This window comes from Dryobates pubescens, chromosome 15 (genome assembly GCF_014839835.1).
Source record: "Dryobates pubescens isolate bDryPub1 chromosome 15, bDryPub1.pri, whole genome shotgun sequence".
Lineage (NCBI taxonomy): Eukaryota > Metazoa > Chordata > Aves > Piciformes > Picidae > Dryobates > Dryobates pubescens.
Window position 1 is genome coordinate 2,833,194 of NC_071626.1, and position 115,464 is coordinate 2,948,657.

At 48.4% G+C, this 115,464-nt stretch overlaps 4 protein-coding genes and 1 non-coding gene across 5 annotated transcripts; 3 read left to right on the plus strand and 2 right to left on the minus strand.

Annotated features, from left to right (window-relative positions):
* The first annotated feature begins 20,576 nt into the window (after window positions 1-20,576).
* Window positions 20,577-21,907, plus strand: SNRPF (small nuclear ribonucleoprotein polypeptide F). The gene is made up of 4 exons (XM_054167949.1): window positions 20,577-20,678; window positions 20,841-20,966; window positions 21,207-21,271; window positions 21,784-21,907. Exons 1-4 carry the CDS (start codon window positions 20,676-20,678, stop codon window positions 21,848-21,850), a joined length of 261 nt encoding a protein of 86 aa, XP_054023924.1. The 5' UTR covers window positions 20,577-20,675; the 3' UTR covers window positions 21,851-21,907.
* A 2,172-nt stretch (window positions 21,908-24,079) lies between these two features.
* Window positions 24,080-34,114, plus strand: AMDHD1 (amidohydrolase domain containing 1). The gene is made up of 9 exons (XM_054167911.1): window positions 24,080-24,216; window positions 25,314-25,420; window positions 26,319-26,383; window positions 26,962-27,239; window positions 29,143-29,368; window positions 30,693-30,817; window positions 31,900-31,993; window positions 32,771-32,931; window positions 33,996-34,114. The coding sequence occupies exons 1-9, from the start codon at window positions 24,080-24,082 to the stop codon at window positions 34,108-34,110; spliced, it is 1,308 nt and encodes a 435-aa protein (XP_054023886.1). The 3' UTR covers window positions 34,111-34,114.
* A 1,517-nt stretch (window positions 34,115-35,631) lies between these two features.
* Window positions 35,632-49,175, minus strand: HAL (histidine ammonia-lyase). Its single transcript, XM_009899334.2, has 20 exons — window positions 48,921-49,175; window positions 48,271-48,331; window positions 48,062-48,089; window positions 47,698-47,772; window positions 47,520-47,592; window positions 47,110-47,176; window positions 46,903-46,940; window positions 46,697-46,822; window positions 45,707-45,846; window positions 44,264-44,311; window positions 43,303-43,450; window positions 43,126-43,221; window positions 42,948-43,006; window positions 41,694-41,774; window positions 40,780-40,845; window positions 40,499-40,664; window positions 38,263-38,397; window positions 36,698-36,806; window positions 36,521-36,590; window positions 35,632-36,089 (listed from the first exon to the last, which is right to left on the minus strand). The coding sequence occupies exons 1-20, from the start codon at window positions 49,165-49,167 to the stop codon at window positions 35,934-35,936; spliced, it is 1,989 nt and encodes a 662-aa protein (XP_009897636.1). The 5' UTR covers window positions 49,168-49,175; the 3' UTR covers window positions 35,632-35,933.
* A 2,626-nt stretch (window positions 49,176-51,801) lies between these two features.
* Window positions 51,802-69,366, minus strand: LTA4H (leukotriene A4 hydrolase). Its single transcript, XM_054168011.1, has 19 exons — window positions 69,175-69,366; window positions 68,034-68,164; window positions 64,862-64,982; window positions 64,296-64,364; window positions 63,446-63,550; window positions 61,423-61,475; window positions 60,782-60,854; window positions 60,354-60,494; window positions 60,117-60,140; window positions 58,750-58,820; window positions 58,546-58,657; window positions 56,754-56,898; window positions 56,564-56,667; window positions 56,134-56,204; window positions 55,215-55,269; window positions 53,804-53,899; window positions 53,189-53,271; window positions 52,506-52,610; window positions 51,802-52,094 (listed from the first exon to the last, which is right to left on the minus strand). The coding sequence occupies exons 1-19, from the start codon at window positions 69,322-69,324 to the stop codon at window positions 51,974-51,976; spliced, it is 1,830 nt and encodes a 609-aa protein (XP_054023986.1). The 5' UTR covers window positions 69,325-69,366; the 3' UTR covers window positions 51,802-51,973.
* A 222-nt stretch (window positions 69,367-69,588) lies between these two features.
* Window positions 69,589-69,660, plus strand: TRNAD-GUC (transfer RNA aspartic acid (anticodon GUC)). Its single transcript has one exon. It is a non-coding gene; the product is annotated as a tRNA-Asp (tRNA).
* The last annotated feature ends 45,804 nt before the right edge of the window (window positions 69,661-115,464 follow it).

A 115,464-nucleotide genomic window follows, 5' to 3' on the forward strand; every position in this document is an offset into this window, starting at 1 on the left:
AGACATTTGGTTCAGAGCCTAACCCACTTCTGGTGAATCTTAGAACTGTTTTGGCTGGAAAAGATCTCCAAGATCATCAGGTCCAACCATCAACCCAACACCACCATGGCCACCAAACCATGTCCCACAGTGCCATGGCCACATGTTTCCTGAACACCTCCAGGGATGGGGACTCCACCACCTCTCTGGGCAGCCTCTTCCAACCCCTGACCACTCTTGCAGCTAAGAAATACTTCCTAATCTCCAACCTAACCCTCCCCTGGCACAATTTCAGGCCATTCCCTTTTGTTCTATCACCTGATAGTAGAAAGAAGAGACCACCCCCCACCCCACTCTGCCCTCCTTTCAGGGAGTTGTAGAGAGCAGTGAGGTCTCCCCTCAGCCTCCTCTTCTCCACATTAAATACCCCCAGTTCCCTCAACCATTCCTCACAAGACTTGTTCACTAGACCCTTCACCAGCTTTGTTGACCAACATCTACAGGCATCCAACCCAAAAGAGCAGACTCAGGTAATGCTGACTGCTGGAGTAGATTCTCCTGACATAAAGAGGTCTCCTGGATGTCACCATCCTTCCTGTATATCCTTGGGAAGCCCAGGGCAGAAAGTGCCATCCCACTGGCACAAAGAATGACCAGAACAAAGGCAAGGAAGCTGAGCTGGGCCACATGCCCCTTTGCAAAGGTTTATTCCCCTGGGCAGTGCTCAGGGGTAAGCCAGGACCATAGACTTTGGTCCATAATGCTGAATGAGCATCAGAAACAGGAGAAAGGAGATGGTGGCACTCAACAAAGCCAGGGAAGGGCTGCCTTTGAGGATGGAACTCATCTAGGACAAGCTGATGGGAGAAGCTGCATCCCAAGTGATGTTTCCATTCTGAGGTGAGTCAAGGCAAGCAGCAGCTTTGGCTGAGCCACACAGAGCAGAGCCATTGGGAGATGGCCATGTACTTCTTTTGGATCAGAACATGAAAGGAGCAGCTGCAGCAGCCTCAAGAAAAGCCTTGCAGCAGTGTGCAAGTCTCTGAAGATCATGTCTGTGCAAGGCTTGCATGCTGAGTCCCATCCTGGGGGCTTTGATGTGTTTCTGTGGTGAACTCAGCACCCTGTTTTGATCCCATTGCTTCACCTCTGCTCCTTTCTCCTGTCAAAGAGTGCTGGCCCTATCACTAGGTGATGGCAAACCTGGAGCCTGGCCTGATCAAATGGTAGTCCTCACTGAGAAGCAGCTGGCTCCTGCTTAAGAGCTCCCTCAGCACATGAGCCTCATCTTCAAGGAGGGATAACTGAGCCTGGGTGAGGCTGTCAGGTCACCCCCTAAGACAGAGCCAGATGCAGCTGTGCAATGAAGCAGGAGCTGATTCTGGGGCTCTGCTCCAGAGCCTTGTTCAGTGTGCACTTTGAGCCCTGAAGTATCCCTGAAATGCCCTGCAGCCCCTCAAAAAAGCCTTTGAGCAAGAAAGGAGTCACAGGCAGGGGCCCAGAAGCAGCCCTCTGCACATCCCTATGCCAGAACCACTCAGGGCAGTCATGCAGCAGAGAGAGTGGAGTTTGGGGAAAGGAATCTGAAGCTTCTTGTTGGTGGTGTTGTTTTTTCCCCCCCCCAAACATTTCAGCTGACTATCTGGGCAAATAATCTTCCAGCTTTGGATGTCCTACAAAATGTTGGCCACCCTGTTCCACCAATGAATCCCTGTGAGCAGGGTGCCTCGTAGGTGAGCTGCTGCGGTTTCTGATCCCCTAAGAAAACACCAGTGTTCCCCAGCACAAAGCAGCTGAGTGGTGAGCAGTGACTAATGAACAGCTGGGATGAATTCTTGACACTCCTGGAATCCAGAAATATGTTGATGAATTCTGGCAGAAGGCCAAATATTTGCAAAGTAATGACTAAAGTGGTGATGAACTACAGCTGAGTGCCTTGCTCCTCTGCAGGGGCTCAGCAGTTCATTCCAGTGGACATCTTACTATCTCTGGCTCAGGTCTGGGTCCACCTCTTCATGCCTGGAAGGTGGTGAGTGCCTGGGGATGCTGCTAGCACCACTGCAGGATGGGGGCCCACAGGAGTGCCAGTGCTCAGCTGCATGGCACTGTGGCAGTTTTAGGTGGCACACATACAATCACAGAATCATTTGGGTTGGAAAAGACCTCTGAGATCATTGAGCCCAAGTGAAACATGCTCCATCTCAAGGCACTAGGACACTTGGCTTGTGTGAGAGCTCCTGCAAGGCAAGGTGCACAGTAGCACTACCAACACTGGGAAAGGTGCCACAGGGGAGGTGGAAGCTGAGTGTCAAATGAGGAAGTGTCAGTGGTCTCACCTTGGACAAGGAGCAGTGCAGAGCAGATTAAAGCTGGTGAAGGAGATGGAGTGACAAGAGATGCAAACTGGAGCTCAGGAAGTTGCACCTCAACACGAGGGAAAATGTGAGGATGCTGGAGCCCTGGAGCAGGCTGCCCAGCAGCTGTGGAGCCTTCTTCTCTGGAGACTTTCTAAACCCATCTGGATGTGTTCCTGTGTGACCTGCCCTATGTGATCCTGCTTTGGCAGGGGGGTTGGGCTGGATGATCTCCAGAGGTCCCTTCCAACCCCTAGCATTCTGTGGTTCTATGATTCCATGACTGAGGATTGAGGAATAGATCATTTCAAACAGGGAAGATTATTCTCTGGGGGAGGGGAACACCCCCAAAACATAGAAGAATAATTGAGAAGGGAAAAATAAAACCATGTTAAAAGAGCACAGATTCTGTACTGAGAACATTTGTACTTGCAGATGCTGGTAGGCACCAGGGAATCTTGGCCTCTTCTGCTGGGTCACCTTTGAAAATGGGATCTAGGGTAACAGCACTTTTGAACAGAGAATCATGGACTCATAGAATGGTCTGGGATGAAAGGGACCTCCAAAGCTCATCCAGTCCAACCCTTCTGCACTCAGCAGGGACATCCCCAACTAGATCAGGCTGCCCAGAGCCCTGTCGAGGCTCACCTTGAATATCTCCAGGGCTGGGGCCTCAACCACCTCCCTGGGCAACCTGTTCCAATGTTCCACCAACCTCATAGTGAAGAACTTGTTCCTAACATCCAATTTACATCAGCTCTTCTCTAGTTTGAAGCCATTGGCCCTTGTCCTGCACCAGGACAGGGTTTTGCATCAGGGCAGGGTTTTGCACCAGGGCAGGGTGTTGCACTGGAGCAAGGTTTTGCACCAGGACAGGGTTTTGCATCAGGGCAGGGTTTTGCATCAGGGCAGGGTTTTGCACCAGGGCAGGGTGTTGCACTAGAGCAAGGTTTTGCACCAGGACAGGGTTTTGCATCAGGGCAGGGTTTTGCACCACAACAGGGGTTTGCATCAGAGCAAGGTGTTGCACCAGGACAGGGTTTTGCATCAGGGCAGGGTTTTGCACCACAACAGGGGTTTGCATCAGAGCAAGATGTTGCAGCAGGACAGGGTTTTGCTCATGTGAGCCCATTTCTTTTTGGTTTGCTCACCACCAGACTTTAAAGAGGACTCTGGACCACTGAAGAAGTTCTCCCTGCTGGAGCCCCTGCCACTTTTGTCACGAACAAGCCACAGTTGTTAGTGCTTTCCAAGGAAAGCAGCAGTGTTTTGCTCAAAGTGCTGGCTGGCAGCAGGTTGGCATTGGGCTTCTTTGTTAGGAGGTGACAGAGCTTAGGTTTTCTGGGAGAAAGAAAAGTCTTATTGATGTAATAATATCATGCCAGGCAGACAGCCCTGCTCGTGTAATCCACTTTGAGCACAACGCTGTGCTGTGGCTCCAGCATTGTTTCCAGCTGAAAAGTGGCTGTGATTTGCCTGGTCAGGGAGGTTATCCTGAGTGACAGGGCTACAAAAGGAGGTGGCATGTGTGGCCAGCTGGGAGGCTGCAGGACTCCACCTGAGGGGCAAGGGGATGGCACAGGAAGAGGGGGATGGGGACTTCTCCATGCGTGCACCACCCTCCTGTGGCTCAGAAGGGTGCCAGGGGCATCCCGTGGGACTGGAGGCATCCCATGGTGCTGGGGGCATCCCATGGTGCTGGGGGCATCTCATAATGCTGGTGGCATGCCATGAGGAAGGGCTCCTGCTTCTTAGGAGCAGCAAGGATTCAAGGCTTGTTAGATGAAGCAGTCTTTGCTCTAGGGAGTGTGGCCAGAGTGGAGGACAAGGAGGAATCCACACTGGAACAGTTAGCCCCAAGCCCAGCCAGGGTGGCAGTTGGATGCTCTACCAGACAGGCGATGATGTCTCTGGAAAGGTTGAAGGTGCAGGGTACCTGCTCCAGACAAGATTGGTTTTAGCCCTGCAATAGTCAGGATCATGGAATAACAGAATGGTTTGGATCAATGGGGACCTTAAAGATCATCCAGTTCCAACCCCACTGCCATGGGCAGGGACACCTCCCACCAGCCCAGGTTGCTCAAGGTCTCATCCAACCTGGCCTTAAACACCTCCAGGGAGGAGGTATCCCCAGCCTCCCTGGGCAGCCTGTTCCAGTGTCTCACCACCCTCACTGGGAAGAATTTCTTCCTAATCTCACATGCTGTGCATGGGACCATTGCTGAAATCCTGGTACACCAGAGAAATAGCAGAGCTGGCTTATGACTGCAGTAGCAAGCTCCCAGCACCACTTTCCTCTTCCTTTGCTTGCTTTCCCAACAAACCTCTACAATTTCTCACCACCAGCACTGAAATGGCCTTCTGCTCTCAGGGCTCTGACCCCTGAGAAAGGTTTGGGCATTGAAAGTCTTAATTGCTAATTAATCACTGACGATTGCTAAGGCACTCAGGTTTCAAATGATTTGTTTGTTTGTTTGTTTATTTTACTGGGGAAAAGTAGAAGTGGAAGTGCCCCCTCCCTGAAGGGGTTCCACCAATTGTGTTGCAGTGACCATCCCCAAGCTGCCTGAAAAACCTTCTGAACTCAGTTATCAGCTTCACAGGGGAGGTTCAGGCTGGATGTTAGGAAGAAATTATTCCCAGAGAAAGAGATTGGCCATTGGGATGTGCTGCCCAGGGAGGTGGTGGAGTCACCATCCCTGGAGGTGTTCAGGAAGAGCCTGGATGAGGCACTTGGTGCCATGGGTTAGTTGATCAGATGGTGTTGAGTGATCTGTTGGACTTGATGATCTCAAAGGTCTTTTCCAACCTGGTTAATTCTGTATTCTGTAAATCTGGTTCATACAACCAGGTTGTTTGTCAGAGGCTGTGTTTCACCCCCATGTGAGGAGTGTGGAGCAGCAGCATGGCCAGATGAGTGTGAAGATTGGTTGGACTTGATGATCTAAGAGGACTTTTCCCACTGAAACCGTTCTGTGACAAGCAGGACAAAGAATACAAGAAAGAAGAGAAACTTCTCCTTGGATCTTGATAGCTCCATCAACATCCTTCCTCCTTCCTGCTGCTGCAGTATTTTAGTGCTGATAAATGAGCCTCTGCAGCAGCCCAGTCTGAACCAGCAGCACTTTGTTTGTGTGCTCAGGGCAAGGCAGTAGGAGATGGTGCTGTGCAGATGGCCAGCACGCATGTTCTGCAGCATCAAAGTCTTTCCCTGCCCTCTGGATAGGAATTCAGGGATTTAAATATCAAGTAGCCCTGTTCTGATCTTCAAAAATCAGACAGGAAAGAAGGAATGTGAAGGGCTCTGCATGTAATTAAAGCAGACTCTGCTCCAGACAGTCAAAACTGCCAAGCTAAGTGTGGCTGGGACAGAAGTGCATCCCCTGCACTCTCTGAGACCACTCCCAGCTGAGGCAGATCATTTTCTGACAGCTTCCCATCCAGCACTGACCAGGCCTGAACATGCTCAATTTGAGAGCTCTGATGAGTGCTAAGCCTGGGGTTGTATTAGTCTTGCTTCTAAATTTGGACACATGCTTTGAACTAGTAATAGAGGAGTTAAAAGCATCATGTAAACAGGATTAGGCTTGGCTCACAAAACCTTGTTTGAGGGAAGAGGAGGCAGCAAGCCAGCACACTGCAGAGCAGATAAAAATGGCCAGGAACTCTAACAAAAACACCTTTCAACATCTATCTCTGGGTGCTGTGGTGGGATGGTGCCCCTTGGAGGGCAGTGGTACCCAGCAGCAGCAGGGAGGGGATTGTGCCTATGGTCCCACCAAGCCTGGCCATCCTGTTCAGAAGCAAGTACCCATGGGACAGTGCTGCACACTTACAGTGTCTGGAGCAGCCTGGAAGGTGCTGCATGGTCCAACCTCTGGGCTGCAAGGGAGGTCAGGAAGTCCAGGATCCTTATGGAGAGCTGGTAAAAGCCATCTGAGCAAAACTGCCAGGTGGAAAGCAAAGGAAGGCTCAAGGAAACAACCAAACCAACCAAAACAAGCCTTGTGAGGTTTACCCCCTGGCTGTGACACAGCACTCTGGCTGTTCCCTCTATCCAGACCTTCTGTTGCCAAGGCTTCAGAGATCAGGAACCAGGCAACTGCTGCCCCTGGCCAGGGTACAGACTCGATGTAGGGGGAGCTGGAGGAAATAAACTACAGGAGCCTTCCACTCAGTGGTGTGCTGCAGGCAACTCTCCAGGGATTTACTGGCTCAGCAGGAGCGCACAAAGAGTACATGGAGCTTGAGATGTTTGGGAACATGTCAGACAGCACTCAAAGCCATGCCCTGGTGGATGCACATAACTTGTGACATTCCATGTAGCTGCAGTAGAATTTCATGAGAAAGAGTCAAGCTTTCAGGAGGGCAGGAGATTGGCAGGAGGGTGCCTTCATGTGTGCAAAGGCAGCCCAGCACCTGAGAATCCGAGTTTGTGCCCTCTGAGTATGATCATGGATGATGCCCTGCAGTTTTGCAGCTCTCAGTGACATGGATGACTGTAGAAATGTGTCTCCTTATCATTCCTGTCCAGCCTCCAGGATCAATCTCCTCAAGCTGACATCTCCCAAGCCAGCCAGAATCCCCTCATCTGCATTCCTGCTAAAGAGAGAGAGAAATCCCTGCTTTGTGCTGTTTTGCCCCCTCTTCCCCTTTTCTTTTTCACATTTACCTGGGGATGTTTTCACAGAACCACAGAATGCTGGAAGGGGCTGAAAGGGACCCTTGAAGGTCACCTTGTCCAACAGCCCCTGCAGAAAGCAGGGACACCTCTGACTAGATCAGGCTGCTCAGGGCTCCATCCAGGTTGACCTTGAATGTCTCCAGGGATAGGGCCTCAACCACATCTCTGAGCAACCTGCTCCAGTATTTCACCACTCTCATTGTAAAGAACTTCCTCCTGGTGTCCAACCTAAGTCTAGTTTGCTCTAGTTAGCAGAGTCCTATCACTCTAAGCCCTTCTAAACAGTCCCTCCCCAGCCTTCCTGTAGGTCCCCTTCAGATATTGAAATGCAGCTACAAGGTCTCCCTGGAGCCTTCTCTTCTCCAGGCTAAACAGACCCAACTCTCACAGCCTCCAGCCCTCTGATCATCTCTGTGGTCCTCCTCTGGACCCTTTCCAGCAGGTCCACGTCCTTCTTGTGTTGGGGGCCCCAGAGCTGGACCTAGTACTGTAGGTGAGGTCTCACCAGAGCAGACGAGAGTGCTTAGGGAAAATAATCTCCCAGCTGATGAACAGAGGACAGCATTTACTTCAGTTACTTTCCAGTAATCCAGTCAAGCCATTTAGACATTTGCTGCCAAACAAAACCATCAAGGCTAAGAGGATTGTCTATACTGTGCCTGTTCTTCTGGTGAGCACTGCCTTGTGCTTAGAGCAGCCTCCAAACTACATCTCTCTATATAATGAGAAGGAATTTTACACATGCAAAGCATTCTCCATGCTTCAGCTTACAGATGTGATCTAACAGTTCTTGCCTCCAGAGAGGCTGACAGAGAAATAGCTGAGCTATCTAAAATATTATAAGAGAGGTCAGAAATAGCACTGAGAACTTAGGGCTGGCTGCTTTTCTGGACACATTCAGCCTGCTTCAGTGACAGAAGGGCTTTGACTTTGGCAAAGGGCTTGGAAGAAAGTGTACAAAAAGCCAAAAGCATCTCCTGGAGAGTGTGAAAAACATCCTCTCTTGTTTTCATTTGTGTGTTTGTCTGCCCATTGAGAAGCAGCTTCAGTGGGACATGTTGAAGTGGCTCCCTGTGAAGGCTTTCCAACCACTGTGAAAATACATCTAATACAAAGTCTCCACCCTATAAGCAGGGCAGCCTCATCACCTGAAGTTGGTTTTTCCCCCTTGCCTTCTGCAGAATCATAGAATCACTAAGGCTGGACAAGACCTTTAAGACCATCAAGCCCAGCTGTAACCCAACTGCCATGATCACTAAGCCATATCCTGAAGTGGGTGCTAAACCATGGCCACTAAAACATGTCCCCAGGTGCCATGGCCACAGGTTTCTTGAGCACCTCCATGGATGGTGATTCCATCACCTCCCTGGGCAGCCTGTGCCAGTGCCTCACCACTCTCTCAGCAAGTTTTTCCCAATGTCCCATCTAAACCTCCCCTGGCACACTTTGCCCCCATCTAGGGGTTTTTAACACCTGTCTGGGAACCACCTGTGCTTTGCTTACCTCTCAGTATCTCACCACCTTAGGAGCATGCCAGCCAGCCTTCTAATCTGCATCAATTTACTTTCTGTCCCTCTCTTTGCACCTTTTCCCACCAACAGTTATGTTTTAGGCCAGCAGGGCAGTACCAGCTGTCACTTTGATGTACATCTGCCAGGCACCTGCTTTTGCAAGTGGTCAGCCCTTCCAGCTCTCTGACTGCATGTCTTGGGAGGAGCAAGGCAAGACCTACATCAGCATATCTGCCTGGTTTTCTTCTTATTTTTCTTTTTATTCTTTAACATTTATTTTTATTTTTTTATTTATTTGTCTTATTATTTTTATTTTTCTTTTTTATTTTTATCTTTCTTAATTTTTCTTTTCTTTTTTCTTTCTTTTTCTTTTTCTTTTTCTTTTTCTTTTTTTCTTTTCTTTTTCTTTTCCTCTCCTCTCCCTCTCCCTCTCCCTTTCCCTTTCCTTTTCCCTTTCCCTTCTTTCCCTTTCCCTTTCCCTTCATTCCCTTCTTTCCCTTTCCCTTCGTTCCCTTTCCCTTCGTTCTCTTTCCCTTCGTTCCCTTTCCCTTCTTTCCCTTTCCCTTCTTTCCCTTTCCCTTTCCCTTCTTTCCCTTTCCCTTTCCATTTCTCTTTCTCTTTTCCTTCTTTCTCTTTCTCTTTCCCTTCTTTCCCTTTCCCTTTCCCTTCTTTCCATTTCCATTTCCCTTTCCCTTCTTTCCCTTACTCTTTCCCTTTCCCTTCTTTCCATTTCCATTTCCCTTTCCCTTCTTTCCCTTACTCTTTCCCTTTCCCTATTTTCCCTTTCCCTATTTTCCCTTTCCCTTCTTTCCCTTTCCCTTTCCCTTTCCCTTTCCCTTTCCCTTTCCCTTTCCCTTTCCCTTTCCCTTTCCCTTTCCCTTTCCCTTTCCCTTTCCCTTTCCCTTTCCCTTTCCCTTCTTTCCCTTTCCCTTTCCCTCCCCAACAGTTTCAGTTCCTGAACCTGAATGATTTTGTATCAATCATGTGAAGCCCCTCATTTGTCTTTGAGCATTTTTTCTGCCTGCAGCACATCCAGATGTAGCATTTTTCCCCCCCCTCAAATCAATGACATGCTGCTCCTCCCTCTCCAGTTCATTAATGAAGTTATTAAAAACCTTTGCTGGCCCTCAATGTGATTAACTATGTGTTGCTGTTTCCATGACTAAACGGGACTATCAGCAGGTCTGGAATGTCTCCAGTGTGTCTGGAGAATCTCTGTATCTCCATAGTTCAAGTCCTGCCTACAAGCCAGGCTGCTTAGAAGACAGGAACAATAATAACATGATTTTAGACCACTGCATCCCTTCCCTTACCTGACACCCTAAAAAGTCCCTCCCCAGCTTGCTTGTAGCCCCCTGCAGATATTGGAAGGCCACAATTAGGTCTCTTCAGAGCCTTCTCTTCTCCAGACTGAACAGCCCCAACTCCCTCAGTCTGTGTCCTCATAGCAGAGCAGCTCCAGCCCTCTGCTCATCCTCATGGCCCTTCTCTGGACACCTTCCAGCACCTCCAGATCCTTCCTGTAACAGAGGCTCGAGAACTGGATGCAGTGCTCCAGGTGGGGTCTCAGCAGAGCAGAGTAGAGGGGGAGAATCACCTCCCTCGACCTGCTGGCTCTGCTTCTCTTGCTGCAGCCCAGGATGGGATTGTCTCTCAGCGCTGCAAGTGCTCACTGCTGGCTCATATTGAGCTTCTCATCCACCAGCACCCCCAGGTCCTTTTCTTCAGGGCTGCTCTCAATCTCATCATCCCCTAGCCTGGACTGATATTGAGGACTGCCCTAATATTCTCTGATTCTGTGACTCCGTGACTTTGCGACTGTGATTCCGCCGCCGGCTCTGCAGCCGTGGTGGTGATGCTTGGCAGGAACCGACGGTGTCCCAGGCTAATGAATTGCCAGACAGGCCGGGCTCCCCTCGGGCTCCCGGGCAGGTTATGATGATGAGGGCTGTCAGTGGCGGGCGAGGATGGGGCAAGCCCTCGGTGGCTGCAGCCAGCGGGGAGCTGCAGGCTGTGCCGAGGGGAGCAGCGGGGTGCTGTGGGAACCGGCCTGCCCTGCCGGGGCCCACCATTCAGCACAGGGCTACCATTCAGGACAGCGCCGTGGGTTCATGGCCAGCGCAGCCAGCTCGCCTCCGAGCCCTGCCCTAATGAGTCAGCCCAGGGTGTTCTGCCTGCCTGCCTGTCTTTAGTGTGGCAAAGCGCGGTGGACATTCCCATACAACAGCGGGGCTGCAAATCCAGCTTCTCAGCCCACGCCTCATTCAGGGGCAGAAGGGCTTTTGTGCTACCTATAGAAGGGAAGTACAGTAGGGTCACTTCAGCAGCTAATTGGAGCTGACAATCCCATGTCTATCTGTATCTCACAGCCATTTGCAGGCATTTGGGAGAGGCAGGCATTTAGTAGTAGTTCTCTTTGTTTTGCCTCCCCTCTTGCAGTCAGCTGCCAAGAAGGGAAAAAGAAACCTGTGGGTTTGTGCTTCAGACATTCACAGCTTTGCATCAAAAAAACCCCAAACCAAACCCCAAACCCACCAAAAAACCCAAACAAACAAACAAATAAACCCCCAAATCAACCAACCAAGCAAAACACATCCTGGCAATGCCTTTTTCACTGCCTGAAGGGCAGGTAGAGCATTAAGGGTTGTCTTTCTTACCTCTGCTCTCCACCTTTTAAATGATCCTGCTCTTTCCCCACTGATGGTTGATAAGGTCTGCAGGGCATCCTCTTCGTGTTTGCTGAGTGCCCCACAGTGCACAGCTGGAGGAACTGTGCCCCACGGCAGCAGGACTAAAGGAAATGCTTTCAAGCTGCACCAGGGGAGGCTGAGGCTGGACATTAGGAAATTTTCTTCACTGAAAGGGTTCTCAAACATTGGAATGGGCTGCCCAGGGTGGTGGTGGAATCACCATCCCTGAAGGTGTTTAAGCAGCCTGTGGACCTGGTGCTTAGGGACAGGGTTTAGTGGTGGCCTTGCAGTGCTGGGTCAAAGGTTGGACTGGGTGATCTTGAAGGTCTCCTCTAACCAAAGATAATCTGTGAGACTCTGATCCTTAAGTCTTCTAAGTGCCATCATAGCATCAATAAAATAACTCAGTGATGGTTAGAATAGTAAAGAAACACCTGCTTTGCAAATGAGAGTTTCACAGCTTGCTGAAGGCCACTGGCTGGACCAGTAGTAAATCTAACAGTCCCCAACCCCATGTCTATAATGGCAGGGTGCATCCAAGCTGTCACATGTAGCAGGAGCTGGTGTCAGGAGCACTGGCCAGTTCAGACACAGCAGCTGAATGCTTGCACAGGCAGCATTAATTCTGCCATCTGACATAGGCAGAGGATGAGGCCTAAAAAAGAGAAGCTCCAAAATTCCCTGTGGAAGCCAAGCAGGCACTTTGGAGTGCTGTGCTAATTGAAAAAATGGACCTTTCCCTTTCTTTGGCAGAGCATTGTGTCCTCAGAAACAGCAGGGAATCACAGAACGTTAGGGGGCTGGAAGGGGCTTCCAGAGATCATTGAGTCCAGCCAGACACTCCACTAAGTCCTCTCCCCAGCCATGGCAGTCTTTGGGAAGAATTAACTGTGGTTTCAGCTAACTTGGAGGGGGAGGAATAGAATTTTTATTCTTTCCCACTGAAAGCCTGGCTTTGTCCATCTGTCAGGCTAAAACCTCCAGGCTTTCTCAGAGCAACCCTCAACTCCATTAGCAGCCTTTGATGAAACCATCTAACTAAAGGAATGGCTTCTTCCACTCACTACATATTTATTCCACATGGGATCTGAAGTGTAGAGCATGGTGACACTGCCTGGTTGGGACTGGGACTGAAGGGGACTGCAACACCACCTGGGTGCAGACAAGTGAACTTTATGCATCCTGGATGGAAACAAGCAAACTTTATTCATCAATTCTAACACCACAGAGGCAATTTGCTTGTCCTTGACTTGATGTGGATGCTTTCTAAGATGCTCCAGAGCTAGGAAGCTCTAAGAATTCACACAGCAAATAGAACAAAGCTGAGGTAAATTGCCATGACCTCCTTTTCTCTAAATGGAAGCCAAATAAACTTCATGCATTGATTCTACCACCTCAGAGGCAATTTGCTTGTTCTTGTCTTGACATGGGTGCTTTCTAAGATGCTCCAGAGCTAGGAAGCTCTATAAAGTCACAGAACAACAAGGAGAACAAAGATGAGATAAATTGCCATGACCTCTTTTTTTCTAAGTGGAAACCAAGCAAACTTTGTGCATTGATTCCACCACCTCAGAGGCAATTTATTTGCTCTTGATCTGACATGGATGCTTTCTAAGATGCTGTAAAGCTAAGAAGCTCTATAAAGCCACACAACAAAGAATCAGAGAATCACAGAATCAACCAGGATGGAAAGGACCTCAGAGATCATCGAGTCCAACCTATTACCTAATACCTAACACCTCCTGACAACTAAACCATGGCTCCAAGTGCCACATCCAAGCCTTTTTTGAACACCCCGAGGGACAGGGACTCCACCACCTCCCTGGGCAGCACATCCCAATGGCTAATTACTCTTTCGGGGAAGAACTTTCTCCTCACCTCCAGCCTAAACCTCCCCTGGCACAGCTTGAGACTGTGTCCTCTTGTTCTGGTGCTGCTTGCCTGGGAGAAGAGACCAGCCCCCACCTGGCTACAACCTCCCTTCAGGTAGCTGTAGAGAGCAATAAAGTCTTCCCTGAGCCTCCTCTTCTGCAGGCTAAACAACCCCAGCTCCCTCTGCCTCTCCTCATAGTGTTTGTGCCCTAAGATGATATAAATTGCCATGATATTTCCCCCCACCCCCCCAATTATGTTCATTAAGATATTACTTTGCTTAGGATGAAACCCTCTTTGCTATGTTCTGGCTCTTCCAAAGCAAAGATCTGCTGTGGGAAGTGTGGGAAAGGCACTTTAAAGAGCCAGGAGCTGGAGCACACATCAGGAAAGACAGCTCCATTTCCTTCCAGCAGTGTGATCACAAAATCATTTGCTAGCATGCAACCTTTAATTAGTCTCACCAAAAAGAAAGAAAGAAATCAATCAATCAATCAATCAATCAAATTATTCTGCTTCACTTCTACATGCTACAGTAAATGTATAAGGAACAAAATAAATATGCTTCCTTCAGCCATGGTGACCTCTGGGAGACAAAAGTGATATGAGAAAGGAGATCCTTTCTGTTTCCCCTTGTAAACACAAGGCAAGTCAATGTTTCCCTCATGAAATGCAGTAGTTGTGACTTAAAAACAACAACAACAACAACAACAGCAACAATAAACTGAAGGGAACTTCTTCACTTCACACTTCAACAATCTCCCAGCCCTACAGAGGCACTCATGCATGTGTGGCTGTCATTTCCAATCCAGACAAGCCCTGAGAAGCTCTAGCTGAGTCTGAGGTGCTGCCAGTTTGAGTGACAGCCTCGATACCTGCAGCTAAATGGTTCATCTGGTCACCATGGTGAATGGAAGCAGTGCTCTGGGACACAGCAGAACCCCACCTTGGTTTGGTTTGCTTGCTTGCTTGGTTGTTTTTCTGGGGTCTGAAATAAAATGGTTGTTGGTAAATAACAGAGAGACAGAGAGAGAGAGAATGTGGAGCACATACAGAGGTATTCATGTGCATGGCATTGTCTGCACTGCTCTGTGGTGTCATGTGTGGAGAGAGAGAAATAGAGACAGAGATGGAGAGAGGAATGGAGAGAGAAACAGAGATAGATAGACAGATAGATAGATATGTAGATATGTAGATAGTTGATTGATAGATGATAGATAAATGATAGATGACAGAGATGTATAGATATTGATATCTATATATATATACAGATATAAATATTGCTAGATAAGTAGATATAGATAGAAATGTAGATATGTAGAGATATAGACAGATAAATATAGATGTAGATACAGATATTGATACAGACATATGGATATGTACACATAGATATAGAGATTCACAGATTGCATCAGGTGGGAAGGGACCCTCAAAGGTCATCTTGTCCAGTTCCCCTGCAGTCAGCAGGGATGCCTCCAACTAGATCAGCCTGCCCATGGCCACATCAAGTCTGATCTTGAATGTCTCCAGGGATGGGGTTTCAACCACATCTCTGGCCAACCTGTTCTAGTATTTCAGTACCCTCACTGTCCAGCCTAAATCTCCCCTCTTCCAGTTTCAAACCACTGCCCTTCATCCTATCCCCACAGGCCCTTCTAAACAGCCCCCCCCCCCTCAGCCTTCCTGTAGGTGCCCTTCAGATAGCTCTGAAGCTCTAAGGTCTCCCTGAAGCCTTCTCTTCTCCAGGCTGAGCAGCCCCAACTCTCTCAGCCTGTCCTTGTAGGAGAGGTGCTCCAGCCCTCTGATCATCTTTGCAGCCCTCCTCTGGACCCTCTCCATCAGGTCCATGTCCTTTCTGTGTTGGGGGTCCCAGAGTGGACACAGTACTCCAGGTGAGGTCTCAGCAGAGCAGAGCAGAGGGGCAGGATCCTCTCTCTCCATCTCTGGCCACGTTTCTTTTGATGCAGCCCAGGCTGCCATTGGCTGCAAGTGCCCATTGCTGGCTCATGTCCAGCTTCTCCTCCACCAGCACCCCCAAGCCTCTTTCTGCAGGGCTGCTCTCAGTCTCATCATCCCCCAGCCTGGACTGATGTTGAGGACTGCCCCAATATAGCCATCAGTATAAACATAGCCTCCAGAAGGGCTGAGCCAGAGAAAATCTGGAAAGCAAAACATTCTGAAATGACGTAAACTGGACCTGTCCTTTCTATAAATAGATAATAATCACCACCACCATAAACCCCAGAAGCAAAAATAAGCAATGCTTGCCCTTACAACAACATCTCAGATGGACAACCCAGAGCTGAGTCATGTGTGCTCTGTGACTCTTTGGTATCATTCAGCACCCAGTTCCCATGGAACTCGGGGGCATTCCGCCCTTGAAAACAGAGTCATTACTTCCATCCTGCTGCTATTTAAACACACTTGGAGCTGATGTGTGCTGCCAAATGTGAGTAAAGCAAAAAGCAGTGAAGGCAAAGGTTATGTAGGCAAAGGGTAATCCAGTTTCCCTCATTTGCCAAAGACATTACAGCTCCCATCGCTGTGCCTAGCTTGCACCTTCCAGCCCGTTATTGGAGGCTGCAGTCCATGTGACAGCATCCACAAGGTTGTCTTTGTCCTCTGTGTAAGCTGTTAGACACTCACAGATCTGCCCAGCATCACTGCTCTGCAGCATGCTCCCTCTGAAACGGAACTTACTGGGGCTGACCACTCAGGGGAGAAATATCTAACAATCCTTCAACTTCCTCCAGGACTTTTCCTTCTCCTTCAACTTCCTCCTGGACTTTTCTTCTCCTTCAACTTCTTCCTGGATTTTTCTTCTCCTTCAACTTCTTCCTGGACTTTTCTTCTCCTTCAACTTCCTCCTGGACTTTTCCTTCTCCTTCAACTTCTTCCTGGACTTTTCCTTCTCCTTCAACTTCCTCCTGGACTTTTCCTTCTTCTACCTCCTCTTCTTTCCCTCCCTTATCTCTTCACAATATTGCTTGGGCTCAGGCAGAGCTTGCTAAGAGGCTCAGGAGTCCTGGATTTAGCTCTTTTTAACCCAGCAGTACTTCTCTCCCCTGCTTTCTCCTCTGTAGCGAGTTTCCTTCTGCTCTTTCTCTGAGAGGGTGAGGGAACCTCTTGTATAAATCTAATCTCTCTTGACCTCCAATCCCCTGGTGACCCAGTGCCCACCTGACCACCCTGTGGCCTAACCACTCCTTCCTCTCAACAAGATGCACTGCTAAAAATTGCTTTCCTGGACTGTTTGTCCAAGAGGGCCTCCAGGACCACGAAGGTTTAGAAACCATTGTTAGGTTTGTACCACCACCAGTGGAATTCCAGCCATGGGTGGGAGCAGAAGAGAAGCAGCAGATGAGCTCCTGTGTTCAAATAGAGCTTTCTACCTAACAGCCTCCTCCAACCCCCAGCCAGACTTCCTCAACTCTGCCCAGGCAGATTTCTCGTAACACCAACTCTTGAACCACTTCTGTGATTTGGAGCCAGCTCTCAGTTTCCATTAAGATGTTTGTGTGCAAGCAGGGCTTCCAAATTCCTTCTGCACAATGCTTGATCCCCCCCCTCCCCCCCCTTCCTGACAGAGACAAGAATGTCATTTATTATTTATACAGATCACTTTGTTTTCCTCAGCACATAATTTCCATTCCAATTCATTAATGTCAAAGCAGTAGGGGAAGAAAAAAAACAACACAACACCCAACCACCACCAACCAGAAACAAACACAAAACCCAACCAGCAGCCCAACAGCACATAAAGAAACCCAAGTTTGCCAAACCCAGAAGATAGCAGCTGATAATTAAGGAAGTCCCATTATTTCTTGGCAAAGAAGTTTGTGTTCTCAGAGAGACATTCTTAAAGGGCCTGCCTTTAGTGTGTGGCTGCATACTTTGCATGAATGCTCCTTACACAAACAAATGCAAGTTCTCAGAGAGCAGAAAACAAGGCTTTCATGCTCCCCTCATTTCTCTGCAATACCCAACCCCATGCCCAGCCTGGGGACAGCCTTGGAAAGCTGCCCAGCAGAAAAGGACCTGGGGTGCTGGATGAGTGCTGGATGAACCAGGTCAAGGTTGGACTTGATGATCTTTGGAGGTCTCTTCCAACCTTGGTGATTCTGTGATTCTTTGATTCAGTGTGTTCAGGTGGCCAGCCTGGAGAAGAGGAGGCTCAGGGGAGACCTTCTTCCTCTCTACAACTACTTGAAAGGAGGTTGTAGCCAGGTGGAGGATGGTCTCTTCTCCCAGGCAAGCAGCACCAGAACAAGAGGACACAGTCTCAAGCTGTGCCAGGGGAGGTTTAGGCTGGAGGTAAGGAGAAAGTTCTTCCCAGCAAGAGAGATTGGCCATTGGAATGTGCTGCCCAGGGAGGTGGTGGAGTCACCATCACTGGAGGTGTTCATAAAGTGATTGGATGTGGCACTTGGAGCCATGGTTTAGTTGTCAGGAGGTGTTAAGTATTAGCTAATAGGTTGGATGATCACTGAAGTCATTTCCAACCTTGTTGGTTCTATGATTCTATGAAAGCAAACAGCATCCTGGCCTGGATCAGGAGCAGTGAGGCCAGCAGGACCAGGGAAGTGATCATGCCCCTGTGCTGGGCACTGGTGAGGACACACCTTGAATACTGGGTTCAGTTTGGGGCCCCTTACCCCAAGAAGGACATTGAGGGGCTAGTGTGTGTCCAGAGAAGGGCAACAAAGCTGGGGAAGGGTCTGGAGAACAGGGCTGGGGAGGAGCAGCTGAGGGAACTGAGCCTGTTCAGCCTGGAGGAGGCTGAGGGGAGACCTCATTGCTCTCTACAGCTCTCTGAGAGGAGGCTGCAGTGAGGTGGGGCTTGGTCTGAAACTGTGCCAGGGGAGGTTTAGATTGGAGATCAGGAAAAATTTCTTTCCTGCAAGCAGTCAGACACTGGAACAGGCTGCCCAGGGAGGTGGTGGAGTCACCATCCCTGGAAGTACTTAAAGATGTGTGGATGTGGTGCTGAGGGATGTGGTTTAGTGGCAGTGGCTTATCAGTAGTGGTGGGGTTGTGAGCTCTAGGCGAGCAGCTGGACTTGATGATCTCAAAGATCTCTTCCAACTCCTACAGCTCTGTGATCCTATGTCCAGCTGCTTAATGTGTTGCAGCAGCAGTGCCGATTCCCCACCCCTTATCCTTCCATTCAGGATCTAAGGTTTGCATTAGCCTATGACAAAAACACTTCCCTGCTCATTTCCTGTTGAGCAGCCAAAGGCAGAAAAGAATGCAAAGTGTATTTCCCCACACAACAGGGGAAGTAATCAAGAGGACTACAGGTGAACTTCACCCCCTGTGCTGAGGATCAGGAGCAGCCCCACTGTAAGCAAACTGTCTCTGAGGCAGAATTATTCAGTCAGTAAGGTAAACAGCAAATTCCTCATGGGGAGGTGGGGAATAGAATAAAGCCAAAGCTGTTTTGTTTCCTGGCTAGCCAAGTTATCCCCTTCACTCCAGCAGATGTAGTCACGCATTCTGTGCTTTCCCTGCTCCTTCCCACCCCACCACCACCCCAGCTGGTGCTGCAGGCCAGCTGATGAGGTTACTGATGCATGGATGCAAGCACTGATTAGGAAACTAGAAGCCAAGCACTCCTGCTCTTCCACTTCTACACTGATAGCCATCTAGAGGGACCCTGGGAAATTCTTCTGAGAGTTGGTAACTTTACAACAACAGGGCTGGAATATTTGCTCATCTACCAGAGGAAGAGAATGAATGAAAAGATGAGTATAATTATCATAGCAGAGCATCACATCATTGAATGGTTTGGGTTGGAAAGGATCTTAAGCATCATATGGTTCCAAGCCTCCTGCCATGGGCAGGGACACCTCCCACCAGCCCAGGTTGCTCAAGGTCTCATCCAAAATGGCCATCAACACCTCCAGGGAGGAGATATCCATGACCTCCCTGGGCAACCTGTTCCAGTGTCTCATCACCCTCACTGGAATTTCTTCCTAATCTCCAGTCTCAATCTGCCCTCCTCAGGCTTCAATCCATTGCCCCTCATCCTATCACTTCAAACTCTTATGAAAAGTAATTCCCCAGCTTTCTTGTAGGCCCCATTCAGGTATTGGAAGGCTACACTAAGGTCTTCTCAGAGCCTTCTCTTCTCCAGGCTGAACAGCTCCAACTCTCCATCCCCAAAGGAAAACCACACTCATCTCTAATGATAATGGGAACAGGTATCTGAGTTCACTTTTGCTGCATCCCAACTCCTGGTGATCCACACCCATAAAGGTACACATCCACTGTGCATGAGCACAGTCTGGATCTGGAGAATATAGGTTGTTGAGACAACAGCATGAAAGCCTCACATTTAAGCAAGTGATGATGGCTTTGCTTTCAACACTGGGGCACCAGACTGATCTTCAGAATATGAAGTGCACAAAAAACCTAACAGTGCTGTTACAGAAAGATTAGCTGCTGAATGTGTCCCACATTCCTGAATGGATTTGCCACATTCAGCATCCAGTGCATCAAGGATGGAAGGAATATGCTGCATGCATGAACATAAACAAACCTTCCCTCAGGGAGCTGTAGAGAGCAATGAAGTCTCCCCTCAGTCTTATCTTCTCCAGCCTAAACACCCCCAGGTCCCTCAGCTGCTCCTCACCAGCCCTGTTCTCCAGAGCTTTCCCCATCTTTGCTGCCCTTCTCTGGACATGCTCCAGCCCCTCGAGGTTCTTGGAGTGAGGGGCCAAAAGCTAAACCCGAGGTGAGACCTCACCAGTGCCCAGCACAAGGGCACGACCAATTCCTGCTGGCCACACTATTCCTGATCGAAAGGACCAGGATAAACATCGGGACAGTCGCATCAGGAGAGCAACACCAGGTAACATCAGGAGAGTTTGCCAGGAGCCTCCCGTGATGTGCCACAGCCGCCGCACGCGTTCTGCACTGCCACCTCCCGGAGATCTTCCGATGTGGAGAAAGAAGGGAACAGGCCACCCGCTGCCGAGCTCAACGTGGTCCTCAAAGGCGCTAAACCACGAATCTGAAAGCCAGCAACACCCTGCCGGGAAGGACACAGCCCCCCGACCGCTCACATGGGGTGCGTTCAGCACCCCCACGGAGGGCAGCTGCTGCTCTGACCGCCCGAATCCCAGCGCAACAGAAGGTTGCTCCCCTCCTGCCAGGGGCGAACCCGGCGCCTCGGAGCCCGCAGGGCTGTGAGCTGGCAACGAGGTCACAAGCCGGAGGAGAAGGAAAAGCTTTGCGAGCCGGAGGGATGGGATGCGGAGAGAGACTGCCCGGGGATGGAGCCCCCGGCAGCGCTGGACCAGCCCCGAACCGGAGAGCACGGAGAGCCTCGGACGCCAGCGATTGGCTGGGAAAGGAGGGAGGGCGGTACCCGCAGACCCTGCGAGCCAATGGGCAGCTCGGCTTCTCTCTTCGCGCGTGGGGCTGTCCCAGCCTATGGAAAGCCGGCACGGTGGGGGCCAAGGGTCAGAGGTGAGCGCGGCGCCCCCGGAAGTGGAAGCCGCGGCGGCGCTGCCCCTCATTCTCTCGCATCCCGCGGCGCGCAGGAGGCTTTCCCGCGTGGGCCTGTGCTTCTCGGGCCGCCATGGTAAGGGCAGCGTCGGCGCCGTGCGCGGGAACGGGGCTGCGCGGGCAGCGGGGCCGGGGCCGTTAACGGGGCCGGGGCCGTTAACGGGGCCGAGGCGGTGGGGTGGAGCGGGAGGACGGACGGGCCGGCCGGCGGCGCTGACCCTTGGCTCTCCCCCTGCAGAGCCTGCCCCTCAACCCCAAGCCTTTCCTCAACGGGCTGACGGGGAAGCCAGTGATGGTGAAGCTGAAGTGGGGGATGGAGTACAAAGGCTACCTCGTCTCCGTCGACGGCTACATGAACATGCAGGTGAGGAGCGCGGGCGGCGGCGGGGGGTCGGGGACCCCGCGGGGTTTCACGGTGAGGTGCCTGGGGTGGGGGTGACGCCGAGCTTCGAAAGGATCGGCGGAGCTCTGCTGCTCTGCGCTGGGTTGGAGGGTCGCTCGCCTCCCCCCAGTCACTGCAGCCAGGCGGTGGCTAAACCGCGGTGTGCTTCGTGAAGCAGCTTCTGGTCTAATCGTTCTGTGTTCCGCTGGTTTCCTTCCCTAGCTTGCAAACACAGAAGAGTACATAGACGGTGCATTGTCCGGGCACCTGGGTGAAGTCTTGATAAGGTAATTGGGATGCTTATGCATGAGAGAGGGGCTCTTTAAACCTTCTTGTCACTTGCATTAAAACTCGTGCTGCTGTGTGCGGTGTTTTTTGTGTCACTAAGATGCTACATGTTACTGTAACTCATAGGTGAAGGCCCTGAGGTCATAGAATCAACAAAGTTGGCAAAGACCTCAGAGATCATCATGTCCAACCTATTAGCTAACACCTCCTGACAACTAAACCATGGCTCCAAGTGCCACATCCAGTTCTTTTTGGAACACCTGGGCAGCCTGGTCTAGTGGTGGATGTCCCTGCCCGTGATACCCATGGCAGTGGGGGGGTTGGAACTAGATGATTTTCAAGGTCCCTTCCAATCCAAACCATTCTGTGAATTTATGACTGATGATTTATCTCTTATGTGGAATTTGGCCACTGCCAAGCTACACTCCAGCAGGAAAATGCTTAAAGTATTTAAGGGGTGGGAAAACAAAAAACCCTTCCAGTGAAGAGAACCCTTTGTTTCTGTTTCCAGGTGCAATAATGTTTTGTACATCAGAGGTGTGGAAGAAGAGGAAGAAGATGGAGAAATGAGAGAATAAGTGGTTTTGTATATCTGGAAATAAACTTTTTTTGTTTGTTTTTGTTTTCCATACCTTTGTAAGAAGGTGTTAACTTCAGTTTTTCCTTTCCATTTTCACACTAAAATTCAGTCTCTTTTGTAGGAGACTGTAGGAGCTGTGGGGTACAGCTCAGAAGCAAAACCAAAAAAGATAGAATAGAATTAACCAGGTTGGAAAAGACCTCAGAGATCATCAAGTCCAACCTATCACCCAACACCATCTAATCAACTCAACCATGGCACCAAGCCACCCCATCCAGTCTCTTCCTAAACACCTCCAGTGATGGTGATTCCACCACCTCCCTGGGCAGCACATCCCAATGGCCAGTCTCTCTTTCTATCAAGAACTTCTTCCTAACATCCAGTCTAAACCTCCCCTGGCACAGCTTGAGACTGTGTCCTCTTGTTCTGGTGCTGCTTGCCTGGGAGAAGAGACCAACCCCCACCTGGCTACAACCTCCCTTTAGGGAGTTGGAGAGAGCAAGAAGGTCTCCCCTGAGCCTCCTCTTCTCCAGGCTAAGCAAGCCCAGCTCCCTCAGCCTCTTTAATTTCTGCTTTCAAACTTACACTGCAGTACTGCCAGGGAAAGCCAAAGTCAGCAGCAGGAACTCCTGGAAGAAGTTTTCTGCTACCATCTGCACCTCTGGCAAGACAGAATGTTTACAGGGAAGGTGATTGTGGTGTGGTGCAGTGTTGAGCCAGTGAGCAGTGTCACAACACCCAACATGGTCAAGAGTTTACTCACTTCTCAGCTTTGTTGCTAAATGCAAAACGCTGAGCTGCACACCTGCCCTTGTTTGCAAACAGGACTTGAGCAGGAAGGCTCAGGCAAGGAGCCAACACAGCCTCCTGTTTCTGCTCTACAGGAACATCTCTCTGCATTTTAGATCCTTCTTCCCCCTAAAAGAAAAGGAGGTGCCTGAAGAAGATTACCCCCACCAGAAAGGTCTTTGAGGGAGACTCTTTAGAGACTCTTCCAACTGAGAGTTATTGGAGCCCTGTGGAAGCTATGAATGAAGAGAGAAGGAAGCAAAGAATCCTTGCTGAGAGTAAATATTTGCCTCCCAGTTCTCTCATCCCCAGTTCTGTGGAGGGCAGCAGAACCACACAACCCTTTTTGATTGTGAAACTGCATAAATTCCTAGCTGCCTGGCTAAATATCTGCCTGGTGTTCTATCTGGAGGTGTTATGGTCCCTCAGGGGCTGGTGCTGGGATGCTGGCAAGGTGATGGACACCAAGGAGGTGATGGACACCAAGGAGGTGATGGAAGCTGGGGAGGGAGGGGGTGGACAAACGGATGCTCCCAATTCTGAAGCTCTGTTTTCTTGGCAAAAGGAAATCTTCAGGTGGTGCAGGTGGACACAGGGCTTTGGGAATCCCTACTTGGCAAGGTGGGTGGTTAGCATAAACCAGCAGGATGTACAACCCCATCCCTGGAGGATTTTAAGGCCAGGCTGGATGTGGCTCTGAGCAACCTGCTGTAGTGTGAGGTGTCCCTGCCCATGGCAGGGGGGTTGGGACTGGATGATCCTTGAGGTCCCTTCCAACCCTAACAATTCTATGATTCTATGTTGTCATGGTACTTGAGACTGCATCAAGACCAGCAGCCTTGCCCTAGAACCACAGGGTGCTGCCAAATTCACTCTTACAGCTCTGCAACATTTTCAGCCCAGCTTTCGGCCAAGTGCTGAATGTGCTCCAGGTGAGAATGGTCACTGCCACCTGCAGGACCACACACCTGGCCTTATTGAGCCTCACTCAATTTGCTGCACACCTTTGTGCCTCCACCCTCTGTTGGGAGCTTGGTTATAGAATCACAGAACTGTCAGGGCTGGAAGGGACCTCAAGGCTCAGCCAGTTCCAACCCCCCTGCCATGGGCAGGGACACCTCACACTACAGCAGGTTGCTCACAGCCACATCCAGCCTGGCTGCAAAACCCTCCAGGGATGAGGCTTCCACCACCTCCCTGGGCAACCTGTGCCAGGCTCTCACCACCCTCGTGGTGAGGATGAGCAAGCAGCAAGCCGGGCAGGGTGCGGGTCCGGCCCGGCGGGAGGCGGGGGCAGGCCGGAGCAGGGGGTGGAAGTCACAGGCTGTTAGGGGTTGGAAGGTGGCTCTGCCGCACCACCCCCGGGGGACTTTGAGCCCAGGGGCGGCCGCTGTCCCCCGCTCCGCTCCGCCCGGCACAGTCGGCGCTGCCCGCGGCCATGGCGGCCCCGCAGCGGCTCCTGCTGGAGAACGCCGAGCAGCTGGTGCTGGTCTGCGCCCGGGGCGAGCGCTACCTGCTGCGGGACGGCTGCGCACGCCTGGCCCTGCTGCGGAACGCCAGCCTGGTGGTGGGGCTGTGAGTGCCGACGGCAGCGGGGCTGGCTGCGGGACGGGGCGCCGAGGGACCCCGCACTGGCTGCTGCTCGGTGGTGGTGGAGTGCAGCCACCTGCCTGCGCTGTGGCTTCATGGGTTTGGGTCTTCTGCAGGGTGTCCTCATGGGTTTGGGTCCTCTGCTGGTTGGCCTCATGGGTTTGGGTCTTCCTGGAATGTGTCTTCCAGGGTTTGGGTCGTTCAGTCCCTACCCTGGTAACTGCCTTCGTTGTGCTGTGTTCACAATTCCAGCCTGGCAAAGGGAGCTTTAAATCCAGTGCTGGGCATCACTGCTACCTTCTGCTGCCTCTGCTTTGCTTCTCTAGGTGAACTAATAGCAACTGTATAATCTGTGTAATTAATGAAATTGCAGCTAATAATTAATGCATATAATTCCAGAATCAGAGGACCTTTTAGTTTGGGAAATGCATTTGAGATACATTTAAGGCAAGAAGATCTTTCATGTTTCTAAATGCTCCAGCTCCTATTTGCCTCTTAGAAGTCCAGCTGTGTACTGTCACTGAGGTACCCTTGATGACCCCCAGGTACTATTCCAGTGGCTTGAAAGGAGCTGGAGAAAGACAGGGCTTAAAGGAGAAAGGCAAGACAAGGCTTAAAGGAGAAAGGCAAGACAGGGCTCAAAGGAGAGAGGTGCAGTGTGTGCCTCAGGAAGGTCCTTTTGTGTAGGTGAGGTGGAGTGGCAGCCAGTCCTGACTGCCCTGCAGATACTTGTTAGGGGAATGCTGTGTATTTGCTGATCCCCATGAGAAAAAGAATGTTGTCTAGCAGAAATTAAAACAACAAAGTGCCAAGGGATCATTTTGAGGGATCTGAGCAGAGGACATGACAAGCATCAAGGCAAGAAACCTGGACTGCATGGCATTGCCCCGTCTGAACTGCGTGGCACTGCCCCATCGTTCTGTGTGCATCTGTAAGATCACTAAACCACCTCAGTCCATCTTCAGTCCTGCTGCAGCTCCCCTAGCCTGGCTTTCAGAGAGTTGTTGCTCCAGGAGCTCTGTCAGTGAGCACTTCTCAGCAGCAGGCTCACGCTCCCTTTGTTGGCTCTCTGTGGTTGGCAGAGATGGTCGGATCAAAGCTGTGGGCCAAGCAGATGTCATTCGCCATCAGTTTTCAGGAGCAACGTTTGAAAGGATAATTGACTGCTCTGGGAAGTGTGTGCTACCAGGTAGGTGGGTTTTTTTTCATCATGGTGCAATGCCAGAGGGTAGCAAGTGCTTGGGGAGGAAGGAAATGTGAGGTAAAACACCCTTCCATCCTTCATCCTCTGTGTTCTCTACTGGTTTGATAATGCCTCATGCTGAGGGGCAGAGTATTGAAGCTTCCTCACTGGGACTGGTCCTTTGAAGCTCAAAGGACTGGCAAATCAGTTCCTTTAGAAATGAAGTTTTTCACCTTATGAATCCACAAGTGGCTTTGGGCTGGATAAATACCAAATTTCAGTGGCTTGGAGCCTGGTGCTCAATAGCAGTTCATAGTCTCATAGAATGGTTTGGGTTGGAAGGGACCTTAGAGGTCATCCAGTTCCAAACCCCCAAGCAGCACCAGAACAAGAGGACACAGTCTCATGCTGTGCCAGGGGAGATTCAGGCTGGATGTTAGGAGGAAGTTCTTCATAGAGAGAGAGTTTGGCCATTGGAATGTGCTGCCCAGGGAGGTGGTGAAGTCACCATCACTGGAGGTGTTTAGGAAGAGACTGGATGGGGTGCTTGGTGCCATGGTTTAGTTGATTAGATGGTGTTGGGTGATAGGTTGGACTTGACGATCTCAAAGGTCTTTTCCAACCTGTTTTGTTCTGTTCTATTCTATTCTATTCTACTCTATTCTATTCTATTCTATTCTATTTCATTCTATTCTGCCAGCACTCCTTAAAAACCAGTCAGAAAGCTAACAGCCTTTAAAGAAAATCCTACATTTGGGCTGCTGGGATTTGTTTTCCCCCTTCTCTAAGCAGTGGATTATTTAGAGGGGAGCTTCTGCTGCCCATTTCCTTTGCTTGCACGTCCATAACCTCGTCTCTTACACAGTGGCATAACCTGAGTGTGCATTTGCTCTGTTTTCTTTAGGCCTGGTTGATGCACACACACACCCAGTGTGGGCTGGTGACAGGGTCCATGAGTTTGCAATGAAGGTAATGCCATACAGAGCTGGAGTCTTCTTCCTTTTTTCTTTTTTAGTGCAGAACTGTGTCAGCTTTCCAGTGACTGCCACCTGTCATCTGTAGAGAAAGGTGTGATTTCTGACTGATGATTCTGTGACTCTCTAATCTAATGGAGGCAGGATCTTTGAATCCTGTAGCCTGAGACAGGAGTGCAGTCTGTGAAGCCAGCCTTGAAATGTTTTTGCATTAACTGGGGCAATCCAGGAGTGCTGCCTTCTGTTGCTAGCTAAATCTTGACTATTTTATCATGATCTTAAGGGATTTTTCTGAGCTAGAGGTAGCTTTGTCTCTTGGGCTCAGAGCAAAGCAAATCTCCAGAATGATTATCTTTATGTCTCTTCTCACATCATCTCCTCACTTGAGGGGAGAGAGGAGGGAAGAAGAATTAACAGGGGCTGCTTTTTTTCTCCCCTCTTTTTCTCTCTCACTGCAAAGAGACCTCCAGACCCTTTCCAGAATCCTTTTGTGTAGCAAATACACTCTTAACAGCTAATTGTATGGGGTTGGGGGGGGGTTGGGGGTTTGCTTTCTATTTTTTCCCCCCCAAGCTGGCAGGTGCATCCTATATGGAGATCCACCAGGCTGGTGGAGGAATCCACTTCACCGTGGAACACACTCGGAAGGCCACAGAGGAAGAGCTGCTCAGCACCTTCCGACACCGCCTGGAGCGCATGCAGAGAGCAGGATCTACCTTGGTGGAGTGCAAGAGTGGCTATGGCTTAAGCTTGGAAACAGAGCTTAAAATGCTCAGGGTGATCCAACGTGCTCAGGGATCCCTGGATATTGGCATTTCATCGACCTACTGTGGAGCTCACTCTGTGCCCAAGTAATGTCACTTGGTTTGTCTGGCTCTGCTCGAGTGTTCACTGCTGTCTGCTGACATCTGCCTGGTGCTTGCTGAAAGCTTTCTTCTGCCCAGCCCTCCTGAAGTATAACTTATATGAAACACTAACCAGGCCTTGCAGAGGGGTGTCCCAAGCTCTTTTCATTTGAAGGAAGAGGAGGAAGCATTGTTTATTAGTTGCTAAATGCCAGCATGACCTCAGCTCCGAATCTTTACCCCCAGCTGATGCTCATATTGACCATTATTTCCAGTGAGGGTGGTGAGACACTGGCATAGGTTGCCCAGGGAGGCTGTGAATGCCTCCTCCCTGAAGGTGCTCAAGGCCAGGTTGGATGAGGCCTTGAGCAACCTGGGCTGGTGGGAGGTGTCCCTGGCCATGGCAGTGGGGTTGGGGCTGGATGATCTTTAAGGTCATCATCAAGTCCAAAATGCTGCATGAATGCCACTGAGAATTACTTAAATATGAATTTGCATATTGCAGACAGTTGTGCTTTAGGATACAGGTTAAGGAGGTCAGAATGTATGAAGAGGAAAGCAGAAGAATTAGTTTAAAAACTATCCCATAATTGTGGTTAGCATCCAAGCTGCTAACTCTCTACAAATATATAGCCTAATGTTCTTTGAATGGAAAGAAACTCTTGTTTGAGAGCACATGAAATAGAATCATGGAATCACAGAATGGTAGGGGCTGGAAGGGACCTCTGGAAATGATGGGGTCCAACCCCCCTGCCAGAGCAGCATCACCTAGGGCAGGTCACACAGGAACACATCCAGGCAGGTTTGGAAAGTCTCCAGAGAAGGAGACTCCACAGCCTCTCTGGGCAGCCTGCTCCAGGGCTCCAGCACCCTCACAGTACAGAAATTTCCTGTGTTCCAATTGGTGTCCATTGCCCCTTGTCCTGTCACTGAATTTTCTCCTCTCTCCTCCTCTCTCCTCCTCTCTCCTCCTCTCTCCTCCTCTCTCCTCCTCTCTCCTCCTCTCTCCTCCTCTCTCCTCCTCTCTTCTCTCCTCTCTTCTCTCCTCTCTTCTCTCCTCTCTTCTCTCCTCTCTTCTCTCCTCTCTTCTCTCCTCTCTTCTCTCCTCTCTTCTCTCCTCTCTTCTCTCCTCTCTTCTCTCCTCTCTTCTCTCCTCTCTTCTCTCCTCTCTTCTCTCCTCTCTTCTCTCCTCTCTTCTCTCCTCTCTTCTCTCCTCTCTTCTCTCCTCTCTTCTCTCCTCTCTTCTCTCCTCTCTTCTCTCCTCTCTTCTCTCCTCTCTTCTCTCCTCTCTTCTCTCCTCTCTTCTCTCCTCTCTTCTCTCCTCTCTTCTCTCCTCTCTTCTCTCCTCTCTTCTCTCCTCTCTTCTCTCCTCTCTTCTCTCCTCTCTTCTCTCCTCTCTTCTCTCCTCTCTTCTCTCCTCTCTTCTCTCCTCTCTTCTCTCCTCTCTTCTCTCCTCTCTTCTCTCCTCTCTTCTCTCCTCTCTTCTCTCCTCTCTTCTCTCCTCTCTTCTCTCCTCTCTTCTCTCCTCTCTTCTCTCCTCTCTTCTCTCCTCTCTTCTCTCCTCTCTTCTCTCCTCTCTTCTCTCCTCTCTTCTCTCCTCTCCTCTCTTCTCTCCTTCTGCTTCTTACCATGAAAAGAGCCTGGCCCAACCTCTTGACTCAGATAAGTTTTAGACATTAAAAAGATCTCCTCTCAGCCTCCTCTTCTGCAGGCTAGACAGCCCTTTACACTAGAGCACCTTTGAATTACAGGGGCTTTAATTATTTTTTTTCATCTGGAGGGTTTTTTTTTTAGTGATTTGTATTTGCCTCACAATCTAAATCCTCTAGGAATTGTCTGTGTGATGGGAATGTTTGCCAGCCCTCAGGGATGTTTCCCTTAGGTCTCCATAAGGTTCTCTTCTCCGTAGAGGGAAGACGGCTGCCGAAGCCACGGACGACATCGTCAACCACCACCTCCCAAAGCTGAGAGAGCTCCAACAAAGTGGTGAAATCCACGTGGACAATATAGATGTGTTCTGTGAGAAGGGAGTCTTTGATCTGGAGTCTACCAGGAGAATTCTGCAGGCTGGGAAAGACGCAGGGTTACAGATTAACTTCCACGGGGATGAGCTCCACCCGATGAGATCTGCTGAGGTACTTCTGTCTTCATCCACGTTTGCTCTTGTGAGAGCTGCAGCTTTCAAAGAGTTCAGTTTTCAAACCTCAAGTGTTCTTTTCTTTTCCCCTCTCCCTCTCCCTCTCCCTCTCCCTCTCCCTCTCCCTCTCCCTCTCCCTCTCCCTCTCCCTCTCCCTCTCCCTCTCCCTCTCCCTCTCCCTCTCCCTCTCCCTCTCCCTCTCCCTCTCCCTCTCCCTCTCCCTCTCCCTCTCCCTCTCCCTCTCCCTCTCCCAGATTGTCCATGATTGTCTCTATCAGATGACAGAAAGTGCAGCCCTTGCAGAGCTTTGCAGTTAAGGACATGGGAGGAGGCTTTGACCTGTGGGACTGATATGCACTGCCTGAACAAACATTGACTCTGCTTATCTTCCACATGGGATACCAGTGGGGAAGGTGGATATCCACAAGCCCAAGAATGACTAAAACATGGTTTCTCTGCCACTTGAAAATCATCTTTTCCCTTAAATGTCCTTTAGCAACAGCTAAAGGACTAAGGGACTACACTAAAGTCAGATCTGCAGTGTCTGCACTGGGAAGGATGCATAGATTCATAGAATGGTTTGGGTTGGAAGGGACCTTAGAGATCATCCAGTTCCAACCCCATCTTTCTGCTAGGCCAGGTTGCTCAAGGTCTCATCCAGCCTGCCTTTGAACATTTCCAGGGAGGGCATACTTCCACTAGGTGGAATGGTTACTACCTTTTTCTGACCATCTTTCCTTGCACTGAGTCAAGAGATATTGTCTCTGCATTTGATTTGTTCTTTCAAGCATTAGAATTAACCAGGTTGGAAAAGACCTTAGAGATCATCAAGTTCAACCTATCCCCCAGCACTATCTAATCAACTAAACCATGGCACCAAGCACCCCATCCAGTCTCTTCCTAAGCACCTCCAGTGATGGTGACTCCACCATCAACCTGGGCAGCACATTCCAGTGGCCAATCTCTCTTGCTGGGAAGAACTTCTTCCTAACATCCAGCCTGAACCTCCCCTGGCACAGCTTGAGACTGTGTCCTCTTGTTCTGGTGCTGCTTGCCTGGGAGAAGAGCCCAACCCCCACCTGGCTACAGCCTCCCTTCAGGTAGTTGTAGAGAGCAAGAAGGTCTCCCCTGAGCCTCCTCTTCTCCATGCTGAGCAACCCCAGCTCCCTCAGCCTCTCCTCAGAGGGCTTGTGCTTTTCCTTCCAGTAAATGTTCCATGAATCCTGAGTTACCTCCAGGCACTCGAACACAACACTGAGACCAACATTTTCTTTGCTGAATTAGTTGAGAATGTTGAATAATTGTCCTGCAAATTTGCTTAGCTTGGAGCTGAACTGGGAGCTCGGGCTATCAGCCACCTGGAAGAAGTCAGTGATGAAGGTATCACAGCCATGGCAAGAGCTAAGTGTGCTGCTGTCCTGTTACCAACAACTGCCTACATGCTAAGGTAAGGCCACTAGGTTGGAGAATCACAGAGAATCACAGAATTGGTTTGGTTGGAAAAGACCTCCAAGATCACAGAGTCCAACCATCAACCCAACAGCACCATGGAGACAACCTTTTGTGACAGCAAAACCATGTTTGTGGGTTTTAGGGTCTTGTAATGTGGAGCCACTCCTCATAGCTGAGAGCTTGGCCTTGAAACTCCAAGGACTAGCAAATCAGTTCCTTTAGAAAGGAAGTTTTTCACCTGAGGAGCCCATGAATGGCTGGGGTCTGGATAAATGCCAAATTTCAGTGGCTTGGAGCCTGCTGCTCAATAGCAGTTCATAGATTCATAGGATGGGTTGGGAGGGACCATAAACATCATCCAGTTCCAATCCCCTTGCCATGGGCAGGGACACCTCCCACCAGCCCAGGTTGCTCAAGGTTTCATCCAACCTGGCCTTGAGCACCTCCAGGGAGGGGACATCCACAGCCTCCCTGGGCAACCTGTGCCAGTGTCTCCCCACCCTCCCTGCCAAGAATTTATTCCTAATCTCCAGCCTAGATCTCCCCTCCTCAAGCTTCAATCCATTCTACCTCATCTTATCCTACAAGCCCCTGTAAAAATTCACTCCCCAGCTGTCTTGCAGCCCCCTCCAAGTACTGGAAGGCTGCTCTAAGGTCTCCCTGGAGCCTTCTCCAGGCTGATCAGCCCCACATCTCTCAGCTTGTCCCCACAGGAGAGGTTCTCCAGCCCTCTGATCAGCTTTGTGGCCTCCTGTGGACCTGCTCCAACAGTTCTGTGTCTGTGTTGAGGGCTCCAGGACTGGGTGCAGTACTCTAGGTGGAGTCTCACCAGTGGGGAGCAGAGGGGCAGAATCACCTCCCTCATCCTGCTGCCACATGCTGCAAGCAGTGGCTCACACCTCCCTTCTTGCTGTCTGTACAGTGATGGGTAGGGAGAGTTTGACCTTTCTTCAAAAGGCTTTGTGTGACTGAAGGCATGAACCCAGCCCAACCAAGTGATGCCTTTTGCTCTGGTAATTCATCATCTAATAACTAAGTGACTTGGACTGACCAGAGTCTTCTTTTTTCCCCCACTAGACTGAAGCAACCTCGAGCTAGAAAAATGTTAGAAGAAGGAGTTATAGTTGCCCTTGGCAGTGACTTCAATCCTAATGCATACTGTTTGTCCATGGTAAGCTGCATCCTGGTTCCTGTCACATCACAGAGCTAGGAAATCTCTTACTGCTCCAACTTCTGTACAGATCTTGTGCACTTAAAACAGTCTCCACATCTGCAAAGAGATCAGACAGACAGGAAGAGCTGGGGAGAGGGGAGGGCTCCAAGGAGACCTAATTGTGGCCTTCCAGTATCTGAAGGGGGCTACAAGAGAGCTGGAGAGGGACTTTTGAGGGTGTCAGAGAGTGATAGGACTGGGGGGGATGGAGCAAAACTAGAAGTGGGGAGATTGAGATTGGATGTTAGGAAGAAGTTGTTCCCCATGAGGGTGGTGAGAGCCTGGCACAGGTTGCTCAGGGAGGTGGTGGAAGCTTCATGCCTGGAGGTGTTTGCAGCCAGGCTGGATGTGGCTGTGAGCAACCTGCTGTAGTGTGAGGTGTCCCTGCCCATGGCAGGGGGGCTGGAACTGGCTGAGCCTTGAGGTCCCTTCCAGCCCTGACAGCTCTGTGATTCTCTGTGCCTGGATAGAAAACTGCTCGTGCTGTTTTATGTAGGCTTTGCCAGAAATCCCAGAAACCAGAAAGCCTTCAACTCTTCCTACACACTGAGAGGCTTATAAAAAGGCTCTCCAAGTTCATGGCTTTTAGAGGTCTCATTTTGCAGTTGGCAAGATTTCCCTCCCACAAGACAGCTCCTTCTGTGGCACGAGGAGGGAGGAGAGTGCTTAGGGATTTGAGGCATGAACAGCTGCCTTTGTGTTGCTGGTAACTCCCATTTTCCACTTGCCTGCTAGCCTATGGTGATGCATCTGGCCTGTGTCAACATGAAGATGTCAATGAATGAAGCTCTGGCAGCTGCCACCATCAACGCCGCTTACGCTCTGGGCAAGTCAGACACCCATGGCTCCATAGAGGCTGGCAAGCAGGGGGACCTCCTTGTCATCAACTCAGCAAGGTTTGTTCTTCCAGGGTCTTCTGAAATGGGATTCAGTGGTCAGGCACTGCAGTATGCTGCCCAGGGAGGTGGTGGAGTCACCATGCCTGGAGGTGTTTAGGAAGAGCCTGGCTGAGGCCCTTGGTGCCATGGTTGAGTTGATCAGATGGTGCTGGGTGATAGGTTGGACTGGATGAGCTCTGAGGTCTTTTCCAACCTGGTTAATTCTGTAGCTGTAGCTGTTTGCTTTGTGGAAGGAATTCCCTGCTGGCTTGTCCAGTGACTCACTATTCATGCCACAAGAGATCACTGTGTAGCCATGGAACAGCATTTCCCCAGGCTTCAAGCTGATGTTTTCTAATTGCCAGGTGCACTAGGGAAGGGATCTGCTGCTAGGCAAGTCTGGATCCTGGACTCACAGAGGTGTTTTGGCTGGAAAAAGGCCATGCTGCAGGTGACCTTTGTAATGCAGCTCTGCTTGTTGTGGTGTTTGGGGGAGGCAACACTTAGCAGACTTCAGAGCCTGTATTTTGTGAGGTACCTTTGAGGTTACATAGAGCTGATCTCCATTCCTCTAAGGCACCATTGATACAACAAGGGGTTTTTCATGAGTCCATTGCTCCCAGTGCTAAACTTGACAGAATTCCATGGAGTTTGTTCTGGGAAAAGGGGGGAAAAATGACTTCTAGAACCACAGAATTGTTTTGGTTGGAAAAGGCTTTTAAGATCACCCAGTCCAACCAGCAACCTAACACCACCATGGCCACTAAACCACATCCCAAACTGCCATGGCCACACATTTCTTGAACACCTCCAGGGATGGGGACTCCACCACCCCCCTGGGCAGCCTGTGCCAATCCCTGACCACTCTTGCAGCAAAGAAATTCTTCCTCATCTCCAACCTAAACCTCCCCTGGCACAATTTCAGGCCCTTTCCTCTCCTTCTGTCACCTGAGACTAGGGAGAAGAGGCCAGCCCCTACCTCACTGCAGCCTCCTTTCAGGTGTCTGTAGAGAGCAATGAGGTCTCCCCTCAGCCTCCTCTTCTCCAGGCAGTGTTTGCCACAGATGTTGTTGTGTTTGCAGGTGGGAACACTTGATTTACCAGTTTGGGGGCCATGACTCATTGATCGACTACGTTATAGTTAAAGGAAAAGTCATCTATCAAAATGAGAGGTGTGGGACAATGAGCAGCTACTGAGGGAAGGCACAAAGTTAGGGAGCTCCTATCATCAGCTCCTCCTCATGGAGCACTTCAAGCCAACAGTCAAATCAGGCTGGTTTGTACTGGCAGGTGGTTGGCCTGCTCCCCTTACCAGCCCTCTTGTCCAAATAAACTTTACCAAGCATCTTCATGTCTGTTGCCCTTCTCTGCAGTAGTGTCTGCCTGTATCCATTTGAAGACAGGCAGGTTCCAACAATTGCTTCCTGTGTCATTTTAAGCTGGAAAATCTGGTGTTTTGGAAAACAAGTCTCCTTCTCTGGAGGCTTTCAAGCCCCAGTTGGAGGCATTCCTGGGTGACCTGTGCTGGATTCCATGGTCCTGCTCTGGCAGGGGGCTTGGACTTGATAATCTTTGGAGGGCCCTTCCAACCCCTAACATCCTGTGATAACCCAAACCACCAAGCAATGAAGAAGTTTCAATCCAGGTAAGATTTATTAGGAGGAGTGATGTTAAGTAAGCTGTGATGGAGGGCCAGGGGTTCAGGCATGCACTTTGGGAATGGCCCTTGGTGGTGCTGGGTGACCACAGCATCCTGAGGCAAGATTCATAGCTCCTGGGTCTGCTCCATCTCAAACTCAGCAGATACCAGGCCCAGGTGTGGGTGTAGAGCTCTGCTTTGATAGAGGTTGGAAGAACATCTGAAGCATGTGACTGCATGGTCTGTTCTGCCTGGGACAGCCTTCATACAGCATGTTCATGCAGGCAGCTGGGGAGAGCTGCCAGGGCACAAGCAAAGGTCCTCTCTCCAGAGCACATTTAACCCAGCAGGCCTCCAGCAGCTGAGGGTAGCTCTCCCTAGTCCTTTGATTGGCCCTTGCAGCTTAGCTGAGAGCCTGGGAAGAGTTCCAGCTCCTCCTGAACCTTACCCAGCCCTGGACAGCAGGCTAGCAGTGCCAAGGCTGGTGGCTGTTAACCAGCCTTAATGTGGCCTCACTGCACCACGAGGAGAAGCCTAAGTCCCACCTCTTCCCTTGCACAATAAACCTGTGCCCAAGGTCAGTGTTGTAACATGGAGCAAGCTCTGTGGCTATGAGGCCCTTGGCAACCAGGCAGACACCCATGGGAATGGAGCCACCTCCTTCCCCCCACAATTTCCTCTTGTCCTTATTTCCAAGTGAAGCTTTTGCTTTACTTTCCCATCATGACACACAACAGGAAAATGGATTGCCCACAGCCAGGGGTGAAGCCTCAGTTTATTTATTGCAGGTGTGAGTCCATGCTGCCTGAAGTGTAGTCCAGCGCCAGAGGACATTGGGCTCTGTAGCAATCATCTCCACAGCACATGTTAAATGGACAAAGCTTTTCTGATTGGTGAAGCACCTGCTCTAACAATGCTCTTGTGACACAAGAGCCTCCTCCTCCCACAGGGGAGAATGAAGTGTAGAGACAATTTTGCTTGTGGCAGAATGAAGTGGGGCACAGAAGTTACCAAAGGCACACAGGGCAAAACCAAACAGGTCAAAATACCAACCCTAGGCTGCTTGGTATTGGCCCAGACAAGGAGAAGACAAGAAGAGCTGACTCAACAGATGCAGGAGGCCCTGCATAAAACATGCAGAGAGGGCTGCAGGGTTTGTGTTCAGAAGCTCAGGAAATGCAGTCAAAACCATCCCCTCATGACAAAGATGCCTTTCACACGTGGGGAAAGCAGTGAGCCATTGCCCTGCTTCCTCTGTGTGCTCCTGAGCTACACACTCAGGTCCTTTGGGTCACCTACAAAAACCATGTTGAGTGTGAGGAGAAGGGCCACCCTCAGGTGAGGTCCTGGGAAGGCTCTACCTATCAGAGTACCACAACTCTTAAAGGTCATCCTGATGCCTGTGGTGATGACCCACACTTGAATTCGTGTCCAGTGATCCCAGGGAGAAGGAGAAAGCTGTTGGTGAAATGGGTCTTGATTCAGGGTGTTGTTCCCTCCTGTACTTCTCAATGTAAGGTTTAGCCACCTCCCACACCTGCCAAACAAGAAAGTGAATCAGCAGAGAGAGAGAGACAAGACAAAAGGACAAGAAAGCTGGGGAGGGACTTTTGAGGGTGTCAGGGAGGGATAGGACTAAGGGAAATGGAACAAAAATAGAAAGGGGTACATTCAGATTGGGTGTTAGGTAGAAGTTCTTCCCCATGAGGGTGGTGAGAGCCTGGCACAGGTTGCCCAGGGAGGGCATCCCTGGAGGTGTTTGCAGCCAGGCTGGAGGTGGCTGTGAGCAACCTGCTGTAGTGTGAGGTGTCCCTGGCCATGGCAGGGGGTTGGAACTGGCTGAGCCTTGAGGTCCCTTCCAGCCCTGACAGTTCTGTGATTCTAAGGTGTGGAAGGGTATTTCCAAAGCAGAGCTGCAGCATGCTCCTCACAACAGTCCTACTGCCCATGCTGAAAGCCAGCACTTGCCTTCTGCTCCACCAGCAGCCTGTGAGCCGCTTCAATGTCCGGGGCCATGAAGCGATCTTTCATCCAAGGCCTGTAACGAGAGACACGTTGTGAACATTGGCCAAACATTAACCACCGCTGCTGGCATCACATCTCCAGGCAGGCAGCCTCTGGGGAAGGTGTTTATTCTGCTCTTACCTCACCACAGAGCGCACAAGGTCATAGACCTTCTCCAGGGGGGTGGTTGTCCTCAGAGGGCGTAGGAACTCAATGCCCTGGCAGGCGGCGAGCAGCTCGATAGCCAGAACTGGGAAACCAGAACGGCACAAGGGACTCTTCAGCAGCTCAAGGAGAGCTTTCCTTCATAAAGCTACCCCTGGCATTCCTGCTGGACACTATTTACAGACTCATAGGATGGCTTGGGTTGGAAGGGACCTTAAAGATCATCCAGTTCCAACACCCCTGCCATGAACAGGGACGCCTCCCACCAGCCCAGGTTGCTCAAGGCCTCATCCAGCCTGGCACTGAGCACCTCCAGGGAAGGGCATCCACAACTTCCCTGGGCAACCTGTTCCAGTGTCTCACCACCCTCAGTCTAAAGATGTCTTTCTAATATCCAGTCTAAATCTAATACCTAATCTAAACCCCTCCTCCAGCTTCAATCCATTCCCTCTCATCCTCTCACTACAAGCCCTTGTGGAAAGTCCCTTCCTGGCTTGCTTTCAGGCAACCTGCAAAGACCAATGGATCCACATGCCCCAGAGCAGCAGCACTGCTTTATAGGTGGTGCTAGGGGTAGTGTGCAGCACTTTAGCAAGCAGGTTGTGGGTGCTCTGCCATAAAGATCTTTCTGTGTGCCAGGCAACTCCAGGCCAGCAGTCTTAAATCAACAGGAATCTGTTCCAGAGCATCTTGAGTACCAAAACTGATGGCCATCATAAATCAGAAACATCTCCTTAGGACTGAGGCCTGAGCTATAAAAGAAAGTTCTGCCTATGAAGCCTTCAAGAATCCACATGAAAGCATCAGTAAAATTACAGAGCTGTCTGGAGCATGCCCAGGGAAGGGCAATGAAGCTGGTGAAGGGTCTAGAGCACAGGGCTGGTGAGGAGCAGCTGAGGGAACTGAGCTTGTTCAGTCTGGAGAAGGGGAGGCTGAGGGGAGACCTCATTGCTCTCTACAGCTCCCTGAAAGGAGGTTGCAGTGAGGTGGGGCTTGGTGTCTTCTTTCTAACTATCAGGTGATAGAGCAAAAGGGAATGGCCTGAAATTGTGCCAGGGGAGGGTTAGATTGGAGATTAGGAAATATTTCTTTGCTGCAAGAGTGGTCAGGGATTGGCACAGGCTGCCCAGGGAGGTGATGGAGTCCCCATCCCTGGAGGTGTTCAAGAAACCTGTGGCCATGGCACTTGGGGACATGGTTTGATGGCCATGGTGGTGCTGGGTTGATGGTTGAACTGGATGATCTTAAGAGAGCTTTTCCAACCCAAACAATTCTATGATTCCCTCTCTGCCTAGCTCACACTTGACCATTATTGGCACTTGTTCCCCACAAGCCAATTCACTCAAGAAAGTGAGTGAGCCAGCTGGATCCAGGACATTGCTGAAACACAGAGCTCCTCAAACTCAAGCCCCTGCACACAAAAGAAAGGTATTTCTCTAGCACTGAGTCTTCAGAGCACTCAGAGAAGGAGGAGTGTCACCAGTACCTTCACCTGGCTACATCCAGAGGGTCTGCCTGGAGATCCAGCTCTTTCATGTTACCTTGTTCCACGTGCTCAATAACTCTCAGAGCTTTCCTGGCAGCCCATCCTCCCATGGACACATGATCCTCTGTAGCAGCACTGGTGGAGAGTGAATCCACAGAAGAGGGATGGCACAAGGCTTTGTTCTCAGAAACTGCAAAAATCCAATGCAGTAAGTGTAGGACAGAAAGGGCACAAGAGAGCAGAAGCAATGACCAGCCTGGGGCAAGCAGCCTGTTCACCACCCCAGGCCCAACTCTTGCTCCTCTCTGGAGGATGCATCAGTGTTTCACCTGCCTAACTTAATTTGTAATAGGCATTTGAGGGCTACCATTGCCTCTAGGGACAGTAACCAGTATCAGTCTTCAGATGCAAATAGTAACTTCTTAATCCACCCCCACCTCCAAGGCTGGGTTGCTCTGGCCCAAAGGTTTGATGGAGAGTGAAGCAGAAGAGCAGACAGCATGTACAAGGCTCACCTTGCCTGTCACCTCAAGGCAGCCCTTTGCAAGGAGCATTGGCTCCCTCTGGGTTTGGTCACAAATACTGCCCCTACCCTGCTTGCAAGAGGAGAGCTAAAGATCACCATCTGCTCTCTTCTCATTGCAGTTGAGGCACTTGCAGAACTTGCTCCAGAAGGATGCTGCAGGAGCACAGAACAAATCCTCTCCATAGAATCACTGAATCATTGAATGCAGGGGGTTGGAAGGAACCCTTGAAGGTTATCTTGTCCAGCCCCCCTGCAGGCAGCAGGGACATCTCCAATTAGATCAGGTTGCTCAGGGCCCCATCATGATCTTGAATGTCACCAAGGATGGGGCCTCAACCACATCCCTGGGCAACCTGTTGCAGTATTTCACCACTCTCACTGGAAAGAAATTCCTCCTTATGTCCAACCTGAGTCTCCCCTGCTCCAGTTTCAAACCATTGCCCCTCATCCTATCACTACAAACCTTCCAAACAGTCCCTCCCCAGCCTTCCACCCTCCTTGCCTCACTACCAGGCTGCCCAGGTGCCCTCCTCCAGGCATGCACACCTCCAAGGGTGGGAGTGCTCCAGTTTTGAAAGCTGGGTGCAAGCCTGAGAGTAAACCTCTCTAACTGCACCTAAAAGGTGAGGGGAATTTGGCTGCAGGAAGGGCTGTAGGCACCATCCAGTGACAATCTGAGGTTGAGAACTGCTCTTTAGAAGAGAAGCAGCCATGTCTGCATTCACAGTGCTCTGGCCACAGGCAGACCTTTTCTCTCTGAAGCCCAGCAGGATCCCATGGGTTGCCCTTGCCAAACCAGGGACTTCAGAAAAGCAACAAGAGCAGCAGAGAGGTGGTGACACCAACTGCAAACAGGCTGGAGTGCCACAATCCAGGGCCAGAGCCCAGCTGGCACATTCAGGCAGGTGACTGCAGGTCTCAGACAGGCTGCATGCAGCTACTGCAAACAGTTGGGTCTGGCAGGCACAGTGCTGCTGGAGAGGAAAGGAGAGAGGCACCTCCAGTGGCATTGCAAAACAGCTGCATGTTTTGTACAGCTTTATCTATTAACCCTGGGAGTACAGGACACCAGCTGGTGCACAGACACCTTAGGGGCTCTGAACAGCAGGCTTCTTGTTGCCTTAGTCCTGAGATCTAGAGGAAATGTGTACTGATGCTTGTTTGGAGTGTGGCCTCTGATAACCAGCCCTGGGGCCTCCAGTCCCCTGAGCACTGTGGAGTCTGCTCTACAGACCTAGCCACCAAATGGAGACATCAATAATAAGGGTATCAAGCCCAGCTTCCAGACAAATGTTGTCTCCATGCTAGTGAGAACAGAGGTATCCCCTGCTTAAAGACCATAACTATTCAGGCAGAGGTTCTAGGTTCAGCAGAGTTGCTCAGACAGATGTATGTTTGTTCCCTGCAGCGCTGGCTGTTAATTCCAGCCCCATCTGAGCTGATTTGCAGGCTCCTGGGTACGCAGTTGGCACTGATTTCAACCAGAGCTCTCATGCTGGTGACCATAGAGCACTCCCACAGAGGTGCATCCCCACAAGTCTCCACCTAAGGATGGGCATGCTCAGAGCTCTAAAACACACCCATGGGTCAGTTCAGAATAAAGAATCCTGAGCCAAAATAACTGCAGCTGCACCCAGACAGCACAAAGCACGTGGAGAAGGAGATGGAAGCCAGAAGTGATTTTATCTGCTACCAAATGACCACTGCCTTGATATAAATTGGTCTTTCTAGCTTGCTGTCTTGATGGCATTGCCCAAGCACTCACCTAGGGCAGCTGCTGTGCAGTGTGCAATCATGAACCCAGAGTTCAGACCACCTTCAGTGACTAAAAATGCAGGCAGCTCGCTGAGAGAGGGGTTGCAGAGCCTCTCAATTCTTCTTTCACTGATTGCAGCCAGCTCATGCACACCAATGGCCAGATAGTCCAGAGCCTGTAAAAGACCTCACTTAACCAGGTGACAGAAAAAACACCCCAAACCCACCCAACCAAAACAAAGCAGGAACTGGAAATGCTGGGTTTATTTCTCTCTCCAAATGCTTAATTACCTTGGCAGGATATTCACCATGAAAATTCCCTCCAGAAATGGTCTCTGCTCTTTCAGCAAACACCATCTTCAAGGAGAAGTTAAGGCACAAACATGAGGCAGCTATAGCTTCCAATATCTGAAGGGGGCCTACAAGAAAGCTGGTGAAGCAGTTTTTAGGGTGTCAGGTAGTGATAGGACTGGGGGGAATGGATCCAAGCTAGAGGAGGGGAGATTCAGATTGGACATCAGGAAGAAGTTCTTCACCATAAAGGTGGTGAGAGTCTAGAACAGGATGCCCAGGGAGGTGGTGGAAGCCTCATCCCTGGATGATTTTAAGGCCAGGATGGATGTGGCTCTGGACAACCTCATCTAGTGTGAGGTGTCCCTGCCCATGGCAGGGGGGTTGGAACTGGATGATCTTTGAGATCCCTTCCAACCTTGACAGTTCTGTGATTCCAGGACAGATTTCTGGCAGTAACTGAAGCATCTTAACTGAAGGAATGCTTGTGCCAATGGGCTTTGATTTGCAGGCACATCATGTGAGCTCTGCATGCTTTGCTTGTCAGAAAGCAAAGAGCCCATCTCAACTCTCCAAACTCTCTGCAGTTTTGACTTGCATTTTCCCAACAGACTACCCAAAATGAAGTCTTTGTGCCAGAGGTGGGGAGGGAGGGAGGGAGGGAGGGAGGGGTGCAAAGAAACACTTGTTTGGATAATTCTAATTTGGATATCCTAGCACAGTTTCTCAGCTCTTTGGTAGAGTCTCTTCATGGGGAAAGGGAGAGAGGTTGCTGTTGCAACCAATGGTAGTTATCAACCAAAGCCAGTCACAACCTTTTTTTTTGCCTCCTACACAACCAATTCTAGAGAAGAAAAGGGTAACAAAAGGCCAAGCAGGTTTTTTACATAGAAATAAACTCATCCAAAAGATACAGGGTTGTCTGTGGCACTGTTGATTTCAGTTGTGATGATGTCCTTCACAAAGGCAATTGTATCATTTACAACTCCATGGACCTGCAACAGAAGACACTGGCACCTGACCTTACAATCTACACTGAGGACATGCCCACTGTCATCATCTCAGCCTCTACACCCACACATGAAGATGGTGTTGGATTTGCTCTTAAAACCAGGAGTGTCACTGTGGGACACTGTCCACCCCAGGCACCTGGAGGACTGTATTGATGCAGCATTACTGCCATGATAATCAAGGATAAACCAAGCATGCCATTCTTTACTGGTTTGGGTTACCCTCAGTAGAACATAAGACACTTGCTCAGTGGCAGAAGGATCACTAGGGGAGAAACAGCCCTACAAAGCCAGCCCAAACCCTCTAATTAACCTATTTAATTTCAGTAATTCCACTGATTTAAGAGCTTTGCCTGTGGTAAAACCCAGGGGACTGCATTCTTGCAGTATATTTGACATACCACACTCTCTCTGCTTCTGAAAAGACCTGGTCTTGGCAGCAGAGCAGAAGAAATACCCTACATAGCATGCAAGCACAGAAACCAGCACCTGGCATCTACTTCCAGACCTGAGCACAGCTTTGTTAGCTGCTGCCTGATGGCTGCGTGCCTGGGATCAATGATCTGCACATCTCCACGGGCCACAAAGATGACCCAAAGGCTGGATCACCTCTGCTGTGAGGACAGACTGAGGGAGCTGGGGTTGTTCAGCCTGGAGAAGACCCCAGCAGGCCCTTAGAGCTACCTTCCAATACCTGAAGGGATCCTACAGGAATGCTGCAGAGGGACTTTTCTTAAGGGTGTCTAGAGACAGGACAAGAGGGAATGGTTTGAAGCTGAAGGAAGAGTAGGATTAGACTGGATCTTAGGAAGAAGTTCTTCAGTACAAGGGTTGTGGGACTCTGGAGGAGGTTGCCCTGGGAAGCTGTGGATGTCTCCTCCCTAGGGCTGTTCTAGGCCAGGCTGGATGAGGCCTTGAGCAGCTGAGTCTACTTAAGAGGTGTCCCTGCCCATGGCAGGGAGGTTGCAGTAGATAATCTCCGAGGTCCCTTCCAGCCTAAGCCATTCTATGATCCCATTCATATTGAATTTGAATTAAGGGAGAAGCAAAATAAAATCATTTCCTCTAAGAGAGTCAGACAGCAGATCATTGACAGCCTTTCTGATGTGGGAGGTTCCCCAGCTCTTGCTGGGACAGGAGGTAAGAGCCAGTTTTCACCTGAGGGCAGCAGCGCATGGTGTACGCATCCTGAACTCGGTCACAGAATCGATGGCTCTCTAGAAGGAACAAGGGGAGAAAAGTCCCAAGTATTTTTCACACCAAAGCATGCAGGCTACTGCTGAAGGGCCCCAGCCTGCCCTGGGAACCTGAGAGGGTGAAGGTTATGACTGTTCACCTGCTATTTCTGATGGATGGTGGTCAGAATCCAGCAGGGATCTGAATCGAAACGCCACCTCAGCCTGCCCTCGGTGCGGGCGCACCGCGTGGATGTCTGGTAACAAACAGGCAGACTGTTAGGTTTTGCCTCTCTTACCACCAGCTGTTAAGCAAACAGGACAGGCCCAGTACCCACCAGTGTCAAAGGCCCTCGTGGTACCCTTCAAGACCTCAAGTGTAAGGGCAGCAATGATGTCAGCTTGTCGAGCTATAGCTCCAGCTCTTTCCACCGCTTCGCAGCCCAGCGATGTGATCATCTGTGTCCCATTGATGAGAGCCAGACCCTTCCAGGAGAGAGCAGATGTGAGCCCAATTCACTGCAGCTATTCCATGTGCTGGGATAATTCCCCCTCTCTGTGATCATTCTCCTCCCATGAAGGAGTTCAAGAGCTGTGCTCAGCTCCCTGGATCGCTCTGCAATCACAACATGCAGAGCCTTTCCGAGCATCTTTGCTCCGAACATTGCTGATGTTCATGGCCCTGCGAACTCACGACAGACACCCCTGGAGCTCCAGCAGTTCAAAGCACAGGGTTTCTCTCATGTTATTTCAAGCTTAAGCAAGAAAAGTACAGGAAACAGAGCTTTTATAGTTTGGTTTTTTTTCCTCCCCTAGTTCCCTGGGAGTGGAATGCTATTTGTATTAATTTCTTCATAGAGTTGTAGAATGATTTGGGTTGGAAGGGACCTTAAAGATCATCAGGGATTGGCACAGGCTGCCCAGGGAGGTGAGGGAGTCACTGTCCCTGGAGGGGTTCAAGAAACCTGTGGCCATGGCACTTGGGGACATGGTTTAGTGGCCATGGTGCTGTTGGGTTGCTGGCTGGACTGGGTCTTTTCCAACCCAAACCATTCTGTGATGCCTGTCTCTCTCCACCAAGGGCCAATCTAAGTATCAAGCTTGAGTCTGACATTTCAAGTCAAGTAAGGTGACAGCAGGAGAGCTGACTCCCACTCCTGACACTACTTCAGTAATGTCCTTCTGGAGCTGGATTTAAAATGACTGTTAATTAATTTCTTGCTGAGATGGTAAGTATAAATCAAGTGGTGACTGACTATGCTTGTCTTCCATCAGCTGGCAGCCTTCTGCTTGATTTACCTCTTTTGGCTTCAAGGTAATTGGTCTCAGGCCATGGGCTTCCAGGACCTGTGAGGGAGTTTAATGACAAGGTAATTAATGAACAATGCTTTCCAGTAATTCCATCACCAAAACTTTCACACCTTAAATATCTCCACCAATAAAAAAAAAGGAAAATCAATACAAATTCCTGCAGTGAAAAAGAGCTTTATATCACAAACACTTCAAATGTGGGGGTGGGTTTCCTGCTGGGTTAATGAAGAGCAGCATTTGAGGGCTTAGCATTTCCCAGTGCCAGTGAAGAATCCACCAAGAGCACTGAAGCCAGACACTCTCACAGTCTAGTAACATCTCCAGTTCATTAGCTGATGGGAGAGGAATAGGAGGGAAGGCTGAAACCACCTTGGGAAGGTTGTTCTGCCTACACCCAGCAGCTTTGCTTGGCATGAATGATTTATGAACAATTCCCTAAAACCTTCTATAGAAAATCTCCAGTGGCAGGAGGAATCCTGCTCTGTTTCTTAGATACACATCTGGGGCAATCACTCTTGTGCAAAAGGGAGAAACAGTAGAACCTTGATTCTGATTAGAATCCTCTCAAGCTTTCCAGCTGGAGAGGCCACAACCTCAGAGATGTACAACTGTAATCTCAGGGTGGGAAAGTCCAGGACAGACTGGCTTGATTCTTCCTCTCCCTGATTCCTCCTCTCCTTCTCCAGCCTGCAATGATAGTACAGCTACCAATACCTGAATAAATGTATTGAGCATCTTCAAGTGCTGAGTATCTTCAAGTCTGAAGGGGCCATACTTGAAGATACTCAATGCTAACTCCACCTACTGATGCATTAGTGACAGAATGACCATGAATTCCATTGCAAAGCTTCCATCATGTAAGGAAGAAAGTTACAGAAGTTCCTTGGAACCCTAGTTAACTTATCCAAAATTCAATGTGTTCACTTCAAGCCATCATAAAATCAGTAGAAATGTTACTGATAAGCTGCTGCCTTCCAGTAAATCTCAGCATCTGAAGTGTTGAATTGGAAAGGTGATCCTGGGTTTGTTGGCACAAGGTTGGTGTTGGTGGAGCTGAAGATGTAGCAATAGTTCTTTCATAGCTGGTGTCATATCCTGTCCCTGCCTCTCTCCAGGTCCCAAATGATGTCACTGTGGCATCTCCTTGCAATGCTATGGCATGGTATTTCTTTAGGACTAAATAAGGTGCTGCACAGTCATATCTGGTCCAGTGACACAGGGGACATGCTCATGGATTCATCTCCCTCAAGGCAGAGGAGTTGTTGCTAAAGGCAACCCAGTCCCAGTTCAAAGTGGTACCAAAAAACCCAAAGGCTTTTACATGTTGCTGATGTAATCTAAAGCTCTTTCTCTCAAGGCTGCAGCAATCCTGCAGCTGAGCCACCAAGCAGAAAAAACAAAAGCAAAAGCAATCAGCTGCATGAATCTTACATATTTAGCATCAGCCCAGCCACTCTTTGGGGACCACATCTTTCCCTCTCCAATTAACCCCAGAGCAAGATGGGAGAGGGGGGCCAAGTCTCCACTGGCTCCAACTGTGCCTTTCTCTGGGATATAAGGCAGGCAGGATGCTGGAAAGAAAACACAAACAAGTCCTCTTAGAGCTTTCCCTTGATACACTCCTTGCGAAACAGCAGCTTACACGAGTGTGCTCACAGTAACATCCTGCAGTCATGGTCAGTGGCACCAGCAGGGCTCCTGTCATTGCACACTGGGATTTGCCCCTGCTGCAGGCAGGCTGCAGTTTATAAACACATCAGCTCCCTTCTGCATTTAGTTTGGGACTGCAGAGCCCCCAGCCCAAGGTGCTTGCATGTACAGTCACACAGCCAGCCAGGCATCACTGCTCTCAGCTCTTCATCACAGGGTGACCAGCTGGTGTGGATCAAGCTACCTCTTCATGTGTCACTCCATTGAACACTGGGGTACTTCTAGAAACCATCTTTGAGCCCCCCCATCCCAATAACCTCTCCCCTGAGCCTCCTCTTCTCCAGGCTAAACACCCTCAGCTCCCTCAGCCTCTCCTCCCAGGGCTGTGCTCCAGACCCCTCCCCAGCTTTGTTGCCCTTCTCTGGACACTTTCCAGCAACTCAACATCTTTCCTAAACTGAGGAGCCCAGAACTGGACACAGGACTCAAGGTCTGGCCTAACCAGTGCTGAGTACAGGGCAGAATGACCTCCCTGCTCCTGCTGGCCACACTGTTCCTGATCTAGGCCAGGATGCCATTGGCTTCTTGGCCAGCTGGGCACACTGCTGGCTCATGTTCAGCCTACTATCAACCAGTACCCCCAGGTCCCTTTCTGCCTGGCTGCTCTCCAGCCGCTCTGACCTCATTGAGCTACACCCTTTAACAAAACACTTAAAAGGGGGAGGGGGGCAAGAAGGAGGAGAGAGGTTTTCTCTGCAGCTCTTTTTTCACCATTGAATGCTTCAATAACTTGCTGGAGAGTTTCCAGGGATATTCCACTGTATCCTTTCGCTAGGACATTGATCCTCAGCGCCAACAACATGCGAGATCTCTCCGGGCTCAGAGGTTTCCCCACACCTGAAAGAGGAGCCCTCTCAGTTACTAGCCCCACTACCAACAGCAGCAGCAAAGGGAAACATCGAGGGAGTTCTTATTACCTGCTGAGTGTGAACGGACCAAGTTCACCTGCAGCTCCCTACGGGAAACAAACCCAAACCCCGTTAGGCCTTGACAGCTTTTTAGTTAGCACGGAGGGAAATACTGAAGCAGCCCTCCCAGCTAACCACAGTGCAGCCATGCACAGTGCCAAACTGCTCCCCTCCACCTCCTTTCCTGAAAAGAGAGGATGGAAATGCTGCACCTACCTCAGCTTACTGTTTGGAATGACAGTCCTGGCAAACTTCCCAAAGCCGGTGGTGATTCCATACACAACTGCAGGAAATACACACTGGTGGTGAAGGGGGGAAGCAAGTAAAGCCTTCTAAACAGTTAATAGTGTGACAAAATGAGAGGACACAGTCTCAAGCTGCACCAGGAGAGGTTTGGGCTGGATGTTAGGAAGAAATTCTTCCCAGAGTGACTGGCCATTGGAATGGGCTGCCCAGAGAGGTGGTGGAGTCACCCTCCCTGGATGTGTTTAAAAACAGACTGGATGAGGCACTTGGTGCCACGGTTTAGTTGGTTAGATGGTGCTGGGTGATAGGTTGGACTGGATGATCTCAAAGGGCTTTTCCAACCTGGTTAATTCTGTGAGATTCTGAAAATGTTTGCTTACCTGTCTGCTCCTTTACAATCCTTTCAATCACTTCTCTTGACTGGTTGACTTTAGCTTCTGCTTCAGGGGTGAGCTAAAGCAGAAAGCAGGAGCAGTTTTAATGTTAGCTTAGCTGTCATTATTTCACTGCAGAAAGACCAACATGCAATTTGGAGCCAGGTCTGCTCAGAATCTTTACCTTTATCTTGTAGAGCCCCTTTCCTAAATTGACCAAGTCCTCTGTGGTTAAGCTGTTGCCATCTAAAGAAATATACTACACCAAAGAAGCACCTTTTAGTTTGGGATTCATTTAAAGTTGCTTAATAAGCAGAATAAATGAGAAGGAAAAAACAAGAAAGAAAGAGAGGCAACACAGTCACAACTCAGCAATGACAGGAAGCTTGCTCATGCTCATTCCTGAGCACATCATCATTTAGATCCCCAGCCCCAGCCAAACCACGTGCCCCTGCTCCTGTCAGTGCTGCAGTGGCTCAAGTCTCAGCACGTTCTGGTGGCCAGCAGGGTTTGTTATCTCGAGCCGTAAAGCCATCAGCTGCTCCTACCTGTTCTGGTTCTCGGTATTTGCTGTATCTGAAGGGTCTGTGAAGGAAAACAATCAAAAGGCAGAGAGGGTTTCACAGGCAGTGACCATGTGATTACAGCTGGCAAGGTGTTCTAGAAATGAAGGGACACTACAAGCACAGAGGAATCTAGGGAATGGTGTATCTGGGATGATAAAAAAGGTGACAAGCTGCTCAACAGAAAAGGATACAAATGCACTCCTTCTGGCTGAGATGGTATGAAATCTGGAGACATTATATCTCCTTCTATCACTACAAGAAACAGGCACAATGAACACACAGAGGATTAAATTGCATTCTGCACATACATGGTGGCTCATTACAACACACAGCACTGAGGAATGCTGACCTGCACTTCTTAGCCCTGAGCACATTTGGATGCTTCTGAAAACAAAGGAGGAATTATGCATTTATTTAAGGTTTCTTAGGGCAGAAGCAGCCAGCTCAACTCAGACACCAAGTGCTACCTATGACATCATATACCAGCAGTGAGAATGCTGATCTGCACTTCTTAGCCCTGAACACGTTTGGATGCTCCTGAGAAAGCATCAAGGAAATGCTGCATTTAGTTAAGGCAGAAGCAGCCAGCTCAACTTACCCACACACTACAATATATGACATCCCCTACAGATAATGCATACAGAATCCTGTACCCTCTAAACCCTATGCTGAGCCTGATCCTAAACCCCAAACATTCTTAGAAGACTTAGGTATTTTTTTCCCCCCATTACAAAACTGCAGCACCTCTCTCAGATGCAATTTTAGGTCAAGTGAGCCCCACTTGGCTGACTCAGCCACCAAGCTGGTCGCTCTGCAGTGCACTGCTGAAGGCTTCACTTACCGACTTCAACGAATTCGTTGTCCTCTAGAGCGTCCTCCACTGTGTCATCAAGATCCAGCAAGCCAAGGCCCTTGCACCTTCGGATGTAAAACCTGACTTCCTCCACCGAGGCAAAGCCCCCGTTGTCAGGCTTGTTCTTCATGTACCTCCTGACGGCTTCTTTCCCCAGCCACCGGATGGTGCTGGTGCCGTCGAGGCAGGGCACGGCCAGCCATTCCCCTCGGACGTGCACCGTGTACCGCGGCATGCTTCGCTCCCCAGGGCTCTCCCTCGGCCAAGAAGGGCTGCGGCACGCAGCAGCCTCACACCTACCGCCCAGCGGCCCGAAGAGCAGCCTCTAGGTGGAGTGCAGTGATGCAATCAGAGGCAAAAAAGCCCCCTCGGCATGCCCACCTTTGTAAACAAGCAGGGTCAATGTTTTCGGCTGCCTTCAGCCAATCAAGGCCAGCCCAGGCAGCACACCCTTTCCACAGAAAGGCAGCACGCCTCCAGCTGTTGCCACAGCAGGTTGTTTTGGTCTGGGCTTTTTTTTTAATCCAAAGATCATGTCAGGAAAAGAGAAATGAAAATCCATCCAGGAGCTGGAGGTTTTGTACCGAGAACAGATAAAGAAATCTGACTGAGCTGGAAAGAAACTTGAGGGTTTAACAAGGGGTAAGGGAGTCACCACCAGGCACTAGATCACACTAGTGAAGAATCACAGAATGGTTTGGGTTGGAAGGGACCTTGAAGATAATCCAGTTCCAACTCCCCTCCCACTAGACCAGGTTGTCCCTCTCCAAGCTAGCCTTGAACACCTCCAGGGAGAGGGCATCCACAGCTTCCCTGGGCAACCTGTGCCAGTGTTTCACTGCCCTCGCTGTGAAGAATTTCTTCCTAACCTGCAGTGTAAACTTGCCCTCTTTCAGCTTCAATCCATTTCCTCTCATCCTATCACTTCAAGCCCTTGTAAAAAGTCCCTCCCCAGCTTCCTTGCAGGCCCTTTCAGGTACACCATGAGGGACAGCTTTTGCCATGGTTTGTATTTGGGATCTTCCTCCTCTGAAAGAGCACTTTTTTTCTGTTACTCCTCCACGTGGGGTTTCCTTTAAGTGAACAGATGGAACTGATGCTAACTGATCATCCCCAGGAAAAGTTCCTACCCAGCTCACTTCAAAAAGCCATCTGCAGATGGCACCATTCACAGCAGAGTCACCTAAACCACTGCTTTAGAATCACAGAATTGTTCTGGTTGGAACAGACCTCCAGGAACAGTGAGTCCAACCACCAGCCTAACCCCACCATGGCCATTAAAGCCATGTCCCCACATGCTATGTCCACACATTGCTTAGAACAATTCCAGGAATGGTGACTCCACCACCTCCCTGGGCAGCCTGTTCCGATCCCTGACCACTCCTGCAGCAAAGACATTTTTCCTCCTGTCTAACCTAAACCTTTTTTGGCACAACTTCAGGCCATTTCCTCTCCTTTTATCACCTGATACCAGGCAGAAGAGACAACCCCCACCTCACTGCAATCTTCTTTCAGGGTGCTGTAGAGAGCAATGAGGTCTCCCTCAGCCTCCCCTTCTCCACACTAAACACCCCCAGCTCCCTCAGCTGCTCCTCCCCAGCCCTGTTCTCCAGACCCTTCCCCAGCTTTGTTGTCCTTCTCTGGACATGCTCCAGCCCCACAATGTCCTTCTTGGAGTGAGGAGCCTTAAACTGAACCCAGTATTCCAGGTACAGCCTCACCAGTGCCCAGTACTGGGGCACCATCACTGCCTTACTCCTGCTGGCCAGACCATTCCTGATCCAGGCCAGGATGCTGTTGGCCTTCTTGGCCACCCGGGCACACTGCTGGCTCATGTTCAGTTGGCCATCAACTAGCACCCAGCTTCTTTTCTGCCAGGCAGATTTCCAGCCACTCTGACCCAAGCCTGTAGTGTTGCCTGGGGCTGGTGTCACCCAAGTGCAGGACCTGGTCCTTGGCTTTGTTAAACCTCATACAAGTGACCTCTGCCCATGGATCCAACCTGTCCACATCCTTTGCAGAGCCTTCCCACCCTCAAGCAGATCCACACTCCCACCCAATTTGGTGTCATGTACAAAAGCAGCCCTGTAACAATCCAAAGCAGCCCTCCCTGGTTGTTTTTTTACCTTAACTTGAAGTTCTTACACCAGTGTGGAACTGGTAATGCCCAGCACTGGTTAACAAATGGAAATAGTAAACAGTCCATATAGGGGGGAGGAAAACTTGGATTTAAGACCCCCCCTGCAATAATTAGAAGTGTTGGAAATATGCAGTGGGTTGGAATAATGTAATTGACTTTACCAAAACCATAATAGCCAGGTATTAAATCTGAAATGGGATCAAAAGCCCAGAATAGCAAACCAGGAAGTACTTTGGACCACTACTCTTAGTGCACAGCAGAGGATCCTAAAGGGATAATGAAGCAAAGCCATCCCATTGTGATGAACATGAGGAATTCTAACAAGGCAGCCATGACAGAACAGGCCTGGGAAGGAAATTCAACCCCAACACCAGAATGCTGTGGTCCTCTTGGACCCATGACCAAAATGTTTCCCCCATGAAGAACAGAAAGAAAAAGGATAAACCCCAAATATTTCAAAGGGTTTTTTGTACAGATCAGTGCACAGACAAGTTGACAATGCAAAGATTTATTTTTGCCTCTTCAAATGCTTCCCATTTCCAATGTGTTGCTGTGAAGAAGAAAGCTGTGCAAAGAGCCATACCAGCCAGCAATTGCATTTGCAGTGTTTCTAAATCCCCTGATTGACAAATGGCTGCATCTCAGAACAGCTTTTTAGTGTGTGTGTGCCCTAAACATTGCTCCTTAACCAAATTCATTCTCCCACTTGCAGAGATGTGGCAAGTTCTGCTTGGAAAGGCACAATAAAGGAAGTACTGACCTGGATTTGGAAAAGTTCATTTTGAGCTAAATTAGGCAGAGCATTCTTATGGCATAATCAAGCAGGTCTGTCAAAAGTTTGTGGAGGAGTCAGCCCCTTCTTTCAGCAACAAGAAAATGTCAGGGAAATCTGTACAGTTTGTCACTGATTCTGGTTCAAGTCTTTTCCCACAAGCATTGAAGTGACTGGGTGCATCGAGGCTCTGTGCTCCAGGTATGTTCTGACAGCCAGGTCTCGAGATTTGTCAAAATTGTAAAGGTCCCTGGAAAAGGCAGGGAGGAAAAAAAAACCCAAATCCAATAAGATAAAATAAAGCACAACAGAAAAAAAACAACCCCAAAACAACCAAGCACCACAACAAAACCCCCACGAAGAAACAACCAACCCCCCCCCAACCAAACAAAACCTCCCCACAAACAAACCAACCAACCAACCAACCCTGCAGCTAGTACAGTGGGGATTATCTCAAAGCTCTGCTTTTCCCCTGAAAGGCTCACAGTGAGGACCATGCTGGGAGGCTTAAGTTTTCTTCTGTTACAGAGAGTAGACATTGACTGAGGCTAAGCTTGCTCAGTCCAAAGAAAATTCTCTATCATTTCAAAGCATACCATAAATACATGATGCTACAAATGCCAACAGGGCCAGCTCCTGCAATTTGGAGATTGCTTTTTACCTGAACAAGGGTCGAGTAAACTTCATCCTGCCCTGCTCTGTTGCCATTTTTAAAGCCAGAGGAACAGCTTCTTCCCACTTGGACCTGAGGCAAAGGCGCAGCCACCTGCAACAAAACAAGGCACCTCAGTAGAACTCACTGGGCAAGGCCAGAAGGCTGGCTCTTGACTCAGGACTGGAAGGCTTTTGTCAGATCTCTCTGGGTGACAGAGAGGCTCACTGCTGTATTATACAATAATACTGGATGACAAAATAAGTTACCAGGTCATCAGGTTCATAGATTGCACTGGGCTGGAAGGGCCCTTCAAAGGTCATCCTGTCCAGCCCTGTGGTCTCTGCTGTCAGCGGGGACACCTCCAGCTAAGATCAGACTTTCCAGGGCCACATCAACGTCTCTTGAATGTCTCCAGGGATAAGGCCTCAACCACATCCCTGGGCAGCCTGTTCCTTTGCTAGTGTGACAGATGAAATCAAGCACAGCTAATCCACTGCTTACTTCTACCTCATCTGCTAGCCTGTATTTCATAGACAACAGAACACCACTGCAGCAAGCATGCTTGCACAGGCACTTAAACATCCCCCCTCAAGCCCCTGCACCAGTTCTGTACAAGTGGCTATGCAGGAAGCAGGACTCTGTTTTATCAAAGCCTTTAAGATTAGAAAACTGCCTGTGCTAGAACAAACCTGAGTCTTATTTCAGAGTTGTTTATAGCATTGAAGTTATACACCTGCTGCATTCTCTGGACATATGACAGTGGAAGAGGAGGCTGAAAAAGAGAATTGCAGAGTCAGAACAAGCCAAAGGCACACTTCAAGCCACAGACTACAAAAGAAACCAAACCAGGTCCATTCAAGAAGACTGTTGCTATAAAAATGATCTCATATATAAAAGCTCACACATTTATACTTCATCCTTTCACCTTCTCATAGTATTAGAGAAGGGGCAGAGAATAAACATCAGCAAATTCCCACATCCAGTACCACTGAAGCAGTCAAAAAGCACTTTCCTTTTGGTTTATTTGTAGGTTATTTGCTGTAACATCAAATGCAGACAAATTCAAGCCCCTTGGTAAGTTTTGCTTTGCCCTTTCAATCCAAAACATTTCAGATGCTGCTCATTAGCTACAGAGCCAGGGAAGCCAGATTAAAGTTTTAGTAACTATGAGAGTGGATTCTTTAGGCAAAATTTAAAACAACTGAAAGAAAAATGGACAACTGAAATCCAAAAGGACAACTCCAAAAGGCTTCTGTGCCTGCTTTTGTGACACCAGAGCCAAATCACCCGAGGTGCTCCATTACCTCCAGAAGCAGCAGCGCCAGGAACTCAATCAGCTGATGAGAGGACATCTCCTTCAGGTCTTCTGAGCTGAATGAGTCCAAATCACTCTCTTTTGCCTACAAAAGAATGGTTACTCAAGTTTTTCATAGGTATTTCAGAGTAAAACCAGGTGTAATTTTTCATTTGGACATCTGCATTCTCTACTGAGCCACTTCATGTAAAAAAAGATACCAATTTGTCTTGGTATTGCTGCAAGACAGCATAAGAGGAGGAAGGGCTGGGCTAAAGCAACTCTCTAATGTTCAGCATTCTTCACTTTTCACTTGTTCTCCCTCCACTATCTTTCTGTCTCCACTGTCTTTGTTAGTTCAGTGACAAAAACCAAACTCTTTTTGTGTTGAGAAGTTAGAGGTACCATACAAGTACAGGGAAAAGCCACAGAGCTAACAAAAGGCAGGGATGATAAATCTTCTATTAGTTGTCTGAGTTTTATGGTTAAAATGATGAGAGAATTGTATTGCATTGTTTACTTATGAGGTATTGCAGTTTTTGATGAGAAATGCATACCAGCTCTAGTATAATGCAGGGGAATTGCTACTACTGAGTAGTGCAGGCATATCTTGGCATTTGTTTTAAAACCAAGCCCTAATATCAAGGTTTTAAAAAGCATATTCCCAGTTTGGTTACTGCACACAAGTAATAGAAAGCTGGCTGTGTGCCTTGTTCCAATATGGACTGCACTTCTCTTACAGAAGTCACAGCAAACCTGCAGGCTCTGTGCTGAAAGGCTGGTCTGAAAAATCACAGGGGTTGAAGGAACATCTGGAGACTGAGTCCAACCCCATGCCAAAAGCAGGATCACCTAGGGCAGGCCACACAGGAACACACCCAGGTAGGTTTTGAAAGTCTCCAGTGAAGGAGACTCCACAACCTCTCTGGGCAGCCTGCTCCAGGGCTCCAGCACCCTCACAGCAAAGAAGTTTCTCTTCACATTGAGGTGGAACTTCCTGGGTTGCAGTTCATACCCATTGTTCCTTGTCCTATTACTGGGCACCACTGCAAAGAGCCTGGCACCTTCATCGTGACACCTACCTCAGCTATATATAGGCATCAATAAAATCCCCTCTCAGCCTTCTCTTCTCCAGACTAAACAGCCCCAGGTCTCTCAGCCTTTCTTCATAGCAGAGATGTTCAAGTCCCTTCATCCTCCTCCTAGCTCTCTGTTGGACTTTCTCTAGTAGCTTCCTGTCTCCTGAATTGAGGAGCCCCAAACTGGACACAGTATTGCAGGTGTGGTCTCACCATGCAAGAATCCCTGTCAGCCATACTCCCCTACTCAGGACATGCCAGAGTTCAGAAAAGAATGGCTCACTTTGTATAAAAAGAGCTAGCCTTAAGACACAGACACCTCAGCGTTCTTTGATCACTCACTTTGACCCATCTTTCACACAAGGCAATGCAGGCATTTGAAAGTGTCATATCATACCTGTCAAACAAATGAGAACAAATAATCACACACTGAAAACACAAGAAGCTTTGGTAGTGTTTGTACAAGAATGCCTAGAAATGATTCTCAAATGGCTCCACATGTGCTTGGTGTAGGCTCCAGCGTGGCATTGCAATACAACTGACAGAAGATCTGTTTTGTAACACATCTCAGTACTAGCTGGATGCACCTTGTGCATAGGTGGCACCATCCCTTGATCCCACACACTAAGGTGATCAATACTTCTGAGCATATGCTTCTATGCATATCACACCCCAGAGCTGAAAAGAGAAGACTGGTGGCACAAGCTCTCTGACAAGAGAATCATTCCTGGTCACTTAAAAGAATCACAGAATCATGAAGGCTGAAAAAATTCCTCCAAGCTCATCCAACCTTCTACCCAACACCTCCATACCCACTAGACCACGTCCCTAAGTGCCACATCTACTCATTTCTTGACCACCTCCAGGGATGGTGACTCCCCCACTCCCCTGGGCAGCCTGTTGCAATGCCTGACCACTCTTGCAGCAAAGAAATTCTCAATATCCAATCTAAATTTCCCCTGGCACAGCTTGAGGCCATTACCTCTTGCACTTAACTGGGAGAAGAGGCCAACACTAACCTCACTCCAACCTCCCTTCAGAACCAAACACTTCCCACCAGAATCAAACAAAAAAATTGAGAACAGCAGCAGTTTTTTCCCCCCTGTAAACACCTCTGGCAATGTCTACACAGCACTGAGCATCTTCTAACAAAAGGTTTCTGAGAAGACTTTCACCTTGTTTACAAACTGCTTCCTGCCTGTTTGGAACACTTTGAGCACTCTGGGGAAGGAAAAGATAACTACACAAGAATGCAGCTTACGTAGGCTTTGCTGGTGGCATGCCTGGAGCATAAAACCATGAGTTCCAGTCAACCTTATCCAGGACATCGACCTACAAAGCAACACAAATTCTTACTCAATCTTAAAGCTTAGAGAAAAACACATCCTACAAGGAAACTAGATTCTTTGTCCTCCTTTTTACCCTCCCTTCAATTAACCTGTAGAATCCTATGCAAATTGAATTACTGCCTCCCAGAAAACACACACATCAGAAAGGAGCCCCAAGCACATCCCCCCTCCCCACCAGAAAGGAGCCCCAGGCAGCACACACACACCCCCCCACCAGAAAGGAACCCCAGGCTCCAGATGAAGAAGACTAAGACAAAGAACTGGTCCTTAAAGAAGGCAACTCCCAGACTATGCCACAGCTTCACATAATTAAAAGGTTTCAAATCTGAAATGCTTCCCAACCTGATCCTTGAAGTAGGAGTACAAGAAATTCTTCCAGTCCTCAGTTGCTATGCTCTTATAAGCAAACTGCTGAATGTAAGCCTTCAGGAAGCCCATGAAGACATCTAACAGATAAAAACCAAACACATTTCAGTGTCTGGAATTCAGAGGGGCAACACTCACATAAAGAGTCTGACTAACAAACACTTGCCTGGTCCTCCAAGAAGTTGCTCAAGGTGAAAAAGCAAAGCAAAGCCTTTCTCATATGGAACAGAGGAAAAGGCATCATCAGGATCTACTTCATTCAGATTAGGGATGAGGTTAGTTAAAGGATTTTTATCTCCAAGAGTGTTTATCTGTGACAAAGACACAAGAAAAAAACCCAATTCACTTAAGGAAAGCAACACTCCTGCAAATCATCAGTTGAGGTACAACCCAACCAAACCTAAAGATGTTCTCATTTCAAAGCTTTCTCTTACTATTTTTCCTGAAGGGCCTGAATCTGCACAAAGCCTTTCCCATTTTTCTCATTGTTTTAATCAGTGCCTGACAGCACAGAGAGATGTTAGGACCAACCACTCTGTGTTCCCTCTGTCACAAAGCAAATTATTAATATCATGTCTGGCCTAATCACAAGCACCTAATAAACTGTTAATAAAAGGACAAATCTAGATAAAGAATTTGAACTGCTTGATTTAAATGGGTAGTGTGAAGAATAAAATCCAGTGAGGCAATATTCATAGGAAACCAGGCAAACTGCATGAACCAAACTGAAGGAAAGAGCTGGAAACATCACAGGCTGGAACTCTGAAAACTAAAGTTTAACTGTGCTAGCTAAACACAAAACCCCTCTCCTGGACAGTAACAAACATCCTCAGTTATAGTGGAGTACACAAGAAACAAATCAGCTACTGGCAGTTCTGATGGCCAGGCTTGCAGGCAATTTTGACAGCTTTCAGCTGCTTACCAGTATGCTTAGAGAATCACAGAATGGCAGGGGGTGGAAGTGACCTCTGGAGATCATCTAGTCCAACCCCTCTGCCAGAGCAGGCTCACCTACAGCAAGCTGCACAGGACAGAGTCCAGGCAGGCTTTGGCAGACTCCAGCACTGGGTTCTGCACATTGGCCACAGCAACCCCATGCAGTGCTACAGGCTGGGGTCAGAGTGGCTGCAGAGTTGCCAGGCAGAGAGGGACCTGGGGGTACTGGTCAATGGTAGGCTGAACATGAGCCTGCAGTGTGCCCAACTGGCCAAGAAGGCCAATGGCATCCTGGCCTGCATCAGGAACAGTGTGGCCAGCAGGAGCAGGGAGGTCATTCTGCCCTGTGCTCAGCACTTGAGTCCTGTGTCCAGTTCTGGGCCACTCAGTTTAGGAAGGATGCTGAGAGGCTGGAATGTGTCCAGAGAAGGGCAACAAAGTTGGTGAGGGGTCTGGAGCACAGCCCTATGAGGAGAGGCTGAGGGAGCTGGGCTTGCTTAGCCTGGATAAGAGGAGGCTTAGGGGAGACCTTCTTGCTCTCTACAACTCCCTGAAGGGAGGTTGTTGACAGGTGGAGGTTGGACTCTTCTCCCAGGCAAGCAGCACCAGAACAAGAGGACAGAGTCTCAAGCTGCACCAGGGGAGGTTTAGGCTGGAGGTTAGGAAGAAGTTCTACACAGAGAGAGTGATTGCCCATTGGAATGGGCTGCCTGGGGAGGTGGTGGAGTCACCATCATTGGAGGTGTTCTGGAGGAGACTTGATGGGGTGCTTGGTTGCATGGTTTAGTTGATTAGGTGGTGTTGGATAATAGGTTGCATGTGATGATCTTGAAGGTCTCTTCCAACCTATTCTATTCTATTCTATTCTATTCTATTCTATTCTATTCTATTCTATTCTATTCTATTCTCTGGAGAGCCTGTTCCAGCTGACTTGACAGGGCTTAACTGTGGAAAACACATGAAACCAGGTTTGATTTAGGTATACCCTTGACCCTGAAGTTACCCTAACTTCAAAAACTTACTGAATGCTGCAGCTCCCTCCAACCTCCCAGGGCTTGGAAGTGCCTGAACTGCTCACCAAAGAGCCTCCCCTGAATCCTGCGCTCCAGGTACACAGTGTGGCCCTCATTCAGCCTGGAGAGGAGGGCAAACCGAGTTGGTGAGTTCAGTGCTTCACACATTCACTTTAAAATACCATTTGCATTGCACCTGAAGGTCACACCTACCAAAAGTGCTGCCAATTTTTGTTTGTTACCAAGTTTCCTGTCCAGCTGTGAGAGATTTCATGAGCAATGACCTGAAAGGAAAAAAACCACAACACCCAAACCACACAGGTAAGAAGGACTCATCTAGCATTTAGAGTCCTCTGGAAAATGAACACCAAACCCCAACAGAAAGACAGACACTCCAATGGGATCTCACTTCCTGCACTACCTTCCCAAAGCCAGTTAGCATTCACAGCTCTCTAAACTTAGAATTTTAGAGGAGTAACACTGCACTGCTGAGCCTTCAATGTCCAGCCACATTGATCAACAAAAACAATCCTTCTGGTAACATGGCACAGGCACTTGGTTTAGGAAATCAGAGAATCATAGAATTGTTAGGGTTGGAAGGGACCTCAAGGATCTTCTAGTTCCAACCCCCTGCCATGGGCAGGGACACCTCACACTAGAGCAGGTTCCTGAGACCCACATCCAGCCTGCCCTTAAAAACCTCCAAGGATGAGGCTCCCACCACCTCCCTGGGCAACCTGTGCCAGCTCCAATCACACTTCAGAAAGCTGGATCCATACCAAGGGACAGACTGGTGCTACTGTCACACCTAAGCAACTTCTGCTGTGCATCAAACAGGGAGAAAACAGTCACTCCTATATGGAATGAGTGCCTGATGCATTAGAATGTATTGTGAAATGATGCAGGATACATTAAAAAGGATCCCTGTCAAATATGTCACTGTTCTTGGGATAAGATAATCATATTTTAGTCTTTTTGTTTGTTTTCAGCAGTGTATCAGCCTGGTAGAAAGACATGAGATAAACAGCATCCTGAGCACTCAGCTTCACAGAAAAAGCAGAGTTTACTCAAAACTTAGTCATGATTTCCACTTCAAAACTGTAAGCAGAGTGAGCTCTAGTGCAAAGAGAGAGAGGAAAGAGCTCCCTACAATTTCAGTGAGATAGTTCAGCTCTGGTTTTTAAACATACCTATACCTGGAAGTGTTTAAAAACAGGCTAGATGGGGCTTTCAGCAACCTGCTGTAGCTGGAGGGTTCCTGCCCATGGCAGAGGGGTTGGAACTTTCAACTCAAGCCATACCAGGACAGGAAGAGAGCTACTGAGCAGCTAAGTTCAGTCAGGCCCTGATGCACACAGGCACCCATGGCTCTATCTGTTCATTATACAAAATAAGTCTCCAGTTTTCTAGAGTTTACTTAGAACTAAAACTCACTTTGTAAGACTTCTGAGTCACTGCCTTCACTTTTTAATTCCCCCAGTGAAAAAGAGACCAAGTTTTCTAGGATCTGTTACAAAGGAAGTTGAGATACAACTTTCAGTTGTGTTCTACTTGAAGACATGAACCTGTTCTGCACTTACATTTGATAGAGATCGATCACCTGCCTGCAATTAAAACAAAAAGGCAGTTGTTAGTTCAAGCAGACATCAAAACATACCACTTAAAGCAGCCTCAGGTCTGACCCCTAACTTCAAAGGAGCCAAGAACATTTACATTTCTTTTTAGGAGGAAGATTAATGTAATTTGTGGATTAATTTCCACTGCCTGATGAATAAAGCAAGCTGTAAGGAGCTGACTTTCATCAGTGTCACACTTACCAGCAATGTCGGAGTTACAAAAGTAAGACAAGGATTCTCCATGCCACCATAAGGGAAAGTAGGTGGCAAGACTAACAAATCATATTGTCCCCACACATAGGGCCCTGCTAAATCTTCTGCTGTTCTCAGCATGGCTTCAGTCTGAAACAAGAGCTCAGTATTAGTTTGGAAAGTGAATTCAGATGACAAACACTGAACAAGTAATAAGCTGTGGAGGCCACACTTCATTCTCTTTCACCTTGGCATGTTCCACATGCAAAATGAGTCTAACACAGTAGCAATTTTCAGCAGTAGTCTGGTGATAGAACAGCAGCAGTTTTGGAGGTGGGAGCTACAGATGAACAAAACACTGAACTCCAGCCTGTTCCTGGTCCACTTCCATGTGAAGCAATTAGTTTACATAACGTTTTTTGTTGTTAATTACCCACCTCTGCAAATTCATAGGCTGATTTATCCACTAGGTCCTTTTCAGCCCACACCAGTGTCCTTGGGCCAATCTTCCTGTTGGAAGTAAAAATGTCACTGAGACACTGAACTGGAAATAGTTCTGTGCTCATGCTGCTGAAGAAACTCATTAGAGAGTCTTTGCCCCTTTCTAGTGCTAAAATAGGCCTTTAAAAACCAAAGCAAATAAACCACACTCACTGCTGAGGACAAATACATTGGAAATCCTGATTGAAATTGAAAATTTGCCCATTTTAAAATGCTGTAAAGCCCTAACATAAATAATCTAGATTAACACATCCTTATGCAGCTCAGCAGCAAAGCTGAAGCTATAACCTTCTGCCTTTTGTACTTGACAAAGCTTCTGCTACCTGAGGCAAAAAGATGCTATTCCCTGGGCTAGAAAAAAAGCCCTCAGTGGTTCAAATCAATTCCAAACTCTTCAAGATACTACTACCACTAAAAAAGTACATTCCACAGAAAAAATTTTGCAAGAGTGAAGCAAGATACACGCAGCTTGATACAGATAAAAGAGTTTCACTGAAGAGCTTTTCAATCTGGAAGAAAACAGACCAAGAAACAAATAACAACTATTAATATTTACAGTTTGTGCAGATTCACTCACCTGCTTTCTAAAGCCCCAACTACTAAAGCAATCAAGTAGCAAGGAATAGGAACCTAGTGAAGAACATGAAAAAGAAAGAATTATTATCTGTAATGTGAGCTATTAGCATCAATGATTCAAGGAAAAACAAAGGTGTGCCAGTAAGGAAGTGTGCACATTTCCTCCAGAGTTTCATGCTGCATGATGTAATAAAAGTATTGTTTTTCTCCTTCCCAAATCACAGAAGCACAAAATGTTAGGGGTTGGAAGTGAGCTCTGGAGATCAAGTCCAACTCCCATGCCAAAGCAGGATCACTAAGGGCAGGCCACACTGGAATATGTCCAGACTGGTCTTGAAGGTCTCCAGTGAAGGAGACTGCACAACCTCTCTGGGCAGCCTATTCCAGGGCTCCAGCACCCTCACAGCAAAGAAGTTTCTCTTCACATTGAGGTGGAACTTCCTGGGTTGCAGCTCATACCCATTGTTCCTTGTCCTATTACTGGGCACCACTGCAAAGAGCCTGGCACCTTCATCTTGACACCCACCCCTCAGATATTTATAGGAGTTAATAAGATGCCCTCTCAGCCTTCTCTTCTCCAGACTAAAGAGCCCCGGGGATCTAGCCTTTCTTCATAGGAGAGATGTTCCAGTCCCTTCATCCTCCTCCTAGCTCTCTGATGGACTCTCTCCAGTACATGAGACCCTTTTTCTCTACAGGAAGTACTTTTTCATTCCACCATTATCCTCAAGCCTCTTCAATATCCTTTGTTACAATACCCCTACCACTGTGTTTTACTTTTAATCCATTCAACTACACAACATATTCCTGAGAAAGCACAGAATGCCACATTGGAAGGGACCTCAAAGATCATCATCAGGGCCAACCTTTCTAAGCAGTAGTGCAGTTTGTTACAGACAAGTTATTAAATGACTGTCACTATATCCCTGCATTTTGATGCTCAGGGTGATAATCTGAAAATCTTTACTTCCAAGAAATTATTACTTTGTTTTCATATTAGGAAGTGCAGCATCATTTCAGTTGAACTAAATGTTACGCCTTGTACAGGTCCACTTTATCAACAGTGCATCTCCAGGTAACATACAGCTCCGGTGAGATAAAATACTGAAGCCTTATGCACTAGACCGTGTGACATGTTTTGGCTCCACAGGGAAGGCAGAACACTGCATACTGAAAAGCTTGCAGATAAGGTGACAACTACTTCTTCTCTCTCTCCCCTTCTTGCCTCTCAGGTTTCACATAGCAGCCAGATGAACCAATAGCTGCTGCCCTTCAGCGCAGCTCCCCCTCCCCTCTCCTCCTGTCACACAATTCCACCCCTCCTTGCAGCCCTTCAGTCCCTCAACAGCCGAGATCAGCTTACTGAAACAATTTCCTTCTAAAATTTATGTTATTTTTATCTGCTTGTTCAGCAAAATGAACTAAGCTCACCAAGAGATCCCACCGCCATCAGAACTGCAATACAAAAAGCTGTGAAAACAAAAATGCCAGACAAATAAATGGAGACTGTCACTTCAGGAGCAGCACAATCATTAAACTAACTTAATAAAACTTCATCTGAGAACAGTAGTCTTTAATGAGCTGGAAATACTTTCCATAAAAGCCAGAGTTTTCACCTCTAAGAAAAAAAAGGATGAACAAAAATTCCCTGCTGTCAGAAGGGACAGGATGAGGGGTAATGGATTGAAGCTGCAAGAGGGATGATTTAGACTGGCGATTAGGGAAGAAATCCTTTACAGTGAGGGTGGTGAGACACTGGGAACAGGTTGCCTAGGAATGTCATGGATGTCATCTCCCTGGAGGTGCTCGAGGCCAGGCTGGATGAGGCCTTGAGCAACCTGGGCTGGTGGGAGGTGTCCCTGCCCATGGCAGGGGGTAAGAACCAGGTGATGTTTAAAGTCCCTTCCAACCCAAACCACTCTATGGATCTATGATTTACTGATAAACTCAAAACCATGTCTGAAGTGAGTGAGAAGTGCATGAGTCAGACGTCAGGCAGGCGCTGAGCAGCCTGGGGCACTTACATTCTGGCTGAACTGGTATATCTTCCGACTGCTGTCCTCTGGGTCAGGCAGCTCTCCCTCGCGAGTCGCGCTCATAAGGGCCACCAGCTCTTTAGGAACAGAGATCTGAAAGATGAGCCAACTATGAGGGACTCAGCTGGCACACAGGATAGCACAATGTGCTCCAAGCAGCAGCAGCAGGAAAGAGTAGCCCCCCTTTGTTCTGTTGCATGTAAGGTAGACAGAAAGCTATGCTTTAAAGGCCGGCAGTATTTAACTGGCTGGAAGGACCACCCCTGACACAAGTCACAGCTTTCACTTTCCACAGATTTCTGACCTGGAATGTCACATTGCCTATCTGCTCTTTGCTTCCTTGACACTACTCATGGACTATTTATGCTAGGACTGCAAAGACCCCCTAACTATGCACCAGAATATATTACTTAAAGCTTACATGAGAGTCATTTAAAATATTCTTACTCTACAGCTCTGCTTCTTTGATGTCTTACTGTCAGCTTTTCCTGATTCAAGAACCTATTATTTCTGTCCTACTACAGCACTTCTTTTAGTTGGTTTGGGATGCTTTCTGGTTTGTTGGGGAGGGAGGGGGGCTTTCTGGTTTTGTGTGTTTGTTTGTTTTTCTCTTGGAAATAAAGGTGCATGGAAAGGTAAAAAAAACAGGTCACAAGGTATGTAAGAAAATGGGAAAAGTACAGAAGTGCAGCAGGGAAACTAAGCAGTGTTTGGCTCTTACATTAAACTGGGAAACCATTATTCTCTGGCTTGACTCTACACCACACACTGACAGCTATAAAAATTGTCACCCATTGCATTAGATGTTCTTAGACACACATGAACTAGGTTCACCTACCTCTGCACAGTAGGTTATCTTCACAGCAGGTGTGTCTTGGCATGGAAAGATGGCTCTGCAGTGGGCAGCCTGGCAAGAGGGGACAAAAAAAAGCAACCCCAAACCATAAGGCAAAAAGATAATTTTTCTAATTCAGAGACTCAGAAATCAATCCAACTACTGTATTACACTGGAAATCTATACAGCTCCCCCAGAGAATTCATCATTTAGAAACCACCACTTCCTACTATTTGTAACTTACAGCAGTTTCCATAATTAAAGCTTTTCTAAAAGTAATGGAAACTGGGACAGATCAAGAGCCACATATGTTGACTGCAAAGGGCTGCTTGCTCCTCAACAAGAAGACTAGAGAGGGCAAAGCAGTTCTGGAATTATTAAACTGCAAATGTGTGACAAAATCTCAGCACTGCCCTGACTTCAGTGTTTTCATTCAGGACCCTGCATGCACACAATCAAAAGTTATGGTCTGCTGCACTTTCCTCCACTTGACTTTCCTTTCCAACTCTTCAGAAACCAGGGGAATTACAGGGGTATGTAAAAAGAAGATGAAAATGGATCCACTCAACCTGACACTGGCTGAAGAGCAATGGGTGCTGCTTGCCAGACGTTTGCTCAGGAGAAAACCACTGGAGAGCTGAAGACTTTGGAGAGCTCTCAAAGGAGATTTCAACAATTGCTTCTTGTCCCCTGTGTAATAAAGGAGATCATCAGACTGTTGTGACCCAGCTCCTGATCACTACTGAAATTCCTCTACAAAGATCTCTGGAAAGCAGGTCTTAAGCACTGTCTCAAAAGCATTAAAAATAAACACCAGGAGCAGATTAAAAACTACTTTCCCCTTTCGATGATGACAGCAAAAACTGAGCTGGTCCCAAGGCACTTTTATTATTAATAAAGAGAATTTTCCCCCTCTTTTCAAGGAGAGCATGGATTTTTTTGTCTTTAAACTATTTGGACCAGCCACACAGATCTCTTGTCACACTGTATATGTAACATATAGTTTTGTGACAACTACCTCACATTTTGAGCCAGCAGTGTGCAACAAGTGGCCAAGAAGGCCAATGGCATCCTGGCCTAGATCAGGAACAGTGTGGCCAGCAGGAGCAGGGAGGTCATTCTGCCCTGTGCTCAGCACTGGTTAGGCCAGACCTTGAGTCCTGTGTCCAGTTCTGGGCTCCTCAGTTTAGGAAAGATGTTGAGATGCTGGAAGGTGTCCAGAGAAGGGCAACAAAGCTGGGGAGGGGTCTGGAGCACAAGCTCTAGGAGGAGAGGCTGAGGGAGCTGGGGTTGCTTAGCCTGGAGAGGAGAAGGCTCAGGGGAGACCTTCTTGCTCTCTACAACTACCTGAAGGGAGGCTGTGGGGGTTGGTCTCTTCTCCCAGGCAGCCAGCACCAGAACAAGAGGACACAATCTCAAGCTGTGCCAGGGGAGGTTTAGGCTGGATGTTAGGAAGAAGTTCTTCCCAGCAAGACAGATTGTCCATTGGAATGTGCTGCCCAGGGAGGTGATGGAGTCACCATCACTGGAGGTGTTTAAGAGAAGCCTGGATGAGGCACTTGGTGCCATGGTTTAGTTGATTAGATGGTGTTGGGTGATAGGTTGGACTTGATGATCTCAAAGGTCTCTTCCAACCTGGTTAATTCAATTCTGTGCATAACTATTAAAACATCCCAACTGCAACAAGCAAACCAAAAAAGCATATAAAGCCTACATAAGAAAATACTTCCTTCAGCAACACAGGGTTTGTGTATTCTGTAAGTAAATTCGATTTTGCAGCTCATGTTGTGTTTTCTGGGTATCATCTTTGAGCAGAAAACAGCATAATAGCAATAAGATAACAAAATATAAGTGAAAATAATAGTAATTTCTGGGAAATCCTCTTAACAGTAGGGTTAACAATTTAAAAAGTGTCCAAATTTTATTCAGGGCTTCAGGACTGGTGTAAAAACTAAGCTCTGGGCAAGGCAGGCAACAGCTAACAAGACAGCACACACAACCCTGACACATTCCTACTCCCATTTTCTTTAAAACCATATCAAGACCATCACTGACACCAAAAGAAAGAAGTGTGCTTCGACACAGAAGTATTTGCTTAGCTGTCAGAAAGTTCCAGCTTACACATATAACCCTCTGGAACTAACAATCCAGCCATAAATCAGATCAAACTTCAGCTAATCAGGACTTGGATGCTGTAGATCAGCTGACCAGGTTTATATATCCAGTTTACAACCAGCATTTCAAAGTACATATTTGACAAGAGAAAGCGATTTGTCCTACCATAAGGAACACCAACCACACAGGGTTCTACCAAAGGTCTACCTTTTCCTATCAGTGTTTTATTGATGTTTATGTGGGGGACTATATCTCACACAACTACAAAGTCTTATGTTCACAACTTATAACCTGATTTTTGTGGCCTTTTTTTTCCCTTCCTTCCAAGGAAATCCAGCAAAACACCAAAGAAAAGAAACAGGCCTGCGTCTCTGCTCTGGATTCTTCAAGTATTTCATTTGCTCAGCTTCATATCAGAAGTGTTTCCCCAGGAGGGACAGCTGTTGCAGGCCATTTCCCTTCTTCCCCACATGGTGTGTGCTTCTGAATTGCACCACTTCAGAGAACAACAGCAACACTTTGAAACCAGACAGGAGTTTGCAGAGGTAACAACCAGTTCAGAAAACAAAACAAGAAGCAACTGAAGTCTTCAACTTTATTCAGCCATGGGAACTTCCTCACACAATCACAGCTCTCAGCTGGGAGGTACCATGGAGTTATTACAACATCTAAAGAGAGCTGCCAAATCATGTATTGCAATTTGGGCAACAACTTTTTAATTCATGCCACTGAAGAGGCAGGTTGTGGTTACTTCTAGCTGCATCACACTGTCAAAACTCCAGTTCCTGGTTTTGAGGAGTTAGGCTTAGCACAGTCAAGACAAAAATACTTTTATTATTTGAATACATGCTTCTATCTAATAATAGCAGCAAGGATCAGCCCTTGTAGGAAAGAAAGGATCTGTAACTCCCTATGTGCCATACTCCAGCAATTCTGAACAGGCTTAGCCTGAAGGAGAGGAGGCTCAGGGGTGACCTTATTGCTCTCTACAACTACCTGAAGGGAGGTTGTAGCCAGGTGGGGGTTAGTCTCTTCTCCCAGGCAGCCACCAACAGAGTAAGAGGACACAGTCTCAAGCTGCACCAGGGGAGGTTTAGGCTGGATGTTAGGAAGAAGCTCTTCATAGAAAGAGAGATTGGCCATTGGAATGTGCTGCCCAGGGAGGTGGTGGAGTCACTGTCACTGGAGGTGTTTAAGAGGAGCCTGGATGAGGCATTTGGTGCCATGGTTTAGTTGATTATATGGTGATGGGTGATAGGTTGGACTCGATGATCTCAACGGTCTTTTCCAGCCTGGTTAATTCTATTCTATTCTAAAATTCAGGTAGTTGAAGTAGAAAGAAAATTACAGTCAAGCAGCAGTGGATCACTGTGATACACTACACAATCTTGCTACTTACTTTAGAGATTCATTTTGGTCATGATACAAGGCCTGGAAGTGGGAACAGAGAGTCCCAACGTTTTGAAAGCTAAATATGAAATTAATTTACAAGCTCATACCAAATCAATGCAACACCCTACTTTCTCAGTCCCTTTGCAAGCTTTACAGAACAATCCTGCAGGCAGACAGGCAGCTCATACAGTGCTTAGTGGAAAATGCCTAAGTAAGGAGGAAAAAACTGTGTACCTTCTTAGCTCAAAGGGAAGTGTGACTTCCAAGGGGGTCCCCTTGAAACTGTGCTTTTCTCCAAACCCAAATTCAGCATCCTGTCCATTTACAGTCACTTTAAATACCTGTACCTCTCTTGTATCCAGCACCTGTAAGGAAGCAAATGTTAAACAGTGTTAAAGTAGCACCCATCAAAACCTTAAAACACAAGTCTGAAGGGGAAAAGCATTTAGTAAGTAAAACTAAAAAGAATTAGTAACTGTGTTGAGTGCTGGGCACTGGCACTTTAAGAGCATCACTGCACTCACACAGCTGGAGTGGGACAAGGAAGCAAACCAGCTTCTGACCACGAAAAGAGGAAAGAGGAGTTGCCTAAGCAAAGCACAAGGTAAAACACATTATGAGGGCCACTCTAGTGAGGAGAACGATGGAAAACCCCCTGCCACGGCTTCCAATCTGGACCAGCCACTATGAGTCACATTTTCATGCAAGAGAAAACCAATTAAACAACGAAGCACTCCCATCCGCAGCAGGAGCGAGGTTTTTTACTCATTGTTATTAACAGAATGGACTCTTCTCTTAATTTTAAGGATGTGAGGGAGCCAGCATGTAAAAATAACCCTCAAACTTCGCTTTATAAAGCAAAGCTGAAGAGGTTTATCTGCTTATTTGCGTAGCGAACCGCGACAGCAGCCGGCACAATAGAAGACATGGAAAAAGCTTCAGTGGAGCCTGCCGATAGTTTGTCCCCAGCTCTTGGCTATTTTAATGGGGAAAAGACACATTTCTGTCCTCCCGTTGCGGCAAGCTGGAGAGCCGGGCCGCCCAGGGACAGCAAGGGGGTGTTAGCCCAGGGGCTGACCAACGCGCCGGGTCCGCAGGCGAGCTCGGGGTGGCTGGGGCGAAGGAGCCCCACAAAGCGGAGGTGGTCTCCGACAGCGGGAGGGGAAAGCAGGACCCGGACGACGGCGGAGGGAGGCTGCTGAGGGGTGGTGGCACCGCCGCGGCGAGAAGCGGGGAGACCATGCGCCCCCGAGCACGGCCGCACGCCGCTCCCCCTCCGCCCGCGCTCGCCCCTCGCAAGCCGCGCCCGGCCGCGGCGGGCCGCACGAGGGTCGCGCCCCCAGCCCGTCCCGCCCCGCCCTGTCCCCGCCGTTACCAGGCGACGCAGCGCCTCGCGCTCGGCGCGCGTCGTGAAGGCCGCCGTGCCCCGCAGCGCCCGCGCGCCGAAGTCGACGCGGCAGCGCAGGTAGAGGTGGTACGTGCGGCAGCAGGAGGGCGAAGAGAAGGAGCTGGGGTCCGCCGCCATCGCTCACGCACCCCGCGCCGCGCGGCCGCCGCCGACACTGCAGCCGCCCCGCCGGGAGGTGGGGCGGGCCCGCGTGCTGGCCGCTGGGAGTCGTAGGTCCGTCCTCCGATCCGTACGTGCGCCGGCAGCGGCAGGAGAACTACAACTCCCGTGGCGGGGCGCAGAGCGGGGCACGGCGGGTTGCAGGGGGTGGGGTCAGTGCGTGCCAGTACGCGAGCTGTACGAACCATCTGGCCGCTGCTGCGGGAGCTGTGCGTGTACAGTTCCTCGTTAGTATAGTGGTAAGTATCCCCGCCTGTCACGCGGGAGACCGGGGTTCGATTCCCCGACGGGGAGGTACGAAATCTTTTCCTTCTTTTTTTTTGTGTTAACCCGAGGTGGCCTCTACCGCACGGGCAAAAGCAGGTTTTCAGGAAAGCAAAGCCGCTGCCAGACAGCGCTGCGGCTATTAAATAGGAAGCACAGAAGAAAAACAGCTGGATCCTGGCCGCATACCTGCCTCAGGTGCAGGCACAGGAGGGATGCGAGGCTTGAGGTGCAGTGTAAGACCAGCAGGTGCTTTCCGTGGGCTCACTATCTGGTGTCAAAGCTCATGGGCCTCATCCCACTGCCCCAGATGTCACATCTGGATGTGATCCTGAGATGAGAATGTGAGAACAATGTGAAGAAGAGGAGGTGTGACAGGGGGCATCATTCTCAGTGACAACCTGGAGCTGGACTACAGCCACGTGCAGACAACCCAGGCAGAAGAGAAAGGGAGTTCCAAGAGGTCTATCGTTGTGTTTGTTACAGAAAGAAATAAAAACAACCCAAACATTTTTCCTTGTGCAGTGCCTGAATTTCTTCCCATGCCCACTTCCCTTTATCAGGGTCCCCATAAATATGTCATCAGAAACACAAGGAAATGGATTTTGTTTCATAGGCAGTTTAGTTCAGAACAGAGGCTGGACCATAAAATAAGATGCAAGAGAACCTTTTAGTAGTTCCTATGTGTTGGCATCCAGTCAGGCAGTTTCAGCTGTCATAAAACAATAAGGTACTAGAAAAGCAATTAATTCAAAACAGAAATATGCTGACAGTGCTTTGCAGGCATAAAAAACCTCTTACAAGCAACTCTGTACCTGCTTAGTCAAGGGTCCTGTTTTCAGGTTAAGCTGACACATTGCAAACAACCCAAGAGGCAGTTTTGCTATAGAGGTGCAGCTCCTAGAGCCCTGGGAAGCCACTCTGGTTTGTGCGTGGGCAAAGGTAAAAGGAAGAGGAATGAGGAGCACTGAGCAGAGTTTTACAAGGCGAGCCTTTCTGCCCCTGCCTTTTCCTCTCCTAATACCTGACACCATGGAAAAGAGACCAACCTTCACTTCACTGCAACCTCCTTTCAGGGAGCAATGAGGTCTCCCCTCAGCTTCCTCTTCTCCAGATTAAACAATCCCAGCTCACTCAGCCACTCCTCACCAGCCCTGTTCTCCAGACCCTTCACCAGCTTGGTTGCCCTTCTCTGGCCACACTCCAACCCCTCTATGTCCTTCTTGTAGCAAGAGCCCCAAAACTGAACACAGTACTCAAAGTGTGGCCTCACCAGTGCCAAGTACAGGGGCACAATCACTTCCCTACTCCTGCTGGCCACACTATTCCTGATCCAGGCCAGGCAGTCAGTCATCCCATTCAGCTTGCCATCATGTGCATATGTTATTTTGCTCACCTTATCAACATCTCAAAGACAGCTGGTATCAGTCTCATGGGTGGGAGAGAAAGCTGTGGCCAAAAGAGCAAGGCAAGAGGGGGCTGGAAAGTAAACTATTGCTTGCAGCCTTGCTGACCACACAGCATAGTACCCAAAAAGTGCAGAGGGGAGGTCTGGGCTGGAGGTTCAGCCTGAGCATGGTAACAGCATCTTGGTAAAGCATGTTCCATGTCTGGGACACGGGAAGTTCCATCTCAACATGAGGAAACATTTCTTTACTGTGATGATGACAGAGCCCTGGAGCAGGCTGCCCAGAGAGGTTGTGGAGTCTCCTTCTCTGGAGACTTTCAAGACCTATCTGGATGTGTTCCTGAGTGGTCTGCCCTAGGTGACCCTGCTTTGGCAGGGGTTTGGCCTCAATGATCTTCAGAGGTCCCTTCCAACCCCTCCCATTCTATGATTCTATGTTCAAGCCCTGGGTACTGTGTAACCTGCACAGTCTCCCTCTCTGTGTTGTATCCATATGTGTATTTAACTAAGTGTGTTTTATATACACTTAACTCAGCCAAATGTTTTAATTAACCCTTGAAAAGAGTTCTGGAAGTTAAAAAAAAAAAATTGCTTGCAAATGTTGGGAACTGCTTTATGTCATCAGTAATGAGAAACTTATGAGTACTGAGAACCTTGGAAGTTTTATGTTGGTTACTCTCTAAGGGCAGGGAAGAAAGGACCTCCTTCTTAAACTGAATCACTATAGCAATAATTTAATGTTAAGCCTCATTAAAAATCAGTTCTTGGCAATTGTTCTAGGTGGTCTTAATGGGGGAAACTTAAGAACCAGCTACTGAGAATACACTCCTTGGGTTCTCACTTAGAAGGAAATTAATCAATAAACAGGGAGAGCAGGGAGAGCAGAGTACAAAGTGATGCTGTAAATGCTCAGGAAGAGCTAATAGCAGGAACAGGGAATGGCAGATTGTTCACAAGGTTTCTTGCAGGTCAGGACATCCAATGCGAGCATGATGAGCTGACACTTCACAGTACCACACAGTATCACAGTAACTAAGGTTGGAAGAGACCCCAAGGATCATCAAGTCCAACCTGTTCCAACAGACCTCACAACTAGACCATGGCACCAAGTGCCACGTCCAATCTCCCCTTGAACACCTCCAGGGACGGCGACTCCACCACCTCCCTGGGCAGCCCATTCCAATGACGAATGACTCGCTCAGTGAAGAACTTTCTCCTCATCTCGAGTCTAAACCTCCCCTGGCACAGCTTGAGACTGTGTCCCCTTGTTCTGGTGCTGGTTGCCTGGGAAAAGAGACCAACCCCCTCCTGTCTACAACCACCTTTCAGGTAGTTGTAGAGGGCAATGAGGTCACCTCTGATCCTTCTCTTCTCCAGGCTAAGCAACCCCAGCTCCCTCAGCCTCTCCTCACAGGGTTGTGCTCAAGGCCTCTCCCCAGCCTTGTTGCCCTTCTCTGGACACGTTCAAGTGTCTCGATGTCCTTCTTAAGGAGGATACAAGCCCTCTGCCCCACCTTGATTCTTCTGCAGATACTCCTGGTGCTAAACCTGTTGGCTGGTAGGGGGAGAAGGTGGCTGCTGCCCCTCAGAAAGTGCTGAAACAGTTTGCACAGGTCTCCCAGGCTTTGAGAGTGGTCTTCAACAAACCGTTGTAGCTACAGGTTGTAGCTGCTGTATGCTGCTGGTTCCTACCCATGGTGAACCAGCTGACCATAGAAATGAAATTTAAAAGGCATCCTGGAAGAATTTAATCTTCACTCAAGAGGTTTTACCCTGTCATTATTGGTGTCCACTAACTGCTGGCCCCAAGGACCTCAAGGAGCTCTGCAGTCTTCTCCCTGCACTGAGGAGTCTGGCACCGACGCCCCCAGCCAGCTCTGTCACGGCGCCAGCCCCGGATCAGCTCCTGGGAAAATTGCTGTGTGAGGATGACAGCTGGACTGTGGCTGTCCCTTGGTCGCTGCCACCATCCCTGCCCTGCTGCTTGGTGTGGGAGCTGTGGGGCTGTGCCCTTGTTAGTGGCAGCACAGCCCTGCCAGCGCTGCTGCTCCCATGACTCCCCTGGTGCAGGGTAGGATGTGATGCTGGGAGCACAGCGTGCCACCAAGCAGCTGGGGGGGGGAAGGCCTTTCACTGAACATTTCCAACCTCTTTACACAGGTTTGGGTCTTCAGCTGCTGCAGCCCCACTTGGGTGAGTGGAGCAATGCTAATCCAAGCCAGATGGGACTCCAACCTACTTGCCAATTAAAAAATACCTAGGCCACCATCAGGCATTCAATCCCAAGTCATGCTGTGGTTTTATGACTCCTCCAGACTAGCTTGGCATCCTTCCACACTAGCTTGTAATAAGGGTAAATTAGATGTCCACTTTCCCCCCTTATAGCTCTTAATGTGTTGAGCACTCAGTACTGATCTGTAATGATTGACAGGGAGCTGCTTAGTTTTGTACACCAACAATCAGTAATGGATCCACTTTCCTGGGACAGAGAGGGTGGAAAATACTTAAAAGCAATATCTTATTGATAGTTCATTCTGCATCTGGAGAAGAGGAGGCTGAGGGGAGACCTCATTGCTCTCTACAACTACCTGAAAGTAGGTTGGAGTGAGGTGGGGGTCGGTCTCTTCTGCCTAGTATCAGGCTGTATGATGTTTAAGGTTGCAGAGGACTGGCTTATTTCTTCTGCCTGGTTTACAACATTCACATCACCTGCAGCTTTCTGCTGCTAACACAGCACCAACCACTGGAAATTGTCACAAACCATTTGACTTTACACATCTGCCCTCTCTTACGTGTAGGCTTGAGGTGTGAGCTGAAGACCTGGCATTAGAACAAGGTTTATATTAATACAGATGCTTACCTGGTGTCGCCAAGCCCTCCAAATTCCAAAGGCTTTTTGTCTGGCACAGAAGACTATCAGGTTTTTAAGTGGGAATTTGCCCCTGAGACTCTTCTGGCAGCCCCATTGGCTTCAACTTGGAGAGGCCAAGCTGGGAAAAGGGAGTTATTCCAGCAGGTAACAAACTCTGCTTTTTGACAGCATGCAACGAAACATCTTTAATCAAACAGTACCTTAGTACAGAGGAGGAGCAAAAAAAGAAGAGGAAGGAAGCAAAAGAATTATCAAAAGAGGCACAAATAGAATAGAATAGAATAGAATAGAATAGAATAGAATAGAATAGAATAGAATAGAATAGAATAGAATAGACCAGGTTGGAAGAGACCTTTGAGATCATCAAGTCCAACCTATCATCCAACACCACCTAATCAACTAAACCACGGCACCAAGAACCCCATCAAGTCTCTTCCTAAACACCTCCAGTGATGGTGACTCCACCACCTCGCTGGGCAGCACATTCCAATGGCAAATAACTCTTTCTATGAAAAACTTCTTCCTAACATCCTAACAACACCTCCCCTGGTGCAGCTTGAGACTGTGTCCTCTTGTTCTGGTGCTGGTTGCTTGGGAGAAGAGAGCAATCCCCACCTGGCTACAACCTCCCTTCAGGTAGTTGGAGAGAGCAAGAAGGTCTCCCCTGAGCCTCCTCTTCTCTAGGCTAAGCAACCCCAGCCCCTCAGCCTCTCCTTCCAGGGCTGTGCTCCAGACCCCTCCCCAGCTTTGTTGCCCTTCTCTGGACATCTTCCAGCATCTCAACATCTTTCCTACACTGAGGGGCCCAGAACTGGACACAGGACTCAAGGTGAAGTGCTTTCTCAAGAACACTGGAAGATAATGTGAGTTTCCATCACTCCTCAGTCAAGGGCTGTGAGGGTGTGAACAGCAACCTCTTGTTCACAGTTTGTTGTCCTTATTCCTCCAACTCCCCTGTGCCTTTGCTTATCCTCATTTAAGCTGCAGGTTAACAACTCCCTCGGTTGACTCTGCAGGGACGAGCTGCTCCCCACAGATGCTCTTTGTTGGTCATCTCATGACTGAAGGGTTAAAACTTGGAGAGCAGAGCTCCAAGCACTGCTAGACTGATAAGAGGAGACTCTTAATCGCAGCACATGACCTTTCACCCTGCACAGCCTCACTCCCAAATTCATCAGAAGCAAGCAGCTACACCCCAGTTTTGACTTCAGCTTGCCTTTAATGGAAAGGTTGCACCCCGTGCCTATTCAAGCCTCAAATCATGAGGTCAGTCCCCACGATCACAAAGAGGTGCTTGAAGTTAAATTGCCCTTCTGGGCCTTGTGCCCACCAGCAGGTGAGATTTTTCCAGCTGTCAGTCCCACTCAAGAGGCACTCAGTGCTCACCCTTCTTATGCTGCCAATGTCTGGCAGGATCACAGATTTGTAGAATAGTTTGGATTGGAAGGGACCTTGAAGATCATCCAGTTCCAACCTCCCTGCCATGGACAGGGACACAGTCTCAAGCTGCACCAGGGGAGGTTTAGACTCGAGGTGAGGAGAAAGTTCTTCACTGAGTGAGTCATTGGTCATTGGAATGTGCTGCCCAGGGAGGTGGTGGAGTCACTGTCCCTGGAGGTGTTCAAGAGGAGATTGGATGTGGCACTTGGTGCCATGGTCTAGTCATGAGGTCTGTCGAGACAGGTTGGACTTGATGATCCTTGGGGTCTCTTCCAACCTTAGTTACACTGTGACACTGTGACAGGGACACCTCCTACCAGCCCAGGTTACTCAAGGTCTCATCCAACCTGGCCTTGAACACTTTAGGGAGAGGGCATCCACAGCCTCCCTGGGCAACCTGATCCAGGGTCTCACCACCCTCACTGCAAAGAATTTCTTCCTAATCTCCAATCTAAATCTGCCCTCCTCAAGCTTCAATCCATTCCCTCTCATCCTGTCACTACAAGCCCTTATAAGCTTCCTTGTAGGTCTCTTTCAGGTACTGGATCCCTCCTCCAGTTTTCCTCCACTTAAAGCCTGGATCACTTTGTGTGTCTGAGACAGACCAAAGAGGGAAGCATTCATCCAGACCTGCTTTTAAATAAAGACTTCCTACCAAACCCTAGAAAGGAGGAAGGAACATTGCATTGCCAATGCACAAAACAAGGCAAGAGGCTTGGCTGGACATAGTCAACTTTTGCTGCTGAAATAGGAGGCTGGACAACAGCCAGGAGAGGCTCCAACCCAAGTAATATGAAACAGGTTGTATGTTTATGTGAAGGCAGTGATAAAAGCTCAGGGAATGTGTTTTAAAACATCTTTTAATATAGATATCTATAAAAAAAAAAGTCACAAGTGGTCTGGAGAAGATGAGCTGGGAATGGTTATTTATTAGTCCTTGTAAAAGGAGGACAAGAAAGGCACCCAATGAAAATGTTGTTTGGCAAGTGGAAGAGAGCAGTTTTTCATGCAGTCAAATGAGGTACATGCAGGAACGTAAAGGATGAACCTCATTGTCACAGGGTGTTGTGAACACTGGGAGCATAAACAGGTTTGAAAGAGTTGAACAGTTGTGAAGCCTAGGTCTGACAGTGCCTTTAGAGCATTCTTGAGCAGGTGCAGCTTCCAACTCCTGAACTCTATAAAGTGCACATTTCTATAGCCTGGAAGATTATACCAGGGGGAAAACCACTCTGTGCTTCATCTTTCTCATGCCATCCTCCTCAAACAGTCAGAAGATGCTGAGTGAGGTGGCTCCTTGGTTTGGTTTTCATCTGGAGGCTCTTAACCAATGTCATTCTTAATTAGCTATATTAGATATATCAGATATCGTGGGGCTTCTGCAACCTCTTTGAATATAACTAGTTTAAGAAGCAAGGGAACACTGAAAGGAAAGAAACTAAGAACCTCAAACTGCTGGAGCAGGCTCAGAGGAGTCCAGGAAGACAATCAGAGAGCTGGAGCACCTCACCTATGTGGACAGGCTGTGAGAGTTGGGGCTGTTCAACCTGGACAAGAGAAGGCTCTGGGGAGACCTTAGAGCAGCCTGCCAGTACCTGGATGGGCTACAAGAAAGCTGGAGAGAGACTTTTTACAAGGGCTTTTAGTGTTAGGGTGAGGGGGGATGGCTTGAAGCTGGAAGAGGGGAGATTTAGGCTGGAGATTAGGAAGAAATTCTTTCCAGTGAGGGTGGGGAGACACTGGAACAGGTTGTGGATTCCCCCTCCCTGGAGGTGTTCAAGGCCAGGTTGCATGGGGCTCTGAGCAACCTGGGCTGGTGGGAGGCATCCCTGCCCATGGCAGGGGGGCTGGAACTAGATGACTGTCAAGGTCCCTTCCAACCCAAATCATTGTATGAATCTGTGAAGGTGGTAAGTAGGAGGAGAAGCCTATTAGCACAGGACCCTCACACTTTGTTAGGTCTGTGTAGCTTTCCCAACAGTAGAGGAAAGGCTGCCACATCAGATGGAAGGGTCTGCACAGTTTCAGGCCCAAATGAGCTCATGGGCAGCAGCTGGGGTGACAGAGTGCTCATCCATCAGCAGAGCCCCAACAGTTTTAACTGCACATTGTGACTCAGGTTCTGTCCTTCAGCTGCTTGTTTATGTTGCTAAGCAAATATCAGTTCCAAGAGGAAACGTTAACCTCGACTTTCCAAAGAAACCCTGGGGTTTTTGAAGGTGTTGAATTAATTGCAAAGCCACTGCCTGCTGCAGCCTGGCAACTGATCCCTCTGCCCTGCTCAGGGAGCTCTCTCCCAGCCTTCAGGGCGTGGGGTCAGGCAGCAGTTCCAGGAGCCAAAGACTTACAGGGTTTGCTTGAAGTTTTGGGTTTTTTAGGAAGCCAAGCTCGTGCAGACCTAATCTGGCTGATCTAGACATTTTGGCCATTGTTTCCAGTCTGTGAGGAACCCCCTTGTGCAAAGAGTTATTTAGCTCCATGCAAATTGCAGTGGGGATCACTGGTCACCCTCATACTGGCGCACAGTGGACAAACATTGCTGTGGAGTCCCAAATCTGTTTTGCCAAGCAGTGGCATTTGCTTTTCCTGACAGTTGGTTTGTACAAACAGCATTTAACTCCCTGCACTGCTCTCCCCTCTCATGAGGAAGCTATGGTGTATTATGGTACATGAGACAGAGAAAGTATCTTATTAATGTTTATGAATATCTGAAGGGTGGGTGTCAAGGGGCCAGGCTCTTTCCAGTGGGAAAGGGGCAACACATACAAACTGGAGCCCAGGAAGTTCCACCTCAACATGAGGGGAAATCTTTTTTGCTGTGAAGGTGCTGAAGCCCTGGAGCAGGCTGCCCAGAGAGGTTGTGGAGTCTCCTTCTGTGGAGACTTTCAAGACTGGTCTGGATGAATTCCTGTATGAGCTGCCCCAGGTGATCCTGCTTTGGCAGGGAGGCTGGACTCAATGATCTCCAGAGGTCCCTTCCAACCCCTACCATTCTATGATGCTATGGAAAGAGAATGTAATTCAGGCTTAGTTTTCTTCATGACACAGAACTAGCCATTTGGGGCCCTGTGAATCCACAACCAGACTGTGATCTCTTGCACAAGCACAGATGACATGAAGCCAAGCTGCATCATGTGCACGCTGATGGACTGCCAGGGGCAGCAGCAAAGGCTCAGTCCCAGCCATGAGTGGAGGACGAACCAAGAAGCAAGGCAAGAGAAGCAACATGAGGGCCAGGCAAAAGCCTCATTTTCCATTGTTGAGGCTGAACATACCTAGAAGCTGAACCTCAGTATCAAGAGTCTAAAACCAAATGGCTCTAGACACAGCAGAGGCTTTAGGGATCTGCCCTGTCTCATCCTGTACTACTCTCTCTGCCCACTGCAGCTTGATAGATGGAAAGATCTTTTAGTAGGAATATCTTGGGAGCTTAGAATAAAGGAATGCTGCATTTGCAATATGAGACCAGCCTTTCTAGACTTAGCTCCTCAGAAATGTACTGCTGTGGAGGGGTGACACCTAATGGTAGGGACACAATGCAAGACATGGGTACAGCAGTGGTGGAAACAAGCTAAAGTCTTCCTGGGTATGAGCTAAAAGTCAGGATAGCTTCTATGATTTACACCTCCAACAGTGCAGAGTTTTAGTGCCATGTCTCCTTTTCAGCCTTCACTATCTCAGTGTAATGTATTATTAAGATTCACTCATGGAAACCTCATTCCATGTTCTGATGCCATCCCAGCCTCTTCCTCCTCCTGTGTTATCCCCTGCTCTGCTGACTCTGGCCTGCTCTTTTTATTAAACCCTACAATTTGTAACTTGTCTTTGAGCAGCTTGTTCAGATTAGGCTTGCCTGGGGGCTAGTTTAAATTGCTCACATGACTTCTAGTAAGAAACATTACACACATGTTAAATTCATGAGCCAAAGTAGGCTTGTGTGTGGAGTGCTCTCCATTTCCCTTTGCCCTTTCCAGGTGGCTTTTTCCTCATCTTTCCACACCTTTCCCTCATTCCCCTTTGCCTCCTCCCTCCCCCTTCCCATGCCTCTGTATGGAAACAAAGAAAATCTCATCTCTGTACAAGGAGATACAGCAATGCAGCCCAGCTATTTCAAGGGTCAGAACTGGAACCTGTCCCTCCAACATCTGTTTGTAGATGATTGCAATACAGTATGCAAACATAGCTGAGATGTGGAAAGGGAGCAGAGGGAGCTATTCACATATCCAGTGCATTAATACATGAAAGAGGCTGTGGAAGGCTCAAAGCAAGAGTGGTTGCTCCCACTTCAATTTTGTTTCAGCTTGCTCTGTACTGCTCTCAGTGCAGAGCACAGCAGCTTTCTGCAGTCCTCCATCAACATGACCCCAACATATCTCCCAGAGCTGAGAGCAAGGTTCCTGCTATTCTGATTACTGGGGTACCTTGTCTGCAAAGAGCATCCCTGGAGGGTCACAAATGCCCACTTATGGCTCTGCTACTCTGCTCTGTCAGGAATGCAGCCTTCTGCTTCTAACTTTGTCTGCTTCTAGCTCTTTACTAGAAGGTTAGCAGGTGGTCAGTACAGTGGGGTGTGCAGAAGAGTTTGTTTAGCTTGGAGGTGAGCAGCTACAAAACAAAATCACTCTCAGTGTGCCTGAGACTTGGTATATATCAAGGGGTAACAACCAGCTGAGAATCACAGAAAGGTAGGTGCTGGAAGGGACCTCTAGAGATCATTGAGTCCAAGCCCCCTGCCAAAGCAGGGTCACCTAGGGCAGGGTCACACAGGAATGTGTCCAGACAGGTTTTGAAGGTCTGGACAGAAGGAGTCTCCACAGCCTCTCTGGGCAGCCTGCTCCAGGGCTCCAGCACCCTCACCATACAGAAGTGTCTCCTCATGTTGAGGTGGAACTCGACTGTGTTCCAATTTGTTTCCATTGCCCCTTGTCCTATCATAGGACACCAGTGAAAAGAGCCTGGCACCTTCTTCTTGGCACCCACCCTTCAGATATTTATAGACTTTTGTAAGATCTCTTTTCATTCTCCTCCTTTCCTGGCTAAAAAGCCTCAGGTCTCTCAGCTGTGTAGCCCAGCTGAAGAAATGATGGTCAGTAAAATTAGGTGAAAATAATTAACTGGGAAGGGAAGGAAAAGTCCATCCAGTGCTTGTATTGAAGGGAAGGCTGTGACACCAGGGATGTGTTTCCAGGCTTAGGGGCATGGTTTAGTGGTAGCAGCTTAGCAGCAGTGGTGAGATTGTGAGCTCGAGGCGAGTGGTTGGACTTGATGATCTCAGAGGTCTCTCCCAGCCTCAACAGTCTGGTGATTCTATTCTGTGATTTCACCAGTTTTGTGATTCTGTTCTGTGATTTCACCCTCTTTAGGCACCATGGAGGAGAGCCACTAGGAGCCATCTCTTCTGAACAAGAGGATAAGCATTTGCTCAGATTCCAGACAGTTCAAACAGGAGACACCACCAGGGCTTCCTGGTTCCCCCTCATTCTCCTGCTTCTAGTGGCTCTTGCAAGTGGCAATATGGCAATGCAATTAAGCCAGACATCCATCCCAGCTAGCAGAGCATGGGCAGAACATGTTTCCATGGTGGGGACAACTGGCTGAAGGACTGACACAGCCACACTCTTTTCCCATCTGGATGTAATCTGAGCTGTTAGTGTTATGCAAAACTGGATGGTAAATGGCTCAGAGGCTGGCCTTGGAGGACCACATCTTCTTTCACAGACCTCTGTGGAAACTCAGATAATTGGAGGCATTTTTCCTGAAAGTCTGTAAATTTGCAGCCAGGACCTCAGCTGTGCAGCACCCTCCTCCTGGCAGCCTGCAGTAACCCTTGCCTAGCTGATACCATGCCTCGATTCCCCATCTGGCTCAGCTGCTCTAAGCAGGCTGGGAAGCTGCTTTTGTGCCTTTTGGCCCTTTGGTCTAAAGCTCTTCCAAAGTCAAAATTCAACTACAGGGAGTTGTCTTCCTGGGAACCTTCCTACCCCATTTCCAGGGCTGGAAGCTTCTGCCAGCCTCAGACCTAGACCTCACACCTGGCAGCCCTGCTGTATCCTATACTTCCCTGCTCTTCAAAGCCTTCTTGCTGACCTAGGGTATTTCCCCAGCAGTTCAGGAAATGTAGTCTGGATGAAATCCCCATCCTTCCTACAAGAGCCTGCCAGCTCTGGGGCACAGAACTGCAGGCTGCATGCCCTCACTCCATAGCTCTTTTTGTTTCCCATGGCCTCTTCCTCCACAGATACCATTTCCATCTGCTGACACCCTGCCCAGTCCAGCCTCAACCAAGGCTTCCTGATGACAAACAAGTGATACTGTGCAGCTATAGTACCTCTTGGCTATATTTGGTGTTAGGTAGTTGAGGATTTCATAGGAAACTGTGGCTGCATTGCAAAGTATTCAGAGAGCACTTTTAAAGGCTTTAGGCTTCCAGGTTATACACAAAAGCTGGCTGAGAACTCATAAATACAGTTGGCATAGAGAGACTTCAGGAGCCATACATCTGGTACTGAAGTACAGGCAATAAATCATCTTTATAGTGCTATTAATTAGACTAGACTAGACTTGACTAGACTAGAATAGAATTAACCAGGTAGGAAGAAACCTTTGAGATCGTTGGGTCAAACCTATCACCCAACACTATCTAATCAACTAAACCATAGCTCCAAGCACCCCATCAAGTCTCTTCCTAAAACACCTCCAGTGATGGTGACTCCACCACCTCCCTGGGCAGCACATCCCAATGGCCAATCTCTCTTGCTGGGAAGAACTTCTTCCTAATATCCAGCCTAAACCTCCCTTGGCACAGCTTGAGACTGTGTCCTCTTGTTCTGGTGCTGGTTGCCCAGGAGAAGACACCAACCCCCACCTGGCTACAACCTCCCTTCAGGTAGTTGAATAGAATAGAATAAGAATAAGAATAAGAATAAGAATAAGAATATGAATTAGAATAGAATAGAATAGAATAGAATAGAATAGAATAGAATAGAATAGAATTAACCAGGTTGGAAGAGACCTTTGAGATCATTGAGTCCAAACTATCATCAGTCATAGAAAGCAAGAAGGTCTCTCCTGAGCCTCCTCTTCTCCAGGCTAAGCAACCCCAGCTCCCTCAGCCTCTCCTCACAGGGCTGTGCTCCAGACCCCTCCCCAGCTTTGTTGCCCTTCTCTGGACACCTTCCAGCATCTCAGCATCTTTCCTAAACTGAGGAGCCCAGAACTGGACACAGGACTCAAGGTGTGGCCTAACCAGTGCAGCGTACAGGGCAGAATGACCTCCCTGCTCCTGCTGGCCACACTGTTCCTGATGCAGGCCAGGATGCCATTGGCCTCCCTGGCCAGCTGGGCACACTGCTGGCTCATGTAATTCATGGTCACAAATATTGAGCAATGCAAGTTGATTTTATTTGAATTTATTATTTACTGCCTGGGGGTTTTGCACAAATAACAGCAAAAACCCCACCCCCAAACCTCCATCCTTTTCCTTATGGATGCCTCTCTGGAAAGACATAGTGTTCTAAGTTCCACTTCAGCAGGTATCATTGTGTACTCCCCAAAGATTTATACCCTGGGCATGTGTTTGTTGGACCTACTGACTTATTTGGCTTTGATGCTGAGGTTCTGCAGAAAACAAAGTATTTTATATTGTGATGTCCTGATGGTGGCAGCAGGAGATTTTACAACAGAGGCTCCAGAGATCAATGATCCAGCAGTAAACAGCCTCATTATGTCTTCAGGAAGAAAAGCTGCCTGACACAAGGTTCCACTGCTTGTTTCATGCTCTCCACTTCAGCACAGCTCAGGTGGCACGTTCTCATTTACACACACCACAGAAAGAGCCAGGAGTCAGAAGCTGTTCAAGAAGCACTGATAGAAGTGAGCTGCTGCCTGAAGCATGGAAATTTCCCTCTGTAAAGTTTTCTTAGAATGAGGAAAGAAGCATAAAGGAAGAGGAAAGCAGAAGACAGAGGATGCCCTGCAAGCCCTTTGGAGAGCAGAATACACCACACGCCACCTGATGGAGTGGGTCCAGAGAAGGGCCATGAAGATGATCAGGAGGTTTGAGGACAGGCTGAGGGAGCTGGGGTTTTTTTCAGCACTAAAATGACCCCCAAAAAAAGCACAGAAGTGAAGGTACAAACCTTCCACAAAGGCACATCAGTGAGTTGATTCCCACTCTGCCCTCTTTTTCTTCTGTAGCTGACACAGCTGCCGTGTTAACCAGGACTGATTAGTGAGAGACTTAAGCAGATCAACAAGTCTGCCAGATATTTGTGTCCTTAAAAATGAACCAACAGTAATTAAAAGTGATAATAGGGATTTAAGAGAGATTAAAAAGAAAAGGAAAAAAAAAATATCTCTTTCCAGTGAACTTCCAGAGACTCCTTCAAAATTCTGTTCCAGGAAGCAAGTGCCTGGAAGTGGAATGGAGTCATAGAATGGTTTGGGTTAGAAGGGACATAAAAGGTCATCCAGTTCCATCCTCCTGCTATGGACAGGGACAACTCCCACCAGCCCAGGTTGCTCAAAGCCTCATCCAAACTGGTCTTGAACACCTCCAGGCAGGGAGCATCCACAGCCTCCCTGGGCAACCTGTGCCAGTGTCTCACCACCCTCACTGCAAATAATTTCTTCCTTATCTCCAGTCTCAATCTCCCCTCCTCAAGCTTCATTCCATTTCCTCTTGTCCTATTACAACAAGCCCTTATAAAAAGTCCTCCCCAGCTTTCCTACAGACCTCTTCAGGTACTGGAAAGCTGCTCTAAGGTCTCCCCAGAGCCTTCTCCTCTCCAGGTTGAACAGCCCTAGCTCTCTCAGCCTGTCCCCATAGGGGAAGTGCTCCAGCCCCCTGATTATCTTCATGGCCCTCCTTCGTGGAGTAGAAGAGATGTAGTCACTACCCATATCACAGAGGCAGGCTCTGCCACACAGATCCTTGGGAAGAGAAGCCCTGAATGCCACTAGCCTAATCCTTATCCCGCAATTAGCCTGGTTTAAAGGAGGAGCAGCTCCACAGGGAGCTCAGGGAGTTAAACCTTCTATAAAACTGCTTTGCAAAGCCACTCTGCCCTGTGCTCAGCTCAGGATACCCAACTGAGGCTGATAAAACTCTTGCTGGGGCTCTTGTTGACAAAGTGACCTCGAACAAACCTGAGATAATGCTGGCCACTACACAAAACCAAACCCAGAATGTAGCAGGACCTTCATAACTGGGAACGTGCACCAGCTCCTGCTTCACAGGATGCAATTGCAAACCTGTATTAAGGCTACCAGCAAATGAATTCGGAGCATGAAATATTTATAAAGCCTTCCGAGTCCCTAGAAAGATCATTACTAGGCAACGTATGGCTGCGGTTCCCGTCACACGGCGCTGAGACGGCACGGCCCCGGCTCGGTGCCGGCGCAGCTCCCTCCAGCCTGGCTGCGCAGGAGAGGGAGAGCCTGCGGAACTCCTGAGGGCCATCAAGCGCCTCTGTGTCAGATCTTTGCTGCTGCTGCGTGGAGCATCGAGTCAGCAGGAGCCTGCTGAAGCCGGCGGGGTGGGAGCGCTGAGGTCTCCAGCTATCAGCATGCTGCAGGTTGAAGCACAGCCAGCCTGGTTCTTTCCCACATTGGCTAATCAGCGTAGCTTTGACCTTTCCTTTAATGCAAGTTAGCACTTTCCCCCTCTCTGTTCAGCAGCTTGACTCTAACACAAAATGCCCCACGGGAAGTGCTTCAGACGAGCAAGTTTCGTAAACCTCCTTCGACTCTGCAAAAGCTGAGAATTTCCCAGGTGCTGCTACAGTGAGGCTGCCCTTCGGATGGGGCATGCAGCTGGCTCGTTTGCTGCCGAGTGGCTTTGTGGCAAAGCACTCAAGGGGCTCCTCAGCCTCCTCAAGGTTCTGCCTCTCTCTTTCAGCCATAACACTGAATGTGACACTTTCTCTGCGAGAGCTTCTGTGGTTTTGAAGAGGGAGAAGTACTGCAGCCCCTAGTACAGGAAGGATCTGAAGGTACTGGAAGGTGTCCAGAGAAGGGCCATGAGGATGAGCACAGGATTGGAGCACCTCTCCTATAAGGACAGACTGAGGGAGCTGGGGGTCTTCAGTGTGGAGAAGGCTCTGAGGAGTCCTAATTGTGGCCTTCCAGTATCTGAAGGGGGCTCCAAGAAAGCTGGGGAGGGACTTTGGAGGGTGTCAGGGAGTGATAGGACTGGGGGGGATGGAAAAAAACCTAGAAATGGGTAGATTGAGATTGGATGTTAGGAAGAAGTTCTTCCCCAGGAGGGTGGTGAGAGCCTGGCACAGGTTGCCCAGGGAGGTGGTGGAAGCCTCCTGCCTGGAGGTGTTTGCAGCCAGTCTGGATGTGGCTGTGAGCAACCTGCTGCAGTGTGAGGTGTCCCTGCCCATGGCAGGGGGGCTGGAACTGGCTGATCCTTGAGGTCCCTTCCAAGCCTAACAATTCAATGATTCTATGAATCCAGTGCTTCTCAGAAGTACTAAAAAGCTCTGCTCCTCATATTTATGAAGTGCTTTCAGTTTTCAAGAGAAGGTGCAATGTGCTCTAAATGCAAATTATTAGTAGTTATTATTCAGGGAGGTTGTGGATGCTCCTTCCCTGGAGGTGTTCAAGGCCGGGTTGGATGAGGTCTTATGCATCCTGGGCTGGTGTGAGGTGTCCCTGCCCATGGCATGGGGGTTGGAGCTAATTGATCCTTACAGTCCCTTCCAACACAACCCATTCTCTGTTTCTTTGATTCTGTATTAATAAATGACCATTTTCCTTTGGCAGGTCTCAGATGAAGTGGAACAATCATGTCAAATTTGTGCTGTCTTAGTAACAGATGGGTGAAAGGAAAACCCAGACCCCAAACCCTTGGGACTGCCTTCGAGCCTACCCACAGATGCACTGCCAGAAGTCAGAGTTAGCTCTAAACCTCTGCTAAAGTGCTGCTCTCTCAACAAGGTTTATCACCAAAGGGCTGTTTTATTTCTTATGTCCTTAAATCCATTGCTTTGCATTCTATCAGTTGTTTTTAAATGTGTGTGCCCTCAGGAGCAGCAATTTCATCCCTCTGACAGAAAAAATCCTGCAGCTGGCAGTGGCTCCGGGCCAACAAAACACAGGATGTTCCAGCAGCCCTGTGTTCAGTGTTCCTCTGCCCCAGCAATCTGGATTATGTTTTTGTAGATTTATTTGGTCATGGCACTCATGAAACTGACAAATTAACCTCAGCAAGTAGGAGCTGCCATGGTCTCAGTGGATCTCACAGCATTTTACGCCGTGGCTTTCCTGCTCGGCTCGGGGTGGCCTCCTGGGCTCCTTCTTTCTCCAGGTTATGCTCCTTTCAAGACTAACACTGGTGCTGCACCACAGAAACTACAGATGCTTCTGGGGTGCATCATGAGGAGAGTGTCCAGCAGATTCAGGGAGGTCCTCCTCCTCCTCTACTCTGCCCTGGTGAGACCTCACCTGGAATAGTGCATCCAGTTGTGGGCTCCCCAGTTCAGGAGGGACAGGGATCTGCTGGACAGAGTGCAGTGGAGGTCTACCAGGATGATGAAGGGACTGGAGCACTGCCCTATGAGGAGAGGCTGAGAGCCCTGGGGCTGGTTAGTCAGGACAAGACTGAGAGGGGATTTAATCAATGTCTACAAATATCTGAGGGCTGGGGGTCAAGAGGGAGGGCACAGGCTCTGCTCACTTGCACTCTAAGATAGGACAAGAGGCAATGGGTATAAACTACAGCACAGGAGGTTCCACCTCAGCATGAGGAGGAACTTCTTCATTGTGAGAGTCACTGAGACCTGGAGCAGGCTGCCCAGAGAGGTTGTGGAGTCTCCTTCCCTGGAGACTTTTAAGCCCCATCTGGATGTGTTCCTGTGTGACCTGTGCTGGATTCTATGGCCCTGCTCTGGCAGGGGGTTGGACTGGATGATCTCCAGAGGTCCCTTCCAAACCCCTGGCATCCTCTGATCCTGTGATAAGAGAACCAAGGAGCTTTGAGCAATTTGACACTGGCTTGAAATCCAGTCAAGTTCCCTATAGCAAGAGGAATAGCAAATAATAACACCTCAGTGATGTAGTAACTGACCAACAAGCAAGAGCTTCATTAAAGCCTTGAGCATTTAAGAATACATTTTGCTGCATCCCTACTTTGCAATGCATCCCTGGCTCAACAAGGCTCTCAGCAACCTGATCTAGTTGAGGATGTCCCTGCTTTTGGCAGGGGAGGGCTGGAACTGGATGATCTTTAAGGTCCCTTCCAACCCAGACTGTTCTATGGCTCTATAAAAACTATTGATTGTCTTTGTTTATGCTTTAAGTGCAAAGTTCATAGAATCACCGAATGGTTTGGGTTGGAAGGCACCTTAAAGATCATCCAGTTCCAACCCTCCCCTGTCACAAGCAGGGACACCTTCCACTGGACCAGGTTGCTTAAGGCCCTGTCCAATTTGGCCTTGAACACCAGAGAGAGTGATGGAGTCTCCATCTCTGGAGTCACTCAAAGCTCACCTTGGCTCTGCCCTGTGGCACACCTCAGGCTGCTTCTACCAATGCTCATGGGTGCCAGGGTGCAGTTTTAAGCTCCTTCAATCCATTTGGGAGAAATCAGGAGCTAAGTGTGTGCTCTCCTCTGGCAATGGAGATTTGAAAGTCAAATTGTAGCAAAGCCCAGCCCACAATATATTTTCCTAAGAGGAAACCCCATCCCTGGAGGTTTTTAAGGCCAGACTGGATGTGGCTGTGAGCAACCTGATCTAGGGTGAGGTGTCCCTGCCCATGGCAGGGGGTTGGAACTGGATGATCCTTGAGGTCCCTTCCAACCCTAACAATACTATGATTTTATGAATGAAGATTCAAACAACTAGATTTCCCCAGGCACTTCCCTCTTCTGCTCAGCAATTGTGTTCAAACACATGTTGAGGCTTTTCCATGCTTTTCTCAGCTTCCCAGGTGTTTGATAGCTATAACTCACCATACAGCACAGTCTCAGAGCTGAGGCTTGGCCCTCACTACCAGAAGATGTGACCATACTATAGCAAGGAGAAGTCTCACCATCAGCTGATGGCAATGTGACTTGATGCTTTCTCTTTGGCGCCATCTCCCCAGTGTCACTCCCTGGGAAAAGTCACATCAGGGGATTCAGAAGACAGGATGATGCACTGAACTGCTCTGTACTGCAGGCTGCTGCACCAGATCACTGCTTCCCAAATGTAGTCTCTGAGCCCATGTGAAGGTGAGCCCATGGAAATCAGGTGGAAAAGAGAAAGCCCTGCAAAAATCAGTGCAACACCATAATAGAGTCTTGTAAACTGTTGAAGAATATGAGCCCTGCAAACAACTTCCACCACTGTTTGGAACTCAGAATGCTCAGCCAGCGCAGACAGCAGACCCTGGAGCTGCAGACAAAATATTTCTGAGGTATTATCTGGGATTTTGCCTCAAATTTCTGCCTGCATGGCACTAAAAAGTCTGATAAAAGGGCAGAAAGTAGAGGATCACACACTGTGGAATCCTAACCGAAGCTGGTGGAGAGCTTGTTGCAGGTGGGAAGATGGGAGAGCTGTGCAAGCTTCACACAGCTCTCTGATTTCAAGTGAGAGCTCTGGTCCTGTGAGCAACTAAGCATGGGCTGGTTCTTGAAAAAGGCATTGCCATGGTGCTCCAGCGGTGGCTTGAGCTGCAAACATCAAGACCCCATTTCCCCCCCTTTTCCTGGGATGACCACAATGTGTCTTTGTTGAAATGCAGAAATCTGTTGTAGCTTAGTTTTGGCCTCTCTTGGGAGCCTTGGAACAAGACAGATAGGACTGCTCTCTCCACACAAGGCAGAGCAAAAACACAGGGCTGGAACAACTGGAAGCTGTTCTCCCTGACCTCAGAGAGGAAACACCAAACTCCTTTTAGCTGTGTGCTGGTTTTCAGTTTTCACAGTTAAGTCATCCACATCACAAAGTCCTCCTGAAGGAGCTCCATCCAGCCTTGACCCACTCCAGGTGGCTCCAGAGAGGGGAGAGGAAGCAGTCACCAGCATCACTGACCTCACTGCCCTCTACAGCTACCTCAAAGGAGGATGGAGCCAGGTGGGGGTTGGTCTCTTCTCACATGACAGGACAAGAGGAAACAGCCTCAAGTTGTGCCAAGGGAGGGTCAGGTTGGATATTAGGAAAAATTTCTTCCCAGCAAGGGTTCTCAGGCACTGTTCCAGGCTGCCAGGGAGGTGGTGGAGTCCCCATCCCTGGAGGCATTTGTAAGATGTGTGGCTGTGGTGCTGAGGGATGTGGTTTCGTGGCAGTGGCTCAGCAGCAGTGGTGGGGCTGTGAGCTCTGGGTGAGAAGCTGGACTTCATCAGATGCCAAGAAGTGACGAGACCAAGAACTGATGACACTGAACTGTCTTCCCACTCGAGGTGAAAATCCAGCCATAAAGTGGATGAAGATAAGGGGATAAGGGTGGTGAGACACTGGAACAGACCATGGATGCCCCCTCCCTGGAGGTGTTCAGGGCCAGGTTGAATGAGGCTTTGAGCATCCCAGGCTGGTGGGAGGTGTCCCTGCCCGTGGCAGGTGGGTTGAAACCAAATGATCTTTGAGGTCCCTTCCAAGTCAGATCATTCTATGAATCTGTGAGGTACTAACATGGTTTCTACCCTCGACAAAATAGCTTAGAGACTCCAAAAACATTGTTCCTTCATCTGGCTCACCTGCCAGAAGGCTACACTGCTACAGGCACAATTGTGTGTGGAACTGGAGGGAAAAAAGCTTGCTGGAAATGAGCAGTGATTGAATTTGACACTTTGTCTGGGGCAGCTGCTCTGCTACTGTAAGAAGATGAATTCCTTGCATGCTAGGTTGTTATTTTTAATGTCCTGCAGGAGGTGTATTACCCAGGATTAGGGAACACAAACTGGTGAGCGATTTTGCAGGTCTGAGGGCCTCTTCACACTTAGAACATCCTAATTGCTCTTCAAAATGTGCTACAGGGAGGGTTTCACATGCTGGATGTGATGTGGGATCTAAAGGGGCCCATGGCAACATTTTCTGTAGCTTGAAAACAAAATGAGGAGGGGGGAAAAAAGGGTGGGGGGAGATAAAATAATAATGATAATGGTAATGATCATAATGATGATGATGATGATGATAATAATAATAATAATAATAATAATGAATATTAGAATCAATAAGATTGGAAGAGACCCCAAAGATCATCAAGTCCAACCTGTCACTCAAGACTTCATGACTACCAAACCTTGGCAGCAAGTGCCACATCCAATCCCCTCTTGAACACCTCCAGGGATGGTGACTCCACCACCTCCCTGGGCAGCACAATCCAGTGGCTAACAACTCTCTCTGGGAAGAACTTCTTCCTCATCTCCAGCCTAAACTTCCCCTGGTGCAGCTTGAGACTGTGTCCTCTTGTTCTGGTGCTGGTTGCCTGGGAGAAGAGACCAACCCCCTCTTGGCTACAACCACCTTTGAGGTGGTTATTATTGTTGGTGGTGTTGTGCAAATAATTTAAGCATTAATAAAAATAATAATTAAAAGCTTTTTAAAATCCAAGAAGAGAAACAAGGCAGAAGAATTCAAACACACAGCAGAAATGTGGCTGTACTGCTAATGACCCCTTGGATTGCTACATTTGTTGATCACTTTTTGAGGAGGGGGGAAAAAAAAGCAAGGAAGAAAAAAGCAAGGAAGGTAAAAGCAAGGCAGAGAAATGAGAGAGGTTGCCTCATGCCTGTTTCTAACGTGTTTTACTCTCTCAGAAACCCATGCTGAGGAGTCAGCACTCTGCTCTGCAGGACAGATGTGCTGCAAAATACAAATGACAGTGTCTTTTGTGGCAGAAGAGGTGAAGCCAAAACCTATCACAGGCAATTAAAAACTCCTGAAGGTTTCAAGGGGCTTTGGATCAGGAGCAAATTAATTGACAGGGAACCATGGGATCTCTGCTCCCTGCCCAGTCCTACTACAGGGCTCCCAGAGGACCCCATCAGCTAATTCAAGTTTTGTGCCTCAGTTTCCTTACTCTCCTGACTCTTCTGAAGTGCCTACCCAAAGGCATAGAATTGTCAGGGCTGGAAGGGACCTCAAGGCTCAGCCAGGTCCAACTCCACTGCCATGGCCAGGGACACCTCACACTACAGCAGGCTGCTCACAGCCACATCCTACCTGGCTGCAAACACCTCCAGGGATGAGGCTTCCACCACCTCCCTGGGCAACCTGTGCCAGTCTCTCACCACCCTCCTGGGGAACAACTTCTTCCTAACATCCAATCTCAATCTCCCCATAGAATCATAGAAGCATAATCAGTGTTAATGGTTTATAAGGTGCCTAAAAATACCTTAGAAAGTGCCATGGGACTGTAAGGTATTCCTGGTACCCAGCAAATGTTTTCTTTTATGGGTGCTTAAACACTTAACATTTGAGATATGAGGGGCTGGTGAACACAAGTGTTAATGACAGGTTCCCAGATGAGGTTTTCTGCTGTGGGTCTGCTTCGAACTGCGGTCCCGTGTTTGCTTAGCTGTGTGCATGTGTGTGCATGGCCCTGCACGCCAGCAAAGGGCCAGAAGTGCCCAGCCCCTCCCTGAGGAAGCGCTGACAGAGGATCTGTGCAAATGTGCTTCCTCTTCCTTTCACTCCCCAACCTTAAGGTCAGAGGATCTGGAAAATCCTCCTCCACCCTGTGACTTGATCTGACGATTGTAAGAGAGCCTCGGTTCCCCCATGCCTTCCGCTCCCCACCCTTCCCTCTGGCAGCCTGCTAACCCTTTACAGCCTCCTCCAGCTCCATGCCTGTTGACCCTGGGCTCTCAGGAGGGGGACAGGGGGACTGGGTGCTTGTGTTTTGTACCAACCCAGCAGCCCTGAGTGTCCCAGGTGGAAGGCTGTAGCTGTGACCCTCAGGGGCCAAGGCAAGGCAGAGTGTCTCAGGGGTGGTTCAGGGGCATTGCTTGCAGCTCCCAGGCAGGCAAGAGGCAAGCCTGGGAAAGACATCAATTATTAACCCAGTTGAAAAGAGTTAACTGCTTTTTTATTTATTTCCTTTCTTTTTTTTTCCCCCCACCATTCTTAATCTCAGATATTTGGATTCAGGTCAGCCAAGTCAGGAATTCCTGCCTTTGGCTTGCAGCATGAGGGGCCCCCAAGCTGGCTGGCAGCACCATGGCTGAAGCTGGTTGCCTGCCAGGGCACCGTTGCAGGGGTCCTGGCTTGGGTGGGCATCTCCCATCAGGGCACTTTCCCACAGTTGCTGGCACTGCCCTTGAAACAACTGCTTTGAGAACCCAGAAGAGCCTTCAGGGACCCCAGGGTAGAAACCACAGGAAAAAGGACAGTCAGCCAGAGAGGTGTTTCCGTGCCCAGATGTGTGTCTCAAGGTGGATGCCAGGGAAAGCCATAAGCAGCCTCTGCCCCAAGCAACCCTGACAAGGCAGCACACTTTCCACTGCCTCTCTGCTCATCATCACCCTGCTGCTGGGGCACACAGAGGTGGCCAGCTGCATTTTGGTCCAGAGAAGGTGAAGGCTGCTGTGCCCTGCTATGCAGCCACAACAGGGACCACCTCACCTTTGGAGACAGCTTGAATTAGCTTTCTTTGGGCTGGAGATTTCCAAGGGAAAAACCCAAACAAGCAACACAAAACCCCACCCCAAACCCAAACAAACCAACCAAACCCAAACAAACAAAAAACCCCCAAACCAACCAAACAAAACCCAATCACAAAAACTCCACAAACAAACAAACAAAGCAATAGCAACTGGAGTTGGTTTTGTATACCTTCTGGCTCCTGAGACTTTTAGTCCCATTGGGCTTTCCTCTGGCCCAATCAGAGCTAGAAAGTGGCTTTCTATTTTGAGTGGAAGCCATGATTTCCTCAAAGACAAGCTGAGGTGACCAACACTGGAAGGTGTCCAGAGAAGGGCCATGAGGATGAGCAGAGGGCTGGAGCTCCTCTGCCATGAGGACAGACTGAGGGAGATGGGGCTCTTCAGTCTGGAGAAGAGAAGGCTCCAAGGAGACCTAATTGTGGTCTTCCCCTATCTGAAGGGGGCTCCAAGAAAGCTGGGGAGGGACTTTTGAGGGTGTCAGGGAGTGATAGGACTGGGGGGGATGGAGCAAAACTAGAAATGGGTAGATTGAGATTGGATGTTAGGAAGAAGTTCTTCCCCAGGAGGGTGGTGAGAGCCTGGCACAGGTTGCCCAGGGAGGTGGTGGAAGCCTCCTGCCTGGAGGTGTTTGCAGCCAGGCTGGAGGTGGCTGTGAGCAGCCTGCTGTAGTGTGAGGTGTCCCTGCCCATGGCAGGGGGGTTGGAACTGGCTGATCCTTGAGGTCCCTTCCAACCCTAACAACTCTATGATTCTATGAACACCAGCCCCAGGCAGTGCAAGTGGGAGCACAAGCTGAGCACCAGCTGCAGCTGGAAGGTGTGCACTGTGGATGCAGGATGGAGTCTCCTTCAAATAGTGGCCATGGCCTTCCTGAGGAGAGCAGAGCTGACTCACAGCCCAGCATGCCCCTTCCTGCCATCCAAAGCCTAGTACTCCTGGGTGCCATGGGATTTCAGGCTGCAGATAGCCTTGGGCTTGGCCTTAGCTGCCATTCTTAAAAGGGGGTGCCCAGCAGGAGGAGGGGAGGCAGCAGCTGCAGCAGCCCTGCTCACACACAGCCTGCAGGGCCTCACCTTCTCACCCTCATCCTCTGGAGGACTGGGCTCCCATCCCTCCCCACATCTGCCTGTCTTTGGGAAGAGACCTCACAGCCATGAAGTGGCCACCAGCTGCCCGTTCAGGCTGCAGGTTCAGCTCTTCCTGCACGCCTGCCCTTGCAGGAGTTGGGGGTGAAGGAGGGGACACTGGGGATGGGATGGCTTGGCATGTCTCCAGTGCTAGCCTCTGCAGCTCCTTGGCTCATTTCAGTGAGTGAAGGACCACTCCCCTCTAGGCTGGAACACGGAAGGTGGCATTGTCCCACCTGCAGCTGCCATTTGTGGGTGGACACAGACACTAAATGCGCTCCCAAAGTCTGAAAGCACCCCTGCAAGCCTGGTTATTTCATAGGAAATATTTCATAGGATTTTTAAGGAGCCCTTTGTTGGTTTTCATAGAACCATGGAACAGCTGAGGCTGGAAGAGACCTTTGAGATGCTCGAGTCCAGCAGCTCACCCAGAGCTCACAGCCCCAGCACCGCTGCTAAGCCACTGCCACTGAGCCACAGCCCTCAGCACCACATCCATGCATCTTTCAAATGCCTCCAGGGGTGGTGACTCCACCACCTCCCTGGGCAGCCTGGGACAGTGCCTGAGAAGCCTTGCTGTGCAGAAGTTTTTCCTAATATCCAACCTGAGCCTCCCCTGGCACACCTTGAGGCCACAAAGCAGTCTGTATGCCTGTGACCTGACACATCTTGTGTAGACTTTGCCTCCTCAAAAGGAGCAGAAAGTACTCCCCAAAGAGCAGCTCCAACGTGTGCCTCTGTTTCTCCACTCAGTCTAGACTGAGTAAACACTTGAGGTTCTATCAGTGCTTGTGGTCTGCAGTTAAAAAGCTGAGACAGGTACAGGTTCGTCTGGTTCCTCTGCAGAGTGATTTATTACAGGCACACAGGCCAGGGGCTGCACACTGCTGCAGTATTGTCTGCCCCACAGAATAAGCACTTTCTAAGGTTAGCAGTGACCCAGGTGAATTACACAGAGATGGCTGCATAATTATGCCTCTTTGAAAGGCTTTTCAGTAAACATATATATATATATATGTGTACAAAATGTCTTTCATTTAAAGAACACAAAGTGTTTTGGGGTTTTATTCCACTCCATTTACACTAAGGAGCTATCACCACCCTTCTGTGGAGGTGAAACTACCCTGGGCTCCAGCCCAGGGTCAATCACAGGTGCTTGTGTCCTGCAGCAAACCTTTCTGGGTGCCTGCACCAGCATTTGCAGAGGTAATCCTGAAATGAATTACCAGGGGGCCACAAACCTGGCTATAAATACATGCACAAATCCCACATTTCCTGAAGGAGGAACTGCTATTTACTGTGTACAGCACCTGACACAATGCAGTCTTGACCTGGTTAGGGTTCCCGTGCTGTCCTGCAGTGAAATGGTAAATAAAAGAGCAGTAATGATGTTTTCTCCTTTCCTTCTGCATGGTGTTATTGCAGGGCTGGTTTTGTTTAGTGGGTCTAGCAGGCAAACTTGCAGAGCTGCTACTGAATGCAGAAAAAAACCCAGGAGGAGATTTGGAAGGAGGCCTCCCTTTGCCATTTGTGAATCCTGCCTGCTTTAAAACAGGGCATGAAATTTTCTAAGGGGAAGAAAAAAACCAGCCCACAACAACAGCTTTTTTTTTACAATAGTAATGAATTCTGTGCAGTGCAAAAGGTCACATAAGAAGCAGCAGGAGGACAGGATGCTGGGATAAAACACTGACCAGATTTACTTCCTAAATTAACATTTTTTTTTCTCTCTCTCTCTTTTCTTTTCTTTTTTTTTTTGCATTTACTCTCCCTGGGACTTTGTGGAATAACAGCATCTTGTGCTAGGCAGAGGAAATGAAAGAGCATTAAGTACAGGTACGCTGCAAACACGGTAAGCAACACAGTAAAGACAAAATACCAGCAGAAGAAGCCAAAGAATGGAGATGGACATGGAAACATGCAATTCAGCTTATCATAGAATCAATAAGGTTGGAAAAGACCTCAAAGATCAGCCAGTCCAACCTGCCACCCAACACCTCATGACTATCTAAACCATCCCTCCAAGTGCCACATCCAAGCCTTTTTTGAACACTTCCAGGGACTGTGACTCCACCACCTCCCTGGGCAGCACATTCCAATGGCTAACAGCTCTCTCTAGGAAGAACTTTCTCCTCACCTCCAGCCTAAACCTCCCATGGCACAGCTTGAGACTGTGTCCTCTTGTTCTGGTGCTGATTGCCTGGGAGAAGAGATCAACCCCCACCTGGCTACAACCTCCCTTCAGGTAGTTGTAGACAGCAAGAAGGTCTCCCCTGAGCCTCCTCTTCTGCAGGCTAAGCAACCCCAGCTCCCTCAGCCTCTCCTCACAGGGCTGTGCTTGACAGTTGATTCATTGTCAAATGTATTGGGAAGATATTAAGTGGGCAGGTATGTGGAAAAGCTGTCAAATATGGTCAAGAAGGAAGCAATTGCATTGATGAGAAAGCCATCTGCACCTACCCATGGAAGCAGTGCTATTATATCTGGCTATATATTTCCTGATTCTGAAGAGGCTGCACCAAATTCTTCTCTACCACAATTTCATCACAGCCTTCAGGCATTTATTAAGTTCATATTTGCCTGGTGCAAGGGCCTGGCAGTGTAAGCTCCAATAATGCACCAGTTCAGCAGATGTATGAAAGTTGGGTTTAATAAACTTAAGAGTCACACAGTCAAATGTCTGAGGTGCTTGGAAGAAGTTAAAGACGAGGTTAGCCCATTGCAGCAGCTAATGATTTGCTTGTACATGGTGTTTGTCTCACCTGGAATAATCCATGGCAAGGCATAAAATGCCACCACATAGGCTTTGAGCACCTCCCTGAGGTTACAAGAAAGGCCCTGTACACATTTGTCACTTGGCTTTACTAACTGAGCCCTTCTGCCTGCTCTGAGCTCTCGGGAGGACTCTTCACTCGGGTGCCCCAGGCCAGGAGGAGCACTGGGACATGCTGGTGGTGAGCCTTCCTCCCCAGATCAGAGGATCATAAGATCTTAGGGGTTGGAAGGGACCTTCAAAGATCACCAGAACTAGAACTAGAAATAAATAGAAGTAGAAATAACAGAACTAGAACTAGAATGAAATAGAAATAGAAATAGAAATAATAGAAATAGAAATAGAAAAATAGAAATAGAAATAGAAATAGAAATAGAAAAATAGAAATAGAAATAGAAATAGAAATAGAAATAGAAATAGAAATAGAAATAGAAATAGAAATAGAAATAGAAATAGAAATAGAAATAGAAATAGAAATAGGAAGAACTAGAACTAGAGCTAGAAATAGAACCAGAACTAGAACTAGAACTAGAAACAGGAAGAACTAGAACTAGAGCTAGAACTAGAACTAGAAATAACTAGAATGAAATAGAAATAGATAGAAATAGAAATAATAGAAATAGAGCTAGAACTAGAAATAACTAGAACTAGAATGAAATAGATTGAAATAGAAATAATAGAACTAGAACTAGAAATAACTAGAACTAGAAATAGAAATACTAGAAATAGAACTAGAATTAGAACAAGAACTAGAAATAAATAGAAATAGGAATACTAGAACTAGAGCTAGAATGAAATAGAAATAGAAATAGATAGAAATAGAAAGAGAAATAGAAATACCAAGGGAGAAGTGAAAAAGCTGCAAGACAGCGAAGTGTTTAAGTAAAACAAAGAGAATGATGAAATGAGAGAGAGAGTGAAGAGGAGGAAAATGCAGAAAAGAAATCATGGTCCCAAGTGTGTGGATAACTGAAGCTTCCACTGCCTCAGGGACTGAGTACTTCCCAGCTTAACAAAATCCTGAGGAGGATTTTGAGCTCAGCAGCACTCATTTCACACACAACCTGTTGAAAAGGATCCCAGCAAGACAGTGCTTTACAGAATGTGCTGGGAAACAGCTCTATCCAAACTGCAGCTCCAGAGCACAGAGAGAAAGAAAATTCAGTGCAGAGTGGTGGGCTTCAACATGCTGCCACTTTCTGCCTGGGCTTTTCTCCCCAAGCACTGGGAAAGTTTAGACCTTTGAAGATGTATGATGAGGGCACACAAATCGTATCCTCCTCTGCTTTTTTTCTTTATCATCTTCCTCCCAACCTTCCTCTCAGTTCCTTGGGTCAAAAGGGCATTGCTTCCTGTCTGCCTCTCCTACAACCAGAGCTTTATTTTTTGATTTTTGAAGCAAGAATGGGCTGGAGATGAATTTTGTTTTGCAGGCAGCTGAACAGGGAAACATTTGAAATACATAGGAGCAGAATTGGAGTCCTTTTCTGAAAGGGGGGGGGCGTGGGGGGGGTGGAATGCAAGCAGAGTGATTCCCTCAGAATACTTCAAACACAGAAGCAGATGTGAAACCAATCAAAATGTGGACATCAAATAAAATCCAGGCCTGTAAATCTTTTCTTCTTTTTTTTTTCTTTCCTTTTTTTGGTGTGGTTTTTTTTTTTCTAAGAAAGTCAGGTTTATTGCTGTATCTTCAAACCAGGGAAACAACACACTTGGCAAAGTGCAAAACAAGGTGAAAACAAAGCATCATAGGCATGAAAAGGAAGGCAGCAAAAAGAGTAAAGCAAGTGAGGATTTGCAGGAGCTGAATACATCATAGAAGCATAGAAGCATCCAGGTTGGAAAAGACCTCAGAGATCATCAAGTCCAACCTGCCACCCAACACCTCCTGACAACTAAACCATGGCTTCAAGTGTCATGTCCAATCCTTTTTTGAACACCTCCAGGGACTGTGACTCCACCACCTCCCTGGGCAGCACATTCCAATGGCCAGTTACTCTTTCTGGGAAGAACTTTCTCCTCACCTCCAGCCTAAACCTCCCCTGGTGCAGCTTGAGACTGTGTCCTCTTGTTCTGGTGCTGGTTGCCTGGGAGAAGAGACCAACCCCCACCCAGCTACAACCTCCCTTCAGGGAGTTGTAGAGAGCAAGAAGGTCTCCCCTGAGCCTCCTCTTCTCCAGGCTAAGTAACCCCAGCTCCCTCAGCCTCTCCTCACAGGGCTGTGCTCCAGCCCCTCTGAACACGTTCAGTGCCTCAGGATCTCCTGTGAACTGAGGGGCCCAGAACTGGACACATCACATGCACACCACCTCAGCACCTGGGTTGTTTCCAGGCTGAAAGATTTAGAGAACTCTACACTGATCTGTGAAGATAGGTAATATAAATTAATCCTCTCCTCCTTTCTGTCCCACTCTCCCTCTTTCCTTCTCCCTCTTTCCTTCTCCCTCTTTCCTTCTCCCTCTCCCTCTCCCTCTCCCTCTCCCTCTCCCTCTCCCTCTCCCTCTCCCTCTCCCTCTCCCTCTCCCTCTCCCTCTCCCTCTCCCTCTCCCTCTTTTCTTCTCCTTTCCCCTCTTTTCTTCTCCCTTTCCCTCTTTTCTTCCCCCTTTCCCTCTTCCTCTCTATCTCCCTCCCCATCTCTCCCTCTCCTTCTCCCTCTCCTGTTTTACAGAATGTGGAGTTTGCTTTAGAGCTCTTCAGAGCAGACCTCTTCCCTGCTGTGTACAAGGAGGCATAGGTAGCAGATTAAATGGGTCATATGTCCTTCCTGTCATCAATATTTTCTTTTCCATAGCCTGGAGGAATCCCATCCTCACTCACATGCAGAGCTCTGTCACCTCCAGGCAGATAATTCAGCCTAAGTCTTCCTTGAAGTCACTCAAACAGCACCTGGCTGTTACAGAGCGATTGAGATCTCATCAGCCCTCCTCTTTCTAGGCACTTTAATTGACCAGGCCAGCAGCTAAGGCCAGCTGCTCTGACATCTGAGGCTCCACCTCCTTCTCCTCTAAGTACAAGCACACATTTCCCAGGCAGATGACATCACTTTTTCTGCAGAGAGGAAAGGTGACAATAGAGTAATTTGCAACTGACTGAAAGATAAGGTTCCCTTAAACACATAAAATGTTCTCACAGTTTAGCAAAGATCTTAGAACAGCTAAGTTCGATCCCCATCCCTGCAGCAGAGGACTCTCATCAGTAACTGCCCATCCCTTCCCAGCACCCTTGCCATGAGACCCAGAACATCTCAGTTCCCTGTTTCTCCTCACTCAGCAGTCATGCAGGACTTGGAAGAAAGGGGATGTAGAAAGGTGCATCCTGGAGAAGAGGCACTGGCTCTGTTTTGGGAGAGCAGCATGGAAATGAAGTGGGTTTGTGAGCACAGCTCCTCGTTGAAAATGGCTGAAATGCAACCAGTCCAGATTTCCTTTTTGCCTAAAGGTCTCTAAACTGGCAGATCTACCTTAAAAGAAGCTGCAGTGAGGCAAGGCAGAGGTTATTCTTTCTGGAGAAAGACAGGCATCATAGAACTTGCTGTTTCCTCTACTCTACCACACATCCTCAAGGGCATCTGTTTCTAGATTATTAAATTAATCTTTAGCCTGTGACTCATTTTTGTTCACAAACATAAACTCCCTTGACAGCTGTTCTGCTCAACTGAGGCAACCAGCAGGCCCCAAAGGAAGGTTTTTGCATGTGGGAGAGAAATGGAAGTGGAAAGAGTGGAACCTGCAAGGGCTCTAAATACGACTTATAGCCATGGTTTAGTGATGCAGCCCTTGAGGGGTGTGGAGGTCTTGCAGATCATGCTGACTGGGGAAGTATGGAGAGGAGGAAGGAAACCCTTTCAGCAGCATGGTAAATGCCCAACTTGGTTGCCCCCCACAGGAGACACAAGTCAAGATTCTAGCTTCTTTTTTTTTTCATCAGTACACAGAGAATGAATCTTTTTAATCTGTCTTCAATTAAATCCTCACAGAAACACACAGAGATTATTGTGATTGTTATTATTATTATTATTATTATTACTATTATTTTAAATGTAATCAAATTATGAAACACAGGATCAGAGGATCAGAGGATGTTAGGGGTTGGAAGGGACCTCTGGAGATCATCCAGTCCAACCCTCTGCCAGAGCAGGAACATAGAATCCAGCACAAGTCACACAGGAACACATCCAGATGGGGCTGGAAAGTCTCCAGAGAAGGAGACTCCACAACCTCTCTGGGCAGCCTGCTCCAGGGCTCTGTGACCCTCACAGTGAAGAAGTTCATCCTCATGCTGAGGTGGAACCTCCTGTGCTGGAGTTTCTATCCATTGCCCCTTGTCCTACCATAGGGTGCAAGTGAGCAGGGCCTGGCCCCTTCCTCTTGACCCCCAGCCCTCAGATATTTATAAACCTTTATTAAATCCCCTCTCAGTCTTCTCTTCTTCTGACCAACCAGCCCCAGGACTCTCAGCCTCTCCTCATAGGAGAGTGCTCCAGTCCCTTCATCATCCCAGTAGCCCTCCCTTGGTCTTCCTTGAGCAGATCCCTGTCCCTCCTGAACTGGGGAGCCCAAAACTGGGCACAACTTTTACCTTCAGTAAAAAGTCTTTGGCTGGAGCATACTTTGCCCCTCAGTTTAGGAAAGATGTTGAGTTGCTGGAAGGTGTCCAGAGAAGGGCAACAAAGCTGGGGAGGGGTCTGGAGCACAGCCCTGGGAGGAGAGGCTGAGGGAGCTGGGGTTGCTTAGCCTGCACAAGAGGAGGCTCAGGGGAGACCTTCTTGCTCTCTACAACTACCTGAAGGGAGGTTGTAGCTGGGTGGGGGTTGGTCTCTTCTCCCAGACAACCAGCACCAGAACAAGAGGACACAATCTCAAGCTGTGCCAGGGAAGTTTAGGCTGGAGGTGAGGAGAAAGTGCTTCATAGAAAGAGTAACTGGCCATTGGGATGTGCTGCCCAGGGAGGTGGTGGAGCAGAATGACATTCCAAGAGCTAATTTTCACAGCATTTTTATGGAACTTAGTGTTGGTTGGACCTTTGAGACCATTTCTGTTAATTTAGCTGGGATGGGACAGCTGGGAGGACTGGCAGAGCCCGTGCAAGCACATCCAAGTGTGCCAATCTAGAGTCACACAGACACCTGAGCTCTCAGGGGGTGTGATCATGACAGACTAATCCGTATTTTAAAGTGGGATGAAGTGATGTCTGTCTCTCTTTGGAATTGGGAAGCCAACATTTCTTTCCAAAACACAGGCAAGGGCCTGCAATTGGTCATAATTAGCCCAATGAAAATTCAGAGTAACACCAATTATTTCAAGACAATTCTGTTAATTTTAGACATGAGGGAGACTGAGCAGAGCAGGAACTGGAGTCAAATCTATTAAGCACAAAAGCAGAATGCTCTAACACAATCAGAAAGGTTTGCCACATGCAAAAGCATCATTCTGGATGCTAACTGCAACTTTGTCATCTGCTTAGGGGAAAAACACTCAGCCTGCAGGGACCTTGTATCAGTTTTAAGCACATGGGGGGTTACAGGGATCACCCCTTGCCAGGTCTTAGCTTTCTGCTCAATTGCTTACTATGAAAGAAAGAAGTTTTGCAGAAATAAAGGTCAGGCAAGAGCACTGAGGCTTGAGGAGGGTAGATTTAGACTGGAGATTAGGACAGGCAGAGGTTGGTCTCTTCTCCCAGGCAACCAGTACCAGAACAAGAGGACACAGTCTCAGGCTGTGCCAGGGGAGGTTTAGGCTGGAGGTTAGGAGGAAGTTTTACACAGAGAGAGTGATTGCCCATTGGAATGGGCTGCCTGAGGAGGTGGTGGAGTCACCATCACTGGAGGTGTTCAGGAGGAGACTTGATGGGGTGCTTGGTGCGATGGTTTAGTTGGTTGGGTGGTGTTGGATGATAGGTTGGACACGATGATCTTGAAGGTCTCTTCCAACCTGGTCTATTCTATTCTATTCTATTCTATTCTATTCTATTCTATTCTATTCTATTCTATTCTATGGAATTCTTCTCACTGATGGTGGTGAGACACTGAAACAGGTTGCCCAGGGAGGTTGTGGATGCTCCCTCATTGGAGGTATTCAAAGCCAGGCTGGATGTGGCTGTGAGCAACCTGCTGTAGTGTGAGGTGTCCCTGCCCATGGCAGGGGGGTTGGAACTGGCTGAGCCTTGAGGCCCCTTCCAACCTAAACCATTCTATGAATCTAGGAAACATTATAATAGGAGTAGATATGCTAAACAACATGCAAGTGAAATAAAGGTTAAAGTGATGTATGCTTCTAAATCAGTTTGATAATTAGTGAAGGCACACATTTTAAATCATCAGTTTTGATGGCTTCATCCTTAATTATTTTTTCCCCTTCATACTATTAATTTCCTGCCTACTATTTCTACTTTTCTACTTTCCTTCATACTACTAATTTTCCTTTTCCTATCAGGGAGGTGGTTGGGGCCCCATCCCTGGAGATATTCAAGGTGAGGCTCAACAAGGCAACCTGATCTACTTGAGGCTGCTGCTGCTGACTGCAGAGGGGGTAAGAATTGGAATAGAATAGAATTAACCAGGTTGGAAAAGACCCTGGAGATCATCAAGTCCAACCTATCACCCCAAATCATCTGATCAACTAAACCATGGCACCAGGTGCCTCATCCAGGCTCTTCCTAAACACCTCCAGGGATGGTGACTCCACCACCTCCCTGGGCAGCACATCCCAATGGACTGGATGACCTTTGGAGGTCCCTTCCAACCCAGGCCATTCTATGATTCTGTGATGATTACAAGCAAAACCATTTCCCCTAATTCTCCTTGGCTGTTCCATTTAGCACAAAACCAAAGACAAGCATGCCAATAAAAAAAATACACATTACCAGGGAGGAAAAAATGGATGGGGGGGAAAATAAAAGTCTGATAATGATAAGAAACTTCTAACTCATCAGATCTGATCCATGCAGAGGAAGGAGTTTTCTTCCCTGTTACTTTAAAGGCAAACCTGAATAATCTCCTACCTATTTGCTATGCATTTCACCAAGTTGCCTGAAGCCTCTGTGTATTTTTCTAAGTCTCTGCCCTTTTACATGATTCTAGTTTGGCAGCCCTGTGGATCATTCATCATTTTGCACACATGAAGCTCATCTGAAATGAACAGCCAGTTTGTTTTCAGTCCTTCCCTGCCCTACCAAACTGCAGAATCATTCTCTTCCATCTTGACTGCCATCAATGCCTTATTCCTACTGCTAAGGAAGAGCTGCTAAATGATCTAAATGAGAAGCATACACTTCTCTGTGTGTGTGTGTGTGTGTGTGGTTGTCAGACAGGCTTCCAACACACAGAGATACTACAACAGCAAAAAGCTACCCTGACTGCTCAGGTACATGAGCTGTTAACATGAACCAAGCTTTTAAAGTCCTGTGCCTTTATTTTATTTGTAAGTATTGACTTTTAGACTCAATCAAGCCTGGAATTCAGATCAAAGGCCTTTACTGATTTCCTTATTTATTACTGGGGTTGAAGAAATTCCTGTAACAGTTCCCACAAGGATGCAGACAGAGTCTGGACAGACAGGCCAGGGAAAAGTGGGAGCTAATGAATATTGCCCTAGTGTCAGACAGGTAAAGCACTCCCCCCTTCCTGTTAATTCAGTCGAAACAATGAAGAGAAAAACCCAACCCACCCTTGTCTTGTTTGGCTTAGACATGAACCCTTGATAAGACTCTGGAAAACAAGAAACTTTGCAATGGATTTGTTAGCTACCTTTGGCTGAGAAACTCATATGTCACAGGAGAGCAAAAAAGCAGTGGTGTGCCTCTGCGCCTACTGCACGCTCAGCTCGATGTGCTGCAGACAACAGCACAGCAGCCAGATGAAGAAGAATGCAACATTACTCTCTCTTGCTTGCTTTCTTCTTTTTTTTTGGTCTTGAATATTACATACTTTACATTTCTCTCCAGAAAGGATATCCCAGCAGGAAGGAGAAAGGTGGAGCACAATCCCTGTAGCATTGCTTGTTCTGCATTGTACAAAACTTTTGTGGGGACACAGGAAGAGGATACGGAAGTTTCGACAGGAAAAGGGAGAAAAGCTCAAACGTATCACAGAATCAGTCAGGGCTGGAAGGGACCACAAGGATCATCTAGTTCCAACCCCCCTGCCATGGGCAGGGACACCCCACACTAGATCAAGCTGGCCAGAGCCTCATCCAGCCTGGGCTTAAAGACCTCCAGGGATGGGGCCTCAACCACCTCCCTGGACAACCCATTCCAGGGCTTCACCACTCTCATGGTGAAGAACTTCCTCCTCACCTCCAGCCTGAATCTCCCCACCTCCAGCTTCATTCCATTCCCCCTAGTCCTATCACTGATATCCTGAGAAGTCCCTCCCCAGCCTTCTTGTAGCCCCCTTCAGATACTGGAAGGCCACAATTAGGTCACCTCAGAGCCTTCTCTTCTCCAGTCTGAACAGCCCCAACTCCTTCACTCTGTCCTCATAGCAGAGCAGCTCCAGCTCATCCTCGTGGCCCTGCTCTGGACACCTTCTAGCACCTCCAGATCCCTCTTGTAATAGGGGCTCCAGAACTGGACACAGTACTCCAGGTGGGGTCTGATCCACTTCACACTGGATCAGGTTGCCCAGAGCCACATCCAGTCTGGTCTTTAAAATCCCCCAGTGATGAGCCTTCTACCACCTCCTGAGAGGGATGACAGGCTTATAGCCACAGACCTGGAGCAGCCACACTCCACTGGACAGTGTCAGTGGTGGGATACAGCCGTGCCAGGCATTTCTGCAGGTTTGTGGTGTGTTGAATTTATGCTAAGCACAATGTAAGATGATCACAGGGAGCACAGGCTGTGAGAGTTGGGTCTGTTCAGCCTGGAGAAGAGAAGACTCCAAGAAGACCTGAGAGATGCCTTCCAGTACCCCAAGGAGCCTACAAGAAAGATGGGAAGGGACTTTTTGCAAGGGCTTGCAGTGATAGGATGAGGGGGAAAGGACTGAAGTTTAAGAAGGGTAGATTTAGGCTGGATATTAGGAAGAAATCCATTACAGAGAGGGTGGGGAGACACTGGAACAGGTTGCCCAGGGAGGCTGTGGATGCTCCCTCCCTGGAGGTGTTCAAGGCCAGGATGAATGAGGCTTTGAGCAACCTGGGCTGGTGGCAGGTAGGTGTCCTGCCTATGACAGGGGGGTTGGAACTGGGTGACTTTTAAGCTCCCTTCCAACCCAACCTATTCTGTGATTCTTTGAGAGCACATAATTAACTCTGAAGAGCTTGTTTAGTAAGTACAGCCATAGGCTTGTGTTTACAATCTTCTGTTAGGTCTGTTTATGAAGGAGCCCACAGTCTGCATTGAAAAAGCTTTCCATGTAAACGTGACAGCTCTTGATAACACCCAGTCAAAAGCACACAACAACAGCCAAGTTGTTGTAGCAGTTTTGGCTGCACATCAACAATCTTCTTAGCACTGTAACTGTCACTGGTATCAGATGGGCAAATGGCTATCAGCTTTCCAATGTGTACATTTAAGGTCCAGGCAGGACTAAGTCCTGATCTAATAGAGAGCAAATCAGGGTATGAAAGATGTATGAGGTGGGAATTTCTGCAGGAACAATGTCAAGCTTGTATTGCAAGCCTGAATTACTTGAGTTTTTCAGAAGGATCAAAAAGCTGTCCCTTTTAAATGACTTAGGTGGGAGTATGGCTACACTGAAAGCTTTTTGTACTTGTAGTTCAAATGTATAGCATAAAACCTCTGCATATAATCCCCTCACAGGCAGCTGGAAAGGGATTCCACATTCCAGCTGCACAGGAGGCAGAATGTGAATCTAAAGGATCTCTGTATCTCCTAACTTGAAGCACCTAATTTGGGCAGCTAAATTAGCTGGGGGAGGCTTCCTAGGATCCCTGCCACAGTCAGCAAAGAAAAGCAGACATCTCCAGATCAGTCATGGCAGGCTCCTAACTTACATGCTTCAAATTGTTTTCTGAAGTCTCTCTCTGTCACCATTCATCAAGAAAAATAAGTGCACAGGCATATTTAAGGTAAAGGTATTAAGGAGACATTCATCTTTTAACATTTTGTGTAATGTGACTATGGAAGAAGGAATTTTCCAGCTAGCAAAAGGCAGCTGAAGTTATGCTAACAGCAGACCTTTCCCACATAATGCATGTGCTTTGTGGTCTGCACCAACCTGAGGTTAAGGGGTTAGCTTTGACTTAAAAATAAAACAAAATATTAAATATATATATATAATCATAGAATTGTCAGGGTTGGAAGGGACCTCAAGGATCAGCCAGTTCCAAGCCCCCTGCCATGGGCAGGGACACCTCACACTGCATCAGGTTGCCCAGAGCTCCATCCAGCCTGGCCTTAAAGACCTCCAGGGATGAGGCTCCCACCACCTCCCTGGGCAACCTGTTCCAGTGTCTCACCACCCTCATGGGGAAGAACTTCATCCTAACATCCAATCTCAATCTACCCATTTCTAGTTTTGCTCCATCCCCCCCAGTCCTATCACTCCCTGACACTCTCAAAAGTCCCTCCCCAGCTTTCTTGGAGCACCCTGCAGATACTGGAAGGCCACAATTAGGTCTCCCTGGAGCCTTCTCTTCTCCAGACTGAACAGCCCCAACTCTCTCAGTCTGTTTCCATAGCAGAGGAGCTCCAGCCCTCTGCTTATCCTCATGGCCCTTCTGTGGGCTCCAGAACTGGACACAGTGCTCCAGGTGTGGTCTCACCAGAGTGGAGCAGACGGGGAAAATCACCTCCCTTGACCTTCTGGCCACACTTCTTTTGCTGCAGCCCAGAATATGATTGGCTTTCTGGGCTGCAAGGGCTGCAAGTGCACACTGAAGATTTATTTCTGTGCTTTTCCAAACTGTCTTTCACATGAGGTTCATAATTATGGCTATGGAGTATGAGAACAGGGAGAGGTTTAAGAAAACATTGATTGCTTTACTGGAAAATGCACAGCACCAAGAACAAGCAGAATTAACTCTGTAACTGTAAATACAGCAACACAATCATTGCAACATTAGAATAGGATAGAATGGAATGGAATGGAATGGAATGGAATGGAATGGAATGGAATGGAATGGAATGGAATAGAATAGAATGGAATGGAATGGAATGGAATGGAATGGAATGGAATGGAATGGAATGGAATAGATACATAGAATACATAGATACATAGAATAAACCAGGTTGGAAGACACCTTCAAGATCATCGCGTCCAACCCATCAACCAATCCAACACCACCCAAACAACTAACCCACGGCACCAAGCACCCCATCAAGTCTTCTCCTGAAAACCTCCAGTGATGGCGACTCCACCACCTCCCCAGGCAGCCCATTCCAATGTGCAATCACTCTTTCTGTATAGAACTTCTTCCTAACATCTAGCCTGAACCTCCCCTGGCGCAGCCTGAGACTGTGTCCTAAATAAATAGAGTAGACCAGACCAGGTTGGAAAAGACCTTCAAGATCTTCGAGTTCAACCTATCACCCAACAACATCTAATCAACTAAACCATGGCACCAAGTGCCTCATCAAGTCTCCTGCTAAACACTTCCAGTGATGGTGACTCCACCACCTCCCTGGGCAGCACATTCCAATGGCTAAACTCGCTCTCTATGAAGAATTTCTTCATAACATCCAGTCTAAAGCTCCCCTGGCACAGCTTGAAACTGTGTCCTCTTGTTCTAGTGCTGCTTGCCTGGGAGAAGAGACCAACCCCCACCTGTATACAACCTCCCTTCAGGTAGTTGTAGAGAGCAATGAGATCTCCCCTGAGCCTCCTCTTCTCCAAGCTAAGCAACCAAAATACACAGCAATGAGAAGAGGAAAAAGGGGGGGAGGAACCCCAAAGAACCAAACCCCAAGCAGCTGTCATTTGCACCTAACAAAAGTTTTGAAGTAGGAATGCCTCCCAAAATGTGTGCCACACTGAGGAGCAGAAAAGCCACGAGGTGGAAGACAAAATCTGCACCATTGCATTTGTCATCTAAGAATCACAGAAGGAAGCGTAGGCTGACTAGAAGTGACAGTGAGCTGACCAAAAGCATTTGAAAGCAGCAAAAGCTAATTATGCTCTGATGCTTATGGGGGTATTTGGCAGGAGAAATATCTTGGTTAAGTTATACTCTGAGGTTAGGTTAGAATAAAGCAGACAGATGGGAGACAGGGAGTGGGTGCAGGGTGTGCGTGTGTGTGTGTGTAAATAGAGACCAGTAAAACACAACTGAAGTTCTAGCTCAGCCCTTTAATTAATTAGCCTGGGAAAGAAATTGCAGTAGAACAGATTGGAAGGGTTAAGGGAATGCTGCACAGTGACCTCTGAAACAGTTAATCTTTGCAGTTAGATTATTCAAAGATTCACGGAATCCTCTTTCCCTGTTTTCATGGACTGCTCATTTAGGTGCTCTAAGCTCTTCCAACACACAGCAGCACAACGTTCCTGCCAGGGCAAAAAAAACCCACCCAAAACCCCCAAACCATAGGCAATTGCACTGCACACAGGAGGTAATTCCTTGTAAATCTTTCACTACGGAGGCGAACCGAATGAAATCGAACATGCAAGTGATGCCTGTGCTCCAAACGTGTTGGGTCATGTGCTTTCTTCCACAACAACACACGGGGAAAGCAAAACGGTCAGGAAAGCAAACAAAAAAAAACCTGTGCCAGAGGAAGAGGAGCATAAAGGCAGCGATTTCCCTCCCCCCAAACACCGCTTCCTGCCCTAGCATCGCAGCCCGCCGGGGGTTGGGGAGGGTAGAAGAGGAAACTCTCCCGGCATCTCCAAACATCATTCCCTAAAGACCGAAGGCAGAGTTCTGACTGCAGCCCAGCAGCAATTCTCATTCACAGCCCCTGTCACGAGGAACTGGAACTTGTTCCCTGAGGGAAAAAAAACATCCCTGGTGATAGAAGAGGCTCCTGCTTTCATGCCGGGGCCCTGGCATCTGCACGGGATACTTGTTTCACGGTGCGAAGAAGCACTCAGCTCTTCAGCCTCTGACAGGAAGCATTTTTTAGGTGAAACCTTGCAGAATCTCTTTGTTCCAGATGATGCAGCTCCACGTTTTGAACCTTTTGATGATGTGGTCGTTATTCCCACTGAGCTGACCCAACTTCAAACAAGAGGCTTCTCTGTGGTTCTGTTGATGTGTGCTATCTAAACCCTTCTCTGAAGCTCAGCATTTTACTTTAACGATCTCAGTAAAAAAGCCCAGGACCAAAAAAAAAAAAAGAATAAATAAGAATGCTTGCTGGGGAATAATTTGCAGCCCAATCTCCAGGGCTGCAAGGAGTTCAGAGGCAGTGTCACACCCTGGAGGTAGCACGGTACAGTAGTGCACGCAGCACTTCTCTTGCCAGTGAAGCTGCCTGAGAGATGAGATAAAACCGAGGACCTGACCACTTTGTGAGCACTATGGATCCCCTGGGACTGTTTGCAGTAATTAAGTTGTTGGCTCTGAAGCCTGTGTTTATCCAGCTACAGGAAAGTGTGAAAGAGAAAAGCCAAAGCTGCTAGGGGGACATCCAGCGACATTGACGCAACGTTTGCAAGGCATTTAAACAGCGAGCAAGAATCCTAGATGAATTAGGCTGTCGTTCCAGCTCAGGTAATTAGCTCCTCTATACCCACTCTCCAAAATCCCCTGGAAATCCCCCTGTGATCTGGCAGGTGGTTATTCAGGCCACAATTACCAGAAAATAAGAGAGGAGAAGGCTTAGGAGAGATTCTCCCACGGAACCTCTTGTGTTAGTTGTCACCGAGGCAGACACAAACCTGAAGCCTCTTCACTGCAGAAGCTGCCATCCAGAAAAGAAAGACCAAGTGTTTAGAGAGGGTGAAACAAGAGATGTGTCCATTAAATATATCCACAACTGATATGCTAAATGAAACAACAATCATTGCCAACCACTTCCAGCCTTGGTTCTTGATAATTACACCTGGTGATAAGCATCTATGTCTAGTGAAGGGAAATCTGTGCACCACAAAGTGACACCACAGTTATTTAATTTCATTTGATAACTTAATTACATTGGGATTCAAGGTGCAGAGGGAAATTAGGCTATAGCCTGACTAACAGAGATAGGAGCCTCAGCCTGAAGAGCATAAGCAGGGATCTGGAGCAGAGCAAATCCACCTTGATTTTTTGTGTCTTTTGGTTTAGAATGGTATGGAATGGAATAGAATAGAATAGAATAGCAATAGGAGTAGGAATAGGAATAGAATTCACCATGTTGGAAGAGACCTTTGACATCATTGAGTCCAACTTGTCACCCTACACCATCTAATCAATGAAACCATGGCACCAAGCACCCCATCCAGGCAGCACATTCCAATGGCAAATCTCTCCTTCTATGAAGAACTTTCTCCTCATCTCCAGCCTAAACTTCCCCTGGCACGGCTTGAGACTGTGTCCTCTTGTTCTGGTGCTGCTTGCCTGGGAGAAGAGACCAACCCCCACCTGGCTACAACCTCCCTTCAGGGACTTGTAGAGAACAAGAAGGTCTCCCCTGAGCCTCCTCTTCTCCAAGCTAAGCAGCCCCAGCTCCCTCAGCCTCTCCTCACAGGGCTGTGCTCCAGACCCCTCACAAGTTTTGTTGCCCTTTGTGTGTTTCCTGCTTTCAGAGTGGGTAATGACAGCAGCACATGAGATTTATGAAGGGTTTAAAAAGAAAAAACCATGGGAGAAACGATCTGGAAGGACAGCCAAAGCCTGCTCTCTTAATTGATGTAATCTAATAAAAAGGAGGCAGAATGATAGTCACTATACTTAGGAATGCTCTGGGGCAATGCTTTTTCACCAGGACAGGTTTATAAATGCAGGCTCTCCTACAAACTGCACTGTGCTTAGACAAACAACAGGACGCAGAGACATCCTGGGTGCATGTGTTTGTTCAAGCACTGCCTGAGCCCACCAGATTAGGACTTCCAGCAGCAGCAACCTGCCTTACCGGTCTAAAGGAAGCTGTCTCTGGCTGTTAGTCCTTTAGAGCCTGACAGCTGTTGTCTGGACACACTCCGAGCAAGGAACAACCATTTCAAAAGCTAACCCCCACCCCCAGATCTTCACTTCTTGAGGACAGGACTAAAGCTTTAGCAATTAAAGGCTGTAATGATAATATGTGCTGATGAATGGGCACGACCTGAGACACAGATCTTGACTGGTGGCTCTAGTAAAAACATCATTAGCATTTTTATGACTACTCCAACAAACAACTTTTCTGACTGCAACTGCTGTGGCAGAAGAAAGAAGCTCCCTACACAATACAAACCTGCAATTTTCCTCAGTCATCATCTGGTGCTTTTGCAGCAGATAATCCTTAAGGATAACTGTAAATCTAGATTAATTTAGCCTAGCAGGTATCACAGATGAGAGAGTTCCAGCAAGTGTTCTGTAAAGCACAGTACTTCTATCAAGCACACGAGCACATAAAAAGTAGTTTCCAAATCTGTTTTCCTGATGCCTTCTCCCTGGGAGTGTTCAAGGCAAGGCTGGATGAGGCCTTGAGCAGCCAAGTCTTGTTGAGAGGCATCACTGCCCATGGCAGGGAGGGAGGTTGGAGTAGGTGATCTCTGAGGTCCCTTCCAACCTAAGCCATTCAAGGATGATTCTATGATGATGATTCCATGATGATGACTCTATGATGATGGTTCTATGATGACACCCACAGTGCCAGAACCAGCAGCCCTGGCCTGAAGCTCCCATTTTCTTCTACGTCATGAAGCTTCTTGAGTGCTTTCTGAATTCCTCCTGCTCCCAACACATCCTGGTGGCTTTATTCCATGAAACAAGTTCTGCACTTCCTTCTCCAGCATCCTTAGGGTAATGTGAAGAGCCTACATCCAGTGGCCACCCAGTCTCCAGCATGGTAGCTTTACTTAGGCTTCTGTCTCTCTATCTAGGCAAAAAAAGACTGGTGGTGTAAAAAGAAATTCTAGTGCTGGCAAGCAAGTTACAGCACAGTAAATAACAGAAACATTCTAGAATATGTTTTTAAAGACACGATATTAAACTGGGTTTGAGTTTGCTCTCTTTGGGTGTCCACACCAACAACCAGCCAGGGCAACTCTGGAGTATCTTAAGTTCTTTAAGCTCTTAAGTTGAAGTGAAACCTGTGCCTTGGTTGTACCCATTGCCCCTTGTCCTATCCCTGGGCACCACTGAAAAGGGCACAGCCCCATCCTCATGATCTCCACCCTTTAGATTATTTATATCAGTTGGAAGAAGATCCCTTCTCATTCCATGCTAAAGAGCCACAGGTCTCCCAGCCTCAACTAGAAAGATTCATTACACATTTAGTTATTCATTTTTAATGGTGTATTTTGGAGACAAGCATGAGAAGTTTCCATTTTCTGCTTTAAGACTTTTCATACCACCACAGACTCAAAAGATCCTTCTTCCTACCAAACCAAACCAAACCCAATTCCCAAACTTTATAGTTAAGGGTAATCTGAGACTCTACTTCTTCTCTTGTTCACAGAAATAATGAAAGCTAAAGGCAGAAGATGAATGCTGGTACCCTGCCTGTCCAATGCTGCTACCATTGAAAGCTTCTCTGGCTGCCTTGGTTTTGCCAAACTGGGGCTGCAGTTTTAGTTCCCAAAGAAAGATTAATTCCTGCCTCCCAGTGACTTAAACCAAGGCTTGAAGTCCCTTGGTGATGGACTTTGTAGGGTGTCAGGGAGTGATAGGACTGGGGGGGATGGAGCAATAATAGAAATGGGTAGGTTCAGATTGGATGTTAGGAAGAAGTTCTTCCCCAGGAGGGTGGTGAGAGACTGGCACAGGTTGCCCAGGAAGGTGGTGGGAGCCTCATCCCTGGAGGTTTTTGCAGCCAGGCTGGATGGAGCTCCAGGCAACCTGCTGTAGTGTGAGGTGTCCCTGCCTATGGCAGTGGGGTTGGAGCTGACTGATTCTTGAGGTCCCTTCCAACCCTAACAATTCTAAGATTCCATGACTTCGCCCACTGTGCATTTTAATCCGGGCAAAATACTATTTCAAGTCAAACATTTTAATGCTGCTTTGTTTGAGAAACACAAAATGAGGATTTTGCAGACCTCAGGTCTCTATTTTTAAATTTGGAATGCCTTCTAAATGGCAACTATTAAAGGAAAATCACCAGGTTACACGGTCTGGTGTGCCAATACCACGCTATTCTTGTTCCCGCACGGCATGTTAGAAGACAAGAAGGAAGAAACCTGATGGACTTCCACAAGGGACTTGCAATTTTCTCTGTGCCAGCTGTTGAGATGCTATTGAGTAATGCTCAGTGGCCAGCTGTGGTGATCTTTTTAATTCCATCAAGGCATGCTTTTATTCCCAATGACAGCGTAAGCAACAGCCCCGAAGCGCGATGAAAACCAGTCACAGCTTCTGTGTCACTGCACGTCAAGAGCATTCTGAACTGCACTTATTGTGCTGAAATGCTAGATCCTGTGGCTGTCAAAGGATGTAGCAGTGCTCTACTGACTTTAGGGACCATCACCGATGAACTGGGCAGAAAGAAACTCATGTCACTCACTCTGAGAATTCCCAAATGACCTTAGAAACGGTACAAGGTAGATGTCTGAGACACAGGACACAAAGGATGTCAACTTCAAAGACCAGCAAGGTGTCCTGCTTAATAAATCCAAATCATCAGCTTAGAGCTGAGGTCTACAGCTTGGGGGTCAGAACTTCAAACCCAGTCAGCAAACCACTGCTGGCCTCTGAGATATGATCCAAAGCTTAGATTTGATGATTTGAAGACCCTTGGGCTTTCAGGATGTCAATTCCCTCAGTGCATGTTGTGCCACGTCGTGCCATTTCTGTGTTTTGCAGTCCAGGTGATGTCAAGCTTGGGAGAGCAGCGTATCCTGCACACCACCAACCTCTCAGCCTCCACTGACACAACTCAGAGGTGCCCAGTGGTCTTAGGGTGATGGCTGGACTCAATGATCTTAGAGGTCTTTTCCAAGCAAAACAATTCTATGATTGGAGGTTGAAAAGAGGTTGTGGTGAAGTGGGGGTTGGTCTCTTCTCCCCACTAGCAGGTGACAGGATGAGAGGAGATGGCCTGAAATTGTGCCAGGGGAGGGTTAGGTTGGAGATGAGGAAGAATTTCTTTGCTGTGGTCAGGGATTGGCACAGGCTGCCCAGGGAGGTAGTGAAGTCCCCATCCCAAGAGATGTTCCTGAAACCTGTGGCCATGGCACTTGGGGACATGGTTTAATGGTCACAGTGGTGTTGGGTTGAGGGCTGGACTCAAACATCTTAGAGGTCTTTTCCAACCCAAACCATTCTATGACAGTACTTGGCTCCCGAGCCCCCAGCTCGGTGGGACATGGGTGGCCACCTCTCCTGGGGCCAGCGCAGCTGCTCACCACGACCTGGGGGAATGAAACACCACTTCCAAGGGCTCCCCAAGCATCTCACAGAATCACAGAACTAACCAGGCTGGAAAAGACCCTCGAGATCATCAAGCCCAACCTAGCGCCCAACACCACCTAACCAACTAACCCACGGCACTAAGTGCCTCATCCAGCCTTATTTTAAGCACTTCCAGGGACGGTGCCTCCGAGCCACCACGGGCGGCTGGTAGCCGTGCGCGGCCGGTGGGCCAAGCGCTGGG

What these genes read in the sequence shown, in the direction of transcription:
- SNRPF (XM_054167949.1), top strand. An exon ending in ACGGCTACATGAACATGCAG is followed by an intron (nt 20,967 to 21,206) that starts GTGAGGAGCGCG and finishes TTCCTTCCCTAG; the next exon opens with CTTGCAAACACAGAAGAGTA. An exon ending in CTGGGTGAAGTCTTGATAAG is followed by an intron (nt 21,272 to 21,783) that starts GTAATTGGGATG and finishes TTCTGTTTCCAG; the next exon opens with GTGCAATAATGTTTTGTACA.
- AMDHD1 (XM_054167911.1), top strand. Translation starts at nt 24,080, where the DNA reads ATGGCGGCCCCGCAGCGGCTCCTGCTGGAGAACGCCGAGCAGCTGGTG. An exon ending in TGGGAAGTGTGTGCTACCAG is followed by an intron (nt 25,421 to 26,318) that starts GTAGGTGGGTTT and finishes TGTTTTCTTTAG; the next exon opens with GCCTGGTTGATGCACACACA. An exon ending in ACCCGATGAGATCTGCTGAG is followed by an intron (nt 29,369 to 30,692) that starts GTACTTCTGTCT and finishes AAATTTGCTTAG; the next exon opens with CTTGGAGCTGAACTGGGAGC.
- HAL (XM_009899334.2), bottom strand. Translation starts at nt 49,167, where the DNA reads ATGCCGCGGTACACGGTGCACGTCCGAGGGGAATGGCTGGCCGTGCCC. An exon ending in AGGGGCTCTACAAGATAAAG is followed by an intron (nt 47,593 to 47,697) that starts GTAAAGATTCTG and finishes TTTCTGCTTTAG; the next exon opens with CTCACCCCTGAAGCAGAAGC. An exon ending in CCATCCATCAGAAATAGCAG is followed by an intron (nt 43,007 to 43,125) that starts GTGAACAGTCAT and finishes TGTTCCTTCTAG; the next exon opens with AGAGCCATCGATTCTGTGAC.
- LTA4H (XM_054168011.1), bottom strand. Translation starts at nt 69,324, where the DNA reads ATGGCGGCGGACCCCAGCTCCTTCTCTTCGCCCTCCTGCTGCCGCACG. An exon ending in GGAGGGAGCTGCAGCATTCA is followed by an intron (nt 56,899 to 58,545) that starts GTAAGTTTTTGA and finishes TCTTTGTCACAG; the next exon opens with ATAAACACTCTTGGAGATAA. An exon ending in GCAACTTCTTGGAGGACCAG is followed by an intron (nt 56,668 to 56,753) that starts GCAAGTGTTTGT and finishes TTTATCTGTTAG; the next exon opens with ATGTCTTCATGGGCTTCCTG.